The sequence below is a fragment of the Equus quagga genome, chromosome 4 (assembly GCF_021613505.1).
Source record: "Equus quagga isolate Etosha38 chromosome 4, UCLA_HA_Equagga_1.0, whole genome shotgun sequence".
Lineage (NCBI taxonomy): Eukaryota > Metazoa > Chordata > Mammalia > Perissodactyla > Equidae > Equus > Equus quagga.
In genome coordinates this window covers 106,754,487-106,898,665 of record NC_060270.1, presented here as the reverse complement: position 1 = coordinate 106,898,665, position 144,179 = coordinate 106,754,487, and the positions used below count along the sequence as shown (strand labels likewise).

The 144,179-nt window shown below is 35.9% G+C and overlaps 1 protein-coding gene and 1 pseudogene across 1 annotated transcript; both read left to right on the top strand.

Annotated features, from left to right (window-relative positions):
• The first annotated feature begins 989 nt into the window (after positions 1-989).
• LOC124238692 (DNA primase small subunit-like) lies at positions 990-4,375 on the top strand (annotated as a pseudogene).
• A 31,028-nt stretch (positions 4,376-35,403) lies between these two features.
• Positions 35,404-122,340, top strand: SCN7A (sodium voltage-gated channel alpha subunit 7). Its single transcript, XM_046659801.1, has 25 exons — positions 35,404-35,700; positions 55,092-55,327; positions 58,497-58,609; positions 58,958-59,047; positions 60,137-60,265; positions 61,713-61,804; positions 66,548-66,754; positions 70,249-70,318; positions 72,078-72,219; positions 76,438-76,644; positions 82,649-82,745; positions 83,436-83,674; positions 84,784-84,957; positions 86,467-86,823; positions 97,113-97,550; positions 101,088-101,193; positions 103,249-103,403; positions 105,625-105,798; positions 107,809-107,916; positions 111,727-112,005; positions 112,768-112,821; positions 113,595-113,732; positions 115,281-115,385; positions 115,706-115,976; positions 118,877-122,340. The coding sequence occupies exons 1-25, from the start codon at positions 35,691-35,693 to the stop codon at positions 119,941-119,943; spliced, it is 5,058 nt and encodes a 1,685-aa protein (XP_046515757.1). The 5' UTR covers positions 35,404-35,690; the 3' UTR covers positions 119,944-122,340.
• The last annotated feature ends 21,839 nt before the right edge of the window (positions 122,341-144,179 follow it).

Here is a 144,179-nt window from a genome sequence, read left to right as displayed (position 1 = left end):
TTCTGCTATATAAGGACACAGTGAGAAGGTGGCCATCTTCAAGCCAGGAAGAGAGTCCTCAATGGGGAACTGAATTGGCCAGCACCTTCATCTTAGACTTCCCAGCCTCCAGAACTGTGAGAAATAAATTCCTGTTGTTTAAGTCGCTCAGCCTATGGTATTTTGTCATGGTAGCCTGAGATGACTAATTCAGATTTTGTTACCAAGAAATGGGGTGCTGCTATAACAAATATCTAAAAACGTGGAAGCAGCTTTGGAACTAGGTAAAGACTGGAGGAGTTTTGAGGTACATGCTAGAATTATGGAAATTAAGGGTGAAGAGAATTCAAAAAAGAATACCGAGGGTGTGGCTTGACTATTGCTTGATAAAGAGATCACGGGATTATATAAGAAGAAACACTGTTTAAAGTGGATCAGGACAGGCTGAAATAAAGAAAGGGTATTGGACCTAGATTCGACAGGACATAACAATAAAGCTATTTGACTGCGAACATGCACCATTTTTTAAGAAAATGGAAGAATCACCCTAGAAAAAAACCAAGCTCACAGATGTAGAGAACAGACTAGTGGTTGCCAGAGATGGTGTGTGGGCGAAATGGGTGAAGGGAGTCCAAGGTAAAACTTAATTTTAAAATATATAAGTCCTGGGGACATAATGTACAGCATGAGACTATAGTTAATAATACTGTATTGCATATTTAAAAGTTGCTAAGAGAGTAAATCTTGAAAGTTCTCAAGGAAAAAAAAAGCATCACAAGAAAAAGATTTTCTAACTATATATAGCGACAGATGTTAACTAGACTTATTGTGGTGATCATTTTGCAATATATGGTATAAAATATTGAATCGTTATTTTGTACACCAGAATCTGTTTTATGTAAATTATACCTCAATCAAAAACAATAAAAAGATTGACCCTGAAGACAATTCAGAGATCATCAAAGCCATCACTTCAGTTTCAACAGGCCGGATGGCCTCCAATTGAAGCTATGGGGCTGGGGTTACTCAGAACCTTTCGAAACCTCACCTGGAAGAGCCTTGGGGAAATGACCTCCACCTGCCAGAGTTTTGAGGCCACAACGCCTGGCCTGCAGAGCAAAGGGGCAGGACTATTGCCTCAGTGGTTCCAGAAGGCAGAGTATGGAACAAAAGTAGATTATTCTGGAGCCTTACAATCTGATGGAATTCACCTTGCTAGGTTTTGACCTACTTGTGATTTATTCTTACCTTCCTTCCTATTCCTCCCTTTTGGAATGGAGATGTCTATACTATGCCTGTCCCACCATTGTATTTGGGAAGCATGCAGCTCGTCTGGTTTCACAGGTTCACAGCTAGAGAGGAATTTTGCCACCCACTCATACCTCAAGTCTCACTCACAGGTGATTTTGATATTTAGATGAGACTTTGGACTTAAAATTTTGAAATGATGCTGAAAAGAGTTATGACATTTGGGGCTGCTGGAGCAGCATGACTGTATTTTGTATATGAGAAGGATGTTTGTGGGACCAGGAGTGGAATGCTATGGGCTGAATTGTGTCCCGCCGGAATTCATATATTGAAGGCTTAACCACCAATGTGATGGCAACTGGAGATGGAGCCTTTGGGAGATAATTAGATTTCAATGAAGTCATGAAGGTATGACCCTCATTATGGAATTAGTGACCTCATAAGAAGAGACACCAGAGAGCTCACTTCCTCTCTCCCCACCATGTGAAGACACAGTGAGAAGGTAGCCTTCTGCAAGCCAGAAAAAGAGCCCTTCCCAGGAAACCAAATCTTGATCTTGGACTTCCCAGCTTCTAGAATTGTGAGAAATAAACCACTGTTGTCTAAGTCACCCAGTCCATGGTATTTTGTTATGACAGCCAGAGCTGACTAATACAAGTATTTTTCCAAGTTTCTCTTTATTTCACGTATAATAACTTTTGTTTTTCATTTTTCCTTTCCTGTCCAGCCCTTGACAGAACACATTTCCTTTGATGGTTTTAAATTCATACATTTTTCAACTTTTTTCTGGTTGCTACCTGTTCCTTCATTTCTTTTTTTTTTTTTTTCTTTCCTAATTTACCAATATCTCCATCTTCCTGAAAGACAGGATAGCTACTTTAATATATTCTATCTCCTTGCAGCCCCCAAGTCCTTCCAGGGTCTTCTTCCCCAGCAAGTTCTTTCGTTTTCCCTAGACTTAAAAAAAATGTATTTCAAACTAATAAAGACCTATTTATGAAAAATAAACCTTACATTTTTAAAGAAAATATAGGAGAATATATTTATGGTCTTAGGATAGGGAAAAATATTCTTCAACTAGATCCTCTCCAAAAAATGTGAATCATGCTAACTTTCTGCATTGTTCTAGATAGGCAATGTATGGGAGAGTCAAGTACCAATTGACAGGTATCTTTTTGTCACTGTTTTGAAATTTAGATTACTAGTTCTGAAAGAATCAAATGAAGTTTTACCCAGAGAGAAAGCATGTCTTACTTTCGCAAATTTCTAAACCTCTTTGGCCATAAAGATTTGGAGACTAATAAGCAAACTCTGAACTCCACCTGCAGTTAATTCATTCTCTCTGGAGCTCAGACTTCTGGCAGCAGTTACACCTAAGCAGTGCGGGCAAATAAGCACGATACTTAGCCTTCTGTTTCGACTTCCTTCTCTTCCTCAGGGATTCACAGGGTTTTGCACCAAGCAACTTGGAGTGTATTAAAAACCACACTGCGAGCTTCTGGGTTGGTGACTATATGGAGGTCCGGGAAGAGCGCGGCGCCTGGAGAGGGCATGGAAACTCAGCGCCCCTTCCCTCACACCTTGCCCTACTACCTCTTCATCTGGCTGTTGATTCTCAACACGCTCATGTGCTCACCTTTCCACAGAAGATCTTTTTCCTGGAATAGGCGGGGCCTCCTTCTGTCCATCTGAGCAATGGGTCTAGTAACGGAGCCCAAGAGCGCCTCCCGCCGCCAGGCCAACCCCTAAGTGGGAACTACAATTCCCGGCGGCCCCTGCAGACAGTGGGCCATGGCCACGCAGCGCCTGCGCAGTGGCCAAGGCTCCAGCTGTGCTGTGCCAGCCAATTCTTGCGGTAATCCTGCCGGGGGGAGTTCCGCGCTCTGCAGAGAAGTTTTGACCCGATGAGCTGCTCAAGTTGCGTAAGCTTTATTACCAGAGGATCTTTCGTCATGTCCATTACTATCGCTGGCTCAACCATGGCGGAGTGATAAAGTATCACTTTCAACACTGGGAATTTTCGTTAACATTGACAGATGATATTTACAGTTGCTACCAATCCTTCAACAACCAGAGTGATCCGGAAAAGGAGATGCAGAAAATGAATCCACACAAGATTGATATAAGCGCAGTATATTCCCACAGGCTCAATCAACACAATACAGTGAAGCTGGGAACTTTCCAGGCTCAGGAAAAAGAATTGGTGTTTGACATGGACATGACAGACTAGACGATGTGAGGAGATGTTGTAGTTTTGCAGGCATATATTCTGAGTGCTGGACCCTCATGAAGATGGCCATACTTATCATCCACCAGACATTGACAGAGGACAGGAGATTTAAGCGTCATCTCTGGGTATATTCTAGAAGGAGAGGCGTTCATCGTTGAGTCTGTGATGAATCAGTTAGAAAATTGTTCCCAGTACGTTCTGGGATAGATGAGTATTTGAGTCTTGTAAAGGGTGGTCAAGAGGTCAAAAAGACAGTTTGTCTAAGTGAAAAAATTCACCCTTTTGTTAGGAAATATAAACATAATAAAAGACTGCTTTGAAGAATATGCCTTGGTTGATCAAGATATTCTTGAAAATAAAGAAAGATGGGATAGGATGTTAGCCCTTCTTCCTAGAATAATTCATGATTGCTTCCAAAAACTTCAACAAGGCTTCCAAAAGCATCACAATCCACTTCAGGATTGGCAGCATTTGAAGAGGGTAGCCAGCAGATGTGAGAATAACATCCAAAAAGACAAATGTCGATCCTGGCTTGAGTGGGAGATCATGCTCTGGTACTGTTTTCCACAGCTGGATATTAATGTTAGCAAAGGAATCAGTCATTTACTGAAAAGTCCTTTTAGTGTTCGTCCTAAAACAGGTTGCATTTTTGTGCCTATTGATTTACAGAGAGTAGATCGATTTGATCCATTTACTGTTCCAGCCATAGGTTCCATCTACCATGAAGTGGATAGCATTTCCACTAATGAAGAGAAAAAAGAGGAGAACGAAGTTGAATCTGATATCAAACATAGAATCAGAGACTATAAGAAGACCAATCTAACTCCTTATGTAAAAGCTTTTGAACAGTTTCTTGAAAACCTGGATAAATCCCAAAAAAAGGAGTTCTCAAGAAGTGATTTACAAAACGATTTCTGAAGATAACTCCCCTCAAACCAATATGAATATCTTCTACCTTCAATCAAGAATCAAATACTTCAAGATCCACTTAATAAATATGGCAGAACTGTGTATGCCTCTTAATGATCAAAGCAAAATTTTCTTTTCTTCAGAAATAATTATTTTGAAAAGATTCTTGAGACCACCAAGGGAGAATGTCAAATTTCCTGGAAGAAGCAATAATGGGAAGAATAAGTGATTGCAGATAAATTTGTAAAATTTAATGTTGTACAAAAATAATTCTAAGATTTCTGATATGAATACTCAGTTCTACCAGTTGCCATATGTAGAGGTAAGTGAGCAACAATATGCCCAAGACTTGAATCTCGGCTCACTGGATACAGACTCCATATTTCTGGAGTGGTTATTCTGGGTGAATGAGGGCTTTGTCCTTAAGTCTTAGATACGTAAGTCAATTATACCTGGAGTGTGTATTCAGTCACTTCCTAATTTTGCTTACTGATATTTTGTTAATCAAGTCACACCCCAGTGCTAATCTTTTAAAAATCATTTTAAATGGAGCATCTAAACCTACCAAAACTTCAATTCAAAAGATATAAGTTACTAGATTACAATATTAGGGACAAGAAGAGTACTTTTTACAACTATTGCAATTGTACCTCCTAACTTCTTGCCTGAGAGAACAATTGGATTAGTCTACCATAAAGAAGCAGCTTAAAAAAAATAACCAACTTCACCAATATAAAACCTGTTGCACTTGTCAAAACACTTGAACTTTCTATATATCCAGATACTTAAATTTAATTTTAAAGGTTTCGTTTCTTTCATGTTTCATTTTGTTTGATAGACTTTGAAGTGTCGGATTTCTTTTGCCTTGTTTTACAACCAATCTAAGCAAAACAGTTGTTCTGGTTTATATTCTATCTTCCGAGAAGCATAGAGAAGCAAGCGATTAAGCTAGTTTTTTCCGTGACTTATGAAAATTTTCCTTCTTTTGCATTTCCTTTAGCACTGTTTGCTCTATAGCCACACAGTCTTTTTTTTTTTTTTTTTAATCTTTTGGGTTATACGGAACAGATTCCATAATGCAGTCAACACACTGAAATGCGGTGCTTTTCTTTCTCTTTTCTAATTGAAAAAAATATATTAAAGACTGCAAAAAAAAAAAAAAGGAAAACATTCTGGATTGTGGTTTGTATATGAGGATCAAGAATGGTACAGTAAAAACCTACATCAGAGTTGATTTGAAGAAAACCCAGATCAGCGGTCCTTTCTAGAAGCATTAAGAGAGATCGTAGCCCCACCTAGTGTCCTGTGGTGGGATCACATCTTGGAAATGAAAATATCATGGGCAAGATCGTAGATTAGGCAGCTAGCATAAGTCTGGATGCTGACAGGTACAGTAAAAGGGATATTGCTATGTGTTTCTTAGTTACTGTCCTAAAAAACAGGCATGCAAAAGAAACCGTTCTTAGACCTGAGGAATTTGCCAGATATTTACAGGGCCAATCAATAGAAGCACTCATTCATATGTCAGCTTTAAAAACGGGAAAGTTTGAGATGATATAAACTCTGATTGGGTGGAAATAAGAATGGTATGGTGATGAAAGTCAGGGTGGCTGTAACACTTGGGAATAAGAAAGTTCACACACTTCTAAGGATAGTTGTAGCTATGCATAAATGGGGTCATATTGTGCTTTTATTTTTTTCTTTTAGGCAAGTGGAAGATTTAAATACGCCCATTTTGGAATTGGATTGAAATAGTAAACAAAAACAAGTAAAGACATAGAAGGTATGAATAATGCAATCAGTATATTTGATTACATAACTATGGCTATACAAGGGGCAGAGGGCTTAAATTCATCAAAAAGAGAATAATCTTTATTGTCTATCTATTGAATATTTACAAAAATTAAACATGTACTTAGCTAAAATGAATAGCTTAAATCCAAGAAGTAAAGTGTTTATATATCACATTCTCATAATATCATAAAACTAGAAAAAGGGAATTTAAAATGTGTCATAATTACTTGGGAATTAAGAAGCCACTCAACTCTTAAATCAAAGGAAACAGAAAAATAAAAATTATAAACTAAAAAACAATGAAAAGGAGAATACAACAGAACCTAGGAGATACAGAATAAAACAGGATCCAGAAAAACAATGTGCCCTCACAATACTTCATTATCAATAAAGAACATGTAAAATAATGGAGTTAGCATTTACCTTAAACTGTTAGAAAAAGAATGACGATCTCAAATGAAGAAAGAGAATTAATAAAGATGAAAAAGACTAATTTGCTTAAAAACATTTTATTAAGAAACAATAGTATCAGACAGAAGCATACCTATTTGTGTCTGGTTGGAGTAGCCAAACACAGTATTATTTCAAAGTCATTCCAGCAGAGTTTTCAAAGCCTGACTGCCTCATAAATCCAAATCGGAAGCAATATAACGTTTTTAATCATTACCTTTTTCAAAGTGTATCAATGCTCCGTCTAATTTAGAATTGCTGTAAGTGTTTCTTACCACCCAAATTGGGCCCATTTTGGTGTTTCACATGTTCCTGCACAGAGGCTAGAAGTGACTGCCAAACTTTGTCCGTATAAGGCCACAAAATAATGATCTTATGCTTTGTGACCTGGATGGTGTCGGGTGTCTTCCTCAACTAAACTCTCTGCTTGTTGCTCAAAAGCAGCCATAAACACTTGGTAAATGAATAAGTGTAGCTGTGTTCCAATGTGAATTTGTTTATAAGAAAAAAAAGAACTTGGGGGGCTGGCCCCGTGGCCGAGTGGTTAAGTTTGTGCGCTCCGCTGCAGGCGGCCCAGTGTTTCGTTAGTTCGAATCCTGGGCGCGGACATGGCACTGCTCATCAGACCACGCTGAGGCAGCGTCCCACATGCCACAACTAGAAGGACCCACAACGAAGAATACACAACTATGTACCGGGGGGCTTTGGGGAGAAAAAGGAAAAAAAATAAAATCTTTAAAAGAAAAAAAAAGAACTTGGGCATGAATTTGGCTTATGGGCTATGTTTGCTGACCCTGGGTTAGAGTTAAATACTGATTCCAATAAGTGAACAGGCACCATTGATCTATATGTGAATGTATAAGCAAGTCCAGTTCAAAATGAAGAACATATTCATTTTAGAATAATAATGATAATAAAATAGCAATAATTATAATTACCATTATAGCTATCATTTTGGTGGGGCCTTTCTATAGGTCAAACACCTTATATAGTATTTTACATGTAATTTCTTATTTAATATCCTCATCAATCCTGTGAAGCAGGTACTGATATCATTGCCCTTTTCAGATGAAGAAACTGGGCTCTAGACACTTAAAATATTTGTCCAGTGTTCTAATTGAAATGTCGCAGTTTAGGATTTAAAGTCATGTCTGCTGATTCCAAGTTCTAAACAGCAACATAGAAATATTTGGAAGTCAGGGTGTCACATACCTGGAACGTGAGGGTCTTTTTCCTGCATTCAGGGAGCTGTTTCTCCATGTCCATTTTTCTATGAAGCAACTTCCACCCTATTTCCCAGGAAGGAACGCTTCATCTCATCCTCCTGTCCCGCTTTGCTCCAGCATTGGGTACTCCCCAGGGTGGAAGTGAGCATTCTGCCATTCTCTGAATCACATAGTCGTGAGGTTAGAACCCAAGTATTATAACTTGGGGAGCATGGACCCAACTGTCTTTTGTCCTTTTGGAGAGAACTGAGTCCCAGACACAGCAAACCCTTGGTCTTGTAAATTCCATGGAACAAGCTGAAGAAACAGGGCTTCTTTTAGGCCCAGCTGGTCCACCTGCAATGTGATAGACAGGCCAGAGACTTGAGGGTCTCAACTTCTAGGCTCAAAATAAAGGTAGAAAGACCCTGCTATATGCCTCAATCCAGCTTTACTAGTAAAAATTCTGAGCCTATTTTAATACTTACTGGCTCCTTTTCTGGCTTCAATTGGTTAAATTCCCAAAGATGGAAAGAGTGATTAATGAGGCTCACTCAAACCTCCTTTCTATAGGAATCACAGAAATTACAATACATGCCTGGGACTACTTGAGAGCAAGTCCAGATTGTTTCCTGAATGTTATCATCTGCCTAGAGTATACCCAAAGGCAAAATAATTCTAAAATCTGCTGAACTTCCCTGCATTTGACAACTCTTTAAGAGAACTTCTTAAATGATTGCCTGTAATGAAGTTAATGGAAGACTGAAAAATTACAGTCTGATCATGAAACAGGCTGGAACTGAACCTAGTGAGACAATGTGAAATTGCAAAAAACTGTGGAATGAATTAAAAAGGTGAATGGTAGTCACCACTTAAATGAACTGTTTCACAGGATGAAGTTCAACTACAAAGTGATGATTGATGCAAGAACAAGTACATAAAAGAAAGGATAGTTACCAATTTTTCTCTGTTTTCGTAGAGTTCAAATGTTCATCCTTATGCAGAAAACTTAATTCAGGCACAAAGATACATTCTTTAACTCAAAAAATGGTGACAGGTCAATAAGTTACTGAGATGAGGAAAAAGCTCATTAGTCTACAACACTTTAAATGGCTCCTTCTTTTAGATTCTAGATTTTAGAAGTCTTGCCTAAGCCTAGACTCAGGACACTCATCAAAACTATGCTTTCATGTGATCAGGCAGAAGTAACAGATTCTCTTGGCATCATCTAGTGAGATCACAGCCTGTCAGTTTGCACCCTGCAACTGCTGGGAAAGCAAAACTTTGTTTGGCTTGTGAGAATTCTCCCTGAGTAAGTGCAACAGAAGTGAGAGGGATGTCTGGCAGGTAGAAGGTTTTTTCTTAAATTTCTTTGAGGACTAAAACTTGCTAATCACATATTATTTAACAAGCACCATTAGAAGATACTTTGGAATTATTCCTGGTTTATCTACATGACATCAGTAATTCTATGTAAAGAGTACAGGGATTTTTCCCAAGCTGTTGTATTTAAATATAAGATTATACCAAGACATGAATTCTTTCCACTATTATTTAAATACATATTCAGTCAGCCTTGGAAATGTTCTGACCAGTAGATAGATGGATTAGATGTACAAGAAGTGGGAAAAGATAAACATCTATTAATTGGATACAAAGAGAAACCAAGTTTTAGATTACGGATAAATAAGTGAAAGACTATACAGTAGCAGAAAATATACACTTTGCAATGTAAATTACAGTTTAGAATATGGATAGCAGAGAGTAAATAAGACAGAGGAAAATGTAAACATTGCTTCTAATTTTCTGGAAAAGTTTAGTTTGAACAATATAATTGCAGAATGCCTTTTATGTAGTAAAGTTTGTATATCAAACTGATATATGCTTGGATATATCATTAACTCTCAGGAGCTATTGTCTTTTTCCTCTGATAATCTTAAACAATGGAATAAATACAATGGTACTTTATAAGTTAAGCACATGTCTAAATCAATGTCTTCATGTATTTACATCAACATTGCCTCTTCTCCCTTCTCCCACTATCAGTCTCTTTCTCTACCAGGGGTCATCCAATTTGGAAAAACTAAGCTATATTGAAGCCTATGAAAGCATCTCTGAAAACAAAACAAAATAAAACTGGATTTCTTTAACTTTAGAATGTTCTAAGAATTGCTTTCATTGTTTCTGTCCCCAGCAATGGCAAAATAATTGACTCTGAGGTGAATCAATACTAGTTCTTTGCTCCTTTGCCAACCTTAAAACAAAAAAAATAAAGTTATGGGTATACCATAGGAGTATTGGATTCCTATTGCTGTCTTAGCAAAATACCATGAACACAGTGGCTTAAAAAAACACAAATTCTTTATCTTATAGTATGGAGGTCAAAAGTCTCAAAATTGAAGTGTCAGAGGGGGTGCATTCTTTCTGGAGGCTCTACAGAGGAATCCGTTTCCTTGCCTTTTCCAGCTTCTAGAGGGCTCCCAGTGTTCTCCTTCCTGCATCCTGAAAACTCTCTCTGACTCTGACATCCCTGCCTCCCTCTTTTTGGGACCCTTTTGATTACAGTGGACCTACTCAGATAATCCAGGATAGTCTCCTCATCACAAGATCCTTAACTTAATTACATCTGCAAAGTCCCTTTTGCCAGGTAAGGTAACACACTGACAGGTTCTGAGGGTTGGGATGAGGACATCTTTAGCAGGACGAAGGGGAGGACATTATTCTGTCTACTACAGTAGCATTTAGAAACTTGAGTCTAAATTTAATGTGGTCTAAGGAGGAGAAATAAATAGAGGAGAAGAGAAAAGAAAGTAATAGAGAAAAAGAAAAGAAAAGAAAGCAAGTAAGAGAGAAGAAGAGAAAGAAAGAAATAGAGAAGAAAAAAGGAAGAAAAAAGGAAGAGTTTTGCAAAGAGTTTAAGTTTCTTCCTTATCACTAAAACTACAATGAAAGATGTTAATGTAATTCCTATGGGATATTAAAGGGGAAATAAGTTCTGTTAGAGCAGAAGCCAGCCTTTTTTGGAGAGTAATTTTTTAATCTGGACCATGAGATATTTAAACAATTTACAGATGTAAATTGCCTTCCCTTTCCCATTATCTGCCTATCTGTCCTTCTACAGATGTGTAAATGCAAGTCAGGGAAAATACAGAAAGAATTTCACATTTAGGAAATTTTTTAAAGGTATCTATCTGACCAGCTTCATGATTATATTCTAGTCCAAGCCCCACTTCATATGTAAATTATTATAAGTGTCTAGTTACTAGAGTTTTTCCAAGGCTGCCACCACAAGCTATCCTGTGGATTATTCTTCTTAACACATGCTGCTTATCAATCACTTGATTGCTTCAACCCCTTAAATTATACTACTTGGCGGACTGATTCATTGGTTAATCAATTCTTTCATTCATTTGTTCGTTCTACTGATATTTTATTGGCCATTTTGTAGAGTTTGTGCTGGATACTGGGGAGGGTGGGAAGGGTGACAAGCACAGAAAAATATAAATGCATGTAGTTTCACAGCCTTTCCAGGCTCACCACCACTGAGAATTATTTTGTTGCTTTAGGGAGACAATAGCATACTGCTTAGTGAAGATCACAGACAGTGGACTCAGACTTTCTAGGTTCAGACAGGGGCTCGACCATTTATCATCCTTCTGATCTTGTGCCTCACATTTTTCCTAAATAAAATTAGAATTGTTTTAGCCCTTATCTAATGGATTTTTGTTTGGAGTGTAAATAAGCCAATCCACGTAAAGTGCAGAAACCAGTGTCTGACGCATCAAGAATTCCCCAGTAGACGTTAACTGTTATTATTTCCCAGTCCTCACTTATTTCTCTAAGGATTGTCTTCTAACCAAAGAGCCCACATTTATCCTGATAGTACATAAAAGGGAAGACTGGAGAAGAAGAGAGACTAGTGGGATTAGCTTTGTCTAGAGCACAGGATTTCTCTTGGGAGAGAATAAAGGAAAGAGAGAAAAGAAACAGAGATGACCAAGAGATATAAGAAATATTGAAAGTGGAAATAAAATAGGGAAATGATTTTTAAGAACATGACTTAGCCTTTAGGATTTTTAAGAAAATATAGTAGAGACTAAAATTGCTTTTATTTATTTTAAGGTTGCCAGATAATTTTTTCATTCATTCATTCAACAAATTATTAATAAACTAAAACCATGTGTCATATCCTGTGCTAGGTGCTTGTGGTAGTCATGAAGAAAAAGACAAACTAGGTTCCTGTCTGCGTTTAGTTTTTGTTTAGGGAGAATGACAAACATTGAGTGAATAATCAGATATATAAATGTTAAATTATTAATGTTGCAATTGCTATAATTGTAAAAGTTGAGGAATTTGATCTGCTCAGGATAGTCAACAAAGCTGTCCCTGGGACCTGAAGGATGATTAAGGGAGCTAGCGTAGCCTGTTCTAGGAACTGAAGGAAGGAGTGTGGCTGGGGTGCATTCAGTGAGGTGGTCCTTGGAATGAAAGGAGACTGGAGAGGTAGAAAATTGTCAGACCATGTAGGGCCATGGGAGCCTTAATAATGATTTTGGTCTTTGTCTTGAGGAGAAATGGGTTGATATAATCGATTTTATATTGTGAAAGGATTTTTCTTCAAACAGAGACTGCTTGGAATAGAAGAGGATATGTGGATGGACCAGTAGGAGGAGATTGCATTAGTACTGATGAGAGCTCATAGTGGCTAGGAGTAGGGTAATGATACAATAAATGTGGATGACGATATGGATTTAAAAGCTGTTTAAGAGTGAAGCAACAGGTTCTACTAATAATGATGGAATAGACGTGAGAATCAAGGAGAAGAAAGTGCCATGGATAACTCCTAAGTTTCTGGCTTGACTAACTAGTTGGATAGATAGGAGCTGTATTCCTGGGAAGACTGGAAAGGGCTAGAAGTTGTGTTTGATTTATTTTTGACTCTGAAAAATCTGTCCTCAAATTGAAAGCAGAGTTTATCTAGAATTAAAATCATCATGCCAAGAGTACTGATTAATTATGAGCATATGACATTAGAATTTACTGTTAAAAGGCATGCAGGTTGACCAGATTTGAGTTGTGATTTGAGGGAAAAGCTTGTTTATCAAGACAGAAGATATAAAATATTCTGTGCAATTTCTTTCTTTTTTATTTGTTTGTTTTCATTACGTAAAGAAAGGGAAACTTCTCTGTATAATTGCAGACTAGACAATGTTTTCAACCCAGCCTGCGTGGAAACCCAATATGTGAAGCAGTAGGAGTTTCCTTTCCTGGGAAGAGATGGTCAATATTAGACATGCCTGGATGAATTTAAAGCCATTGCACTGCCCTGCTGGCTGAGGCTGGAGACTGGGCTGCTGCTATAAAAATGGAAGATAGTAGGTCTCTTCTGCCAGAGACTGGAGAAATTTGTAGGTAATTCTGTGCAAAAAAGAGGAGAAAAGGAATTTACGTTAAAAGAAAAATAAGCTCTTGTTATAGAAGAGAGAGAAAAACCATTGAAGAAGCAAAAAAATTCTGCCAGTTGTGTGAGGGTCTGCAGGGTCAGGTGTTGGTAGACAACATTTCAGCAGAAAATGCCCTCATTACACTAGAGGTAGTACCGTAACTTGGATTCATATGCAGAATTTATAACGACTCTTTAAACAAGAAGGGTAGAAATAATCTGCCTATGAGTTTAAAGAGAAGAAGCTTCTTTTCTGAATGAGAAGTCAAGGAGCCAGTGTCTTGGAAGATCAATACAAGTTGAACCAAGACATGAAAGAATCTTCAAGAAAAAAATCTGTCTTAATCACTCAACTAGCACACACCTTGATTACTTGATAAAGTCAGTGAAGAATGAAGAAAAAGAGAATTGTGGCAAGATTCTAAGACTAAGAAAAAAGAAGCAGACCGATTTGAGGAACTAGTTATCATGCAGGTAAGCATCATCTTTTTGACTAAAGATACCCCAAGTCCCTGGTGTGCTGTGTTGCCAATGCCTATCTCGCCACAGCAAGCCTAGGGCTGAAGAGAACAGTACTCACAATTCCTTTTTTTCTGAAATCAAGGTTGATTACAAGATGGATTACTATGAGCACTTAGGGACCCATGCCCTTGCATTTCACAGAAGCCTCCTTGAAGAATCAGTGATTTAATTATGAATCCATTGAGTAAACTGGCACATTTCAATATACCTACACGAGAGCTCAAAAAGATGTAATGTGCTTTGAGCACAGAGAGAGTTATTCACCAGTCTAGACAACTTACAGGAGTTAGGCTAGAGGAGTATTATTAAAACTAGATTTTTATTTTACATATATTAAAGGTTGACATATATTAATATAACACATATATCATATATAGAAGAGTACATGTGTACGTGTACACCTCAGTGAATTTTTATAACATGGATATAGCACAACCATGGAATCAACACACAGATAAAAGTATAGAAAATATCCAGCACTCAAGAAATTCCCTCTGTGCCCTCTCTCTACCACTTTCCCCAAAAGAAACCACTATCCTGACTTTTATCACCCTAATTAGTTTTGTTGATTGCAGTGTTTTGTAAAAATAGAATCCTAAAGCATGTGCTCTTTTGTATGTATCTTCTTTAGCTGAATATTATGATTTTGAAATTCATCCAAATTCTTGTATGTAGCAGAATTTGAGTATACCATAATTTATGCAACCATTTGAACTACCTTGAAAGAGGAAAGAATTACTTTGTGGTAGGCTCAATAAATCAAGGATTCATTGTGTACTCTCTAGGAAATCCATCCCTCTTTCTACCAAAATAACAATACAATCTATAGTTAAGTGAATATAAAGGAAAATAGAAATATTAAAAAATGCATTTGATTAATTCATAATAAGTCAAGAAAGGAGAAAAAAGAAACAAGAACGAAATGGAAAAATGGAGAAAAAAAGAGTAAGCTGATAGATCTAGATCCCAAAATACCAATGATAACATTAAGAGATGAAGCCTTTCAGTCTGGATGAAAATAGACCTAACTATTTTCTGATTGCAGTAAACATACCTTAAATATAAGAAAGGTTGAAATTAAAAGGATGCAGAAGCATATGTCATGAAATATCAATCAAAAGAAAGAAGGTGTAGCTTTACTAAAAATCATACGAAAATATTTTAAAACAAGAAGAATCACTAGAAACAAAAATGATATTTCATAATGATAAAAGGTTGAACTTCCTGGGAAGATATCACAATATTATATCTTTGTGTACCCAAAATATGGTTTTAAAATATAGAGAGAAAGTATGGACTAAATTATGTGAATAAAAAGCAAAACCACAATTATAGTAGGATATTTCCCATATCTCTTTCAGTAGCTGATAAAAGAAGGCAATGAAAAATCAGAAGCATAAAAAATATTTGAACACCACCATTAACAAAAATGACTAACCGACATATAGAACATCCTACCCATTAACAACAAAATACACTTTTTCTCCCCAACGGCACATGGAACATTTAACAAAATAGACTGTGTCTTGGACCATAAAGCTCAAGGTTTAAAAATCATCCAGAATACTTATCTGACCACAGTAGAATTAAGCTCGTAGTAAATAACACACACACACACACACACACACACACGAAGTCTCTAACTGTTTAGCAATTAAAATAACACACTTCTAAATAGCCCATTGGACAAACAAATTGTCAAGGAGATAAGATAATATTTTAAGCTAAATGAAAATGAAAGCAAAACAAACAGAAACTTATAGAATGCAGCTAAAGCAGTGCTAAGTGAAATTCGTAGATTTAAATGCATATTGTGGAAAAGAAGAAAGCCAAATATCAGTAATTGAAGAATCCATCTAAAGAAGAGAGGAAAATATCAGCAAATAAAACCAAAATAAAAAGGAAGAAAATAAAAAAGATAAGATGCACAAACAATGAAATGGAAAACAAAGAAACAGTAGAGGACTCAATAAAACCAAATTTAGTTCTTTAAAAAGACTAAGAAAATTGGAAAAAACTAGCAAAGCTGATCAAGAATAAAAAGAAATTACCAAATCAAGAATTTAAAAATGTAACATCATTACATATTCTACAAGTATACAAAGATAAGAGAGAGTGTAATAGACAACTCTATTCCAATGAGTTAAACATTTAGATGAAATGGAGAAATTTCTTAAAAATGTAATTTTCCCAACTTGGCATGGGAAGAAATGGAAAATGTGAACAGCTCTATACCTATTTAAGAAATTAAATGAAACATTAAACCCATGGTTTCACGTGTGAACTTTCCTAAATATACACAAAATTCAGAAAATAGAAAAACTACTTGAATCCTTTTATGAGGTCAGCATAACCACAGATCCAGTATCTGACAAGGATATTATAAAAAAGACAAATTGCATGCCATGTCTCTCATGATCATAGATGCAAACACCCTAAACAAAATATTAGTAAATCAAACCTGATAATACATAAAAAGGATAATATACCATCATCAAATTGATGTATCTGGAAGAAAGTAAAGCTGGTGTGACACTGGTAAAGCAGTTTATTCTAGACTGCCTTTTCCGAGCCAGGATTCCTTCACTCTGCATAATTCTGAACCATTTGCCTCTTTTGCTTCTTGATTTTTCAACTTCATTTTTTATATTTTCATGTCGTCCTTTCCCTTGCCTTTCAGAAGACTTCCTAGTCTTACATTGGGGTGCCTGTCAACCACAATTACAAATCTCCTTCTAGCAATACTCAGGCAGCCTTGAACAGTGTTTGGGCCTACAGCCTTCCCTGTTGGAGCAGTTTCTGAGTCCCTAACTTAGGTTTCTCTGGGGAAGTGTATTTCTGTATGGTTTTCCATGTTCTCTCCAGTGGTAGCTGAACAAACTCCTGTACTCATTGAAACATGAATTAGGACTGAAATTATGTTCTTAAACATTGCCCAGTCAGCTACATTGTCTTAGATAGGATTTCATAGAAAATAGAATATGAAGTAAAAACTTCTGTGCCTGATTTTCATTTCTAATTGCAACGCTATGGGAGCTGAGGTCTGAGGGACAGCAATCACCAAAAAAGCATAAGCAAACAGCTTTTGCTTCAGATTCTGATCTCTATAAAAGGGAGAACAGATATACGGGAGTGCATTATTGAGGCAGCCCCAGCTTTGCAGCAGGGATGAGTTTTTGCTTTGTCTTGCTGGATGCTTTCATAGAAGTGGTATAGAGCTACTGCATCTCAAACAGTCCAAATGAGGAAGGTGGTGAGAGGGAATTTATTCTGGTTCCTCGGAATTCCTATCCCTCATTGGTCAAAGTTTTCCCCGGGGAGGAGTAATTTGCCTTCCCTTCTAGGAGTCTTCCCTTTTTCAGCTCCAGTCAGGATGCCAAATCTCTCCACCTGCTGCGTGGAACTTTCCTTGAGTCAGAAGTGGTGGGAGGAGCAAGCGTCACAAAATTTAGCATTAGGTTGTGCTGCAATAGTTGGGACTAGGGCCATGTAAAGTTGGTATATTGACAGCAACTGAGACCAAAGACTTGGTCTAGGAAACTTAGATGAGTTCGAGATCTGTGGCGACAGTAAGTGGTACCAGATACGCTTATACAGCCCGAGACTGCCTGTTAGACTCTAGAAATATATTCCATGCATCTAGTTTTGCCTCTTTAATGAATAAAATTATTTTCTAGTTTTCAATTTGATACTCAAGAACACTGTTAGTTTAACACTCTGATATTTTGCAAATTCTGTACTACTACATTTTTAAGATCTGGGACACACATCATGGCAGGGCATGCCAGGTTAATATCCTCAAGTAATTTATCATTCGAAAAATAAATCATACACTGAAATTCAGAATATATTAATAAGACCAATGCTAATAGCAAGCTTTATCAAAACATAATTTTACTCCAACACATTTTTGTTTCATATTTTTATAGCGCTTCTTGGTGTACACTCATTCATTGTGTTAACATTTCTTGAGTGCACTATGCACTTCTCAGACATTATAAGACTTGGGGTGATAACTAAAACTGGACCCTGTTTATATGGTTATAAATAATAGTCACTGTAAAATAAATTTAGAAATACATTTATGAAAGGATCAAAGTGGAGAATGAGTGGTTGGAAGTAAGGAATAAAAATGACCAATATGCTAATCAGTTTTACAAGTTATTTAACACTTCACTTTTACATCCAAGTCATAACGAAAGTGGAAATTATGTTATTACCATAAGAGATGGCTACTTCCATCCTTCCATTCCTTTTATCATTTCCATTTAATCGTGTTTAGAAGATGGATTAGAATTTAACTTGTCACTTACAGCTCTTAGTAAAGCTTGGAAAGAGTTGCTTTTCAACGCTCTCCACTCAGCAGTCCCAGTGGGCCTGTGAGGAGTATTATGTTCTCCAGCTCTTGGCATAATGTGCTAAAAGGATGCCAGTGCTTAGCCAAAGCAGTTACATTAGGAAAAGTGAATCTTTGGAAGAAGCCCGTGCCACTTATCTTGAGCAAACAGAGCAGTCATAAGAGGGAGCTTGGCTGGTGCTGGGCAGTGATGCAAGGAGGCAGCTCTTGGGGGATGGCGGGTACTGACTGAAGAAGCCGGCTCCTCCAACTGGTAGAAAACAAACACCTGATGCTCAGATGTACAAAATAACTCATTGTTATACTCATGATCACTGCCATACCAGTATAGCACAGTACTTTATTCTGTCTGCACTTATGATCTGGGCTGCAGTTAAAATGTAGATCCCTGGACTCCACTCTATATCTACTAGATTTGCAATAAGTTCTTCAAGCTATTTTTATGCAAAACGAAGTATGGGGACTATGAGTTGGGTTAGAATTTAAAGATTAAGAGGTTACCCACTAGGGGTTAAGAACATGGACCCTAGAAAAAGTCTGCCTAGACTCAGTACTTATGTTGAGATGATAATCTTACTTCCCTATGAGCCTTGAGCTCAACATGTACTATGTGCTCGATGAAGTCTGGCTGTAATGACAATTGTCCAGGCAAAGAGCCATATTGTCAATGCCTTTGCTCCTGTGTGCTGCCCTTTAATAAATTCATTTCCTCTTTAGGAATATTCTGAATGATCATTTTAAGTGGATTTCAAACCTACAGAATTAGGGATTTTTTCATTGAAAAAAATTGGTATTCTCCATTTTTGAGGGGTCAGGGGTCTATTTATTATGGTCTAGTTACTTTCCTACACATGGGAAAGCCTAGACTTAAGGAGAAGCATCATTGTTCAACTGTGTTAAATGTCAGAGGAACATAGGCTGAGTTGCCCTTGAATAACTGGGACCCAGGTAAACAATTCAGGATTCATTGTAGTTTCAAAACAAAGAATAACTTGATCTTAGTTGTACAGGCAATGAAGGAACTGGATAAGGAGTGAGAAGCCCTGTTAAAAAGAGAATCTAGGCTATTTTCAAGGAAACAAATTAGTGGAGAGTACAATATACTGCATATTCATATGTTCCATTATGCCTCTGACTTCAGTAAATACTTAACTCTCCTTGAAATGAATATCTACCACAAGTTTGAGTTTGAGCTGAAGAGTATATTGTATGTGATGTTATCAATAAAATTTTTGAGTATAAATAATATTTTTTAAACAACTAATTTTAAGTAAAATGAAGCCATCATGTTTCGGATGTAGCTGTGAGTTCTCAGACAATCACAATCTTCTTTAGTCTCAAGGTCTCCAAGACTCAGAAAATCGCCAAAGCAGTCATAAATTTCTTACATTATCTTCACTCTCTAAAAGCATTTTCAGTTTTTCCTCCCTGCTCTTGGACTGTTGAAAATCATTACCATTGCAGCAAGACTAATTTTTGTGCCATTACAAGTACTGACATTTATTCTTAATGACCATGAGGGTGGAAGCCAAAAAGCAATTGCAATTGATTTTTTGCAGAAAGTTCTTTTAGTCGCAATTATAGCATTTGTATAAATTTAAAAATCTGCAATTGAAGATGTTTCAGCTGACAAATTCTCAATTATTAAAATATGAAACATAATTTTCTAAAACAAATGTTTCTCTAAAGCAAGATCTGGAACTTGCCACTAATTTTGACCCTCAAAATGTTGTTCTCTTTTCCTAGATTCCAAAGTAAATGGTCACTTTTTTGCAACTACCCTCCGCCACAATGTAGCAAAAATGTCCTTGCATTCCGAATTCTTGAAACAAATTATCTTATCAGAGTAAGGTTTGGGCACTGACTTCATGTAAATTCCCTATGGTCTGCCTAGAATTTCAAGGGTGGTTCTTTCTCTGAAGCACTTTAGTGCTATTATTTTTTAGTGAAGTGATTTTGAAACCTTCTAATGTCCTTCCTGCCAGCTTGCTTGTTTCTCTCGTCTTTTCTTACCTTTTCCTATGCTTACGTTATGGGAGGCTCAGATATTGAATCAAGAAGAGAATAGGTTCTAAGTTTGTTTTTGTTTTCTCTTTACACATCAATCCCTATTTCTAGACAAATATGGCCTCTAGAAATATAACCTCCTTACTCTTATACCTTGTGGCCAAGATTCTTATAGCTACAACCAAGCTGACTGTTACGGAGTTGTTGAAATTGCTGCACTGGTCTTAGTCATTCCGATGGGAAATTTTTTTGATCCCTGCTGTCTAGATAATCCAAAAAATTTTTCTTGATCCTCTATAGTATCTTCTATTTGTTCTTGTAATGCATTTATCACATTGTACTGTAAGTCCTATTTATTTGTCTGTATCCTTTATTAGACTATAATTTTCATGAGGGCAAGAAGGGGTCTGCCTTGTGCCTAACACAGTATCTGGCATATAGTAGGTATCCTAAAAATATTTGTGTATAAAATTAACAATGAAAGTTCCCTTTCTGCTTGCTTTTGGGAACTAAGAAGGACAAGGCCTGGGTTGTAGGCAGGACATCTAACACTCTATCATTGACACTCTGTTGCCTTAAATGTCCCTTTTGAGATACATCTTCAATTCTACAATGAGAGAGTTGAACTAGGAGCTATCTAGAGATCATTGGCAGCTCTGAATGTCTAATAATACCTGATATTTGCTGTTCCTTACCATTAATTTGAACCAGAGGGGCAAAAGGCAAGGTAAGTGAATGTGCATCCTTGCAAATGTGTGTAAATGTATACATAAACTGAGTAATTAATGAGAAGGAGAGGAGGAAAGGAGCCAGGGAGAGAAGGAGGATGGGAGAGAGAGACACACACAGACTGAAATTTAGATTTTAGACAGGAGTTATTTCAGATATACTAATTGAATCAACTCAAACATATCAGATACAATTATTAACCTCACCAAAGCGCAGCTGAAATGAAAACAGATCTATCTGAACCAAAATTTTGCACGAAACCCTCCTCCAAGAAGAAAAAGCTGAATAAAACGATGGGGATGTAAGGTAGAGGGAGGTAGACTTTGTAACATATAAGGCTTAATTTGAACACCAGAGGGCAGTAGGGTATTTTCTTATTGAAAATATAATGTATCTAAAGGAAAAACTTAATTTGAAACATTTTTCAATCAGCCACATTTACTCAATGCCCACTGTGTGCAGACGCTTGAAAAATATGTTGAGGAAATTCCTTAAGAAACCATGTACTCAGCTCGTAGGCATTTAAAATGGAATAATTTTTAAACCCATCATTGGTCCTATGTTACCTTATTTAAATCAACGCTTCCTAATTTAATTAAAACCAAAGTAGCTAATACATATGCCTCTTAATAACATCGAACTGTAATTTTTTTATTGCAAAATAATTGACACATAGCATTATATCAATTTCAGGTGTACAACATAATGATTGGATACAGGTATATGTGGCAAAATGATAAGTCTAGTTAACATTCATCGCTATGTATAGTTACAATTTCTTTTTCTTGATGAGAACTTTTAAGATCTACTCTCTTAGAAGCTAAACTATAATTTCTTGAGTGGCATTCTACTTCCTTTGTGCAAGCGCTCTCTGAATAAATGCCAATAACCAACAGAGTGCTAATTCTCTTCTCCAGTATTCAAACTGCTTCAGATCATAGAAAGGAAAATATTTGGGGTTTTTGTTTTCAGGAAACCATGATTTTTTTCATGTGAAGGAACACAATCAAGATTTTAGACCCAGAAGGGAAAAAGAATCATTGAAATCAACTGTTCTGATCCCTTAATTTTTGCAAATAAAACAACTGAAAAGAAAAAATATCTTCTCCAAGATCACACTGTTTTCTAATGCTACCCTGTCCAGTATGGTAGCCCCTAGCCACATGTCCATATTTGAGCTTATATCAATTACAATAAAATAAAATTTTTCAGTGCAGTTCTTCAATTTCATTAGCTATGATTTAAATGCTCAAAAGTTACATATGGCTAATAACTACTGTATTAGACAGGCAGGCATGAAACATTGCCATCACTGCAGAAGGTTCTTTTGGATAGCAGTGGACTAAAGAAAGAGCTGGAATAAGACCAGACCTCTTGAGATGATGTACCAGAGAAACTGAATCAGAAAAGTGTGGCGTCAGCAAACACAAACAAAACGACTGTTTCAAGAAGGAAGTAATAATACCACAGAGGTGTTAGGCAGATGGAAACTGAAAAGGATCCATTAATTCTGGCATTTAGTAAATCTTTTTCCGTATCTTTATGCAGCGCCCGCCCACTTCCCAGTATCCTAACATAACATCATAATTTTCCAGAGAGGGAAAATAATTGTAACAAAATGAAATTACTGAATTATAAGACATGATAACATATAGTGTCAGTTAATCAGCATTGAAACCTGTTCAGTTTAAATTTTTGTAGTGTAAACTATGCAAAATATTTGTGAAAGTACAAACTGAAGAAAAGATAAACTAATATGGCATCTTATAGAACATCAGCTATTACCTTTTTGGCTTCTGCAAGGTATTTTATTCACGTAAGATGCTCTTATTGGTGACCATGGCAAGAGCATTTCGGTGCGAGAGAAAGAGCCTCAAGCAAATTCCAGAGGAGAATGAAAGAACGATTGTATAAGTATAAGCTGTCCTTTTAAGAAGTTGGCAGAGAAAAGAAAGAGGATAGTAGCCCACAGAAGACCAGGAGCTTGTTTCACTGCCCTGTCTGCTTTAAGATCAATAAATGAGCTTCAGACTGGTTCACGAATCTTGTGACACTAAGTGAAGAACTTTCTACATTTGTGCATTTGTATCTTTTTCTGTAAATAGAGTGTGTAGCATATCTATAGGTTAGTTGATTGGGAGAATTATGAAGACAAAGAAAAAGAGGTGAAAACTGAGCAAGGTCCCAGAGGAAGAAGGTAAGAAAAGGAATCAAGAAGACAGAGGAGAAGTATATCTTAGGAAAGAGTACAGAAGCCTCAGTTTGGGTCACCATAGGGAAGAAGGGCTGGATAGGCAGAGAGAGAGTTTTTGAATAATCGGATCAGGAAGTGCTGCAACACTGTTTACAGAGCTTCAGATTTCTTCCTGGTTTCACCCAGGACTTCTCCAAATATTTTGGCAAATAAGACCTCTACATAGAAGATTCTTTCTGTTAAACGATATGTTTCATTTTGTGGAAAATATCCAAAAACACTGATTATAAACTAATTTATCAGCAAATACTAATTAAGCACTTAATATAAGCTGATTATATTCAATACCATGTTTTAATATTCTTAGATATGTTTACTTGCACCAAGACCAGAACTATGCAAAGAGAGACCCAGCACAGGACAACTTCAATAATTTGAATACATTTAGTGCGTTTGGGAGTCTTACTTTTCTTTCCTACGCATCATGCATAGTGTATTTTCTACCTTTCTCCTTCTTGACCAAAATCTTCGTTGTACTTTACATTAAGTACTCAGTTCCTAGGACACCTGTCTACTTATAATGTGGCACTATTTCCTTCAACTTGTCTGTATTTTATTCTAAGGTAGATGTTTGGAAATTGCACTGTTGTTCTGTTATTGTTCTGATTGTTCCTTAGTAATCTGTAGTAAAAAGCCCAATAACAATAAAATATAACATTTATTAAGTAATTACTATGTCACAGAGCCTTATATTCATTGCATCATTTAATCATCCCAATGACTTTGGACATAGGTACATTATTATCTTGTTTTACAAATAACATATGCAACCATTCTTAAATCTCCAGAGCTCACACAGAGACATAGTGGTAAGGCCAATACGTTCTATGATTCCTTGGGTGTTACATCCTGGGAAGAAGACATAAATTAACAAATAGTGACACAATTAATAATTTAATTACAGAAGGAATGTGAAACCCCATAGCTGGAGTAGTTAACTCTGGTAGGAGGCAGCAAAGGATTCCCTAAGGATTTTAAAAATGACGGATAAACAGTTGAAGAGAAAATAAAATAGGAGGCAAAATGGTTTAACATACTGTCATAGAAGCAGCTGACTTACAATAAAATGATAGTTAATTCTTTCTGTTTTGTATAACATGCTGAAGAAAAAAAAAAAACCTGATTTCTTTGCCATTTATAAACATTTCAGAAAGCTGGATTTACACAATCAGCTATTTACCTTAGCTGATGTTTGTTGTGCTTACCGAGACATAGTAGGCAGGATATGAACCCTCCTGGAGCATTTCATTCCACGTTGACTGTTGGTACATTCAAGATTTCTTACTTCCATCCACTGTAATGTTGGAGGCAGTAGCGGGTGGGGGTCCTGAAAGACCATTACATTCTGTTTCTGCAAGGGATGAAATTACTTCTGGGAGAGAGTTACCAACAGAGAGGAGGTTACAAGACGGAGTCTGCAGACTGGCTTCAGTGAATGTGGGCCTGGAGTTTGGAATGATGTGGAGGTGAATTTCTTAGGTTCTGGCTATAAACGCAATATTCACTTAACAAGAGAAGAGCCAATTTAACTTTGGTGGTTTTCTGGAAATTCCTCTCATTTTTGGTGAGGTGAAAAGATGGGGATTCCATCTCTTCGAAGAGTCATCTCTTGAATAGTCGTTTTGTGAAATTATCGCTCCAAGTCTGCTTTTCCTTCAGGTGGAAAAAGGAGACAAAGTAGCAGTCGGGGGGGGGGGGGGTGGGACATTGTTCATATCTTCATGTTGGTGTGATAACTTCCTGGGAAATTGTGTATTAACTTTATTTTTAATTTATTTTTATATTTTATTAAGGTAAAACATAAATATAGTTTAAAAAGTTAAATAGTGTTAGAAGACATATCAAAATCCTCTTATCTTCTTGACTTTTCTTCCCAATAGGCAACTCTGTAAATCACTTTAGCTGTCTCATCAGTAATCTTCTACCAAGTTTACAAATAACATACGGACACCGCTTTCTTTTGATTCATAAATTTTAGATATTATCATATTTCTACTGTGGAAAATGAGCATTTTCCTTCTTTTTTACCACCTTTCCATGTAAACATCCTGCCAGTGGGGCTGTATGACACTGATTAAACACACATTGGTTGTTTTCACATTATGACTCTGCTAAGTCAAGGAGAATACAGTAATCATAGTTTCTTACATATTTGTGTTTTTGTTTTTCCTAGAGTTAATACTTGGATAACTTTTTAAATTCCTTATTTTTTTAATTGTTGGCCAAGTACTCTCACACTCTTCAAAATTTCTATAAAATACCACCTGTACCTCCACTGCCAGTGTAGACTGGGTGCTCTTGGAGCCTGCTGTGCATCTCTCATTATGGCACATCCATTCACATCGTTAGGAAATACCTCTTTGCATTTCTCATGTGTGAAATCCTGTTTATTGGATATCAGAGACATTTCTGTATTGCTCTCTCCTTGGATCGATCACATTTTCCAATAACTTCTTAAGTGAGAATGCACCCGAAATTATGTGCATGGAAAATAAATTTTTGAGAACATCCACGTCTGAAAATTATTTATATTCTTCTATATTGACTGATGGCTTGGCTGTGTATAGAATACTAGATTGGAGATCATTTTTTTCTAGAAATTTGAGCATCCATTGTCTTCTGGATTCCAATGATGCTACTGATAAACTGTGTCCTATCATGGCCAATCTCTTACTGTTGGTTTTGGGGTTTTTTTGGTGAGGAAGATTGCCTCTGAGCTAACATCTCTTGCCAATGTCCCTCTTTTTTTCTCCCCAGAGCCCCATACATAGTTGTAGATCCTAGTTGTAGGTCCTTCTAGTTCTTCTAGCTGGGAGGCTGCCTCAGCATGGCTTGACCAGTGGTGCTAGGTCCACACCCAGGATCCAAACCAGCGAACCTTGGGCCACTGAAGCGGAGCAAGCAACTTAACCACTACATCATGAAATTGGCCCCCCTTGTTGTTGTTTTCACTCAACAGACTTTATTAGAATTCACTAATTTTCCCTCTTCTGTCATTTTTCTGCTTCAGAGTCTAATACAGAATTCCACATTATGTCTACTTGTCGTGTCTCCTTAGTCTCCTACAATCTGTGACAGTTCCTTGATCTTTCCTTGCCTTTAATGAATTTGACACCTTTGAAGAGTATTGACTGGTTATTTTGTAGAGTATCCCTCTTTTTGGGTTTGTCTTATGTGTTTTCCTGATTAAATTAAGTTTATGCATATTTGGCAAGATGCTACAGAAGTGGGATTGATGCCTTCTCAGTGCATTATATCAAAAGGAACATAATGTCTGCATGTCTATTATTAGTGATGTTAATTTTGATCACTTCAATATGTTGGCCTATGCCAGGGTACTCCACTGGTAAAGTTGCTATTTTCCCCTTTGTAATTAACACCGATTTTGTGACTAGATTCTTTGAAATTATGGGAATATTCTGATCTTATCATACTTTTGTCCTAAATAATACACTTCATTTTTTTTAAGCTGTTTTAGATTTACCAAAAAAATTGAGAAGATAATACAGAGAGTTCCCATATACCCCACTCCTCCCTGAACACACACACAATTTCCCCTATTATTAACATCTTACATTTTTGGTACATTTGTTACAATTAAGCAATATTGAGGCATAGTTATTGACTAAAGTCCACAGTTAATTCATATTTCTTTAGTTTTTACCCTAATGTCCTTTATTCTGTTCGAGTATCTCATCCAGCTTACCGTGTTTACATTTAGCTGTGGTATCCTTAGTCTTCTTTTGGATGTGACAGTTTCTTAGACTTTTTCTTGTTTTGATATCCTCAGTTTTCAAGAGTAGTGGTCAAGTATAGTATTGGTTGTTCCTGTATTGGAATTGTCTGATGTTTTACTACTAGTCTGGGGATATGGGTTTTGGCAGTAAGATCACAGACGTGAAGGCCATTTTCATCAAGTCACGTCAAAATGCATGCTATCAACAGGATTTATGAGTGTTGATGTTACCCTTGATCACCTGGCTGAGGTAGTGTTTGTCAGGTTTCTACACTGTAAAGTTACTCTTTTTTCCCCATTTCCATACTGTACATTTTGGAAGGACATCTCTATTCATGGCCCACACTTAGAGAGTGAGGAGTTATGCTCCCTTTTCTTTAATGTGGAGTATCTTCATGAATTATTTAGAATTCTTCTGCATGGAAGATTTGTCTCTTCTCCCACATTTATTAATTTATTCAATCATTTATTTATATAAGTATGGACTCATGGATATTTTATACTTTGGGTTATAATCCAATGCTACTTTATTTATTTTATTGTTCAAATCGTTCCAGCTTTGGTCATTAGCAGCTCTTTCTGTTGGCTACCATGTCCCTTTCCTTTGATGTACCCCCATTAAGGTGAGTTTTTTTGAGCACTTCCTTATTTTCTGGCACTACAAGATGCTCCAGACTCACCTTGTATATTTCCTACTGCATTCCTGGAATCAGCCATTTCCCAAAGGAGTCCTGGTTGATTTTACTGGAGAATGATATTAGACCCAAGATTTAGGCAATAGGTACACTGATCATCCCTTGTTTTTAACTCAAATTTTTTTTTTTATCTGTCTGGGAGCTTTAAAATCTTATCTTTATCCAAAGATTCTATTATTTCATGGTTATTTGGTCAAGGAACTATTTTCATTTAAACTGATTGGTCCTCTGTGGGCCCATTCACTTGGGAGACTTCGGTCCTTCAATCCTGAGAAATTTTCTTATGTTATTTATTTGACCATTCACTCTCACTTGTTCTCTGTTCTATCTATCTGAAATTCTTGTCAACTGAAGGCTGAACATTTGGTATTTATCCCCTGATTTTATCTTTAATATCCTGTTATCCATCTCTTTGTACATTCTTGGTGATTTCCATAATTTTATTATCCAAACTCTTTCGTCATCATCATCACTATAATCTATCATAGACTAAGACTCCTAGAGCTCTTTCATGTGCTTTCCCTTTAAAATAGGGCATCCTATCCTTGTTCCATGGATATATCACTCTTATTTCCCACATTGATTATATTGTCCTTGAATTTTCTTGTATGCCTTGCTCTAGCTTTCCCTCCACAGAGTTACTTCTTTCAATAGATTTGTTTCAGTTCCTCTCTGTTATGCTGAAGGCATTCCTCAAATATCCAGTCATTCTTGTTTAGTGATCACTAAGTACCCAATTTGATACTCTATGCATTTATGCATGTGTTTGAGGTTTTGGGAAGTAAATCCTGTGGACTAGAAGGCTTTATTCTGTGGATGATCCAATAATCAGTTAACTTTTTTGAAGACACCAAAATGCCAATATCAATGAGTCTATCCTGTGTGGCAGGTCAGGTTTTAACCAGAGGAAAATCCTACAATTTGCCTTCTGAAATATAAAATGTGACTACCAGAATTCTGGGTGCTGGTTAAATGAAAGAACCTGGAGCAAAGAGGAGAGCTCAACATTTAGAACACAAACCGTTATTAATGTTCCTCTTCTCAGTCCAGCACTTCTCTTCCTTCTCCTCTGTGTCTGATATTCTAGATTTCAAACCTCTATGATCCAAATTTTCTAGAGAAGTACTTCCACCATGAGTTGAGGAAGAGGAAAGTTAGTAGCATGGGCTGGAGTTGGACCTCAGGTGGCCTCAAGATTTTCACACAACTTCCTGCTTTCAGACCCAAACTTGCCCAGTTGCAGGAAGACCAGGTCTCTTCAATTCCTGAGATTTTCTAGCTGTCTGCAGAGAGGAGTAACTTGACTCTCACCAGTATCACTTCTTATAGGTGATTAGGTCAGATTTTCTTTGCTTCACTTTACTAAATCATCTACTTAAAATTTTCCATCTACATTCCACTTCATATATTGTGTTTTGATGCTACAAATGTTTCATAGTTTCACTGAAGCGGTAGTTAGCAATTTCTGGGTTTTGTACTCCTTGTCTTGAAAAATTTGGGAAAGGAAAAAGTAAGAAAACTTTTAGACCTAACATCTTATTATCAAAACAAAAACAAAGTGGCAGAAATGAATGAAATAATATAACTGTGAAACCTAATGCATTTGAGGAAACAAACTAGAATCTATCACTGTTACTGTTCAATTGGTTGTTTTTCTTTCTTTTTTTATTTTTAAAGATTGGTACCTGAGCTAACAAGGGTTGCCAGTCTTCTTTTTTTTTTTCTGCTTTTTCTCCTCAAATCCCCCCAAGTACATAGTTGTATATTTTAGTTGTGGGTCCCTCTAGTTGTGGTATGTGGGACGCTGCTTCAACATGGCCTGATGAACAGTACCATGTCCGCACCCAGGATCCGAACCAGTGAGACCCTGGACCACAGAAGTAAAGCACACCAACTTAACCACTCGGCCATGGGGCCGGCCCCAATTGGTTGTTTTCAATATTCAGTGCAATCAATCAAATTTCTTGCCTGATAATTCTAATTTAGGTAAGGAGAAATGTTTATTGATAAATTTGGTTATGTTTTTGTATGTTCTTAAATCTTTAGAAGTTACAACATTTTTTCTAATATGCTGTTTGGTTGGGGCATCCAATCTAAATAGAATGCCAATTGCAGATGCAGACATGGCATAGCAGAAGTTTCTGGTCATTCCCAATATTTATTCTTACCTTTCTCTACATTAGTAGAAACCTCAACTCTTGGCTCATTGAATAGACATCCGAATAAATATGACATTCCCTAGCCTTCCTTCCAACCAGTGTGCCTATAGGGTTAAGCTCTGGCCAACATGATATGAACTCAAGAATGTGTAAAATGAAACTTTTGGATTGTAATCTTTAGTGGAATGGGCATGAATTCCATTCATCTGTTCTCTTTTCCTACTGCCTGGAATACAAACGTGTTGGTGAGCCATCCTGAATCATGCAGATGAGGGTATAATACACCAGAGATGGCAAATCAACAAAGTTGAAAGAGCCTGATTGGTGACATTTTGTAGCCCTGGACTGCTTATACCTTGATTATTAGGTTTGAGAGAAATAAACTTCTGCCATGTTTAAGCCACAGTTATTTTAGGTTTTTGTTACAGAAGTCAAATCTGACTTTTACATTTACATGCATATATTGAACTATTTCACATATGTGAACATAAGTTATAATGGACTTCCAGATAAATGACAACAAATTGCATTTTTGTAATTATCTTTGTTTTCTATTTTATGTTTTCACTTGAAAATATTCTGGACTTCTGCCAAGCCTAGCTAGGAGTTATTGGATAGATGATTGTTGGATACAAAATTGCAAAATGGAATGCATTGTGATCAGGAACATTTTGAACACAAACTCCAGATGTGTCTGTGATTTTTGTAATCTGATTCTTGGGACCAAGGCAAACTATGAGATAAACATAGGCACAAAATGGTTTACCTTAAACTATATGAGTGTGTATTTTCCAAATGAGATGTTTGACACATTTTTCTCTGCTGATTTCCAATATATAATTTGACTCTTTGCCGATATTTTTTATTGACTATGCCTATCTTTGGAAGATTTTTAGAAAGAATCAAACTGGAGTAATGTATTTGTCTTGCTCTATATATATGCCCCAGGGAATCTGAGAAATTGGAACGAGTTTAGAAATTTATCAACTGATAATTAATATTCTCGAGGAGTTTTTGTCCACTTTTTGTAAAGGAGTCCAGTTGGCTCTTATCATCTATAGTCTGTCCTTTCATTTCTGAGAATCTCTAAGAAGCAAGCTGTTTATTTTGTTCTTCTGTGACCGTTAAACAACTCTTTACTGTTTTATTCACTGTCCAAATTCTTATAGTTCTGGATCTTGGGATAGAGTTGAAGATGGTGGCAAGGTTTTCTTGGAACAGTTCTAAGGAACTCAAGCATATAAATAGTCAGAATCATAAGTAGAATACTATACTCATAAAAATAATGATAAGGAACTGATTCTGGCTTTGCAGTACTGTATTTATATAGGTAGTGAGAATGATAAAAACTGAAAAGAAAGTATTATGGATGGAATGTTTGTGTTCCCTCCCCCACCACATTCATATGTTGAAACCCTACTCCCCAGTGTGATTGTACTAGGACATGGGGCCTTTAGGAAGTGATTAGGATTAGATGAGATCATAAGGGCGAAGCCCTCATGAGTGGGTTTGGTTCCCTTCTAAGAATCAAAAGAGAGCTTTCTTCCTCTCTCAGCTCTTTACCATATGAGGATACAAAGAGAAACTTACAGTCTGCAACCCAGAAGAGGGCTCTCACCAGAACCTGACTATGCTGGCACCCTGATCTCAGACTTTCAGCCTCCAAAACTGTGAAAAATAAATCTTTGTTGTTTATGAACCACCAAGTTGTTGTATTTTGTTATAGTGATACGTTAACACTGTTAAGTGATACTCAAGTTCATGTACTCAATGTGCAATAAGCTGATCACTGAGACACTGTGCTTGGAGAAGGAGAAAGTTTTATTTGAATTGGCCAAAACAAGAAGGCAGGAGGATAGATTCTCTCAAATCCACCTTAACAAAATAAGAAAATAGGGGCCAGCTTCGTGGTGCATCGGTTAAGTGCGAAAGTTCTGCTTCTCGCCGGCCCAGGGTTTGCCGGTTCAGATCCTGGGTGCGGACATGGCACTGCTTGGCAAACGCCATGCTGTGGTAGGCGTCCCATGTATAAAATAGAGGAAGATGGGCATAGATGTTAGCTCAGGGCCAGTCTTCCTCAGCAAAAAGAGGAAGATTGGCACTAGTAGCTCAGGGCTAATCTTCCTCAAAAAAAAAGAAAAGAAGAAAATAGGGGGGTTTTATAGAGCTAAGGAGCTTGGGAGGAGGAGTTTCTGAGAAACAAAGGGGAAACCCATATTCCTTTCACTCCAGATAAGCCCTTGGGCAACCAGACTTCTGAGGAGCAGCAGCAGCTGGGGGCTGGTTATCTGGTGGTGGTAACTTCCTTAAAGGCATTCTTTTTCTTCTGTAAAACAAGCTCATAAATCCTTGTGACCCTTGAGTCACCCCTCAGGTCAAACAAGAAAAGAGCAAATTAATAAGATTAACTTGTTTTCATCTGGGTCTGTTTTGGGAAGACAGTTGAAGAGTAATCACGCTCTCATTGAATATTTTCAGTAACCCTCAGGTACCCAACTTCAACAGCATCCTTAACAGACTAAGACAAAAAGGAGTACAGGTATTTGCCTGTGATTTTACAGATGATTGATGGAAAGTTAACTGGCATTTGCTAAACAAAATATGAAGTCTTAGAATCATAAAATTCAAATGATTCAGAGAGATATGTTTCTACAATATAATTTATATTATAGTCATCCTAAAAAAATCTAGACCTGGATTTTGACAATACTTCCAAATCAAAGTTTATTCCTTATTGTACTAGAATAAGGGAAAGGGAAGTATCTCTTTGATGCTGAATGCTTTATTTCTCTGAGTGCTTTGGCATTCCCCATAGACAAAGTCGGACTTCCTTGTTTTTACCATTTCTTCTCAGGCAGGCCCGTGCTTTGTATCAAAATTCTGCAGCTATAGGAAATTTTCATACCTATATATTACAGAAGCATTAAAGTATTTAAGTACCAGAGATTTAGCAGAATGCAAGCAGATCAGCAAACAATTCTCATGTTCTTCTTACTACATGTGCTCTATGATCTATTTCTATGGTGAATCACCACATTCTTCTGGGAAGCACATACTGGATTGGGGCATGACTGGTGTTCATTCCTTTAGGAAATTTACTGGGTGTCTACTATATTACATTCTCTGTTCTAACCACTACCTTACAGCAGGGGATAAACAAGTCCCTATTGTCATGCAGCATGCAGTCTGGTGGAACAAGACAGAAAATAAGCAATTGATATTTAGCATGCCAGATGAGTGTTAAGGAGAAAAACAAACCAGTTGCTGGCTATGACAAGCTTTAAAGTGTGAGTGTAGAAATTAATAGCTGAGGTGCAGTGGAGAAAAAGATCATCTGTAAGGGAAGAAATGAGAAGCGAGGCCATTGGCTGTTTCATCCAAAAGATTGTTGGCATCCAAATGGATGAGAAAGTTGATAAGAATAATAGTAAGAGTCTGAACAAAAGGGAAGACTGTCAATCAGAAATTAAATCCTTAATAAATCAGAATATCCATAAACTCAGAAGATGAACACTGGACTAGAAGAAAAAAAGGATGAGACAGCTAGAGAACATATCTTCAAAGGAAGGGTTTTGATTTCTTTGTATTTTGGGAGAATTGTTTAAGGTTTTACCAACCCTGGATCTGGCTATGTTGAGTGAGAATAAAAACCCCAGGCCCATCCCAACTCCTGACAGTGACATCCTTGAGGTTAGAAGAAACAGTCCCCATTTAAGCAGGCTGCAAGAGAAATAATTTCCTCAAGGGACTATCAGGCTCGAGTGTAGTGTGATAGAACAAGGCAGAACATGTGGATTTAGAGCTTGCACCTTCTGGATACGTACTTAGGAAACACGGCTTAGAATACGGGATTATAAGGTTCTTAATGCAGAAGTGTGAAAAACGAACAGCAACTGAACTTCCCACCACACATACTTCCCCCTGCTGAGCAACTCAGAGGATCTTCTCAGCTCATTATTAGGAGCATGATAATTGCCCACATTTGTCAGATCAACTTAGTAAAGTTATCTAACAATAATGGCAAAATATTTGTTCCAAAACAACAACAAAAAATGGTTGTCCAACTCAGAAGACAAAGCCAATATCGTTGGTTTCCCTTTCTATTTGCGTCTTGTTTCTATTATTGGTTTGCACAACATTTTGGGATTAGTTGCCTGTTCATTACACATTAAACAAAGCAGTTTATGTCAATCAAGTATCTTCTTTAAGCTTTAAAATATTTGTCATTAAGTTTTTCAAGTTTATATTATGTTTGAACGTACTGAAAGATTCCTAGAATTTTACTGGGTGAGAAGGGAAGCATAAATTGGATTGCTCCAAGAAAAAGTTCTATGCACTAGAAAATTCATTTGTATTGTCATCACAAAATGTGGGGAAGAGAAGCTGGTAATCCATACATTGTCTATTAAAAAGAAGTCAAGTGGATGTTTGATGCTATAAAGTAATTATTGTTAATTTTTACATATGATAATGGTATTGGTTTTTTTTTTTTAAGTCATCATTCAGAGACATATGGTGATATATTTTTGGAGAAAATGATATGATGTCTACTTTTAAATTAATCCAAGATGGGAGGGCGAGTATAGATAAAACAAGCTTGGCTGCGTGTTGACAATTGAGCTGCTACATGTTGGGGCTGTGTGATGAGTACATAGAAGTCTATTATACTTTCTTTGTATTTTTCTATATGTTTGAAATTTTTCATAACAAATGTGTAACAAACAAACAAAATACATGTTTTTCTGTGAATCCTGGATGAAACATGCTGTTCTTGACATGGTTTGCACAGAACCAATGTTAGCTTAGTTCCACTTTACTCCTCTGTCCTATGCCTTGGAACATAAAATTTGAGCCTCTTATAAATATACATGATTTCTTTTCCCTTTTCCTCATTTTTATCTTTTCTTGGTGTGTGGTAAGAATCTTATTTTAAGGAAACTTCACCATTCTTGAACAAGATAGGGTTATAAAATGAATAGTCTATGGTACAGCAAAATTTTCCAAACCCCCTTTGGGAAAAAAGTCTACCACTTCTTCCCTTCACCCCCAAACTACGCTGTTGCACCAGTTTGCCAAAATATGCATAATTTTTCCTCTCTCCGTTGTGTCTCAAATCGCCAGAGTAGGAAAGAAATCTAGAGTGAGAAGATTATAGTTGCTCCAACCCATTCTTTCCTAAACAGCTGCACACCTACCAACACGTGCATACACATACCCCGCTACAGCAGTGTCCAGATTTGAACGCTGCAGGCTGACGATTGGCCCTGACAAGCTCCACTGGGGCAGCTAGGACAGGGGAGAGAGAAAGCAACTGGAGGTAAACACCTGAGTTTGCTGCGTTCCTCTCCTCCTCTCCTACCTCCTGTTCCCAGCCTGCCCTTCCCCGCCTTCTCTCCCTTCCTTCAGGCCCTCGCAGTCCTCTCCCGGCTCCCCCTCCTCACCATTCTGCTCCTCTCGCCCCCTCCCTTTCCAGGCAGCTGGTGGAGGAGGCTCCGCAGCAGCTGCTGTTCCTGCGGCTGCAGCCGGGGCTGCAGGTCTCTGTCAACATCACCCCGCCCACGCCTGGTCTGGATGCTCGAGCCGCGCACTGGGCCGGGCATGAGGGCGGGGGAGAAGGTGGCGTGGCTGGGAGAGTGGAAGGAGGAGTGGGAAGGGCACAAAACCAGCTTCCCAGCGGCGGCTCGACTCCACTGCGCATCTGGGCAGGAGGGGTCTCTGGGTCAGTAGCTGGGAGGCCGCCCCAGAGACTTAGTTTCCAGCTGGCAATTCAGTGGGACCTGTTTACTGGCGCGCTGTCGTGGCCTGGGTGGCATCAGTTGGTAAGGGCAGACGCCAGCCTAGCGACACCTCCTAAGCAACCAGAGCTCAGGAAGCCAGAGAGATCCGGGAAGAAAGAGAAGCCCAGGAGGAGAAAGGGGCTCTAGGGAGCCCAGCTTCTCAGAGTTCCCTCAGGTGCTGGTGGAGACCCGTTACATGGTCGCAAGTAAGTGCCTTTTTCTTGCCGTGTGCCCAGCCCAGGATGGTGATAGGCACCATCTGCTGCCAGCCTTTCCCACCCACCCTCGCTGGCCCCACTCCATATGCACCCTTAGGGTCTCCAGCAGGAGGTTAAGATTCTAGACCTGAATTAAGAGAGCTGCTTCAAGAGCTGCAGTGGTTTGTGGATGTGTGCTCTGCACTGTACGCGTGGTCAGTTTTCTCATCCCACCAGGTAAGCTTCTGAAACCTAAATGCCCTGTTAGTGTAAAATTTCTAGAAATCCTATATGGCAATGACTGTTAGGTTACATGACACAATGATAGACTAGAAAGGAATAAAAGCTCATGGAGGGTGGAGTATATTTCTTCTAAGGAATCCTGTCTTTTATTCTAAGTTAACTTAGTGATTTGAAAATTGGTGCTTTTCATGTATGAATCAACGGTATGAAATTAGAGGCATAGATGTGATGGGCAATGGTGTGCCCAGTTTAAATGTATGGACACTTGGGATTGTTTGGATCAAGAAGTTTTTTGTTTTTGTGTTTGTTTTGCATTGTTTAGCTCTGTAAAGTGCATACCTTCTGGAGGTTTTCTTTCAGACGCGGTGATGTGTTCATTGTGACTCTGGTTATATGTTGCTTCCGTTACTTAGGAGCTCTCTTGAAGTAAGCTAAATGATGAATACATGTGGAATGACGCACTGATGAGCTCCCTTCATTAATGAAAATGATGGAGTCAAGTTGGATATTGGCCAGAAAAATCTCTTGAAATGTGGACGAGTTTGGGTGGTCTTTTTGTGGATATTTTTCTTCCTGGCTATTATTCAGGAGAGTAGTTTATGGCAAAATAGAAGGAAGCTGGGCCCTGTAATAAACAGTCCTGGGCATGATATCTGCTATGACCAGCCCTAATTAAAGTTTTTATAATCCAGCTGCAAGGCCCATAAGGAGTAATTTGATGAGGTTACCTGGCTCATCAATGATGAGCTGGAAGTCCAATGGAGAAGATTTTGGGATTAGAATGATACAACTTGATTCCCATTTCTGTGAAAATGAAGCAAGTTATTTAACTTTTGATGAAGCTTTATTTTTCTTATTTGTAAATGACACATCAAAAAGTTACGTATCCTGGTAAGGACTAAAGGACGGAGATTACGTGAAGAGTTTTGTGAAGGTAATAGCGTGTGTACCTGTCGCTTGTATAAGGACTTGTTCTGTGTTTTATCCACTTCACTATTCTAATTCTTATTTTAAGTCTAGTTCAATATAAGAATGAAAGGACTTTGACAGCCCTTGCTAGAATGCACTAGAGGAGGTGAAATTCAAGTCCAGATCATGATCTCTTGCCACCTGTACAGTTTAAAGTATATTCTAACCTGTGAGCCTCGATCCTTGAAAAATTGTGTGCTTTGACTAACCATTTATATTTAAAGACCTTTGAATATTCTCAAAATATGCTTTACCCTCTTTCTCTTTTTAGCTTTGAATTTTGTTTTAGGTATGTGGTCTTACTTCCTTGGGCTGGAACCATCAAATATATTGGATATTGCTGAATTTATTTGGTCCATTAATTAATAAAGGAGAAATCAAAATTTAGGCATAAATACTCTACTCTTGACTGCTGGGATTCATTAAAATCCAGCACTGGGCGAGAGGTACTGTGAGCTCCTTCTTTCCCATTGATGTATTTAAAACAATAGGAGAAAAACCTGAAATTGGACGCAGGCTCAAGAAAAGAGACCAATGGATCCCAGATATCATGGGCAGGCCCCAGGACCTGCTGCCACATATCAGTCTCCCCTGGAGAGCGGGAGGTAGAGCCAGGCACTTCGGAACTGGGCATTCTGTCTCTAGCCTCTTGTGAGAGGCTCCGGGAGGGTAGTGCTGTATGCTCCCACTAATTTTGTCCAGGTAGGATGAATACAGATCTAAAGCACCCTGGAAATGGAAATAACAGGATTTTGCTCTATCCTTCACTTAGGGAAGAAGAACCCTAATACGCCCCAGCCCTAGATCTCATTCCGACAGGATCTGTGCCACAGCTGGGAGAGTCAGAGACTGAACCACAACCCTATACCTACCACCAAAGACTCTTTCTTGAAAGCTTATCATGGGAGCATTAGCATAAAAGAGATATTCTTGATTTCTGGAAGTCTGGTTCCATTATTCCTGCTAACCAGTATCAGGATTCAACAGTTGTGAGAGGACATCTGTAAACCCTGCCCACCCTGACTAGCTGTTAGCAATGCACAGTCACCCACTGTCCTATGACACCAACTTGGACAGACAGATCTCATTTTTCCCTGAGTTGGTCTCCTTTTCTTCTTTTAGTGTGGGCTAACCTAGACCAGACAAGCAAGGTCTCACCTCTGCAACACTAAAAGATGCAGCTTTTAGGGCTGGCCCGGTGCCTGAGTGGTTAGGTTCGCACGCTCCATGTTGGCAGCCCAGGGTTTTGCCAATTCAGATCCTGGGTGCAGACATGGCATCGCTTCTCAGGCCATGCTGAGGCGGCATCCCACATAGCACAACCAGAAGGACCTACAACTATAATATACAACTATGTACTGAGGGGCTTTGGGGGGGAAGAAGGAAAAAAAAAGAAGTTTGGCAACAGTTGTTAGCCCAGGTGCCAATCTTTAAAAAAAAAGATGGAACTTTTAAGGCTGAAGAGAAAGTTCTCATCCGAAGGCTTCAAGGGATGTTTTTTAGCTGGTCCCTATCTCTTGGCTCACCTGGAATTATGATTTCCATGTATTTGTTCAATCGCCGCTATTTATAAACCAGGCTTATTCTGGTTATACTCCACGCTGGCGGGGGAGCCCCATTTGTCCGGCAAACAGATATTCTAATTCTATACACAGTATTTGTGACTGGATGGACTGGGCCTGTTGTTGGCTGAGGATAACCTGCTCTGTGGACAGCTTTGATTGTGGCAGCAGCCAGGTGCCAGACTGACTGCATCAGCATCAAACAAGAGCTTGACAAAGATGCTGAAGCTAGGCCCCCACCCAGGGAAATTCTGATTTTTAAAGTCTGAGATTAGGGCAACACGTTTCGTTTTAAACTAGAACATCAGAGGATGCCGATTCGGAGGCCATAATCCCTGGTTGAATATATGGTGTTGAGTAGAATATTCCTTTCCTTCTGCTTTACAGGTCAGAATGAGTCTCCCAGTCCACCAGCCTCTCATTCTCTGAATTCTTACAGAGGCTGCACGGTATAAGCACCTGGTCACAGGCTATAACTTTGGCTCAGGTCCATATCTAGTCTCGCCCTAATATGTTTCAAGGCTCCTCTCTAGTTGCTCTCCAATGTGAGAAGGGATTGGGTATCTATGTGTTGGTTCCACATTTGAAAAGCTAGAGTAGTTTTGCGGGGTGGGTGTAGATCCTGGAAAAGCAGACCAACTCTTAAAGAGTGCTCAGGAGCAGAGGTAAATAGCCAGTTCTAAGAGACCTCCAGGGTTCCAGTGAATGTGCCAGCTCTGGAATTCTTTAAAAATTTTGTGTTCCACGGATCCAGTGGCATATAAAACCATGGGCCAAAGGTCTCACAATTGCTGATGAGTATAGAAGTTTCGTGCATAACAAGCTCGCCTTTGTATTTCTGTAGCAGGGGCAAGAATACATTCCTCCCTCTTGAGCTCTTAAATGGCCTCTAGCCAGATTCTTCTGGTCAGGGGTCTGACTGACTAGGCTGACAAGAACAGTTAGTTCTGGAAAGATTCTGGCCTTTCCCCAACATCCTTGTTTTGGTGAGCTGGACAGGCATAGCTTCGAAGTTGTTCTTATATCCATAGAAACAAGGGACCCTGCTAGTGAACCTTGAGGTTGCCATAGAGAAGCTCAAGTGGGCATACTTAAAACTGAGGCAGCTTTCCTTCAGTTTTCTGGAACCCTTCCCTGCCATCATTGCCTAACCAGCCATAGTGGGTCACCCTGGTGAGACTCCACTCCCACAGAGACATACTGTCCTGCATCCCCTCAAGGTGTTCAGACATCCCCTGGGCTTTCCTTGGGCTCATTCTTGTAAATGAATTTGAGGCCAGGTGCTAAGGCTTTGTCATATGACATTTTTGTCCAGATTTCTTCTCCTCAGTTTAAGTGGTACCTCTCTGAATGTGTGTGACCTGCACCCCTCTTCCCTGGAAAGAAGATACTTGCAAAGACCAGAGCTCCTGATTACTTTGATGAACCAGCCCCAGAATCCAAGTTTACCAGATTTGGGAAGGAGTTCGGTTCTCAAAAGAGAAGAGATAGTACCTGTCCCTTTGAATTTTTGCTGGTGCTCATTTATTTACAAGGCTGTGTTTCTAGTTTTTGAATCCAGAAGAAGGCCTGGATTAAAATTTTAAGAAATATAATCAAAACAAAACGACAATGCATATTTATGTTTTTGAGAAAGTTACTTATTTACATTTTTCCTCTGCAAGATGCCATACTAGGAATGTGGTGTCTGAAATTGTCAGAGTGAGGGAGTTGAGTCCAAAATTAAGTGGCTATATTGAAGCCCAAATAGGCTGACCTGAGAGCAGAACACAGCTACAGGCAGAATTCAGATAGAGGGACAAAGGAGAAGAAGTCAGTTAAGCCAGGCGAGATAACTGTATGCCAGGGAGAAGTAAAAGAGTAGGAGTCAGATAACCAAAGCTGAACAGGAGGCGAGCAGCTCAAGTGGGAAAATCATCCAAAAGCAGAAAGCCAAGTAGGCTGAAGTCAAGGGGAACAGACAGCTGCAAAATTCCAGGTGGATTGGTGTCATTCTGGTTGATATGTCCTTCATTCCCAAGACTTCAGTGTATAAAGCTTCCATTTCTAGATTTTAGTAATACATGTACATGGTAAATTATGGTCAAGTAGCATAGAAATATTAACCAGAAAGCGACAGAATCACCTGACTCCTCTTCAGTCCCTCGCCATAAATGTAGCAGTTTACTTCCTTCCACAGGGGAATCATTATGCATGCGCTGGCATATATAGCGTTATGTATATAATGCTTACAAAACATTTTATTGAAAGGTAAACAATGCAAGCCATTCTCACCATTACATTTTTCACTAAATAATTTATTTTTTGAATCTTTCCACATGAACACAGACATCTCTGTCTCCTTCCTCATTATTAGTAAGTAGTGTTCCATAATAGCAACATACTGGAATTTATGGTACGTATGGTGGACACTGATTGTTTCCAGTCTTTGAAATTGAAAATATGTTGTGATTAACATCTTTGCAAACATGACTTCTCAAACTTCAGCAAAAATATTCGTAGGGCAGTTTAATTGCTGGGTCAAAGAGTACGTGCAACTTTATTTTAGGAACTATTGCCAAGCAGTTCTTCAGAAAAAAAATGTGCTTATTTACACTCTCAATTGAATTATGTGAGGGCTCCCATTGCTTCCGTATCCCGGCCTGCCAAAAGTGGCATCCATTAAGAAGAATCTGAATTATGTCTTTAGAGCTTTACTATTAAAATTATTGACTGTTTTACTCTTATCCATATCTCTCAGAATTTCATGAGTTTCAGTCATCTTTCCTAATAGCCTTCTGCTTCCTGAAAGACAATGACTATATTTTCATATCCTTGATAAGAAAAAAAGCAATGCAGCTAATATTTGAGTTGTAAACCCTGGAGGAAAAAAGATGATAGTCAGAGAGCTCTAGGGGAAAAGGCTCTGCATCAGAGAATTCAGCTGTGAGTCATCGCAGAATATGGGAAAGACGAACTTAAGCCGTAATGTATCCATGAAGTGCAGTCAAGGGACCCCGGTAAACAAAAATGTCAGTCTAAATTGGTCCTTTCACTAAAGCAGGTGTGGGTCCTACATTCTCAACAACATGGATTCCGTTTAATGATCATGTTAACTCTTCCTCCTTCACCTATGCGTGCAGCACCCTCTAGTCCCAAGTTAACTTGTTTACCAGTCTTGTCATTACCATCACTACTTTTCTTGTTTGTTTTATCTGAATATGATTGGTGCAATAGGCTTGATGCATTGTCCGTGTATGATAGACAGTATAATTGTTTCAAAATAGCTTAGAAACTGAGAAGTCATTTTACCCCTTATTTCCTATTCCATGTCAGAGTGAAATTGACATTTGAGATAATATCCTTATTCTATGGATCCACTTTCCTATATTTTTTTGCTTCATTTTTCTTAATTGATATTGTCTTGCTCTATGATCTGCAGTCTTTTAAGCTACCCTGAATATTTCGGTAAACTCATTAGGAGAACAAATAAATATATATTATCTGATACAGAGTAGAACATTTCAAAATTCTCTTTGGCAAATAAATCTATCATCTGATTCTCATGCCTAGGATCGACTCCAGCTTCCCAGAAAGCAGAGAAGTTGATTGTTTAGATGCTGTAGTTTCAGTTCCCTAAGGTGGGAAAAAGTGAAAGTGGGGAGGCTAGAGCCAGCTTGGTGGCATAGTGGTTAAGTTTGTGCACTCCACTTCGGTGACCCCGGGTTCACGGGTTCGGATCCGGAGCACAGACCTACACACCGATCATCAAGCCATTCTGAGATGGCATCCCACATACAAAATAGAGGCAGATTGGCACGGATGTTAGCTCAGGACAACTCTTCCTCAAGCAAGAAAAGGAAGATTGGCATGGGCATTAGCTCAGGACCACTCTTCCTCAAGCAAGAAGAGGAAGATTGGCTACAGATGTTAGCTCAGGGCCAATCTTCCTCACCAAAAGAGAAAGAAAGAAAGTGAGGAGGCTCCTATGTGTGCAAAATCTGTCTCCACAGCCTGACTGCATTATTGGCAGGCTCTGCTCTGGGAATCAAACTGAGGGACAAGGGAAGCAATACAGAGTGGGAAAAGGAGAGAGGAAAAACATTGACTTCTGACATCCTGTTTCTTCCCTGCCCTTCATTATCACTAAGAAGATGCAGCTGCAGTTGCTGATACAGAATACTGTCCACACAACCTCTTCCCTGGGAGCTAGGCTACAGAGAGGCCAAGCATTGGCTGGCTGATTGGGTGGCTATGTCATCCAATGCAGGATGCTTTTGAAAAAGGAAAGAGAATGCTATTAATAATTAGTTCTCAACAACAAGCATAAACTCAAACTGTCCTCAGAACCTGTGACTTCTACTCATACTACTTATAGGATATTGGATGGGTTGGAAATAAGAGGAAATAGTGGAAGGAAAAAGATAGATTCATTGTCTTGGAGGGAACTGGGAGCAACAGGATAAGGTGCATGTCCCAGTTGTGTTTCTTTGATTTCAAACTTTAGAGCTGTTTTGCACCAGGGCCTCTGTGGCAGAATGGCAACATCTGTAAGGTCATTGCCAAACAGGCACCCAGAGAATGAGGAAAATTCTGGAGCTGAGAGAGAGAGGGTGCCCGAAGAGGTGAAAAGAATGTGGATCTTCTGGAGAAGTGATGTTCTAAAGCAGATATTGCCTCAGCCATTCCAGTATATGCTTCATCTCTCATACTAAGCATATCGGACAAGAAAAAAGCAACCAAAGAGGGGCCGGCTCCGTGGCCGAGTGGTTAAGTTCATGCACTCCGCTGCAGCGGCCCAGGGTTCAGATCCTGGGCGCTGGCATGGCACTGCTCATCAGGCCACGTTGAGGCGGCGTCCCACATCCCACAACTAGAAGGACCTGCAACTAAGATATACAACTATATACAGGGGGGTTTGGGGAGATAAAACAGAAAAAAAAAAAAAAAGATTAGCAGCAGTTGTTAGCCCAGGTGCCAATCTTAAAAGAAAAAAAAAAAGCAACCAAAGAAAATATAATGGTTTCTCTACTTGCTTTATAGAGGTGGTTGGATGAAGCTTGGCTATCAGCCAAAAGAATCTTTCTGTCTGGCAGTCTGCATTAGGTTCATCTCAAGGGGCTCAAGATACTCTGAAAATTATCTGTCTGGGTTGGGCTGCTGGCTCCTAGATTTTCAATATTAGCACCAGGAGAGTCCTAATATGCAGTCAAGAGCTGGTATAATTCCAATCAGCTGCACTGAGAGGATTTTCTTTCCCTGCAGCTCTCAGTACCAGGTTGTTGATCAGAAGCCACCATCCTCTCACCTTCTCTATCGTCTCAGAAGCCCAGGATTCATGAACTGCACATTTAACACTGTCATATCTGGTCAGCCACCTAGAGTCTGGTACACTATTGAAGCTCTTGTGCCCAGCTCAAGCTAACCCAGAGTCAGACTAGGTGCTACAGGTTTAGAGCTGGCCTAATATGATAACTGGTCCAGCACTCTGTCAGCTGGTCACAGATTTAGGGATTGGTTTGTGGATCTTTGAGCTTAGTTCTGCTGCTCAGAGGCTGGGCAACAGTGAAGGGTCCAAGGAAATCCAACAGTCTCACTGCTGGTTAAGAGGATGCTCAGGGTGGTCAGGTGGTTGTGAATGGTCCCTGAGAGCTCCAGGGAGAGTATCAGTTCGGGATGTTTTTAAACATATATTGAGATCAGGTCTTGCTTCTCAGGGGAGCCAGTTGCATCAGGGACGTCACAATTGAAGGCAAGTTACAGAGTCTGGTTGCCTGACAGAGCCCGCTTGCATTCCCCTGGGAAGGGGCAAGGGTACTTTTCTTTCACTTGTTGAGCCCTAACTTGGCCACTAGCCAGCAATTTTTGGTCAAGGATCTGACAGACTGGGTTCACCAGAAATACAAGTCTAGGAAGATCTTGGATCCTTTACAATTTGCTCATTTTGTTGGAGTAACAAGGGGTAATTCAGAAATTCTAGAGGCCAACTTCACAAAGCAGTAGAAGTTTTGAGAACATCTGGAGAAATTGAGGACACTGAGTGGTTTAGAATGTTGGGTGAGACCACTTTCCCAGATTCACTGGTAGGGAACCAAGTCCTTTGTTGGCTTAGAAGGTCTAGTAGGAATATTTAAGGCAGAATCAGTTTTACTTTTGTGTTCCTGGCAACGTCACTTTCTGTTGGCTTTATCACTGTCATAATGGCATTTTTTAGTGAGGCAGGTGACCCTCATCGGGTTCCTGTCCTCAATGACCTGCATCCCTTCCTCGTGTTTCAGCTGCCACTCAGCTTTCCTTCTGTTCGTTGTTCTTCATAAATTTGCAATCAGAGGCAGATAGGGAGACTTTGCTATCTGACACTGGTTGTGAACTTCTAATCCTATTGCATATATTGACTGTGTCATTCTGAAGCTTAATGTTCTAGACTGCTCTCTCCCCTTAAGAAGAGAGACATTAATGTTTTCAGGTTATTGAAAAATTTGACAAACACTCTGTAGAATCCAGGTTCACCAGTATTGGAGATGATTTTAAGTTCAGTCTCTGTTGCTCTTGAAACAATAATTTTCAGAAAGGGCCAAGATGTCTTGGTTCTTATTTGTTTACAAATCTGTCTCCTATTGTCCTTAAATTCAGTGACTATATTTTATTAACATTTCCAGCACTGCTGCCTGGCACAGTGCTTGGCACTTAATAAGTTTATGTTCCAGAAATAATTGCTAAATAGATGAATGCCCAAAGTAAACACTGTGGTTAAACTCATTACCAAAATGCCATTCAAACTGCAGGAATGATCTTTTAAGAAAAATACTTGTAGCGCACTTTTTAAAATATATCCAGAATTAAATGTTAAAATATAGAAGTATAAATAAAAATAAGTACATATGAATATATATGTATTTTGGAGAGTCTTACTTGTTTCCAACTCTTTCTGCCAGATATCAATTCCAATAATGTGTTCCTAGGTGTGTGAAGTGGTTAGGACAAGGGAACTAAGGAAGAACAGAGTTGACCAATCAGATAATCTGAAGCCACCAAACAGCCCAGAACTGGGACTCAGATTAAGTCAACCCTATGTCAGGGACATATATTGAGGAGCCTTAGCCAAAATTGGCTAAACTCTGGACAGAACACAATTGCAGAGAATGGAAAGACAAGAGCCATAAATCAAAAGTCATTTAAGTCAGGAGAGAGTAAAACAGGGGGCCGGCGCCATGGCTGAGTGGTAACTTCGTGAGCTCTGCTTCGGCAGCCCAGGGTTTCACCAGTTCGAATCCTGGGTGCGGACATGGCACCGCTCATCAAGCCATGCTGAGGCAGCGTCCCACATGCCACAACTAGAAGGACCTACAACTAAAAATACACAACTGTATACCGGGGGGCTTTTTGGAGAAAAAAGAAAAATAAAATCTTAAAAAAAAAGAGTAAAATAAACTCAGGAGCAAGAAAAAGAGTTGGAATATAGAAAGTGATAGCCGCACTTAGACTAAAGAGATGCAAGAAAAGCAGAATCCAGGAATATAAATTAGCTATGTAGTAAATAGAGCGAAGCCTGAGCCACTTTTGGAGACTAGAGCTTGTATGCTCATAGGCGCACCTGGCTGTTTTCTATCTGATGTTAGATCTGTCCACGCAGCTGCCTTTCAATCAGTCCTCCCATCCAGAAATAGTTCTACCGTATTGGGGCTTTAAGTCGTCAAGTAATAATTGTGACATATTTTGAATTATACTTATAATAAAAAGAAATATCATCAGCGTCTTCCAACCCTGACTGGAATCTGGGAATCTAAAGAATGGTATATTCTGCCTTATTTATCCAGGAGTCATCATTCGTCGATCTCAACCCTTCAAAGTCTATCTCAGGATAAGAAAATAATGGGACTTGGGGAGAGGGAGGAGGGAGAAGGTTTACGAAGAGCCAAAGCTTTCATAGTATGGTGGATTTTTTTTTTTCCATTGGAGATCTTGGGCTGCCGCTCATGGCCTTTTGTTATGGCGTTTACACCTAGCCATTTTTAGAAGAGGAAGTTAGACACAATTTTTAGAAGAGGAAGCAGATAGAAGCAAGCAACTTAAAAACAGCAAGAATAAAATCCAAAAGTCTGGTGATAAAAGAGATACAAATAAATAAAACAGAACAAAATGTAAAAAACAGAACTCTGAGCTTAAAAAATTATTTAAGGATGTCACAGTCTTGCAGTTGATTGTTGTAGTTGGATATTATTACTTTGATTTATCAGTGAGAAATTAAATTATATCCTGCATATTCTTTTTGTAAATTCTGAGAAATAAGGCAGTAATCTCAATTAAAAAGATGGCTAAACATAATAATACCATGTTTTAAAGGATTAAACATAGTAACAGCTAGCATTTCTTGAGTGTGTAGTAGCTGGCAGACACTGTTCTAGGGGCTTTCTATATATTAACTCACTCAATGCTCATATTACTCTATGAGATAAGTGCTCTTATCATTCCCATTTTATAGTTGAAGAAAGTGAGGTGTAGAGAGAGTAAGTGCCTTGCTCAGCATCACCTGTAGGAAGTGCAAAAGCTTGGATTTGAATCCAGACAGTCTAGCTCCAAAACCAAACTCTTTGTCAAATATTTATTATAACATATTTCAAATTATAGAAAAGTTGACAGAACTGTACAATGAACACTCATACACTCAACGCCTAGAGCCTTCAATTGTCACTTTATAATATTTACTTTATCACATCTCTTTGCATTCTTCAAACCATCCATCATTTTTTTCTTATTTTTTGATGCCTTTCAAAAGAAGTTGCACACACCAGTAAGCCTCACCCATAAACACTTCATAATGCATATAGTTAACTAGAGTTCAGTTTTGTTTTTGTGCTTTTTAAAGGTAAAACAAAGTAAAACGCACAAACCATATGGGTACCAATCTGTTTTCATAAATGGACACAGTTGTGTGATCCAAACCCCTACCAGGGGTTCAGAACGTTCCATGATCCCTCCCAGTCAATTCCTGCTCTGCTGCTAGAGATTAGTTTTGTCTGTTCTAGCAAGCACTTCATTTAAAGTAGATCGGATAGTTGGTAATGTTTCGTGTAAGGCTTCTTTCACTCAGCATAAGGTTTTTGGACTCGGTCATTTTTATGTGTATCAGTAGTTCATTCATTTTTATTGCTGAATTGTCTTCTATTGTATAAATATACCACAGTTTTTACTTTTCTATCTCTTTTCTTGATGGGCACCTGAACTTCTTCCAGTTTTTTGGTAATTTTGCTTTATGTGATTTTTACATTTTCCCACATGTTTATCATTTCTCTTTCCTTTCATTACTTCTTTAAGATCTAAATTTCCGTCTGAAAATAGCTTAATTTTCTCTGCATTCTTGAAGTATACTTTTGCTGTATGTGGAATTCTAGCTTAACATTGTTTTGTTTCTTTCAACACTTTAAAGACATTGTTACACTGTCTTCTGGTTTCTGGGTTTTTTTGCAATGAGAAGCCAGTGATCATTCTTATCGTTGTTCCCTAATATATAATATAGTATTTTTCTTTAAGTGCTTTCAATATTTTGCCTATAGTATGCCTTATTAATATTTGACCTATGTGATTTAAACCATCTATTAGTAGTTATATATAAAATTTCTTGCTTTCTAAACTATTTTTTTATCACCAATGCTAAATGATAGGTGGGCCGTCTTTCAGTGGACTGTCTTTGAAATCATTCTATAAAGAATTTCACACATTTTGCAAATACACATGATCTTCTGCACTCCCTTGGTTTCAGCCATTTATATATCCATATAACTATATAACCATGTACAATATGTATATACATATATATACGCACACACTCATATATACACATACCTTTCTGTATATATAAAACATATACACATACATATAGAGTTTAATTATCTTTATTAAGCTCCAGATCCATATTTCCAATTAATTTCTGAATTTTTACTCTTGGTTATTTCAGATGCACCTCAAACCTGAAAAATACAAAACATTATCTTTCCCTCCCCTAATCTTTAAACTGGCACTTCTCCCATATTCCATATTCTCTATATGGTATAACAGTCAGTCATACAATCCAGATCTTATAGACGTCACTGTCAGAACCCGTGATCTGTGTACAAGGTTAGGAATCAAGTACTAGGTGTTTTCTTAATTTATAAAGATATTGAGAAGCACATCATTTCCTAGCTAACACTTATTTCTATTTTAAAATCATTCTACATGCATATACTTTTAAAAGGCCATAGGATTACAGAAGCATAAAAAATTAACAGCCGTTCCTTGTAAGTACGTGCCATATATATTTTTTCAGCGGCTGCACCTGAGATACGTGTTGACTGCTTCTATTCTTAGCTATGAAAATACTGCTCTGAACAAACTTGTGTATATAAATTGTTTTGACGTGTACCCATGGGGTAAGTTCTTGTTGCTCAAATTGCTAGGGTAAGAGATACACATTTTAATTTAGAGAACTAATGCCAGATTTCCATCTAGAATAGTTGTACCAGTTTATACTACCAAAAATGTTTATGAATGCTTATTTTCTGACCTCCTAGCCAGGAATATGCTTCATTAAACTAGGACTTTCATTTTAAATTATGATAAATAAATTCACTTATGCTTTCCTTTATAAGTTTTATTGTTTCTTTAATTTTAATTTTATTTTGCGTATGTCATTGAGCTATCTAAAATTTATTTGGATACAGAAAGTGTATGGAGCCAAGGATAACAAGAGCTGCCCAATTCTGAACCTCCCACATATGCTCTACAAACATTACAGTACAAAAAGAAAACTATTGAAACCACACAAAACCCACACCATCAGCATAACTAGAAGGCAGAGAATGCCCAAACTTCAAAATGCCTGAAAAGGAAAAGTAAAACCAAATCTATTTGCACTCTCTCTCGCACTTCAAAGACTTTATGGAAAATGGGGCCTAAATTTGATTTAAAATGATGGACAGAAAAAGAATGCTCACCCTAATGGTGAAAATACTGAAAAAACAAGCATTTTCCATAAACTTCCTTGTATCCATTATTGAATAGCTTCTATCTTTCCACTCTGATTTGAAATAAACTACTAATTTTGTACGTAGATTCTATATCATAATAATGCTTCAAATTATGCTTAATGACGGTAACAAATCAACCTGAGAGAAATGAAACCATGTGATAAAATTCATCTCTTAATAATCCTAAATCTGGGCATCTACAGAAAAAAATAGGAGGAGAGAGAACTAAGTCGCAGCCAAGATCACAGCCAATATCACACGGCAGAATTACTCCAGCAGATGTCAATAATATCTCCTCAAACCACCAAAAATATAGCACTGGACACTGTTACTGGCTCTGTTGCTACCATCACTCCCCAAACTGTTGAAAGTTGTTGCAGAAGCTTCTGCTTCCCTTGCAAAAATGGATTCGCCACTGCCCCTCTTATTTTGTGTCATTAAATCCAAATTGGAAATCTTGAGCTAATGCATTTGATTGGCTTGGCCAAGGTTGTGTGGTCACTTCTTAGATCCATGAGATCCTGGAAAAGTCATTATCTGAATTATCTGGTCCTTTCCACTGCTGTTGCAGGAGTTATCCCACCATGATTCATACAATAACAAATTCCCTGAATCTATATAGAGGATCACTGTGCTAGGCAGCACTTCCTCCATTCCGAATTAATGTCCACTATGCTTGCTCACCTTCAATTTTACAAGATATTTGACTTTGACAACATTGATATAAAGAAATTTTCCAGACAGTCCCACCTGACATCAACGTGTCAGCTACTCAGTGATGCAAACTGGCGGATAACTTTTCCCAGGAAGCCCATTGGTTTTTGAATATCTCTAAAGTAGCCATGCTGAGGTATCAGTTGTTTACAGTTGTAGAAAATTTAAAACTTGTAAGCACTTTTGTGGTGTAGTTTAAAGGAACTCAAATTTAGACAAACCTGGTTAGCATTTATCTTCACCACTTAACTAGGTATACAATGATGGAGAAGTCATGAAACTCAGCAATCTCTGTTTCCTGGTTTGTAAAATGGTGATCACAAGGATGATATGTGAGAATATGAGATAATAGAATTAGAAACATCTAGTCCAGTGCCTTGCAAATGATAGTCACTCAGTAAGTGTGCCCATAATTATAATTGCCATAATTATGATAAATATTGGCGGCTTGTGCTCAAATGCTTGAAATTTGTTTTAAAGAAAATATTTTTCCTATAAAAATGCACCTCTTTTCCCCATACTGATGCTGGTTCTGCTACTTTCAACTTATGTCCAAGAGAAATGGCTTGGACTTTAATCAACAATATAAAATATTAGTATAACTGGAACTTGTTAGAGTATGACTTTGACTTTGATACTATTCTTGCCAAAAACTTACTTTAGCTATTCGATTTTTTAGAAAGGCATTCTAATGGACAGATTAACTATTAATCTTTCTATATTTTTCAGTCTTTAGCACTGTATTAAGATCACTCACCGGAAAGCATAGTGCCTGAACTATATTATATAAATTCCCCGCAGAAATGCATTTATTGAATTATGATTTAATGATTAATAATTTACAATCTGCACTCAGCCATCTAGAAATCTGATGCAAGCCAGTTCCATTTGATAAGTGCTTGCATTTCTTTTTCATACCATAGAAGACAACACCCACTATCCATTCATTCACCTAGTCAACAACCTAGAGTGGTTTCATTCAACATCAGATTTATCACTAAAGAAGTCTTCTGGGATAACTGATGGGTTAGGAGAAAGAATTAGCACTGACAAAGTCAGTACTATTGTCTAGGCTTTTTGTATATGATCTGTTTTAATCTTTATGACCTTGAAAGATACATGAGGGATTCCAAAGTTTACATATGAGGAAAGATGACTCAGGCTATGCTATTTAGGTCTCATAGCTAGTAGGTGGCAAAATGAAGAATCAAAGATCATTGTGCTATGGAGTGACGAAAAAAAAAAGCAAGATTATTTTTGGACTATGCAGTAAGGAAACTGGCTGGCAAATTGAATTTTGAGGTTTCAGTGGAAAGTATCCAGGAATATTTTAATTAATGGCAGCACTTTTGTAATAAGTTTGCAACATCCCTTGGTATCTACTTCTAAGGATAATATTTTTTACATACATAAGCTTAATAATGTTTGTTAGTATTTAGAATCAATCCCTAAAAATACAAGATATAAGAAATACTTTTATTGCAATCTGAAAAGGTAGATGTAAATTGCTTTTGGTTGTGTTATCAATGCTGCATAGGTTTAGTTTAGCTAATATTTAGCCCAAATTTTTAGGTCATGTGATACTCTGTGAAAATTCAATCCATAGATTTTAAGATGGGAAAGTTCTAAAATTACAGGGTTGCAACCAATCAATGTTTGGATCCATATAAATGGTTCTACCCAACTGTCAACAAGTCCATGCTTCCACGTTGCTAGTTATGGGGAAGAATTACTGTCCAAATCAACTTATTCTATTTTTTGACAGCTATTTAGAAAGTCCCTTATTATCTTGAGCCAAATCTATTCTGGCTTCAGCTCCCTGATCCTAGTTCCTCTTTTTTTTTTAAATAAATAATATATAAGTCTAATTTCTCTTCCACATGAGAATAGTTCAGATACTTGGAAACGATAATGTTCTACTTGAATCTTTTCTGCTTCAACTAATATATCCTCCATTCCTTTAACTGATCTATAGATGGTGTGATTTGAGTCTAATCAACATTCTGCTCCTATCTGAAGACCCTCCAGTTTACATACATGCACATACATGTCTTTTGGATATGGTCGTGAGTTACAGCAGAACAGGAAAAGACTGCCTCCTTCATCTTCCTTCAATACAGACAAAGGTTATATTAGCTTTCTTGGCAGTCTCAAACCAGTATTGATTTATATTGCAATTACTATTAAGTAAAACCCCTTGGCAATTTTCTCTGCTGCAAAAACATAACTCCTTTTTTACCACACTTGTGCAGTTGGGTTGTTTTGGTCCAAATTTCAAAACCTTACATGAACTCCTATTATATATTATTTTATTAGATTTGACCCATCACTCTAAGATAGAAAAATATATTTATTTCCCACGTATTATGTGTCAATCACTGTACCAGGCATTTTTATCCATATTATTTATTTTATCCTTATTTAACCTGAAGAAAAAAATACCAGTTTTATGAATGAGAGTTTCAAGAATATTAAGTAATTTGACTGAAACCTCTCAGAACATTAGTAACAGAATTTAGAATTTGAATGTAAGTCTATCTAATTCCATAATTCGTGATTTAATTTGTTTACACTAGCCTATAATGAGTCATTAAGAAACTATTTAATGTATATTGAAGGAATCCTATGTAAGGAATACAATTTTGAAAGCTCACTAAATATTTTACAAGGAGGAGATTTCATATGTAAGTGCAAACTTCAGTTATCTGTAGCTTATATTTATAAATTGCACATATTAAAAGCATTTTGACTCCACTCAATAAAGTTTGATATGTGAGGTATTACTGTATATGTGTTTTTATGTGCATATGGAATATATAAGTAATTCTTAACAAACTTTTAGTAAGTGTTAGTTTTGTGCATGATATTGAGCAAGATATTTGGAAAATAAGTAAATTTTAAGATGAGCAATTGTTAGTTTTTGTACCATTAGTCTGGAAGGAGAGATCCAAGTAGATATGTGCTAATCTTCCTATTCCATATTTTTCTCTTTAAAATTGCTTTGCACCCAATCTCTGCAAAATTTTTTGAGGGATTTGTGCATAAGCAGCCAGTGCTGTTGTGAAAATGTCCCTCTCTCTGGTCAGAAAGGACTGAGCCAAGGGGAAATGAATCCATAGGCTTGGCTAGAACAATTAAAGAATCTTTTTATTTACATTTTTGAGATAGAGGTTATAGGTATATGGTGAGAACTTAAAATGAAAAATCAAAGTTGAGGCTGGGATGGCATTTTGTTTTATGTTCATTCATAGAAGTAAGCAAAGGAAGTCATTCTTCAGATAGAATGCAGTAGAAATGAAAAGCCAGAAAAACTTTGATCCCATGAAAGGCATAGTCATTCCAGTACTTGATTTTCCATATGTATTACCCCAGGACACAGAAATAAACTATGCATCCTCTCTTAAACGTCTATGAGATTGCCATTTGTGTATTTAAAATATCCTCCACCCACCATCTATTTAAGCTAGTGGTTGGAACGTGATTCTTGCAATGATTGGTACTCTATTAAGATTAATTAACTTATCTTTTCTTACTTTTCATTAATAGACAAGTAATGGATTAAACTATTCAACAACTCAATTTCACTCAACAGTGGAAAATTCTTGAGTAAAATATATGTGTGTGCATATAAGTGTGTTATTTCTGTCTTAGGAAAATATTAGAGAAGGAATTCGGCTAAGGCCAGCACTATAACAGACAAAATATACACATTCAGAATGCCACAATATCAATCACAAAATGTCTTATCCTTAATCACAATAATAAAATCACAAAGAGGGTTAAGGGAAATGAATAAAGAATAATCCGTCAGTTGTCCATAAGTCGAATCACTTGAAGAGTCAGTTTTACCAGGAATTGGGCTGGAGAAAATCAGCAGAAGAATCTATTTTTATGTGAGAGGAAAGAATAAGGTTCATGAATGGGGAATTGATGAATGAAATTATATTTAATGAAGACAAATTTGAGTGGCTTGTAGGATGATTTGAAATAGATAAAGACTAGAATCGAGAGAAACTTGTAAAGGCTACTACAGAAATCCAGATATAGAATTTTGAAGATTACTTACGTTGATGTAGATACCTGAACAATGGATAACATTTTAGTACATAATAGAAATTAATTGTAAGAAAATCATTTTGTTCAGAGGAATTGATGAGAAAGAGAAAAATTTCATAAACAATTTTTAAAGTAATGAGTTTGTACTTGAGTTTTTGCTTTTATAATGGCTAGACGGTTAAAAAGTGATGCTAGTCACGGGGAAAAACAATTAGTTTTATTTTTACTTCTTAAATTGCTGTCATTAGTGGGAATGCCACGTAGATGATGAGGGAAGAGGGTGTTTAGGGAAATGTACTTGGTAAATATCCATATACAATAATAGAAACTCTGTTTTTGCCTGTGCATTCACCAAAAAGATGGATATAACAGAGAAAGGCTGAACTATAAGGGATATCAAAGTCAAAAGTTGAGAGGAAGAATTGAGTCAAGGCAAGTAATGAGAGCTATAAGAAGAGATACAGAAGAGTGGGACACAGAGCCAATGAAGACCAAGTTTAGGGAAGAAAAGTCTAGTCAGTGGTTAATACAGCTTGGACTGAAATGATTGGATTTGGCCCCCAAAAATCTTTAATGACTTTAGAACTCTTTCATTACAAGAAACTGAAAAGCAGATTTCAGTAAAGGAAAGAGGATTCAATGAATGAGTAAATGAAGCAGAATAAGTTACTCATGAAATTACAAGTCATATCTAACATTAAGTATAACGAAACCTAGTTTAACAACTCGAATTTCTGCAAAACTCAGGAATGATCTTTAAATGCATGTAGTTTTCTGTTCTCTTTTTATTCCTATCCTAATCTTCTGTAATTTTAAATTTTTCTTTATATACCCAAATTTTGTCGAACTGAAGAAAATATATTTCTTACAGGTGCAAAATTGGAAATGGCTTCCCCAGAACCTAAAAGCCTTGTTCCCTTCACAAGAGAGTCTCTTGAACTTATGAAACAGCGTATTGCTAAAAAGGACAGTGAGGAACACCAAGATTTAAAGCCAAACGCTGACTTGGAAGTAGGAAAAGAGCTTCCATTTGTTTATGGAAATCTTCCTCGAGGAATGGTGTCAGAGCCCTTGGAAGATGTGGACCCATACTACAGGAATAAAAATGTAAGGATTAGTTGAAGTTACCGTGACTACATCTTTATTATTTTATTTTCTGGACATGCAAAAAACGTAATTGAGATAGAATGAAAAAAGAGAATGAAGAATAAATTAGGAGATAATTTTAAGTTATCAAAAACTGCATAAGAAATTTCACATATATTTGAGATTTTTATCAAAACTCATTGCTTGCCTGGTTGGTTAGTTTGTTTGGGGTTGCTTTGCTTTGTAATAGGCTACACAGCTATGCCTTAATGCTTAATGTAAACGATTTGTTTTGTGGGAGTATGAGTACTGGCTACTTAAGGTTATTAATTTAAAAATAACTATAGTATAAAATTTATATAATATATACAACAATTTAAAATGTTTAACCTGATGAGCTTATTCAGGTTAGGAAAATAGAGCCAATCTATATTTTATTTATCATTTTTATTCATTCATACATTCACATCCTATTTTAACCCCAGAATGATTTGAGGAACCTAATAAATATTTGAACAATCCTAGAACAAGCACAAAATGATAAAAATAAGAATAATTATTTTTAGAAAAGGCATAGATCTGTGTGGACTGACAAAGCTGGAAAAGTTTTCATTAAGGAAATAGAATTTGAGTTATAGCTTGGAGAACACTTCAAATTTTAACAAGGGAAAGGGAAGATCTTCTATGAACAGGCAAGAGCAGAGATTAATTCTGGAATAGGGAAGAGACAGGGTGATGACAGAACTAGAACCTTTGTAACTGTGTTGCAAATTGTGGGAAATAAGATGAGGTAATGGAGATGTCAACATGGATTTAATGTGGTGACCAAAAGACTGATGCTATAAATGCAATGTTTAAGCAAGGTTTAATCTGTAGATTTCTAAATTATTATTGCATGGAATAGATAGGGTCAGAAAAATGCAATAGGAGGGAGTAATCCAGGCCTGATGTCAAGAGGCCTGGATTGTAGGAGTATCTTGGAGGAGAGAGAGAGGTAACAAACAAACAGAGAAGAAATAACAGGATTTGAAGCTTGGCTAATAATGCCAAGGTTTCCAGCCTGGAAGAATGGTGGTGGTACTGACAAAAATGAAATAACTATAAAAAAAGATCAAGTTTGGGGAGATGAGAATTAGGTTTGTTGTGGAAAAATGTAATTTGATGTTCTTGTGGAGCATTCAAGAGTATTAACAAATGGGTGAAAAGAAATTGAACCAAAGTCTCTGGACGGAAGGCAAAGTGATCGTTTTGTACAGCCACAACTCTTTGGAATGCCTTGTATGGCAATTTACAATGTAAATATGTACATTAACAAAAAGACTCCAGTATGTCTGGTAGCCTCCATGGGCATTATGCGACACTAACTATAAAACCCTTGTAAAATCTTGAGAACATTGTAGTGAAAATATTAGTCGTCATCTCAATTATCTCTGCTTTCAGTGTTTGCTATGCTTGTCATAATAATTGATATAACACAGTAAGCATAGAGGTAAGTCTACTATAGCAGAATTCTGAGTTCTCTGTAGTGTATACAGACATGGTAGGCAACTCTAGGTTTGTTAGACAAACCTAGACAAAACCAAGCATTTTGAAAAATGAAACAAGCCTCAAACTGCAAGGATAACTTAGTATAAAAAGTAGTTATTCATGATGACACAAAGATGTTAAAATTTTGAATTATATTCAGTTTATTCTGTTAAAGATGGCATACAAATAAACAATTCTAAAATTAAATAAACAATTTCAGCACTTAAACATTAACTGGAAAATTGTTATATCTGGTATTACTCATTTCTTCACAATGACATATAAGCTCATTGGTTGCACATACATCTTGGGTGAAGTTTGAGATTGTTCTAGAAAGTATATGGAAAGTATATCCTAAATAATCAGATTTATTTTCTTTGGCCCTTTTGATTTTCTCTTTGCATTTAAAATGGAATGAAGGAAAATAACTACAGTACAGGCCAAAATGTCTGCAAATTGTATGTTGGAAAAATGTTTTATTGAGGAGAATTATGGCACAGTTCGTTTTCCACTTAGGAAAGATGTTCATACATGCCACAATTAGAAGGACCCACAACTAAAATATACAACTATGTACTGGGGGGATTTGGGGAGGAAAAAAGCAGGAAAAAAAAAAGAAGTAAAAAAAAAAAGAAAAGATGTTCATAAAATATTGATGAATATATATTTGCATTCATTAATATATTTGTACTGTACATACATTTAAATACAATATATAGTAACTACATACCCTCTGTATAATTACATATTATATAATATATAATACTACAGTATATAATAGATTATATTTAATACATATTTTAGTATAATATATGAATCACATTGCATTATATACTATATATCATACACTATGTTATATTATAATCCACATAATATTCACTATATATGATATATTTATGCACACACCACAATAAATGAATTTTCCAAATGGATATGTATATATAGTAAAGGTGTATATATGTGTTTATGTAACACACACACAGACATACATACATACACACTTTTGCTGTGTGTATTTCTATATGTTATAGATACTCACATATACACAAATATACATATATAGACTCATTTTTAGGATATTTCTGATCTTTCATTGTTTTTGTTTTTAATGCTTCTATACCCCAACATATTCATTTTACATGATGTAAATTTTTGTTTTAGATTTGTTTATGTCAGTGATAACATACAAGTTGGGTTTTATATCATACATAATTACTAACGATTAATGCAGTATTTCAGTGCATTGGGTGATTTTTACCATTGTAATTCCACACCTTATTTGCTTTGAAATAAAATTAACTTTCTTTACATTCATTGAGCTCTGGTGTTTAAATGCACCTCCATGAGCCATCAGGATATAGTTCTTTTCCTACTACGTTAGCTCTACAGGAAGACTTGAGGATTGGTGTGTGGCAAATGGCTTTTTAAGGTAGAACATTGGTCACAAAAAAGAAAAAAAGTAGTAAATAAGCCTAAATAGCAATGGAAAAAGTTTAAAGAAAACTATTCCATTTGATTTAGTCTGTAAAAGAATATCAAAATATAAGAAAAGTGTAAGTGTTAGAATTCATGATTGAAACGATCATTGGCAATATGTTACATAATTGATGAGATTATAGTTTCTAGTTCTAACTTCACTTGATGCTCTTTTTTCCTCTTGTAGACTTTCATGGTGTTAAATAGAAAGAGAACAATCTTTAGATTCAATGCCACCTGGTGTACATTGTCTCCTTTCAGTTCAATTAGAGGAACAACTATTAAGATTTTGGTACATCCATATCCTTTTCTATTGACTTTAGACTGTACTAATATCAAAGGCAACTTTTCTATTCAACATGGCTGCAGTCTTTTTCTCTTTTGAATTGATATTTCTTTTTAGGTCATATTGAAATCTAGACTATAACTGCACTAAGTGTTCCATGTTTAAAATATATTTTCTAGTACACACAGCAGTAGTAAATATTAAAAAATCTTAATGCTCATTGTTTTTCAATGTGAATGGTGTATACTTTTTCAACATTTAAGAAACTATCTTATCACATACGTGTATATACATGTAAACAGATTATAGAAACATAATTTCCAATATTATTTATTATCCATTATTCCTTGACCATAACCTACCTTTTTCCGACTGCTAATTTTAACTAGTGTCCTGATTGACTGCGTATTTATGACCATGATTAATTTGCCAAAATGGTGGGCAGCATTACAGTAAGTTATATAATTTTATTATACATAATCTCATATATGATTATATTTTATATTTAACATATTGTATTACAGTACTTTATATACTACATATTAAAACATTGTACAATTTAATACTTATATTTCATATATAATTTAATATTCATTGTACATAGTAAAATATTTATACACATACCACAATTAATGAATTTTCCAAGTAAAAACAAGTATGCATATATGTTAATTAATCAATTTTAATGTTTTTCTACCTCTTCATTATTCTTAATTGGATTTTAAATGTCTCTATTTCCCAACATGTTGTTACCATGACATAAATGTGCAAGTCGTTAGCTGTGTCTATGTCTATGGTATCATACAAGTGAGGTTTTATTTTAAAGTTAATTATTAATAATTAATACAGTATTTCAGTGCCTTGGATTTTCCTTACTATTGCACTCCCACATCTGATTTGCTTCAAACTCAAATAACGTTTATTTCTTTCCATTCTTTAAAAAAGTTATTTCTCTTTCTTCCTCTCTGTTCTACTTCTCTTCTCTTTCCTAAGAGATGTGAGTAGTTTGACTTACATGAGACTACAATGTGGGAAAGGCCAATTACATTTTCTAGGAAGAAGGCTTTGTTGATGCTACCTCTCGAGCTTTAATTCTGTTCTTAAAATTAGTTGTCTTTGGAAGGTAAATATAATACTGATTCACCATAAAAATCCTTGTGTACACATACAATAAAATTAGTTCTTTCATACTCCTTTACAATTTAGTTAATTATTGTATAGTTTCCAATGTGGAATAAATTTGGTATTTGATATTTTCATCATTTATCTAAATATATATGAAGACTATAACCCTGAGCTAGGACTTGAAAAAATTGATAGTCAAATTTCATGGTTAATGCAGTAAGACATAGCCCATTCTAGAAGCCTTATCTAAAGGCCTATCTTATGGTTCAGGGGACACGTGCTTTTTTGATTGTTGTCTGGTTGGTTGATTTGTTGGTTGGTTGATTGGTTCTAAGATATTTATCATATACAGTGTATTTCAGAGCTGACAAAGCATTATTCTCACTTTTAATGTGTATATGAAAATTTTCCTGCAGGGATACTTTGCTTGGAATTTACACATTTGAAATACTTGTAAAACTCATTGCAAGAGGCATCTGGGCAGGATCTTTTTATTTCTTTGGTGATCCATGGAACTGGCTGGATTTCAGCGTAACCTTGTTTGAGTGAGTATTTCTTTAAGTTGCAAACATCGTAATACTATCTTGTTAAGCAAATGCTTTTCATAAAGAAACATTGAGGTTGACAAAGTTTTCTGCCTGCAAAATTCTGTGAATAAAAGATATTTCATAAATCATAATCACAGTGAGTTCTCTCAGGCAGCTCAAACTCCTCAGAATAAGCAATAAAAATGAAAGGAATGGATATTATCTCTGTTTACTATCTGAAGCGAAAACAATAGAGATTGAATTTTTACATTTTAAATGATTGTTTCAGTGAACGGAAAACCTGCTGGAGACTTAGAAGAGGATCCTAGCATATTCGATTCTGTCTCCAGTCTATATTTTATTTACCTACATTGCTCAAGACCAGTAAATATACCAGCTATCAGAATAAGATGTTTTAAACAAACACACATACTTTTTCTAGAGTGTTATATTAAATTCTAACGATTTACATGTGTGTTTATTTTTTTTAATGCTTCTATTTTGTGTACTCTGTTTTATGGCTAAGGAAATAATCACTGGCATCAAACTCCTGTTAAAATAGTTTAAAATAATGTTCTATTATAGATTTTGGGTCAATTTTTTAAAAAAGAAATAACCTTTATAAACAGCATAATCAGTGCCTGCCATGTTGTAAGCAATCAAAAAATAGTAGCTAATATCATTGAAATTATTATCTATTACTACCATTGTACCATTATTTCTGCTGTTGCCGTTGCTGTTAGCAAACACTTAGCTAACACTTAGTCCTTAGTGTGTGTCATGGGCCCTTCTATGCGCTTTACATATATTAACCTATTTAATCCCCACAAAAAGCCTCAGAATTGGAAAGTATTATTATTCCTTCTTTACCTTTAAGGAAATTTAGGCAAGAAAGATTAAGCAATTTTTCCATGTCACACAGCTAGAAAATAGTGGAGACAATCTGGATTTCTACACAGGCAATCTGGCTACAGATTCTGGGCCCTTAACCACTACACACCCTGCCTTTTGCTATCATCACCATCACCATTATCATCTTTATCATCATTATCATCATCATCACTATCATCATCATCGTCATCATCAGTTTAAATGCTTAAAAATGAAGCTCATTCCTTTAAGAAACTATGGATTTTTCTTATTTTTAACTATTTTTTCATTAATTAGGTAAAATATTTGTGAACATAATATAAAGTATTTGATATGGATTTAAGAGTACTCACAGTGTCAAAATTTCATGAACTCTCTTGATTTGTTTGTGGGTTAATATTTACTTGGCTATCCTGCACTTTGTAGGAATCTTTGTCTTCTGATCAATAATGAAACTATTTGCAAAATGGAATATTGAGAGAAAGGGAAACTTTGGATATCCAGTTTTAAAATAAGTTTCAAAGCATCTACAAAGCTAAAGATAAGTAGCCTAGACTCAATATGACTTCTAAATAACTCTAATCTAATTCCACAGGCATATAACAAGATACTCACCTCTAAAATTCATTCTAATATTTAGAATTACAAGAAATTTGAGAATTTTGAAAATTATTCCTTTAAACCAAGGTAAGAAATAGCATTGAGTTCCTTTTCTTAATTTTGTTTTATGTGCTCCCATATATTCATTTGAACTCCTCTATTATTCCTTGGAGAAATATTAAATTGGACAGTGTTTCAGCTTTGAAATCAATGAATTTTTTGACTTTTAAATATATTTCACCCCAGGAAAGGTAAGAAAAAATATCACATTTGACTGTTAATTATTTGAGGTGGGTGTAGAGATCATAAAGTGTAGAGATCAATCAAAACAAATTATTTTTCTATTTTTTCTTATTTATTTATTCTTACTTCTTAAATATGAACTTACGAAATTGTCCTTAGACTTCTGAGAGAAACAGCAGTCTAGACAGATATCTAGTCTACCTTCTTCTTTTCCTTATTGCGTTGAAAAACCAGTTGCACTGAAAATAATATAAGGTAAATTCTCCTTAGCTCCGAGTGCGTGGAGAGGGTGCATCCACAGCCACAATGGAGGTTCTCCTGTGTAAGGTAAAGCTGTGAGCACATTGACCGAAGATGCTGAGGACTAATTTACAGCTCCCATTCCTGAAGATAGCCTAGAGAATCCTACCAGCAACTTCTAATTTGTTGTTCAGAATGTATAAAAACAATCAGATAGGGACAACTCCACTCAAGAGTTTTTTAGCTGCTGAGTCAGAAGTACCATGAAAGAGTTGGATCAGTAAACCTAGGTGCAAGTGTAGTAATACCAACAGTCAGACCTCCAGGCAGGTTTTGTCCACTGGCATACCATGAAGCACGCCAGACACACGCATGCTGTGTACCTGGAGTCCAGGCTGGGAAAACAGCAAAAAGATTGAGGAGTGTGGTGATGGATGCATAAACCTGTGGATATACAAAAATGTTGAATTGTAGACATTAAATGGGTGAGTTGTATGGTTTATGAATTATATCTCAATAAAACTGTTTAATAAAAATGGTCTGTGGCATGGCAGCTTCACCAAACCCGGTAAAGAAACCAGCAGTGAGAGTTGCCCTTGTAGGAATTTCCACAGTCCTAACTCCCTTACTACTCTCCACAAATTACTAGAACATAAAATTGCATCACCTGCATCTTCATCTCAGCATCAAAGGTAAGGGTTATTTCTATAAATCAGGAAATCAGGAAATCCCAGTTAATACAAGAAAATTACACTCACTAGAATAGAGAGCACACAGGCTCATTGGAACTCCTCTTTTTTTCAAGGAAGAAAATAAGGCACATACCAGCAATATAAAGTGTATGACAATATTTTACAGGACAGAAAGAGAAACATGTTATTTAAGAGAATGAAAATAACCCTCTCTTTTTCTTTAAAAGTAATGTGTTCTAAGAAAGAGAAGCAAACATTAGAAATCATCTGTTTTGTAGTCCCAATAGAGGAAAACCTAGACTCTCTCAAGTAGAAGATGAAAATGAGATAATAAAATAGACAAATAAAAATACCTTTAAGACAAAGAAGTGATAAAAATTATAGTACCCATGGTGAATATTCGATGGTAATAGAAGCAGTAAAGTATAGTTTTATCTGCATAGTATTATGTCAGAGTAAAACAAAACCACATGTGTAAAGAAAAACTAGAGAAATTCTCTATCACTACAGCAGAAACATGAATGGGATGGATTCGTGAAAGAGAAAACTAAGTTCCATCTTATGAATAAGTAGTGATCCTAAAAAAGAGACCAGACTAATATAAAAGACAAATTATTCAAAAATACTCTAGAAAAAAATGTTTAAATCCGTTAACTTGAGAAAGACCTTAGCCACAAATGGAAAAGGCTCATCTTAGACTAGATAAAGAAAACTAAAATATACACTTAGACATATGAAATTTTGTAAATTTAAAAGATTAGAGAATAAAAGTCTTTTGAAAACCCTGTAAGCAAAAAAGCAAAGAAAAGAGCCTTTGGAAAGATCCTCCTTAGAGCTCTTGATAATATTAAGCATGAGTTGCTGGGGCGAAGTGTAGGCAGGAAGGTTGTGCTGCCAGAATTCTATACCTGTCTGTCATTCACGCATGAAGTCAGCAGAGAGGTATTCTCAGCTCTGGCAAGGGCTCTGAAATTTCACATGTGTATCTTCCCTGAATGTCTACCGACAAACAAAAGTATGAAAGTAAAATATTCAACAGTGGGAAGATTTAGTACCCAAACTAATCACAATGAACTCTGAAATCATTTCAACAGAGAATGAATTCCAAATGAATGTTGTTAGTGGGTTGCAAAACAGAATGCAAATATTACAAATCAGAAGTTATAACATGAACATCTGTGGATCATTTTTGAACTAGAGTCCTATTTTGTTTGTGTTTTAGAAAACTTTGGAATAGATGCCAACATTATAAAAATCTGGTGATTTTAACATTAAAATCTAAGTTAACTTGGATGAATTGTCAGCATTGATCCACCCACAGACCTGCCTGGCCGCTACCAGCTGTAGCTGAGGAGCAGCTGCCCCTTTACGCTGGGCGTAGTCATCTAAGTCCCCTCCACTCCCTATTTGCATGAATTCATGTTTCCTGACAAGCCTTTGTAAGAATTTGAATGTTACCTTTCCTATAAATCATGAAAGAGAATATACGGTGCAAAATAGATAAAATTCAACAATTATAACTAGATCAAAAGTCCTAAATTATATTAAAAACTGAGTAGTGGGAATGGAGAAATATAAGAACGTACATACGGTTATTTCCTTATATGGTGAGGCTATAGTGGGCAGTTTTGTTTTTGATGTAGAGAGTACATGTTTGTTCAAAATAAGAACTTGTTTGATACAGGTTCTCAAAATGGATATATTTTATCTAAAATACTAGAGAAAAAAAGAAATAAATTAAAGTTTACTTAGAAAGGATAGGATGCATAGTAAATCATAAAGAGAACATAAAAAAATCAAAAAACAAAATGGTGAAGGCCAATCCAAAAATAATGCCAATTTATGAAAATAAATGCAATTCACTTAAATTTTTCTGTCAAGATTCAGAGACTTTAATATTAAATTAGAGATAAACTCCACAAGAGCTACACCTAAACTAAAACAAAATGAAAGTTTAAAAGAAAAAAGAATGGGAAAGTTATACCAGGAAATCAAAATAAAAATTGGCATGTGGCAGATAACAGTGAAAATTATTAATAAACTTGATTCTGTGAAACTTGATGGTGACTTGTTTTACTTTCAAACAAATTGTCACCACTAAAATTAAAGCTCCACAGGAAACTTCACACACATACTCTTATGTAAGAGTTGCTATTCTTAAAAATAATTCTAACAGAACAATTTGAAAAAACATTTTTCAGTAGAAAAATATACCAAGGGCTCGTGACAGTTACCAAATAAAAAGTACATAGTGCAAATATGCATATTTTAAAAGTTCATTATGGTAATCACAGAAATTACATCAAAGTAAAGTTATCCCATTTTTCTTCTAATAAATTGGCAATAATGTTTTGTCAAATGTCTCAGTTTAGTGAAGGCTTAACTATATGTTTATAGTCTTTTGTTTATACATTGGTTCAACATCTCTTGAAAACAATCTGAACGTTTGTATCACTACTTAAGTGTGGTCGTATATTTTGATGTGGAAATTCCATTTCTAATTTAACACTTAAAAAAGACTGCATATGGCAAAAAAAAAAGAAAACTAAACTAATAATATAATTCCAAGTGGCAACAAAAGTAAGCTATAAACATGTATTTCAGTATGTTAGCAATTAAAATTGTACACTTCATCTAGATATCACATTTCTTTAATCATAAGAATGACTTTTTTCCAGCCCTATTCTGCTACGTTCAAGAGGCCCAATCATCTGAGGAAGTGACTTTAAAAAAATAGACTTTCAGTTCTCACAATAATATATGAAATAGGTGTTATTATCCCCCGTTTTAAAGATAATGAAATGGAGGCGTAGAAATGTTGATAACTTGCTCAACGTCACAGAGCTGGTTTATTCTCATCCATTGTTGAGCTGAGCAGTTATTAAGATCCTAAATATAAACAGACCAACAAATAAGAAGAGAGCCAGGGAAAAGGAGAAGGAAGGAAGGAGGGGAGGAAGGGCAGCAAAGTTAGTTTCATCTATGACGTACAATTATGTTATTTCTGTTTTTTGTTTCTTCTTGCTTTCTATGTGTTCAGAATTGAGCAGGTATTATTTAATAATTAGAAAAATGAATGTTCTTAAATAAAGCCAGCTTTAAGGTTGAATTCCCAATTAGTAAGTATTCTGATATAAATACAGCCCATATATCATAGCTGTGTGTTATTCTCATTTCTAATAATTAAAACTTTTTCATGTTTTACTTAATCAGGTCCAAAAATTAAATTCTTAAAAAGTTAGTGAAAGAATAGTGTAGAATACTTCTATTTCAAGCTAATCTTGTTTTTACAACATTTCAACTCGTTTTGATTTATCTATACCTTTACGATTAGACATGATGGTGATTTATGCGAAAAGCAGTAACTAAGAAAGAAAGCCTACTCTTTATGTAGAAAAGAGAAATAGATAAATAGCTAATTTTAAAATATTGCGTCTGAATTATTTTGTCAGGTGTAATAAATTAGCATAGTACAGAAACCTCAACATTTGTATTTTTATTTATTTTACTTATTAGACCTAGATAATGATGAATTAGATTATAAAACACAAAGCTATTGATTTCAATGGAGTACATGTTTGCCATGGGAGAAGTTTGCGAATGCTGCTTTACTCAGATATTTTATTTTATCAAAAACAAAACTTTCTCTTTTCAGGTCTGAAGTCTTCTGTAGGGATCCTGATCCGTTGCTTGAAGAAACTTACTGGTGTCATTATCCTAACTCTGTTTTTTCTGAGCATATTTTCTCTAATTGGGATGGGGCTTTTCATGGGCAACCTGAAGCATAAATGTTTGCGATGGCCCCAAGAAAATGAAACTGAAACCCTGCACAACAGAACTGGAAACCCATATTATATTCGAGGTAAGAATCACTTGCCATCTATGTCAAAAAAAATAGCATTTTTCTTAATGGCAGAGTAATCTTCACAGAAATGTTGAACACTCGACTTCGGAACAAATTCAACTTCAGAATACATTCCTGTCAATGCTGTAATGATGGTCAAATACTAATTTGAATCAGTTTCATTTATCAGGATCACAAAGTTCCAATCTTCAGATAGTTAAATCAGGAAAACTTAAGTTTGGAATTGCTAAATTTTGCAAATTTTTCCTTTAAAAAATAATTAAATATAACCAAATTCTTATTTGCAATTTCATCAGAGTAGAATCCTCATAATATTACCTTTCTTTCATAAAGTTATTTAAAATATAAATGTAAGTTTACTCATTAGAAATTTTGAGGCGACCTTATAAATCAAAAAATGGCCTACGTCATAGAAATTCTTACTATTGTTGGATTTCAATTACTGCTGTTCATTTTAAATGCTTTGAGTTATACTTTGGTAAATACTGAAAATATTTAGGCTAATAGAAATAATGCCAGATCTGTATTGCTTATCTCTTATGCATAAGTAATTCACATGCCTGATCACATATCCTCACCATAATCCTGCAGAGGAGATATAAACAACCCCCGTTACAAACAAGGAAACGGAAGTTCGGAGAAATTCAGTGAATCTTCCAGTGTAGTGTAACTACTCTGTGGTAAAACTAGGATTCTAACTAAGCTCAATGTGGTTTTAAAACCTATTCCCAGGGTCAGCCGGGTGGCATAGTGGTTAAGTTTGCACGCTCTGCTCTGGCAGCAGCACATTTGCAGGTTCGGATGCTGGGCACAGACCTAGCACTGCTCGTCAAGCCACACTGTGGTGCCACCCCACATAAAATAGAGGAAGATTAGCACAGATGTTAGCTCAGGGCCAATCTTCCTCATACATACACACACACACACACAAAAACACCTATTCCCTTCTCACCAGGCCATACTCTCCTGTTGGATTTTTCTCTCATATTAAAATTATCAGGTCCTTTCTGACAGTATTTAGAAAAAAGTAAAAGCATTTATATTCTTTTAAGGTGTACAGCATGATAGTTTGATTTACATATATCGTGAAATGATTACCACAATAGGTTCAGCTAACATCCATCTTCTCATATAGATACAATAAAAAGAAAAGAAAGGAGAAAAGAATAAAAGAAAAAAGTTTTCTCCTTGTGATGAGAACTTTTAAGATTTGCTTTAACTTTCCTGTGTATCTACAGGACTGTTAGCTATAATCCTCACTTTGTACATTACACCCCTAGTCTTATTTATCTTATAACTGGAAGTTTGTACCTTTTGACCACCTTCCTCCGATTCCCCATCCTCCTAACCCCTACCTCTGCTAACCACAAGTCTGATCTCTTTTTCTTTGAGTTTGCTTTTTTTTTAAGATTATACATATAAGTGAGATCAAATACTATTTATCTTTGTCTGACTCATTTCACTTAGCATAATGCCTTCAAGGTCCATCCATGTTGTCAGAAATGGTAGGATTTCTTCATTTCTTATGGCTGAATAATATTCCATTGTATACATATACCATAATTTCTTTATCCACTCATCCATCAGTGGACGCTTAGGTTGTTTTCATGTTTTGGCTATTGTAGATAATGCTGCTATAAACATGAGAGTGCAGATTTTTTTTTTTTAGTTAGTGTTTCTGTTACCTTTGGTTATATTCCCAGAAGTGGAATCATGGATCATGTAGTAGTTCTATTTTTTTAATTTTTTGAGGATCCTCTATACTCTTTTCCATAGTGGCTGTACCAGTTTACCATCCCACCAGTAGTGCATAAGAGCTCCCTTTTCTCCACATCCACACCAGCATTTGTTATCTCTTGTCTTTTTGATCATAGCTGTTCTAACAGGCATGAGGCAATACCTCATTGCGGTTTTAATTTGCGTTTCTCTAATGACTAGTGATATTGAGCATAAAAGCATATTTTTCAACTAATAAAAATAAAGTATTGATAAATCTTATATAGTCCTTCTACATTAATTTTATTTATACTTTGGATTTAATAAGTTCTAAAACAAATCTTGATTAATTTTGCTCATTGGTTTACTCATAATATGATTATAATGCAAGTAACACAAAACTATTAGTATATGAGTATGTGAAATGTTTCCTTATTATATGTATCTATTTCATGGTCCTAGTTCTGGTGATGAGGACACCAGGAGAGGCATGTTAGATCTTAGATTCCAATTGGAATACCCTTTGGTTTCTTTGATGTTGTAACAAAATATGCTAGTTATCTAAAAAATAAATGAATTTTGCTACTTCACTGATTATTGCTAAGAAAATAGAATCCAGGTTCTTTTCATCTTTGTTAAAGTACAATATTATATTATAAAGAAATAGCTTTTTAAAGATTGACACTTTAAAATTTTTCCAGTTCTAGTCATTCCATTTCCTCAAAGAACATGCTAGAAATTGCTGAAAATATTAGATTTGTAAAACATTATTTAACCTAATTACCATGTCATGGTCCTTGGATTTAGAAAGTACTTCAGACTGCCCAGTTCTACTAATGTCAAATTTCATTTGTTTTTTTTTACTGCCATTGTAAAGGTTTGATCAATGGTTCCTATTTATGATTTAAAAATTTTTCTAAAATTACTTTAGGTGACAAATTAAAGTGACTTTATTTGAGATTAGAACAATTCAATTTTGTGTATATGTATATACATTGTTGCATATATATATTTGTATGTGTGTGTATATATATATATATATATATATGTATGCTATGTATATGTGTATATATACACATACACACCCTCAGGACTGATGGGTTTGATCTCTGTGATTTGAATTCAAAACCTGAAAAAACCAATGTTTTTGCATGCATGTTCCCAACTCTGGTGACTGATATCCATAAATACACAACTTACATTTTTGATTGACAACAGATAAGGATACCTGGATAAATTCTACGGCTATCACTCAGATTAGCTTGGGTTGTGTTGGACATTAGGTGACATCAGGGAAAGTAATTGGCACGGGATGCTCCATGGAGAAAAATAAGCTTCAAAATGGGAAGAGAATGGAAATTAAGCCTACAGACAGAAAAATCTGGTCTTCTGCTCAGGAAGGTCATCAGGAGTAAGCCCTGGAAGAAGAGGACCTCAGCTTTCAAACAGATTAGCCTTGGGAATTTTTCCTTCCGGTGTCTAGTCATAGCTGGCTGGTTATACTCATTTTTCTGAATTCTGATTTTGAAAGAGATTCTCCTCCTTCTGTGCTGAGCTTTGTCCCTTTCAGTGCAGTGAAACAGGTGAATTGCCTGAGGTCTTCTGGCCCGTGCATCAGATGCTAGGATAGCCTCCTAGATAAAAAAAGGCTGGGCTATATGCTCCTTCCTTCTCACACTAGAGAGCACTGTTCATCTGTGCAGATTTAAATAGATTTCAGATATGTTATTTACTCAATATTAGATATAGAATATCATTTCTTTCTTATTTTTCAGAAACAGAAAACTTTTACTATTTGGAAGGAGAAAGGTATGCTCTCCTTTGTGGCAACGGAACAGATGCTGGGTAAGTGGTGTTAAAATTTTCTTCTATCAAGTCAGTATCACCAATCAGTAGTATTTATTGAATGATTATTGCTTTACTAGTGATTCCTATTTGATTGCATTATCTCATTTTATCATCAAAACTATGCTGAGAAGTGTACAATATGGAATACTGTTAATCCAATTTCACAGGAAAACGCAATAGGCAGACTAGCTAAATGATTTATTCGAGGTCAAGAAGTTAGCAAATGGCAGAGCTGGGACCTAAACAAGGATCTGATTTTCTGCATTCAGTGTTCCTGAGAGCTAGTGACAATTATCAAGAAAAACAATATAATCTTTTCTTTGGCCGGAAGCCTTTGAAGAAAAGAAATAGTGAAGATATGCTGTTATTTCACTTATTTATGGCTTGTATATCTTTTATGATTGTAATTTACATTAACAAAGAGCCTATTGTTCTTAAAAATGGTGCTTATAAATAATTCTTCAGTGAGATGACAAAGTTCTTAAGTATTATTGTCTTATAATTTCAGATGAAGAGATAAGAAAATTATGTAAAGTGCTTCTCAGCAGTACTATGACTCATGTAATTTCTTATGTTACTTTCTCAGCTGGGATGACTTGACAACCATTTGTAGGCTCAGCTCTTTCATAGGCTCTGGGGCCCAGATTGACGAAAGGCACATGGTGGGAGGGGAGCATGAGTTATGTAGTTTACTTTTATTCAGATGATTTAGCCATTTTGTCACTTGCTCAACTCTTTTTGCCCAGCTACTGCTGGGATTCCATTCTATTCTCAAGTCTAAATTTTGCCTCCATCACATGATGTCTACCCAGTCTCACTCTAGCTACCCGTTTTTATGGACATCCCAAACTCAAATATGACCTGAAATGCTTGTTGAAATTATCTGGTCATGGATAGTCAGAATCACAATGATGCATTTTAAGGCCAGAAGAGAAAGTCATGCAATGTTGCACGTGTAGCCATCATACTTTACTGTGTGGTAAAATATCCCAAAAGCTCATGCTTTAAGACAAGAACAAAAATTCATTTGTTCAGATTCTGTGGGTCAGCAATTTAGCAACCTCAATGCACAAATACTTTTTAAACCTATGTTTGCATCACATTTGTTAACTGCTAACAAATGTCCAAAACAAGTCTCATGGCCAAAGCCAGAATAATGTGGAAGCTAGCTATACAAGGGTGTGGGTAGGGGAAAGTATGAGAATACTAGGCCACTGCTGTAATAATTGACCACAACACCCAAGCCCCCAGTAGATAAAAGTATGAAGACTCCATGAAAGGAAATGAAATAAATGTTTAATCTGATCTTTCTACTGAAATGCAAGTACTGCTCCCGAATTATTGATGTGATAAATGTTTTCTCACCTTTAAATAATGGGATCTCTGGGAGTGAGGTGAGATCATTTGAAAATTAAGCCCTCCCCTACTGCGGTTGTATTTTTATCAGTGTGATTTTCCATCAATTATTCTTTCTCTTTGATATTGGGTAGTAAAGAAATCTTTAACAAAGGCTTGGCAAAAACTGTTTGTGAGGCCCTTTTTTCTGTTAGCTTAATTAACAACTGCTCACTTATATCAATTTAAAATCTAACTCATTTGCAGCCTTTTTGCTGGGAATTGTTTGGGAGAAGACCAGTTACTCCCTGTGGAAAAGGGAGCCCTCTATGATTCATGGGCAGGTTTCTATATTTAGGATTTGGCCATAATCTAAAAGTCCCGTAAGAGTAAACAGTTTTTCCTTTCTTTGTCTTCTTAGTCAGTGTCCTGAAGGATATGTGTGTGTAAAAGCTGGCATAAATCCCGATGATGGCTACACAAATTTTGACAGTTTTGGCTGGGCCTTACTTGCCCTATTTCGGCTAATGACACAGGATTACCCTGAAGCACTTTATCACCAGGTAAGAACAGAGAGAATCTGCACTGCATGTAAGAATGGTGCCATGCTCTTCCCTTCTAAAATAATGGTCAAGTGTAATGGAGTTTATTAAATTTTTATGTGGAAAAGAAGTTGAGGATAGAAGAAAAGAGAACTGGAGTTGTTGAATGTCCAGCTATATGTTAACACTGTGCCCAAGTCTGTGCCCTTATGTATGATATCTCATTTAATCTTTCAAGCAATCCTACAAGATCAGTGTATATATATATATATGTATGTATATATATCAGTATATATATATGATATATACTGCAAGATCAGTATATATATATATATGTATGTATATATGTATTTATGTATATATCTGTATATATGCATGAAGACAGTAAGATCAGAGTGGTTGAATAACCTCCCCAAAGTTACAACACTCATATCTGCCAGAGATCACTGTTCTGCTCTGTAATATCATACATTCGATATTAACTAAGTAAAGAGCATTTCTAGGTACTAATTCTTTAGTCAAAAATTTTGAACCTATGAGATTACCATGTATTAAGCAATTATTTATTGAATGCCTACAATGTATTCTTTCTCCTCAATTCTTCTATTTCTTCTTATTCCCCTTTAAAATTCAGAGCCAGCCTTTAGGGTCTAGTGGTTAAAGTTCAGCATTTTCACCACTTTGCCTGCACAGGTTCACTTATTGGTCACGGAACCACACCACCTGTCTGTCAGTTGCCATGCCGTGGTGGCGGCTCACACAGAAGAGCTAGAAGGACTTAAACTGGGATATGCAACCATGCACTAGGACTTTGGGGAGAAAAAAAAGAGGAGTATTGGCAACAGACGTTAGCTCAGGGCAAATCCTTCTCTGCAAAAAAAAAAAAAAGAAAAGAAAAAGAAAAAAACATGTATAACAAACAGTTGCTAAAAAAAATAAATATATTCAACTGTGCTCCAGTTATAACAGACTTGCTGTTATGAGACTTGAAATCCAAATTCTGAGTGTCTTTCTTCATAACTCATTATTTGTGTGCCGTAGTTTCTCAGAAAGATAATAATACTCGTTAAAATGGAGATCCAGTTTTCCTTTAAGAGTTTTATCACAGTAGACTATGCAGTGTTATTTTAGCAGTGTAGTTACTATCAAAGGATATTGGATAAAATAAATAAATTACTTTAAATTCCAAAAATATTTATAGTTGAAGGAGAACATTCTTTTTTTAAACACACACACCATACTTTTTATAATTGGGTACATAAATTATGGTGCGTGTGGGTGTGTGTACAGGCCAGTAAAAATGATAGGTTTATGTGATATATTTTTGGCACAAAGGTTCATGATATATTATTAAATTAAAATCAAGTAAACTAAACATACATGTAGCACAAGTATATTTCTAGTAAAAGAAGTATATGAAAATATTACAAGTTGCATTTTTCTTTATGCAAACTATATTTTTCTAGTTTTGTAAGATTAACATTTATACTATTTCCCAAACTGTTTGCCTCCTCCACAACACTGGGAACTTATTTCTAAAATAATCTTATCTTGTTATCCTCCTTCTAAAAATCCTTCAGTGGTTTCCAGATTCCTATGGGATGAGGTTCCCATAGGAACTGGGAGATGCTCTCCAGATTTATTTCTTACCAATGTCCCAATATAAACTCTCTGCTTTATTTGATTTCCTAAATGAGCTTTTCCCATAATTTCTTGTTTCAGTGTATGTTGTACCCTCTGCCTAAATTCACATTTCTTTCTGTCTTCAGTCTCATGCCTCAAATTCATGCCTCAAAGCCAGATTTCTTCTCTGAGCTTTTCCCCAAGCCCTTCTCTCAGAGTTAGGCATATCCTACACCAGAATTCCACAGTACCCTATAATTGCCTCTGATAGCAGTTATTTTAATTGCCTGTTCAGCTCTTCCTCCCACTAGGAGATGAACTACCTAAGAAGGAATATTTTGTCTTCTTTAAAGTTTTGTGTTCTCAGCATCTAACACATAGAAATGCCTAATGAAATTTTAATAAACAAAAAACATAAATGAATATTTATGGATTTTGCCACGTTATACAATAGTAAATGTCTTGCTTTTTTTTTTCTTTACAGCCCTCAAAGTATGTTAGCTACTATTCTTCTTAGCATTGGTTTAAGGGAAATCCTTTTTCACTACCAGTGAAATGAGCAGTCAGTCTGGAAGTGCCCTGGTGCTGGAGTCCATACAGGACCTTCATCATTATTGCGCTCTAAGGTTTCTTTTTGTTATGTTTAAGATTGGCACCTGAGCTAACAACCGTTGCCAATCTTCTTTTTTTTCCCTGCTTTTTCTCCCTAAATCCTCCCACTACATAGTTGTATATTCTAGTTGTGGGTCCCTCTAGTTGTGGCATGTGGGATGCCATCTCAACATGGCCTGATGAGCAGTGCCATGTCCGCGCCCGGGATCCGAACCAGGGAAACCCTGGGCCACTGAAGTGGAGCGCACGAACTTAACCACTCAACCATGGGGCCGGCCCCACACTCTAAGTTTTTATTAACTAGAGTGGATAAGGCTTGCTTTGATTTGGACTGAATTTATACTGTAAGCATTGCCCTAAACTAAACTGATTATGGCTAGGGAAATTCAGGAATTATCCCCAAAAAGTACAGCTCATGTTTTGGAGAAAATCATTCTTCATTCATTCAACAAATATTTATTTGACCCAAGTACTGTTTGGTGCACCATGGGTACAGAAATGAACAAAACTAAGTATCAGTCTTCATGGAATGGAGTTAAGCTTAACAATAGTTAATGTGTATTGAATCCTTACCATGGGCTAAGATCTTTGCATGTATCATTTCATTTGATTTTTTAACAAATCTATTATATGGGGGCTATAATTAGCTCCGATTTTATAGTAAAATATAATAGAACTAGAATTTGTATTCTTCTCCATCCTAATAAGAGTGTATACTTTTATCCTCTGCCAGCTTCATATGGTAGAAAGAAAAAAAGTTGTAGATTTGGGCATTCCCTCATAGCTGTGAGATCTTTGGCAAGTCATTTTGCCTATCTCATTTTCATCTCTCTTCTGCATATTGGAAATAATAGTACAGTAAATACCACACAAAGGTACTGCACAGAATTAATGAGGTGATAAACATAAATGTTTATTAATGTTCGTGGCCTGGGATAGACTCCATAGTATCTATTACTGACTCTTGAATGTACCAATGTATATGACAGCTAGTTCAATGGGAAAAATATTTAACCAAATCCTAAATAGTTGACTCACTGGGATAATAGGGTTTGTTAAAAATACTTTTAAAGACAAATATACTATAGATTAATCAGAAATTATTTCTGGTTGAATGTTAGAACTCCTACTAATCTGTAAACATTAGTAACTGTTATATCAACACAATATTTTCTGTAAATAGTACTTATCTATTAATTCAAATGGATGCTTAAAAATTAAAACTATTCTCATTTGTTTTCTTGAATTTTGTTCAATTTAGTCAATGAGGATAAAGCAGTGGACTATATTTTGGATTTGTAGTGTCTACTCATAATTTTCTAAATTTTTAAATTTTTTGATCTCTTAGTTAATTATTATGAAATAAAATCTAGTCCATGCTCAGTTTGGAAATCTAAAATCTTGTATTTTTCTATTCATTAGTTGACTTCATATAAGTGAATTGTATGACTTTCGCATGTAATTTGCCTAAAGGTTCTTCACCAAAGCAGTTATTCTGACAGAAATATTCCTGTTCCCCACACTTTGAGTAGACCTGACCTTGTACCTTGTTATGGTGTTTCCATAGAGTAATGGTCAGAAGAAAATAATCTCCAAACATTCATTCTCTGACTTTATTGAACTTTATATATTTAAAGATTCTACTGCTAAGGAAACAATCTTCCATATTCAGACTGCCCAGCTTTCTTTATTGAGAGATGAAAATTTTTTCCTTTCAATATGTTTTCTCTATTAATGAAGATATAAAAGTCAAATACTCTAAGTTAAATAAATTACTAAATTATTCCTTAGGTATTACCATGTATTTTGTATCTTACATCTATACCTTCAAGTTGAAGAGCTTTTTGCTTAATTTTTCAGGTAGAGCCGGAACTTAAACTGTTCTGTGATTACTTTCTACTTATAGCTAAATTATTTTCATAACAAAATTACATTTCTCATTTTAAAATAGGAGATCACAGGAAGACAAATAACGTCTTTGTCTTATTGTCCGCCTCTTCTTAGATCCTTTATGCTTCTGGGAAAGTCTACATGATATTTTTTGTTGTGATGAGTTTTTGGTTTGCTTTTTATATGGCGAGTTTGTTCTTGGGCATACTTGCTATGTCCTATGAAGAAGAAAAGCAGACAGCTGCTGAGAAAGCTAAGAAGATTGAACCAGAGTTTCAGCAGACTCTAAAAGAATTTCAAGAAGGAAATGAAGCAGCTGAGGTATAAATTTTTTTCAATGTTTCGTAGAATCACAGAGTTTGAGTTATCTTCTCAAGGTCTTGGGGTAGATTGCCTTCTACCAGATGGTCAAAATCTGTGTGTGGTTCTTGATAAGAAGATCAAAAGTGATTTTGATAAGAGCACTTTTGCTATATAACATTCTTTCCTGGGTGCACTGTGGCAATAGTGACCAACATCTTTAAAGATTTCTTTAATATACACAAATTTTTTGTTCCCAAACGTGTATTACTGCTGCTGATAAACTATGAGTATATTATATCTTTTTCAAATCTGACTTTTCTTAATGTAGATATAGTTTATTAATTCAAACTTGCTTCAGACAGCACATCAGAATTAACTTGGAAAATTGCAGCATTCAACTCAAAAGGGGTAGTGCCTTCCACAATTCAGCAATCAGGAAATACTGAAAGCATGCATAAAAGGACAGTACTGAAGTTGTAGAAAGAGAAAAAAGTCATTTTTTGGCTTTCTAGCTCCTTCAAGAAGAAATGCACCATGCATCATGACATAGGGTATTATTTTATCCATGGAATAATTAAATCCATGGTTAGTAAAACTTGATAAGGTTTTAACCTAATTTTCAATAGCTTTAGTGTTATGTTTGAATATATTTTCAGACTTTTAGCCTCATAGTAAAAGATTTGTTCTATGACTCTAAAAGTTTCCATGACAGAAGTAGCATTAAAGAAGTTGTAGAAAATTATCTTTAAAAATCTAAATTGTGATGTAGGTGTGCTAAAAGTAAGAACAGGACCAAGGAAGCAACCAGAAGTAGCTTTCTTATATTCCGTAGGACCTGGCAACCTCAAACCTCTTCCTTGGTTTGGAGAGGGATAGGTTTAGCCCTGTCTTCTAACACCCCTACCTGTAGCTGTTAAGGTATGCAGTGGACAGAAGCCAAGCCACCTGGCTCATGACTCTTCTGGGGCGTGTTACTTCCCCCACTCCCCATGTTGTGTGGAGCCTTCCTGCCTGGGAGCTTGTTCTTTGGAGGGTGCTGGGCCCAAAGTGTCCACAGTCAAGTCAAAGTGGTCCTGCTCCACTGGCCTAGTTACAGCGCCCTCACTTCGGGGAGGGGAGCCATGCCCTGCCTCCTTTTTCATCCCTCTGGATTTGTTACAATTCTGTACTCTTAACACCTGCTAATAAAGATTGCCTACCCCGGAAAAAGAAAAAAACTAGAAATACATTTTCTGCTAGATGGAACAAGTGTAGATTGAGGGAGCACACAAAGAATAGAAAGGAGCTATACCCAGGACTCTCTCCTTTAAAGAGGATAAAAAGAGATGGGGAAAATTAAAGGGCCAAGATACACTCTGGCACTAAGTAGAATGTGTAGTAAGCCTGGCTAGGAGGTTCATTAATACCAAGGGTACCTTCTGGGTCAAAAAGGGGAAAAATGTTAACTCTCCTACATAGGTAACTCTTTAAAAGTTATCATCAACGAACAAGCTCTAGAAAAGTCATTCTACTAAAAAGTGGGGACTGAATGACATCATGTAGGGTCATAATAAATGGCAAGTTATTGATAGATACTTGTGTCTGAGATCCATAATCTACATACTGTTGAAACAAGGAGCAATTATAGACCATATGAAGAAAACATGTATAAAACGAGGCTATTGAGTATAGCCGTTATTCTACCCATGAGGAAGTCACAGAAAAATAAATTACAAAAGCTTTCTGTCCCTAGAAATGAGTCCGGGGTCCTTCAGATTGAATGATTACAGCCTGAATGATATGTTGAATGTGTAATTTGTTTTGAAGTGGCATTTCAAATGTCAATGGCTACACACAAATGTATCCAAGAGCATAATACTTCTCTTATCCTAAGATGAGAGGCCCTATTAACTATGCTTACGAAGAACTTGGATTATTTCCCAATTTCCCAATATCTCCATTCATTTGACTGCTCTGGGTCACATAAAGCCTTTCTGATTTTAATTAAAATCTTTCAATTATAAAGGATTTCTTTTCCTGGAAGAGTACTAGAACAGTTTGTCACGCAAAAGTTTTCTGGGAAGTCAGAGTGAAAGTCATTTTCACAAAATTTATTTTCTTTTCCTTTTTTATTGATACATAAGAAAACGCTGGAGAGAGAAGAATTTAAAAATGGAACATACTGAAGACCCTTTAGGTGACTGATCTGATTTAAAACTATGCAGATTCTAATTCCAATGTTGGAATTACCAGGAGATTGCTTAAATGCTCATAGGAAAGCGGTGGATCGTATTAGCTAAAAGCAGTTTTATGGTCAGATAAATATAGATTTCGGTCCATTTTAGTCACCTAATAGATGTATGATATTTGCCAAGTCTGTTAACCTTTCTAAACTTCAGCTTACATCTGTAAGATGTATATAATTATAGTAACTGTTTCATAGGTTATTGTGAGATTCAAATGAAATAAATGCTGTAAAGCACTTGTCCATGCTTAGAATATACTAAGCAACTGAAAAAATGTTAATGGCTAATTATAGGGAACACAGAAGAAAAACACAGAAGGCACAGCACTCCACATGGAGAATATTCCATCAACACAAAATTCTTAAGTCTTTGACTATATCCCCGTTTAATGATAATTAAAATGATAATAATAATAATGTGCAATATTTATTGAGTGTCAGCTATGTACCAGAAGTATGAAAGGTGTCTTCATGAATTCTCAAATTTAATCCTAATTGAGGAATTCCAGTTGCAGAGTTTGATCTATATTTATTGATTATCTAATTTCTCAACACTGAGGAAGAGAACCCATTTTTCACCACTTTGTTGTTCTGGAGGCGCAAGGCTGAAACAATATTATTACATCAATTACACAGTTTGCAGGTGAAACTTTCCTATGATTTGCCAGTTACTGGTAAAACCTCAGGAAGAGAATCAGACATGTAAACTGTAGGAATACAAATATTTTCAAAAATATTTGCCCATCTAAACTGACATCCTTAAAGCTCATCTATCTAATTAAATAAAACATTATTGATTGTCTGCTATATGCTAGGCATTGTACTAAGCATTAGAGCTAAAACAATTAATAAATACAAATATAGTGGCTATCTTCATGAAGCTAATGGTCTAATGGGGAGATAGACTGTAAAATTATCACAAACTCAAAATTATAAATCTAGGACCACCAGGCATTCCCTATTTCCTGATGTTATGAAATAGGAAACATAAAACACCATGTACCATATATTCTTGCCAAAATATGAGCTAAGTCTAATAAACCTCTAGATCTAACTATCTTTTTCCACAGACTACTGTATAGGAGAGAAAAGAATGCATTAAATTACACTAATAGGACACAATCTTCCAAATCAAGAAAGAAGTAAATTCTACAGTATAGGCAACCCGATATCTTCAACAAATAAATCACATAGAAAAAAATTAACTAAATATAATATGTGGATCTCTTTTGTATTTTGATTGAAGCAAATCAACTATAATAGAATGTTTGTGATCAATGAAAGAAAATTGAGCATGGTCTGGATATCGAATAATAGTAAGGAATTACTAATTTTACTGACTGTGATAATGATTTTTTTAAAGCTTATTCTGGTAATTATTTAATATCTTAAATTTGATTTAAAATGTTTCAGAAAAAAGTAGGGTGAGTAGTACGTGAAAAATGAAGAGTATAAAGTTATTAATTGTTGAAGCTAGATGTTGAGTATCTGTATTATGGGATACTGGGTTCACTGTATTATTCTCTACTAAAAAAAATTAAATGAAACTGTGGCAAGTGCTGTAAAAGAGAGAAACATGCTGCTTTGAGAGCCTATAATAAAGGATTTCTCTGAATGAGAAAAGGTTTTTATGAGGAAGTGACACTTGAGCTGGTGTCTGAAGAATGAGTCCATGCTATATAGGGAGAAGGAACAGAGTGAGTCAGAGGATTAAAAAGGCCAGAGAGGCTGCAGTAGAGAGAGCAAGTCTGAGTCCGAGACGAACTCTTCAGGCATTCACTGCTAAATGCTAGAAATAGGACTGGCTTCTTCCTTCTTCACACCTCCTGTCCAGGGAAAATTTAACCAGTCGGGAGAAGAAGAATCCCAGCCCCGTTTTTCAGTCAAATTTTAACTGGATTGTCTAAAATTGAGGCATATGCCCTTATTAGCTCTTAAACTTCAGAAAAGAAGAGTTATTGAGTTATGATCCTCCCAATTTGCACGGTAAGATAGCTATGTTCTTCGTCATTGGCCAACCTGTGAGCATTCATTCAATATTTTTGAGAAGCGCAGTCAAGGTAAACATATTACTAGACCGATACATGGTTCGTTCATTTTATATTCTAAAATACACCCATAGTTCAAGCCATATTAACAGAGAATTGAGCATTGACTATATCAACAGTAACATTGCTACTCTCCCATTCCTCCCCCCTCAGTCCTCCCAACACAGACAATTATCTTTACTGAATTGCTCCTTGATGATTCCATCAAACACTGTCACTATCAGAAATAGATCTATGAGAAGTAGTTCTTCTGTGTTAAGAGTATAGTGGAGGGTATTAGCCACTATATCACAAAGTATCATCTTTGTGAAGATACACCTAGGAAATCCCTGTCAGATCTTAATAACAGAAAAATTATATTTCTGTTGGTTAAGTCATGGAAATTTGGGATTATATAAATTATAACATATTTTCTGTAACTTTGCAGGTCAGCTAAAAAGTACTTTCTGGAATAAGCATGGCTTAAGTAAATAAATTAACCTCAGGTCCTGAGTTTTTAGCCTACTTTTTCAATCAAAAAAAGAAAGGTGAGAGGACGGAAATCTGTAGACCTGCAGAATCCATCATTTTCCTGATGGAACGCAGTGCGTAGTACAGTTGGTTTTCACCTCCTCTAGCCCCAGTATTTGTGAAATTAGAGACGACTTGACTGACTCTGAGTGAGATGAACATGATTCCCTTAATATCTATCGTGCCACTTCAGATAGACCGCAGCAGAACTTGCCACCCAGAGAGTGCCAAGTAGGGCTTATGGGTGAGCCTCAACCACGAGTTCCCTCAGTGTTAGGGCAGCGGCAGCCCCTGCCAGTTAACTCTACTCAAGAGCAGCTTCATCTATTTAAATTTATTTACTATTTATTTCACCTCTTTAGCTTCACCTACTTAACAAGTTAACAAACATACAAATATTATCATTCTTTGTGTGTGCCAAATGTAAAAACTATTGGAAACTCTATGGTGTAATATCACCTGCCCATTGTCAGTTTCTTAGAGTGCAAATTCAAATATGCATTTCACACATGGTCACTAGAAACATCTGGGGCTATACTTGTGATAATTATGAATGTTTAGAACTTGTAGCATCTACGTCAAAGCCTAGGGGTTTGAGTGCCTTTCCAATGCCAGGGTTCTTTAACTCTATGTAAGCACATCAGCGAAACAGAGGGTATCTTAAAACCATTACCCGAAAGACATGAGAGATGGAAAGGCGAGATTCTTTAATGGAATTATCATATATGTTCTAACAAAAGCAATCCTTTTAAATCCATTCTATTGCCTGATATTCGTCAAAACTTATTTCATCATCACAACACTAAATCATTTTGACTTTACCAAGAGTTTACAAAGTTAAGATATCCTCAAGGAAAAAAATTTAAGGTGTTAGATAAATGCTTTTATTATTCAGTGCATGTTTGACAACTGGATATTTACAATAATCCTAAACTATACATTGAATTCTTTGTCAGATATGGGTAATACCACTAATATTCCCATCTTATGCTACTTTTTAGTTGACTTCATAGTATAAAATTATTTTGTTGAGTTGTGAGTTACACACATTTGTTTTCCAAATAATCTCAAATCAGTTTAATACTGCCTATAGTGTAAAGAGTAGCAAATGGTAGAAAACAGAGAGGCTCCTGGAGGTAAGATTCAGCATTTTTAATAAGGCTATAAACCTTCCTCTAGCTATAATCTTGGATCTACAAAAGGGAGAAGCCATTATTAGATTCATCAATTTTCTTTTTAGACCAACACCACTCAAATAGAAATGAAGAAAAGATCACCAACTTCTATGATCACTTCTTTGGATATGTTGGATGATGCTGCCATCAGACGTAAAGAAGGTAAGGTAAAAAGTATTTAGACACTATGGAAGGTACTATTCATAAGATTCACTTGTAAAGAAATCATTGCAATTTCTTCAGAATTTTAGGTGATAATAACTAAAATTTAAGGAACAATCTGAGAATATTAGGATGAACAATGCATAAAAATTCCATAAGTGTAGTGTTTTAAACATTGGAAAGGGTCACCAAAGAGTGCCAAGGAATTTTCTTTAACATTGAAAATGACATAGAAATATTAACATGGCTAAAAAAGAGGTTGAAGTATATAGCATTAATATATTAATGCCCTTTCTATATTTGTCTCTGCTTTTTCTACTTATAACTAGTAACTCATTATATGGACAATATTGAAGGGCATTATTTTGTAAAGCATAGAAATCTATAAATTATAAATCATAGTACTCTCAACTATATTCCATAATTGTTTTCTTGAACACAATTCTAACACACAGAACCGGTTCTAATATACAGTTCTTCTCATTTTCATTTGTCTTACTCAGCAAGCGTGAAAAAAATAGAGAAAATGTACTTTGCTCTCATTTTTATTAGTATGAAATATTTCAGTTTGCTAATTCCAAATCGTAAGTCTGATTTCAAACCTCTCTTTGCATGCAAAAGTCAGAGTTGTCTGTTAGGTAGAACTTAACCAATTTGCTAATGTTTAACTTTTCTATTCTTTTGTTTCAGAACTTAAAAAATCCAGGAAAGGATGTTCATTGTGTTGGTATAGATTTGCTCAAACTTTTTTGATCTGGAATTGTTCTCCCTGTTGGTTAAAATTGAAAGAGTTTGTCCATATGATTATAATGGACCCATTTACTGATCTTATCCTTACCATATGCATAATTCTAAACATGTATTTTTTGGCCTTGGAACATTATCCAATGAGTGAAGAAACCATCAGTGTTCTCAGCATTGGAAACCTGGTAAGGCTATTATTGTACATTATGTTCATTTGCAATTTCAACTTTTCTTTAGTTGTCACATCTGCATTATTTTACTTTGTAACTCCAGGATGTTTCAAATGCATTGTAAGAGTATTGAATGAAGTATTGTGTTCATGCTTCCCCGCTCCACTGCCCCCAGCCCTGCTTGTAAACCTTCTTATGACTGAATAGGTTTATAGCTAGAGTTTAAAATTCTGCTGTTTAAATTTGGGATTCCTCAGGTTTCTTGGCAGTCAGTTTAAGTGGAATTATTTATTTCCTCTCCCTTCCCAAATCTACCCTCTCTTGGTACCACAGCCCCTGGATCAGAGTAGGGCAGAGGTGAAATAAGAGACATAAAGTTCTTCACTGACACCTGAATTCTGAATCCCAACTACAGCTGCACCTGACCCCATCTCTCTAACCACGTGTCTTTGCCTTAGATTGGAGTTTATCATTTTGGCAAGGTATTTTTGAGAGTCGCCTATCCTTTTTTCATGTACAGTGCAGAAGACAGAACAGATTTCTGGAGCTTAAAAATAGGTCACATTCAAGCAAATCTATATTGTTTAACTTTATTTGCTTTTATTGTTGTTGTTGTTTGGTTGCTTAGTATGAATATAAACAGCCAAACTGCTAACCAGTTTTGAATTATACATTTAGTTGATACCAAAACAGTAATTTAGTTATTTCTGATAATTTTACGGTTTTTAAAAGACAGTTTTCATAAGTTTACTTTGCTTTTTTTTTCCGGATCATATAAGTACTTAAAAAATTTTTTTATAGTTAAAAAAATTAAATGTTGTAACATGTACTCCATATCCCAAAAGGAACTTCAAAATGGAAAGATTTTCACCCTCCAATATTCTTTCGTTTTCTTCCAGGATGGCTTTGATTAAAATAATTGAAGATTCTGTGTAGAGAGTTTGACATTGGATTGTTATATAACGTGTATGAGTCTTTCCTTGTAATACAGACGCCAGAACTAATCCGATCTTGACAGAAGAACTGTGAAGAATGTGGCAGTGAGAAGTTTCAGTTTCTGTGTATGAGGTTCTGAAGGAGCTATTGGAATCATATTCTCATCCACATGTTTTGTTTTTATTTAGGTTTTTCTTGGAATTTTCACAGCAGAAATGATTTTTAAAATAATTGCCATGCATCCATATGGGTATTTCCAAGTAGGTTGGAACATTTATGATTGCCTAATTGTGTTTCATGGTTTAGCAGAACTTTATCTAACGAATATTCATGGAATGGCTCTTTTGCGATCATTCAGGGTGGTAAGTAGAATCCAAGACCTAAATTTTATTTGATGAAATTTTATCTTAGTTTCTTCAGACATAAAATGGGAAGAAGAGTAATACCTACCCCTATGGGACATTGGGAGTATTAAATGAATTAATTTGTATATAGAGAGCTTAGAAAGTGCCCCCAGCAAAGAGTAAGCAGTCACCAGTGCTGTTATTTGACCCAAGCATTAAAGGAAATGGCCATATATGCAGCACCCGTGAGATATAGTTCTAGGAAGCAGGGCCAGGGTTACTGGGTAAGTTTTGAGAGGCAGGATAATGGAGAGTGTCAGAAGCTGAATACCAGTGTGTAACTGAGGAACTGGAATCAGGTGAGTATTTCTACATGTAGGGTAGAAAACTTTGTAAAAGAATAATCAGGCCATCAGAATATTATTATGAAAATTATTGTCAGAATCAGTATATATCTGCAATGTAGGGTGATGATAAATATCAGAAAACTAGGCAAAGAAATATTGTTATTAGAGTGGTATTTATGGAAATGTTAAACATTTGATATATAATATATTGCCACATTCTAGTAACAAGTTGAAGGAATGTAGCAGGAATCAAGAACAGTTAAGTAGATTTGATCTTATGTAAATAATCCTTCAGAACCCTGTCTTAAATCCTCATCCACAAACATTTTTAATGAGTAAGAGAAATATATGCAAGATGTAGTTATCAAATTTATGAATGAAACAGACTGGGAAATACAGAAAGTGTGATAAAAGAGAGTATAAAAGAATATTTGAAAGGCTAGTAATGGCCTGAGTCTAAGATGATTAAGTTTTACCTGACTAAATGTAAGGTCCTACTCATGAGTCCAGAAAGCCAACTAAGTATTATAAAAAATTGGGAAAGGTATAGCACATATAAAAACAATGTATGGGTTTTAAATGACTAAGTTCACTGAGATATGGTAGCCAAATATGTTAAGGTAATCTTATGCTATGTCAGTAGAAATAAAAAATCTAATGAAAAGAAGGGAAATATTCAGACTACACCTAGAATGTTGTGTTTGGTCTTTAATATGTTACTTTAAAAGGGAAATACACAATAGGACCTTCAATGGAATTCAGTGGAACCTCACACAATTTTTCAATATCATCTCTATGTCAGAATGTGAGAGAACAGCCCATGTATTGTGACAAGCAAAGGAAAGAATGGATAGTTGCCCTACAAGATGTTAAAACATAAAACTAGAGTAATTATAATAGTATAATATTGAATGGAAATTGACAGATCAATAGAAGAGGATATGTATGGATTTAGTATAAAATGCTATAGAATATGCATGATGTATTAAGAATTTTTTTGTACCTAAAATGAATTTTCAGAGGTTACTATTAATAATGCTAAAAACTGAATATTACGTAAAAGACTATATACGTGTATCTGTATAATGCTGATAAAAATTTTAAATGTGCATCATGATAAATAGTGACCAGGTTTTTTCTTGTTTGTTTCTTATTCTTGTTTTTTACATTGCTCTATTAGTTGCGAATTTTCAAATTGGGGAAATATTGGACGACATTTAACATTCTGGTGTTGACTCTTAGTAACTCACTGGAGGCCCTGAAAGACTTGGTCCTGCTGTTGTTCACATTTATGTTCTTTTCTGCTGTGGTTGGCCTGGAGCTGTTTGGTTTAAGCTACAAAGAATGTGTCTGCAAAATAGACAAAGACTGTCAACTCCCACGATGGCACATGCATGACTTCTTCCACTCCTTCCTGAATGTGTTCCGAATTCTCTGTGGAGAGTGGATAGAGACTTTATGGGATTGTTTTAAGGTAGCAGGCCAATTCAGTTGTATTCCTTTTTACATGATGGTCATATTAATTGGAAACTTATTGGTAAGTAATACATGCTTTCAAATTTTCCTTGAAAAATTGGTGTAATGTAGTCTGGTATTTTCACGATGTAGATTTATGGAATCCAGTGGCCTATAACTCTGCTGTCCAATATGGTGGCCTCTGGCCACATGTGGCTATCGATCAGTTGAAACATGAGTGGTCAAATTTGAGATATGTTATAAGTGTAAAATAACCACTGGATTTGAAGTCTTACCCAAAAAAAGAATGTAAATTATTTCATTAATAATTTTATATTGAATGCATTATAAAATGATAATATTTTTGATACATTTAGTTAAATAAAATACATTAATAAAATTAATTTCAACTGTTTTGGTTTATGCTTTTAATGTGGCTACTGGAAAATTGCACATGTGACATGCCTTGTGTATCTTTGGATAGCACTGGTTTATAACCTTGCTACTCAAAGTAGCACTGGCATCATGTGTGAGATAGTTATCAGTGTGGGCTCTCAGACCCCATCCCAGACCAATGGAAGCAGAATTTACATTTTAACAATATCCCCAGGTGATTTGTATGCACATCAAATTTTAAGAAGCACTTAGGTGTAATATTGGTTGTCAAACTTGGCTGCACATTGCAATTACCTGGAGAATTCATAAAAATATACTAATGCCTTGGATCCATTCCCAGAAATTATGATTTTATTGGTATCTGGACATAGCTTGATCATCAGGATTTTTTAAAAATCCTAATTTGATTAAATTATGCAGCAAAATTTGAAAACCACTTGTCTATAAAACTATTATGCATTAACTAAGAGGGAAAGCTTTCACTTTTAAATTTTCAGTAATTGAAGTGGTGTTACATGAACTGAGTAAAAAGCTTTCACTTCTTCTAAGGAAAAAGAATTGCTTATAAAAGAAAATTGTTCTTACGGGAAAAAAAAGATACTCAATATTTGCTTTTCACTCATAAGTCGTAGAGATCAAGCACATTTCCCAAAGACTGAAAAAAAAAATCACAGGTTAGGCTCCATTGTATCAGTGCCCTGCCTCATTACTTCTATTTACCTGAGGCATAGCCCTATCATACACTTAGCACATTGGCATTATGTTTAATTGTTGATGTACTTGTCTATTTTCCTTATTAAACTGTAAGCTCCATTGGCATTATGTTTAATTGTTGATGTACTTGTCTATTTTCCTTATTAAACTGTAAGCTCCATGAAGGAAGGGATCATGACCCCTCTATATCATCAAAGCCTACGACAGTGCTCGACGTGTAAAAATACTTCAATATCCTCTGCCTTTGTAACTATTGGTATGCTTTCAGCTCCCGGTGAAAATATTTCAATAAACTCCGCCTTTTTAGCTATTAGTACACTTTCAATTCCCAGTGACATAAAACATTATTCTAACTGGCTGACACAAAAATGAGCATATGTATCGGCGTACATAACTCCAAAATATCAGAGAGATTTCACTTCAGTGTGGTGTGGCAGTGATGTTCAAGCAGGATCATTACAGACAAGTCTTTATATATCTCAGATCTGTCTTTCTCTATGTCCCTTACTGGCTAGTAGCCTCTGTTTTATCAAGATAGCTGCTGCAGTCTAAACCTTCTCATTTTCATATCACATCAAGTCCAATAGAAGAGAAAATTCCTATTTCTTTCCTAGGAGCCACAGCAAATTTCTCCTATTATTACATTAGCTCTGAGTCACGTGTCCATTTCTGAACCAATGTCTATTTCCCAGAGTGTGGAACATATTTATTACTTATTACCCAGGGTGTGGAATATTTTAACATATATTATTATGTTAAGCCACTCAGAGCACTCCCTTGGAGATGCAGATGGCATCAATCCAAACCCAAATCATATGACTAATGATGGGATAAGGGTGATTTCCCAAATGAAATGTAGGTTTCTCTTCCCAAAAAGAAGCGCCATGGCTGATGGCTATTGAGGTAAACAACACACCCACATACATACACACACAGGTCAAAAGCAAAGAAACAGATATGCTTAGGCAATTACATAATTGCATTTCTCTTTCTTTGTTTTTGGACTCCAATCTATTTCTCATTTTTATTATTCCAGAATATCAGAAACTTTGAGTCAATGGGCAGAGAGATTTCAGGATAAAATGGAGTTACATGAACCTCCATTTCCAATTGATTTGCCATCATATTGCTTGGTTTACCACATCTTTTAAGCTTTATTCCCCTCAACAGTCATCCAGCTGCAGGGCATCATGATAATAACACTGGAGTAAGTACCAGGGAAAAAATGCAAGGAGAGAATTTGTGAGGGATTTTTCCCTCACAAATTCCAGATCTTTTTCCCCTCATACTTCCAACTCGTTGCATACAGCATTGTAATTTCACACCAAAACTACAGCATTGGTGCAAAAGGAAGGTATTCCGCATTATTTCTTATTTTATTTTTCTAGTTGAGTTCATAATAGTTTACATCATTGTGAAATTTCAGTTGTACATTATTTCTTCTCTGTCACCACCTAAGTGCTCCTCTTCACCCCTTGTGCTCATCCCCTAGCCCCCTTCCCCTGGTAACCACTGAACTGTTCTCTTTGTCCGTGTGTTTGTTTATATTCCACATATGAGTGAAATCATGTGGTGTTTGTCCTTCTTAGCCTAGCTTATTTCACTTAGTATAATTCCCTCTAGGTCCATCCATGTTGTTGCAAGTAGGATGATTTTTCTTTTTTTATGGCTGAGTAGTATTCCATTGTATATATGTACCACATCTCCTTTATCCAATCATCAGTTGATGGGCACTTGGATTGTTTCCGTGTCTTAGCTATTGTGAATAGTGATGCAATGAACATAAGGGTACATATGTTACTTTGGATTGTTGATGATTTTAAGTTGTTTGGGTAGATACCCAGCAGTGGGATAGCTGGGTCATATGGTAGTTCTATTTTTAGTTTTTTGAGGAATCTCCATCCTGTTTTCCATAGTGGCTGCACCAGTTTGCATTCCCACCAGCAGTGTATGAGGGTTCCCTTTCTGCACACCCTCTCCAACATTTGTTATTTTTAGTCTTAGTGATAATAGCCGTTTTAATAGGCATAAGGTGATATCTTAGTGTAGTTTTGATTTTCAGTTTCCTGATGAGTAGTGATGTCGCACATCTTTTCATGTGTTTATAGGCATCTGTATATCTTTTTTGCAAAAATGTTCATATCCTCTGCCCATTTTCTGCTGGGCTGTTTGTTTTTTTGTTATTCAGTTATGTGAGTTCCTTATATATTATGGAGGTTAACCACCCCGTAACAGATATATGATTTGCAATTATTTTCTCCCAGTTGGTGGGTTGTCTTTTTGTTTTGATCCTAGTTTCTTTTGCCTTGCAGAAGCTCTTTAGTCTGATGGAGTCCCACTTGTTTATTTTTTCTTTTGTTTCCCTTGTCTGAGAAGACATGATATTTGAAAAGATCATTTTAATTTCAATGTCAGAGTGTACTACCTATATTATCTTCCAGGTGTTTTATGGTTTCAGGACTTATCTTCAAGTCTTTGATCAATTTTGAGTTTATTTTTGTATATGGCATGTGACAATGGTTTATTTTCATTCTTTGCGTGTGGCTGTTCAGTTTTTCCAACACCATTTATTGAAGAGACTGTCTTTTCTCCCTTGTATGTTCTTGGCACCTTTGTCAAAGATTAGCTGTCCGTAGATGTGTGGTTTTATTTCTGGGCTTTCAGTTCTGTTACATTGATCTTTGTGTCTGTTTTTGTACCAGTACCATGCTGTTTTGATCACTATGGCTTTGTAGTACATTTAGAAGTCAGGGATTGTGATGCCTCCCTCCAACTTTGTTCTTTTTTTTCAGTGTTGCTTTAGGAATTTGAGGTCTTTGATTGGCCCATATGAATTTTAGGATTCTTTGTTCTATATCCATGAAGAATGTCACTGGAATTCTGATTGGGATGGCATTGAATCTGTAGATTGCTTTGGGTAGTATGGACATTTTAACTGTGTTTATTCTTCCAATCCATGTGCATGGAATCACCTTCCATCTCTTCATGTCGTTACCTATTTCTTTCAATAATGTCTTATAGTTTTCATTGTATTATCCTTTTTTTGTGATTGTAAGTGGAATCATATTCTTGAGTTCTCTTTCTGTAAGTTTGTTATTAGAGTATAGAAATGCAACTGATTTTTGTAAGTTGATTCTGTACCCTGCAACTTTACTGTAGTTGTTAATTATTTTTAATCATTTTCTGATGGATTTTTTAGGGTTTTCTATATATAAGATCATGTCATCTGCAAACAGCAAGAGTTTCACTTCTTCGCTCCCTATTTAGATTCCTTTTATTCCTTTCTCTTGCCTAATTGCTCTGGGCAAAACCTCCAGTATTATGTTGATTAAGAGTGGTGGTAATTGGCCTCCTTGTCTTGTTCCTGTTCTTGGAGGGATGGCATTCAGTTTTTCCCCACTGAGTATGATGTTGGCTATGGGTTTGTCATCAATGGCCTTTTTTGTGTTGAGGTAATTTCCTTCTATCCCAATTTTCTTAAGAGTTTTTATCATAAATGGCTGTTGGATCTTGTCAAATGCTTTCTCTGCATCTACTGAGATGATCATGTGGTTTTTATTCCTCATTTTGTTAATGTGGTGCATTGCATTGATTGATTTGCGGATGTTGAACCATCCCTGTGTCCCTGGGATAAATCTCGCTTGATCATGACATATGATCTTTTTGATGTATTGCTTTTTTCAGGTTGCCAATATTTTGTTGAGGATGTTTGCATCTATGTTCATCAGTGATATTGGCCTGTAGTTTTCCTTTTTTGTATTGTCCTTGTCAGGCTTTGGTATCAGAGTGACGTTGACCTCATAAAATGTGTTAGGAAGCATTCCATCTTCTCTAATTTTTTGGAATAGCTTGAGAAGGATAGTATTAAGTCCTCTATGAAAGTTTGGTAGAATTCCCCTGGGAAGCCATCTGGTCCTGGGCTTTTATTCTTTGGGATATTTTTGATTACTGTTTCCATCTCTTTACTTGTGATTGGTCTATTCAGATTATCTGTTTCTTCTTGACTCAGTTTTGGGAGGTTGTAAGAGTCTAAGAATTTATCCATTTCCTCTAGATTGTCCATTTTGTTGGCATATAGTTTTCATAGTATTCTCTTGTAATCTGTTGTATTTCTGTGGCATCCCTTGCTATTTCCCCTCTTTCATTTCTAATTTTATTTATCTGAGCTTTCTCTGTTTTTTTCTTTGTAAGTCTGGCTAGGGGTTTGTCAATTTTATTTATCTCCTCAAAGAACCAACTCTGTTTCATTGATCCTTTCTACTGCCTTTTTTATTTCAATAGCATTTATTTCTCCTCAGATGTTTGTTATTTCTCTCCTTCTGCTGACTTTGGGCTTTGTTTGTTCTTCTTTTTCTAATTCTCTTAGGTGTAGTTTGAGATTGCTTATTTGGGATCTTTCTTGTTTGTTAAGGTAACCCTGCATTATGATGAATTTCCCTCTTAATATGACTTTTGCTGCATTCCATATGAGTTGGTATGGTATGTTTTCATTTTCATTTTTCTCCAGATTTTTTTATTTCTCCTTTAATGCCTTCAATTATCCATTGTTTGTTCAATAGCATGTTGTTTAGTCTCCACGTGTTTGTCCCTTTCTCAGCTTTTTTCTCGTAATTAATTTCTAGCTTTATAGCATTGTGATCAGAAAAGATGCTTGTTATTATTCCAATCTTCTTAAATTTATTGAGGCTTGCCTTGTTTCCCAACATATAGTCTGTCCTTGAGAATGTTCCATGCACACTTGAGAAAAATGTGTATTCTGCTGTTTTGGGATGGAGTGCTCTCTATATGTCCATTAAGTTCAACTGGTCTAGGTTTTCATTTAAGTCCACTATCTCCTTGTTAACATTTTGTCTGGATGATCTATCCATTGATTTAAGTTGGGTGTTGAGGTCCCTGACTATTATTGTGTTGTCATTGATATCTCCTTTTAGGTTTGTTAATAGTTGCTTTATGTATTTTGGTGCTCCTGTGTTTGGTGCATAGATATTTATGTGTTATTTCTTCTTGATGGAGTTTCCCTTTGATCATTATATACTGCCCCTCTTTGTCTCTCTTTACCTGTCTTATCTTGAAGTCTACTTTATCTGATGTAAGTGTTGCAAAACCTGCTTTCTTTTGTTTGCCATTAGCTTGGAGTATCATCTTCCATCCCTTCCCTCTGAGCCTCTGTTTGTCATTGGAGCTGAGATGTGTTTCCTGGAGGCAGCATATTGTTGAGTATTCTTTAATCCATCTCGTCACTCCATGTCTTTTTATTGGAGAATTCAATCCATTTACATTTAGGGTGATTATTGATATATGAGGGCTTGATGCTGCCATTTTATCTTTCGTTTTCTGGTTCTCCCCCATTTACTTTGTTTCTTGGCCTGTGTATTTTGGTCTACCAGTTGGATTATGTAATTTTTTGTGATGTGTTCTTTGTTTTTTCCTTATTTATTATTTTGTTCTCTGTTCTGATCTTTTGTTCAGTGGTTACCAAAAGATTTGTATTCAAAATCTCGTGGATAAGGTAGTCCATTTTCTGATGGCCTCTGATTTCCTTAGTCTAAATTGATTCAGTCCCTTTCCTCTTACCCTCCTAAGTTATTTTTGTCACATCTTATTCCATCTTATGTTATGAGTTTGTGGTTAAAATGACAAGATTATCTTTGGTTTTGTGTTTTCCTTTCCTTTATCTTTAATGTTATACTTGAGTATTTGCTAACCTGTTCTGATTCTATCTACGTATTTAACTCCTTACTCCATGCTTTGTAACCCCTTTCTTCCCTTTTTTTTTTCAGGTATGAGGGCCTTCATGAGGATTTCTTGTGGGGGGTTGGGTCTCGTGGCTATGAACTCCCTTATCTTTTGTTTGTCTGGGAAAGATTTTATTTCTCCATCATATCTGAAGGGTATTTTCACTGGATAGAGTATTCTTGGCTGAAAGTTTTTGTTCGTCAAAGATTTGAATATGTCATTCCATTCCTAGCCTCTAGGGTTTGTGCAGAGAAATCCACTGAAAACCTGATAGGGGTTCCTTTGTAGGTTATTTTCTCTGGCCTTGCTGCCCTTAGTATTCTCTCTTTGTCATTCACTTTTACCAGTTTCACTACTATATGCCTTGCCTTAGGTCTTTTCACATTGACATATTTAGGAGATTTGATAGTCTCTTCCACATGGATTTCCATCTCCTTCCCTAGGTTTGGAAAGTTCTCTGCTGTTAATTCTTTGAACAGGCTTTCTGCTCCTTTCTCCTCTTCTCCTTCTTGAATACCTATAATTCTTATGTTGTGTTTCTTAATTGAGTCGGATATTTCTTGGAGGCTTTCTTCATTTCTTTTTAGTCTTAGTTCTCTCTTCTCTATCTGGAGCATTTCAACTTGTCTGTCTTCAATTATGCTGATACACTCCTCCATGATGTGTCCACTCAAGCATTCAGGGAATCCATATTTTATTTCTTCCATTGTGTCTTTCATCTCTAATATTTCTGATTGATTCCTCTTTATAGTTTCAGTCTCTTTTATGAAGTAGCTCCTCAACTGATTGAATTGTTTCTCTACATTCTCTTTTAACTTGTTGAGTTTTTTGAATTCTTTGTCATTTAGATAGCTATTTTGAATTCTTTGTCATTTAGATTACATATTTCTGTCTCCTCAGGACTGATTTCTGGGTACTTGTCATTTTCTCTCTGGTCTGGAGATTTAGTATAGTGTTTGATATTGCTAGTGGGAGTTCTGTTCTTTCACATCCTGGCATTATTTGGTTGCTATTTTTAATTCAGAGCACACTTGAACAAAGCAGTAGCATTTTACAGTGTTATAAAGTTCTTTCTTTATATCACATTTCCAGAGCATTTAGCACTTTATTTTCAGCCTTTTAACATTCTCATTATATAAATATACATATATTTGTATATATAATATATATTCTTACTATATAGCATTCATAGTATATATTCTTACTCTATAGGTATGTATGCATGTATATGTGTGTGAGGAAGAGGTGTACATATATCTAAGATATAAGAAATCTTAGATTGTAAGCCCTTAAAACTACAATTGTTTACCATAAATTTTCATTGTCCAAATCCTGACACAAAACCTATTCTTCCATTCATTCTACAATTAATTTTTTCAACAAATACTTATTTATCACCTACTTTGTGCCTAGCACTGTGCTAGTTATCCACTTAAGAGAAAACATGGTTCCTGCTCATATGAAGCTCATAGTCATGAAATTCTTAACTAACACCTTTTCTTATTTCTCACCATGCCTAATACTTAACCAAACAAAGGAGGGAAAAGAAACAACCAACTACCTTAAATTATATCTGGTCTTGCCCTTTTACATCTTGAACTCATTGTCCTTTGATAGTGATAGAGATGCTGATAGTGTAGTTCTCACAAGGGCTGTGGAGCCCCTGCCTAGATTATCTGTAAGTAAACCTTATTGTTAAAATGAGACACTAGTAAAAGAATAATCAAACTAATCTCTGAGGGTCTTGGCACCTGATCATTGTCTTTTCAGTTTTTATTTTTTATCCTTTGAGATGCTGTCATTGTAGGTTATGAAAAATATATGTCAGTTGTTCAGATAATCTCACTTGTAGAAATTTCCAGTGTTGAGCCATCTTGAACCCTGCATTTTATTGCTACAGCAAAAATATGGTTATGATTATCTATTCGATGACTTCATTATCTGCAATAATTTTGATTTTTCCATATGATTAAGTCTTATTTGAGTTTTATCTATTCCTAAGAGATATAAAGACCTAAGTATAGACAAGTAAAAGTACTCCATTAGAATTGAACGTTATTTGGTGGCACTTCATATTATTTTAGGTGTTTATGTGCATGAGAAAGACAGTGATTATCAGAGAGTTTGAGAACTTAATCTCTTCACATAGACCCAAAATTCTGAAAGAAATTTTAAGAAATGAGTGTTTAGAGATCTTCATATACTTATTTTATTTTATGTGCATATACATTGTCAGTATAATGATTTTTAAGAGTAGATCTTAATATGTGAAGAAATCAGAAACATAGGCAGGAAAATGTTAGTTATGGAAGTTATGTACATATTCTTAAACATAATGTATGCCATTTGAATTTTTCTCTTTAAGCCAATATGTAAAGCATAAAGTAAATAAGATCTTTGAGAACTCAAATAGCTGGGGGTCGGCCCGGTGGCATACTGGTTAAGCTCACGCACTCCGCTTCAGCGGCCCAAAGTTTACTGGTTCATATCCCAGATGTGGACCTAGGCACTGCTTGTCAAGCCTTCCTGAGGCAGGTGTCTCACATATAAAGTAGAGGAAGATGGGCATGGATGTTAGCTCAGAGCCAATTTTCCTCAGCAAAAAGAGGAGGATTGGTGGCCAATGTTAGCTCAGGGCTAATCTTCTTCTTCAAAAAAAAGAAAGCCCAAATATCTGAAGAGAGGGGAAAACCTGCCAGACTAGGCAAAATGCTCAAATTATTATTTTAAGTCTAAGAGAGTAATCCACATGAATCTTCTACACTAGAGTCCAAAATTAAAATCTATACCTTATAATTACCAACAAGATAAAAATCTGATTCTCTGAAACTGAACGTGCCTTGATCATATTTCTCAGTGATAGTAAAGGTCAAAATATACACTCTTTTTGAGTTCAAAGTAACTTGAAAATGTTAGGAATGATTCTTCCATCACTTATCTCTTTCTTAGTTGACCAAATTTATTACCGCAGAGAATCAATTAACCTACCCAACCCCTGTCCTTGTGTGTCATAAAGCAAATTAGATGTGAGCTTCAGAGCCAGGCATGGCTCTCTCCCCATGAGATTCCTCATGGCTTTGCAGAACCCATGGAGATGCCAGTCATCACGCATCTTCCTAGGGTAGGGCTAAAGTAAAGTTAGCCACCTGGCCGAGCAATTCATTTTCTCACCTTGGCAGAGGCAGCCTGACTCAGTGGGGAAAAAAAAGCTTTGGAATAAGACAGACGAGTTCAACCTGTGTGACCTTTAATCTTTGGCATCTGTAAGCCTTGCCTTTTTCATCTGTAAAAGAGAAACAAATGATATTGTATAGAATGTTGTGACCTTAAGATGAGTTCTGGCTATACAAACTCCTAGCTCAGCATCTGACCCATTGTAGATGAGTAGAAACTGAATAGCCTAAATAATATTGTAGTTCATATGCTGCTTTCAAATCTCAGGTCAGCTTTTTTAAAAGGTTTTTTAATTGTTTAAAAGGAAACAAAAAATGAAATACATTTAACCTCATTTGCATCCTCGTTTAGATACTTTACCTGTTTCTGGCATTGGTGAGCTCATTTAGTTCATACAAGGCTGCAACAACTGAAGAGAACAATGAAGCAAAAAATCTCCAGCATGCAGTGGCAAGGATTAAGAAAGGAATAAACTATTTGCTTTCTAGAATACTATGCAAAAAACAGAATGTTCTAAAGGAGACTGTGGACAATGTAAATGATATATATGTTAAAGAGAATATTTCTGACCATACTCTTTCTGAATTGAGCAACACCCAAGATTTCCTCAAGGATAAGGAAAAAAGCAGTGGCACAGAGAAAAACACACTGACGGAAAATGAGAGTCAGTCACTTATCCCCAGTCCTACTGTCTCAGAAACTGTACCAATTGCTTCAGGAGAATCTGATATAGAAAATCTGGATAATAAGGAGATACAGAGCAAGTCAGGTGATGGAAGCAGCAAAGAGGTAAGATGTTTCAATATCCTGATTGCTTATTGTTATTTATGGCATTCTTGATAAGAAAGTGACTTGGTGCTAAAGTTCCAGGTAAGATTACTCATTCAATCCTAGCTATAGCACTCCTTGCTCCTGATTCTATGCTCCTGATCAAGTTACTTAAACTTTCTAAGCTTCAGTTTCCTCGTCTATACATAAAATTGTATCTATTTCTTAGGGAGGATGGAAGGATTAAAAAAAATAGTTCAATAGTGCATTGAGCAATGCCTAGAATACAGTGAACACTTAGTAAACATTAGATAATATAATTATAAAATGTTATAAATTAAGAAGTAGGCAGTGTGGGATGATGGAAAACATACTGAAGAAACCCAAGATTTCAAAATTAATGTGTATTATTGGAGAAATCACTAAACTTTTCTGGGCTTTATCACCTTTAATATGTGAGATTGGGCTAGAAGAATGCTAAGATACTTTCTTGCTTGCTAAAATTCTAAGATTCTTGTCAGTTCATTTCTGCAACATATGTTATAACCTACATAATTAAGTTGGACTAAAATAATAAAGGAAAACCACCAGTTTGAGTTGTGAATAGTTTGTAGCTTTATAAACTCTTGGACGAAAAAAAAGGACACATTCAAAGAAGGGTAGATACTGCTATTCACTTAGCTTCTAAAATGTGCTCCCTACTGGATACAGTCTTATTGCCTTCATTTGCAAGCAGCATAATGTCTTAGTCGAAGGTGTAATTTACTAGAAGGCTACATCTACAGGGATCACATCTGCACTGTGGGCTTCTTGAATGGGACCTCACTAGGAATCATCTCAGATCTCTCTCAGGCACTGGGGAGGGACAGAGAATGTCTCTTGCCGGATCCCCAAAGTCTCGGGCACCATCTTGGCTCCCAGATGTCTTTCCTCTTGGCAGCTGCTCTCTGCAGTAACTTCTCAAATTGGCCTTCTAACAGGAGTTGTTTCAATTGTTCAAAGTCCTTCTAGCTCCTAGTGAAGACATCTTTGTTTTAGAGAAACACTTTCACTCCTTAGCAAGCATAATATTCTCAAGTTCGTTTTCCTCTCATTAATACCATTATTAGAAAGTAGGGGAAAATTCCTCTCCAGCACACTTCTATATTTTCACTTAAAACTTTGACTACCATCTACCATCCATTTCTGGATAAAATTGCTATTTATCACAGTACATCATGTCCAGATGTGCTGGAAAACTTCTCGCCAATCTCGTTAGAAAGTCTGAGATATGGAAATATATAGGAAAAATAGAACTAAATATAATTGTAAATGTTGAGGTTTTAGAAGTTGTAATTTATGCTTGCTGCATAATTATTTGGTCCTGTTGATTGGTTGACTACTCACAGAAGATGTGTTCACTTATTTGTATATTTAGTTACATATTTAATTTAATTAGATACTTTCCAGATTACATAGCCCATGAGTACTAAGGATGTTGATATGCCCAAAACCAAAGAAAATAATATAAAAATCACATGTCATCTGATAATTCAGAGATACGTACTCTTGGTATTTAAACTTTCACCCTTTTTTTATTACAAATCTGTAACTATATAAATTTTATAAAAATCACATCAAACTTTATGTTTGGTTTTGTAACTTTTTTCATAATGTAGCAATATATCATAGTCACTTTCTCATGCCATTAAGTGATCTTCTACTAAAATAAATTATTTAGAATTTTGAATCTTAGTTGATTTATTTGCAAATTTACAATAATACACACTAAAAGGGGCTTGAAAAACTCACATCAAAGAGTTTATGTGAAGGGATTTTAAAAACTCTAAAAAGGCATATGACTATAAGGTCTATAATTTTCAATTATTGAATGCCCAAGTATTATATAATATTCACTTATTTATTGTCTACTCCCAAATCAGTGCATCACTATAGCCCTTATTTCATCAGAAATAAAGAAAATATAAGAGGATTGAAATAATAAAAATGATTCATTTATTTAAGAGTAATAACCTGCTGGATATATATTTTTTCAATTGAGCACCATAACGTCTTACTGACAATTGACTGTGGAAGGTCTAAAGCAAACAAAGCTTCCTAATTATATTTCCTTGACACTTGTTGTGCATAAGACCAAGAGGTATGACAAAATATTTATAATTTCCTTTTTCTTTTTGAGGAAGATTAACCCTGAGCTAACTGCTGCCAATCCTCCTCTTTTTTCTGAGGAAGACTGGCCCAGAGCTAACATCCATGCCATCTTCCTCTACTTTATATGTGGGACGCCTACCAGAGCATGGCGTGCCAAGTGGTGCCATGTCTGCACCTGGGATCCAAACCAGCGAACCCCGGGCCACCGAAGTGGAATGTGCACAATTAACTGGTGTGCAACTGGGTGGCCTCAATAATTTCCATTTTTATATACTCTACTTTACCTAGATCTTTCCTTAATTTTTAAGGAATAAGACTGATTTTCTTCTAAATGTTATAATACACATCATAATTTTTTAAATTAGAAAATAATTTTAGGGGGCTCCCCCTGGCCGAGTGGTTAAAGTTCCATGCACTCTGCTTCAGCAGCTCAAGTTTGAGGGTTTCGATCCCAGGCGTGGACCTTCACCACTCTTCAAGCCATGCTGTGGCGGTGACCCACATACAAAATAGCGGAAGATTGGCACATATGTTAGTTCAGGGATAATTTTCCTCAAGCAAAAAAAGAGGAAGATTGGCAATGGATGTTAGCTCAGGGCAAATCTTTCTCAGAAAAAAAAAGAAAGAATTCTATATGCTGTTAACTTTAGGATACTGTTCATTTTAAAGGATAATATATTGCATATTCATTTTTAAATAAGGCAAAATAAAGCATTATGAGAAAATCATTTCAAGTAAAGGTCAAATGTGTGACTTTCAGTATTATCACATGTGCAAATCATGAGTACCTTGTTCTAGCCAGTCTTGAACTTCAGTCAAGAGCAGAGTGGGAAAGAACATCAATCCTGGAACTAGCCTCTTTCTGTAGGGCTGGTATCACTTTCCAAGTTCTAGTCTTGACCCTATTCCTTGTGTCATTCCTTCACTTCACTTCAGGATAACCTCACATCAATCCTGTCCAATGATGACATGCACAAGAATGCCTAGACTGAATTTTAAGATGAAAACTAAGTGCACTCTTGTCTGTCCATCTTTAGCAACAAGAGGTGATCTATTCTGATGCTACTCACCTAAGTGAAATAGCATATATGGGAACCTTGTAAATAACTTCAAGACAGCTTTGGAGCTCAAATCCCTTTGGAAAGTGGAGCTAGCCTACACATCTTTTAGGAGAACAGTGTTATTAACTAAATGTTACTTTTAAAATAAAAATTATTTTAGCTTAAATTAACTTTTAAAAGTAATTTCTAAAACCAACTCAAAGATATGTATGCATTTTAATATCAGTCATGAAATTGACCTAAAGTCTTTTAAACCTGATAATAGTCTTTCTGTAAAATAAACTTTAACTTCAGTGAGTAAATGAAACTTTAATCACCACATTTTTGGTGGCACTTGACTTTTCAGAAGGTGAAGCAATCTAGCTCATCTGAATGCAGTACAGTTGATATTGCTATCTCTGAAGAAGAAGAAATGGTCTATGAACGTGAAAAACCAAAGCATCTTAAAAATGGTAAGAAAATAATAAGTTCCTTTGATCATTGAAATTAGACTAAATTGCTCTCTTTTTTTTTTTTTTTTTTTTTTTTTTTTTTTTTTTTGCTGTGAGATTCAGTAGGACAGTTTTTGGGTTTTTTTTTAAGATTTTATTTTTTTCCTTTTTCTCCCCAAAGCCCCCCGGTACATAGTTGTATATTCTTAGTTGTGGGTCCTTCTAGTTGTGGCATGTGGGACGCTGCCTCAGCATGGCTTGATGAGCAGTGCCATGTCCACACCCAGGATTCGAACCAACGAAACACTGGGCCGCCTGCAGCAGAGCGTGTGAACTTAACCACTCGGCCACAGGGCCAGACCCTAGACTAAATTGCTCTTAAGCTAAATAATGCTATTGGAGATATTTTTAATTTTAGAGAATTTATTAGCTTGACTGAGGAATACACACACACAAACATGTGAGTGTGCTCACACGTGCACATGCCCATATGAATCCTGATAGAAACTTATAATAAATGTCAAGAAAAAAGTCAACATTTGGGAAAGGGGGAAAAGGCCTATTTCTTAGTGAGTCTACTGCTGTAGGTAAGGATGTTGGCTCTGGACTCACATAGCCTGAATTCAAATCCCAGTCCAGCATTCACTAGCTTTTACCTACTCTCTTTCTGACTCATTTCCTAATGTATAAAATGAGGAGATAATAAAACTTACCTCACAGGATTTTTAAAAAGATTAGTGTATATGTGTGCCTGTATATATTTTTAGGCCTCATAGACTGGAGTCAATATTTAAAATACTCACGTGAAAACATCCTATGACTTTCATAGGAAAACAAATCATGTAATGGTGATTCTTTTTATATTCCACATGAATATAAAATGGCTCCACCTTGGAAATCAAAGAAAGGACAACTTTCAGATCATTATATCAGAAGAACAAGAATGCTTCTTGAATGTTTATAATCTGTGTTTTGACCAAGGATCATACAGTGGATTTTGAAATGCTTTATTTAGACTCTGTGTGACTTAATATATTTTAACTAATAAAACTGAATGGTTGGGAAAAAAGAAAGTATAAGGCTTCAGTCAGTTGACTGACTCACTGGATATGTAACATATACCTCTTGACGACATAATTCAGTGATTTTCCAAGCAAGATTAACAAATGGCTACAGGTTCTAGACATTTGAAATCACTGGAAATCATCAAAATGGTTATTGTTAAATGCTCAAATTCCTGTATTCAAAATAAGAATCTGCTCTCAGTAGCTTGAGTTTTAGGACTTGTAACATCCAAGGCAAGGGAAGCAATATTTCCTAATTTTTTTGGTCAAAGATGTATAAATTTGGTCAAAGACACTAGGTAAAATTCTAAAATGAAATGTATTGACTTTAAACTCCACCCATCTCCATTTATTCATTTTCTCACCTGTTAGTCACTCTCTTTTCACACCTCTGGTTTTCCTTATATTAATTCTCTTGACCAGAAGGTAGAGTGCAACCCCATGCAAATGTACTGTACCCACAAAGTGCTCCAGAATCCAGGTTAGCTCCTTAAATAGCCTCAGTCAAAATTCCCATTCCCATGCCACCTAAGAACTGAAATCAACTTAATTGACTTACCTGATATTATACCTCTTAACATTTCATAAATATTTGTGTATTTAAATGGGAATGCTGATTATGCCATGTGAATCTTCAGAGAATGAGTTTTCAGGCATTATACCAAAATGTGATATTCAGAGGATGTTGTATGTGTGTGTATTTTTTTTGTAAGAGTAGGGGATAAATTCTACTCTCAGACACAGGGTTAGTGGATGTTCTAAGTCATCTCTACCTTTCACAATTTGTTTCCTCCTACTATTACCAAACTCACTAGTTAAGTTTTTCTTTTCTTCCTCTGTAATGGCAGTGGTCATTACAGCAGGGGTAAAAGTCAAAAGTTTATAAGTCAGAGACCACCTATATTAGATTCTATAAATAAATAATTACAAAAGCATATGGTAGAAAGTTTGAGATGTTTACTTCTTTGTGAGTTTTCAAGATGTTTGTTCTTAATAGCCTCATTCTTGACAGGTTATGGACGAAGATCTTCATCTGGTCAAATCAGCAGAGAATCCAAGAAAGGGAAAATTTGGCAGAACATAAGGCAAACCTGCTGCAAGATAGTAGAAAACAGTTTTTTTCAATGTTTCATTGGCTTTGTCACTCTGCTCAGCACAGGTGCTCTGGTAAGTGAGAGTCTGTGCAACTTTTATGGGAGAAAATGCACCCGAAACCTGTTAATTCATAAGTCACTGTGCCAAATTAGATTTCTTCAGAATACTTATTATAACACCCAAATCCATATTTCTGTGGTTTTAGTTTTGGAAGACATATAATACAGTTTCTTAAAAGTCTGTATATGCCTCATTCACTATCAAATAAATAATACAATTTCAAAATATATGAATGACAGTGGGAAAAAAGAATGTTAATAGATACCTAATTCTTCTTATTTTAATGATGTTTCATGTATGAAACAAAGTTTAATAATAGGCACATACAAAACTGTTGTATTGTGTAATACTTTGGTATTCAATAAGAAAGAGAAGTGTTGCATATATTTTTAAGGACTTTTGAACTACAAATATATTTACCCATTGACCCAACAATCTTATTCTGGGAAAGTATCCCACAAATATCTGAACATGTATTAAATGCATTTACAAAGCTATTCACTGAAGAATTTTTTGGAATAGTACAAGACTGAAAAGCAAAAATAGTCTACATTAGGTGACTATTTAAATATCTGATGGTACAATCACCCAACAGGATATTGAGCAGCTATTTAAAAAATACAGAAGCTGTAAGCATATTGATATTGCAAGAAATGTAATTAGTGAAAAAACAAAAGATCTAGAATAAAATGTATGGCATGCTACATTTTATGTAGGAAAAGAAGAAAAACAGGTTGTATATTATTTGCTTGTCTCTGAGTGAGGAAGATCAGAGAAGGATACACAAGAAATAGTTAATTGTGAGATGCACAGAACAGAGAAGATGGAGTCATGCTTGGGAGCTAGACTTTGCACTGCATATATTTTTTGAAGTAAGTTTTATGTTGACATTTAGCACACATACTGAAAACCATACAAATCGTAAGTGTATCGCATAAAGGATCTTCACAAGGTGAATGCACCAGTGTAACTGTCACTTGGCCCGAGAAATAGAATATTACCAGGACTCCAGAAACACACTCTGACCCCTCACAGTTACTTCCACACTCCATGTGGGTAAACAGACTGTGGACTTCGACTGCCATAGATTAGTTTTGCCCAATTTTAAAATTTCTTTAACTAAAGTGGAGACTTTTGTGTATCTTTTGTTTTATTTTGCATTATGTACCTATTCCATAAATAAATACATATAATAAAATAAAGTCCTTTAAAATAACTCCAGACGTTATTTATAATTTTATATATTTTATATATATAATATATATTTTATTATATATATTATTTATATATTTATATATATTTATTATTATATATATAAAATATATATATTTATTATATTATATATATATTTTTATATATTTTTTATATATTTATATATTTTGCTCATATATACTTTTAGTCCATAACTGGTTCAATTAAAAGTCAGTAACTCTATTGTTATTTTATATTTACTTTTGTTTAACAGTAGTTTTACAAGAATCACACCATTCTTCACATAAGATTATTTTAATCTTTGTTTACTTTTTGGCCTTGAATGCACTTTGGTACAAGTCTGCCTGAAGTTACTGGTCCTTTTTGCCTTTTTTCAGTGCTTATAAAATAAAAGCACTATGAAATTGCTTTGAATGACATTACCATACCTTGTATCCTCCACAGTAAAATTAAGGTTGACCTATTAAAACTGAGAAGCTTTGAAGAAACGATTATAGTTTTATTTCGTATTCATGTGTTTCCACTAGTTTGCCTGATTATTTCTGCAGTGGAACAAGCTTGTGACTTTTTCTTGTAATAGAAGTGTGGGTTTCTGAAGACACATTTGTTTTTTTAATCTCTGCTCCTTTATTAGCAATTGACCTGTATCTGTGAGTTGGCTACATGGAGTCAGAGATAAGAACCATGTCAGATGTGACGAAAGCTTCCATCTCTTGTATTAAGTTTCATTAACCAATTTGAGAGAGCCTTTTGGATCATTCTTCAGAACAATTATGAGGCCAAGTTCAGTCTCCATAAGAAGTTCTGGGATCAATTACCGAGGTCTGCTACAGGCATGGGATCAGAAAATGTCAGCTAGGGATTATGTGGCTAAATCCAGGCAAAGTGAACCAGCCCTTGAGACTACAGTCTATAACTTTGCTCACCCTCTGCTTGCTAGAGATGGCGTTTTATTCCCGTTTATCCCAAAAGATTTTTTAGAAATTAAATGTAAACTAATCCTTAAACTTTTTACCCACAGGCTTTTGAAGATATATATATCGATCAGAGAAAGACTATTAGAATCTTATTAGAATATGCTGACATGATCTTCACTTATGTCTTCGTTCTGGAAATGCTTCTAAAGTGGATGGCATATGGTTTTAAAGCCTATTTCAGTAGTGGCTGGTACAAGCTAGACTTCATGGTTGTTATCGTACGTATTTTAAAGAAAAATTTAAAAGGCTATTTGGTTTGCTCTTCCTTCTTTATTCTCACTCTTCCGTTTACTTACATCTTCCTTTTTCCTCTCTCTGTGCATTTTTAGTCACTAACATCCCATGCTTATTCATTTGTAATGTTCAACATTTATCTCTTTCTTCTCATTCTAAAATTTTTAAAGTTCAGCACTTTATTCTGAATTATTCTAAGGGTCACCTATGAAGCCACTGCTAACAGAATAGCTTTATTGAACAATGTCTTAAAAATATCAGCATCCTAAAATATATAGATTCTGTTGGCTCAACTTTTAAATCATATATTCAAAGTTAGACTACTTATCATAACCTTCACTAGTACCACACTGAGCCAAGCTACCAAAAATTCTCATTTGGATCATTACAATAGATTCCAAACCAATGTCCCTGCTTCCAACACTGCACACTTTCACTCTGTTCTCCTCAGAGCAACTGGAGTTACTATTGTAAAATAGAAGTCGGCCCAATCCCTTCTCTTCATGAAACCCTCCAATAAACACCCCATCTCACTCGGAGTAAAAGCTAGTCTTTGCAATCAAAGGCCTACCAGTCTCTACATGATCCAGTCTTATCCCCTACTGCTCTCCCTTTCCCCCATCCTGGTCCATAAACTGCTCCACCGGCACTGGACACCTTGAAACTCGGCAAACACACCAAGATTACTTCCATCTTAGTGCCTTTGCACATATTCTTCCTTCCAACTGGAACTTTGCCTGGCTCACCTCATTTATGTCTGTTTAAATGAAACCGTTGAAGTTAAGTCCTTCTGCACTACCCTATTCAAAACTGCAGCCACTCCAGTACTCCCTTTTCGTTTCTCTGCTTTCCTCATCTCCATTGCACCTGTTAATATTATATAATTTACCCATTTATTTTGCTTATTGTCTGTCTTCTCCACTAAAAGATAAGCTCCATTAGGGCAGAATTTTTTCTTGGCTTGGTTCCCTCATTTTGCCCTGTGCCTAGAGCAATCTTTGTCACATAGTAGGTGCTCAATAATTTTTGTCAAATGAACAAATGGCTCCCTATTCAATAAGCAATGATTGAAGCTTCTCAGTCTGTAAATAATGACTTACAGTATCTGACCTCTGTCTTCTAAATTAATACTTGCAATTTAATCTTCTACTCCAACCAAACCATGCTCCACCTGCAATCCACTTTCCTGTTTCCTGCTCATTGCTCTTATGTGTCCACATCCCTCCATGCTGACATAATTGATACCCTTACTCAAAGTCCAGTTCAAGAGCATCTCTTTAGGGTAACAAGAATAAATTTTATATTGGCATTGCCTTGAAAATACAGAAAATATGAAGATACAATAAAAGTTAACCGTAACTCTACCACTTGCTCAATCTCCATTAAACTTGAACTTAAACTTGAATAAAAAAGAATCATTTTATGCATATATGATTGCTTTAAAAAATAACCTTAGTATCTTCCCGTACTTTTATGTAATTTGTACTAGAATTTAACAATATTCATATCCTCCTTGATGCCTCTCTTTTGAAATCCCATTCTGTATATTGTGTTAACCGTATTTATAGATGAATGAATATATAAATGTATTCTAATTTTGTTTTAATGAAAACACTGTGTATTATTACTATATTGCAAATAATCATGAAATTGATTCTTAATCTAATCAAATTAAAACATGGATATAAATATTAATCCTTTATCATAATGTCAAATATACAAATTTTTGTTTATTTCAATAACATACATCCGTATTACCAGAAAATATTTTTGTTTTATCTTTTTTAAGTGATTTGAGAACAAACTGATTTTCTTATACCTTTCTGTAAGTCATTGTTAAGATATATTGAAATATATATTAAATTTTTTGCATAATTCTTGGCAGACTTTGTGCATCTTTTGTGTAACAAATGCCAAGTTCATTTTACAAATTGTTTTGATTAAAGTTAAAATTAAATCCTATTTGCTCTTTTTTTTTTTTTAAATATATCTAGGTGTTTTGTCTTAGCTTAATAGGCAAATCTCGAGAAGAACTAAAACCACTTATTTCCATTAAATTCCTTCGGGCACTCAGAGTTCTATCTCAGTTTGAAAGAATGAAGGTAAGAGAAAAGTCTCTAAACTAATTTATAGGTTTTTATTTCGGATTACTAAATTTCCACAAATTAAAAGCTTTGTAGTCTTCTCATTTGTATCTTTAACAAATACAAAACCTTATATTCTACTACATAAAAGTATAGACAAAAGGTATATTAGCTATACTTAGTAAGATTTTAGGTCTTTATTACTCATAAGATATGAAAACTAATAAAGATAAGCAAAAATAACCCAATAGTTGACAGAGAAAATATAGTCTCTAAAAGTAATACCATTCTAACCCACTTGGATATGTCTAAGTATTAATGAAATTATCTCAATGCTAAAAATATAACTGACAGAAGATGAAACTTTGATCAGTTAGCTAACTTTTAAAATTATAAGAACATTGTACATACTAAGTAGTTATTCACCGAATGAAATAACAGCTTGAATTTTAAAGTAAATTTACTTTTTTTAAAGTCACACATCACAAATTATGAATTCTTACCCTCACTTCCATGTTAAAACCTCTTCTGAACAATGTGAGGGAAACCAACAGGTTGAACCACATAAAATGGTGAATGTTTAGTCTTTTGGGCCTATAATGGAAATCCCATATGGCTCAACTTAATAGAAAAAACAGAGTCTATGACCACCACACATAAGTATGAAAATATTCAGTGACCAATTACATGCAGAAATAGTCTAATTTTATCTTTTATTTCATAATCTTCCACTTATGTTTTCTTACATTTTTAATTTACCTAGGTTATCTAACATTAGCCTACCTATTTGATGTATCATGGAATATCACATATTCAATGTAGATAGGATCCAATAAAAAAATTATTTGTGTTTAAACTGTATTATTTTTATAGTTTATACATGATATGTTACATTTAAACTGCCATTCATTAAGAAACCATAACACAAATTCTTTCCACTTGGTTAAAAAACGGACACTTGTTTTTATCTCAAAATTTGAGTGATCATTATAAATCCAAACAGAAATGTAAGTAATTTAAAATATGTATTTAACCAAAAGCAAATTTCAGGAATTTTAATAGTATCAGCTTTATATGATAAATGTGTTTACATATATACATACATAAGAACATGTATTAAGTACATTAATTACTTTTAATATGTATGCAAGCATATGATTAATAATAATGTTTGTATAATTCATATGAATCTGTGATTGACTCATTATAACAGGATTTAGGCCTGATTAACCTATTCTCCAAATGCATTCGATTTGCTGGTGTTAGGCAAGAAATATTTTATTATGTAGCAAATACAGCAAAATTCCAATTATCATACACCCAGAATACAAAGATCTAAAATATTAATTGTAATTATTATAACTTATGAAACATTTTATTAACAACATCATGGAGGTCCACAAGGTGGTAATATCCCCACTGCTTTGATCTTAAACCAAAATAAGGAGTAAAAAAGCTGAAAAGGAGAAAGTGGTTGAAGAGGTCTGTAAGATTGAGGTTAAAATGACAAGACAACCAAATTTCCAAAACAAATACATATTAGTGATAGGAAAATTTCATAGAATATTCTAGGGCTATAAACTACACATGGCCTGTTAACTCAAAGCACAGGGGCTGGCGTGGGGGTGGGGATAGGGAGATCTTGGTCAAAGGGTACGAACTTTCATTTATAAGATGAATAAGTTCTCAGAAAATAATGCACAGCATAGTAACTGTAGTTTTGATACTGTATTGTATACTTGAAATTTTCTAAGACAGTAGATCTTAAGTGTTTTCACCACCACCATAACAAAAGGTAACTAAGTGAGATAATGGATATATTAATTAGCTTGATGGTGGTAATCATTTCACAATGTATACATATATCAAATTATCACATTGTACACCTTAAATATGTACAATTTTTTTTGTCATTTATACCTCAATAAAGCTGGGAGACACACATGCACATACACAGGTACAAACTAGATAATGAATGTAACTAAAATAAATTCTTCTTTATTGTAAAAAACATTATGGGATAATACTAAGGGTTTTTTCTTAATTTATATACATGGGAGGGTTGCCCAAATAGCAAATTGTCTGCCTCCAATTTAGAGAAAAGTAGGAAGAGATTTGCTAGGGAAGCTGCTTCTGTTTGTCAGAAATGAAGCGCTGTACCATCTGGTGCCATACTTTCATTAGAACAGCAACAGGATGATAGCCATGGTTAGGTCAAGGTCAGATCCAGATCTTAAGCTTCATCTCACCCTCTGGAAGTTCTGTAGTTGAATGATCCCTGGAGATATCTTATTGAGTATATAACGAAGCTACATGGTTACAAAATTAATGTTTTATGTATTTAATAAGCTTCATGTCTTGGGTGCTCTTACTGCTGAAGTATTTGTGTCAACCATACCTATTGCTTTTATTCTTACATAGGTGTATTTTCTAGGAGGCATAGCATTTTTCATCAGAGACACGAGTGGCTCTCTCAAATATCTACTATGTCAACAAAGGATCTGTGACCTAGTTTTAGAAATAAAATCAAGTGTTATTGAAAGCACAATTAAAAGTCAAAATATTAATTCAAGGACATAAAAATAAGGAATATAAGCAAGAAAGTACAGGTAAAAGGGTGTGAATCCAGTAATGGCTGAGGGAAGGAAAGATTAGAATGGTAGAAAGAGAATCAATGGGAGCTCAGAAAAAAAAGAGGAGGAAGTGAGGATGGAGGAAGGGAGTCAAAAGTGTAAATGATAAGAGAAAGATAAAGAAATATCAAAGATTGAAAATATTCTATTGGATATAGCAACTGGTTTGCCTTTGCCATAACAGCTTTATTGGAGTGATAAGAATAACATTCTGATTATAATATTAAAGAGCTACGAGAGTTGAGGAAAGCAGACAGTGATTATGGACTATTGCGGTTATTCAAGTTTAGGTGGTAGATTCATTTTCCAAACTCCCACTCTGGAGTGGCTCACCAGTGACACAGAGGTGTTCATGAGGAGGTTTGTGATGTTGCGAGGTGCAGCTGCCCATTCAGTGTTTCTTGAAACAGTTTCTTGCCTCGACTTCATTGGTCTACAATCTCTTGGTCTTCCTCTTATTTCCCCCACCGCTTCTTCACTCTCTCCACTGTAGACTAATCCTCCCTGAAGCTGGAATCCCCAAGATGTAGATCTAGGCCTATTTTGCTCTCATTTTATGTGCTTTGTAGATAATCTCATACAGACCCACAGGTTCAGCTGTCTTGCTTATTTCTGGCACAATATAGGAAGTTGATAAACGTGTTAAATCAGTGAAATAATTATTTATTCTACTATTTGCACTAATTAGCTCTGTTGTCTTTTAATGGTTTTTTAGTACAAAAATTTTGAGAATACCTGGATTTTTTTTTTTTTTGAGGAAGATTAACCCTAAGCTAACATTGGCTGCCAATCCTCCTCTTTTTGCTGAGGAAGATTGGCCTTGAGCTAACATCTGTGCCCATCTTCCTCTACTTTTTATGTAGGATGCCTGCCACAGCATGGCTTGATAAAGAGTGCCTAAGTCTACATCCTGGATCTGAACCTGCAAACCCTAGGGCCCCAAAGGAGAGTGCACAAACTTAACTACTATGCCACTGGGCCAGCCCCAAGAATATCTGGATTTTTAATGTGCATTTTTTAATTGAAATTTGTTATTTAGGTTATTCAAATACTGGCATGTAGCCTATTAAATCTATAGAGATGGTCTTTTTTTTATTAATGGAAAATGACATTACATTAATCAGTATTTCCAATTTAATTAAAATAGTTTCACATTTCTTACCTAAAGTTTACATGTTTATTTTTTATACGCCAGGTGGTTGTGAGAACTTTGATAAAAACTACTTTACCCGCTTTGAATGTGTTTCTGGTCTGCCTTATGATCTGGCTGGCTTTTAGCATCATAGGAGTACATTTATTTGCTGGCACGTTCTATGAATGCATCGACCCAACAAGTGGAGAAAGGTTTCCTATATCTGAAGTCATGAATAAGAGCCAATGTGAAAACCTCGTGTTTAATGAATCCATGCCATGGGAGAATGCAAAACTGAACTTTGATAATGTTGGAAATGGTTTCCTTTCACTGCTTCAAGTAGTAAGTACACTTTTGATTTTACTTATCAATTATATCCATATCGTAGGTGAACATAAAGGACAAACGTGGACAATTAATAGAGTTGGTTATAAATTATTTTAGCAATTATTAGTTAGTAGAAAAATGTTATGAGACATAATATACTAGGCTCATTTGGAGAGACAAAAGTGAAATACATTCCCTGCTCTGTTGGGAGAAGGAAGCGGAGATGCAGGTAGGACTGACAGAGGAAATGGCAGGTACTGGCCAAACCTATTTCCACCATTACTGATCAGGTAATGAGATCACAATCCTTGGTTCAACTCAGGTTTGGTTCAACTGTTTTGTTTCTACCTAGTGCTTTGAGGAATGGCTTCTCAGTCACCCAAAATCTAGCAGCTCTGCGGTAGTGAATCATTTCTGTCTCACTTCTGCCATAGAAAAAGCACATAGATAGCAGTTACAAGTAACTATGACACTTGGGCAGTATGTATTTATTTACCATTTATCTATCTATTCATCTATCGCTCTCTCCATTTATACTATCTTAAAATATTTTAAGTTATTAACTACAATTAAACTAACTAGTTTTAAATAAGTGTTAACAGACAACACAAATGTAATTAATGAAAAGGGTAAAGATCTCATTTATACAATATATTGAAGTCTGGTCAGCCTTACTAATCAAACGTTTTACTGGATTAAAAACAGATGGAGTTTTACTAGTTATTTGCTATGAAGCATAAGATTTCCATAAAAATTAAATACGTGCCGTTTTTGCAGGCAACATTTAATGGATGGATCACTATTATGAACTCAGCAGTCGATTCTATGGGTGTAAGTACAATATAATCTTAGAGCCATTGTTAAGGTGAAAGCAAAGTCATTTTTGCCATTCAGGAGCAGGGCACCAGCAATCATTGAATAATTAACACACTAAAAGCAAATGCTTATGCTAGACAGAAATTAAATACGTTTCAGATTGAGTATTTCATGGACAATGAAATCCTTCCAGGATTATATCCAATAGTTGAGGCCCCATAGGCCCATTTGAAGGATTATCCAACTCATAACAATAGTTAAACCAATGCAAGAAACTTTAAAATCCAAATAAACAAAGCAATGATACCCCTTCACCAGAGAGCCAAGAGGAAACATTACCTCGAGTAGCATTGTTGGATTTTCTTGTCATAAATAGCTCTATAAATCTTATGTTAAAAAAAATCAATATTTTGCTTATTTTCTTACATTTTTATTTATTTTTATTTTTAAAGACAATTTTTTTAGACAAGTTTTAGGTTTACAACAAAATTGAGAGGGAAATACAGAGATTTCCCATATACCCCTTGCCCCCTCACATGCATAACCTACCCCATTATCAACATCACTCGCCAGAATTTTTTATCAAGGATGAACCTACATTGACACATCATAATCACCCAAAGTCCTTTGTTTACCTTAGGGTTCACTCAGTGTTGTACGTTCTATGGGTTTGGACAAGTGTATAATAACACATAGCCATCATTATATTATCACACAGAGTACTTTCACTGCCCTAAAAATCCTCCATGCTCTGCCTTATTTTGTTTATTTTTTAACTTAACTTTTAGGTAGATATGCAGCCTAGTTTTGAAGGCAATATCTACATGTATTCCTACTTTATCAGCTTCATTATCATCGGATTATTTCTTCCACTGAGTATGCTGATTGGCGTTATTATTGTTAATTTCAACAAGCATAAAATAAAGATAAGTATAAATATCTTTGTTCATCAATGCCTGAGAAAATCACACACGTTGATAAAAACGTCCTGCTTCAAATAATTGGTTTAGGGTTCAGCTTAATGTCATTTTTACTTGGTATTTATCTAAAAAAAACTATTGATGCTCCTGTCTATTGATGAATATTGCTAAAATGTTCATCTATACATTGTTTTCTATATTCAAATGTATACACACAAATTTAAAAGTTAAAAATTACAAACATTTCTGTGCCTATGTTTATAAATAATGACGTGCTGAAAAATAAATAATATTTGATGCATCTGCACAAGTATGTGAAGAAGTGCAAGAAAAACAAACCATACTTTTTTATTCTTTGATATATTCAAAGCCTTCAGAGTCATAACCAGCATTGACATCTTGGTCAATTGGAGCAGGTTTTTCTGCTAGAAGTAGAGAGAGCCATAAATCCTAATTGGATGGCCTAAATAGGCGTGCTTGGAAGGAACAGGAGAGAATTCAGAGGCAGAATTGAACAACCTCTGTTTGGTGCCATCTCCACACAAAGACTCCCTTCTGGGCTTCTACAAATGTAAAGGGCTCAAAGGTCATAGAAGTCCACTTATTTTAATCATAGAGACCTACTTTCTATTAGGAGAAGGAAAGCCTTCTAAAAAAAATCAAAGAAAAAAATAGTTTAACTTTGAAATTCCATCTTTAGCCATGTCATCAAAGTTTAACCATGTGCAGAATCTGATAAACCACATCAAGTCTCTACTATCAGATGAGATTAGAGAGATCAGTGATCAAATATGCATTTCCTTGGATGCTTCAGCTTCCTGGGACTTTAACCTGAGGGGATAACATCCCAGGATTTGCTTCTCAGCTTCAAATTGATGAGCCCTGTCAATTTTAAGTGACTAAGTCCTGATTTAGAGCAGTAACAAGTCCTAATTCTTAGATTAACACATCATTAAATGTTCACTTCTTATTCACTTTGTGTATTTTGTGTAAGGTACTGAAATTCACACTAGAAACACAGAGAAGAATAAGCCCTAGAAGGTGCTATGAAGAAGTAAGCCCAGGGGCTCTTGGAATAATAGTAAAAAATATCTTCTGATGGTATTTGGAAACTTAAGTAATAGTAAACATATAAAAACACACATATGACCAACTCTTTTTTTCCAGCTTGTTAAAAGTTACAAACCAATGTTACCTTTAGCTTTTGAGTTCAGTCTCTCTTAGTAAACCTTTCCAGATATCCCTTGCTGTTTCTCCTTTGTCTCTGTCTAATAAAAGGTAGTCCTCAGAAGACTGGAAAATAGGGTTGACTACACAGAGGAAAGTGCACCAAAAGATAAGTGCATATCAACCATTACCAGGGTATATTCTGCATGTGTTTTATATAGATTTTTGTACAGAAAATCAGACATGTTTAAACATGATTTAGTTCATTGCAGTTAAGCCTTTTTAAAAGGATTGTCAATAATTGCCAAGCTTTGTAAAATACATATTAATTTTAGATGAAATTTGGATTAAATGTGATTTTAATATCTTTTTCTCTCATTTCTTTACCAGGGAGGCTCAAATCTCTTTATAACAGTAAAACAAAAGAAACAATACCGTGCACTGAAGAGGCTGATGTCTGAGGACTCGCAAAAACCAGTACATCGCCCAGGAGTAAGAAAACATCTAGACTGTTTTGAGGCCTCTAAAAAACTTTCCTTTATGTATCCTCTTTTAAAAATAAAAATGTGTTTTTAAAATTCTTAACAAATACTTTTGACAAAATTTTTAAAATACTTTCCCTAACAAAGCTTTTGATTTTCTTTTTGGTTTGTGTTTTTTTTGACTGTATGCTATAATTATAGTTTGGTAAAAACATAGGCCCTCACTTATTCTCCTATTTAGGCTGGGAGGGAAGTTGTACGGCTAAACACTATGTGTGTGTATTTATATCCTATTAATAAGACTATTACATCTTTTTTATTGACCCACAGAACAAGTTCCAAGGATTCATCTTTGACTTGGTGACAAATCAAGTTTTTAATATCATCATTATGGTGCTTATCTGTTTCCAAGCGATAACAATTATGATAGAAAGTGACGAACAGAGTCCAAAAATGGACACTGCTCTCCACTGGATTAATGCAGTTTTTGTTATGCTATACACTGGAGAATGTATACTGAAGCTCATCTCTTTCCACTGTAACTATTTCACCGTCGGATGGAACATTTTTGATTTTATGGTGGTCGTTTTCTCTATTACAGGTAAGATTTTGTTTAGTCAGATTTTCATTTGTAATAACTTTAATTCAGGCAAGCCCTTACAGTAAATGTCTTCTGAGATATAGTCTCTTAATGAGCAAAGCAAGTATGGACTTTTTATTTCCAAACAGAATACCTTACATTTTTGCATACATCCATGTACACGTGCCTGATAGATACAAGATATTCAGAAATACTTCTTGAATTAATACATAGACTTTACTTCACAGACCACCAGGTAAAGGCTTAATTACCCCTTCAGTATATCACATACTTTATTTTTCCAGGATGACGCTCGAAGGATCTTTATGTCTTAGGTTGATATACTCTTTCAAGCTCACTATTGTTCCTTTTCCTCTAATCTCTAAAACTTTTTACAACTTTCACAACACTAGAGTTTTAGACTTTAATGAATTTGTCTCTAGTATTCTCCTACTCTGGAGATCTCAGTCTTTTATTTAACAAATGTATTTGATTATCCTCTTTGTGAATAGATACTATGCTACATTCAAAGAATTCAGTAGTAAACAAGGTAGGCATAATTCCTATATGCACACAGTATATAATCTATGAAGGGATACAGATAATTAAATAGTATATTTTAATGCGATGCTGTTAAGGTTATGATAAGAGAAGAAACACGAGATGCTACAGCAGCACAACAAAGTGAGGAGCACCTGATCAGTAAGTCGAGGTCAGAAAAAACTTCATGGAAGACGCAAAAATCTAAATAGAGACTTATTAGATAGGAGGTAGCCAAGAAAGAATCTAGGATAAAAGTATTTTAGGCAGAGAAAGGTTTGTTTATTGTCTGCCTCCCATAAGACGCAAACTAGTATATAAGCTTTATGAGAGTAGGGACAATATTTAAGTGTTTCTTGTCAAGTTCTATTCTATGTAGTCAGTAGTGAAAAATGCAGATAAACTGCCCAATGTGCGTCCAGAAAATTCACTCATTCAGTTGGTAGTGGAAGCAGCACAACTATTATAGACAAGTATGAGAAGCTTGACTGAAAGACAGAAGAGGCCGCCTGAGAAGAAAGCAGAGGGATATGGAATTAAAGATCCCTATGAGACTGAAGGAAGAGTTGCTGAATCAGAGATCTGGAAGGAGAGGAAATTGCAGTCAGAGAGAAAGTTGTTTGAATTTGAGAACTCAGAGGGTCAGATATCCTGTGTTTGGAATGTGGCCATAGATGTCAATAAGCAAAGTAAAATGATGAATGACTGAGAGACTGGCCTTTGAATGGGTGGTTGATGGTAGATGCTGGGATGGAAAGGGTGGCAGTGAGCCAAGTGCTAAAGTCTCCAATGAATATGAATGAGGGGGAATGAATAAATCATAGAACCAAGGAATGGTGGGAGATGGCGTCGTTGAATGGCATGATCCGCAGTGTCAGAAATCTCCTTTCTTTCCTTGTAAAAATGATGGGAAGGAAAAGTGTCTGAAATCACATTGGAGAGAAAGACAGATGCTTGCTTATTCAATCCTTCTACCCTGAGAAATATGGAGTGGGGAAGAATAAGCTGTCTGTACTCGAGAGTGTTGCAAAGGAAATAGTGTCCTCAAGATAGAGTTAGATTTTAGATAAGAAAAGAGGTGAAGAAAATTTAGTGATGAGGATGTAGAAAAATTTGCTTACAATTAAATGGGGATACATCCTGCATAACAGAAGAGTTTGGAAGAGGAGGAGAAATAAAAATTTGAGTAAGAGCAGAAGGTTCACTAAAGCACTGTGGAGATTAGGGTACAGCCAAGAAAGAATATCAGAGAAAATGCTGCCATTGGCCGTGACCAAGTTTAACAGATGAGACATGAGCCTTCCTTATTCAGCAAACATACCATCTTATTTAGAAGCTTCCTGGGATTCTCTCCTGCCCCACCTTCTCAACTCAAAATGAACCACACTCTCTCCAGTACTTCTACAGAACATCCTTTATGCTTTTGAGGGTAATTATAATTTCACCTTGGGGCCAGCCCGGTGGCGCAGCGGTTAAGTGCTCACGTTCTGCTTCGGCAGCCCGGGGTTCAACAGTGGGGACATGGCACCACTTGGTCAAGCCATGCTGTGGCAGGCGTCCCACATATAAAGTAGAGAAAGACGGGCACAAATGTTAGCTCAGGGCCAGTCTTCCTCAGCAAAAAAGAGGAGGATTGGCAGCAGATGTTAGCTCAGGGCTAATCTTCCTCAAAAAAAAAAAAAGGGAGTATAATTTCACCTTGTTTTATAGTTATAGCTCTCACTACCATACTTCTTTCATCTACCCACCACCACCAGAAAAAAGTTCTAGGCAAAGATTCATTTACTCAATTCATATGTAAAGCTCCTAAGGACCCAAATACTATTTATGAAATTAATTAATTAAATTATAATCTGTGAATCACCAAATGTCAGATATTTTGTAATTATATTTACCAAGTAGGACTTTCTGCCTTGCATTATAATTAGTTTAAATGTCTACCTCTACTCTCTAGATTATAAAGTCTTCAAGGACAGAAGTCATGTCATTCATCTTTACATATTTGTATAACACCTTTATTAGGTATCCAATAAAGGTTGGACTGAACTAAATTTCTCGGTCCAAATGCAAACAGAAAAAGGTATGACTACTGTCTTATATTATGGATTCATGCCATCTGTGATTCCAGAAGTGCTTGATCTATAGTACTCTTAAGATGATAATACAAAGAATTCTCTTCCAAATTTTGCTAGATACTTTGAGCATTTCCACAGTTAGTATTTGGGTAACCCAAACTTTCAATATGTGCTAACTGTTATGTGAGAAGGATTAATAAATGATCTTAATATATAGAAAAAAGGAAATGTAAATAACTTATGTCCTGCTGAGTACAATCATATTTGAATAATTTTATTGCCTGCTTTATCTTTTCCTACACCAAGGACTACTTCTGCCTCTGATGGTAGGACCCTACCTTGTGCCTCCTTCCCTTGTGCAACTGATACTTCTCTCAAGGATCATCCACATCCTGCATCCTGGGAAAGGACCAAAGGTGTTCAATGATCTGCTGCTTCCTTTGATGCTGTCTCTCCCAGCATTGTTGAACATTGGTCTTCTCATCTTCCTGGTCATGTTTATCTATGCCATCTTTGGGATGTACAATTTTGCCTATGTTAAAAAGGAAGCTGGAATTAATGATGTGTCCAACTTTGAAACCTTTGGCAGCAGTATGCTCTGTCTTTTTCAAGTTACGATATTTGCTGGTTGGGATGGGATGCTCAATGCAATTTTCAACAGTAAATGGTCTGACTGTGATCCTGATAAAATTAACCCTGGGACTCAGGTTAGAGGAGATTGTGGTAACCCCTTTGTTGGGATTATTTATTTTGTCAGTTACATCCTCATATCGTGGCTGATCATTGTAAACATGTACATTGTTGTTGTCATGGAGTTTTTAAATATTGCTTCTAAAAAAAAGGCCAAGACGTTGAGTGAAGATGATTTTAGGAAATTCTTTCAGGTATGGAAGAGGTTTGATCCTGAAATGACCCAGTACATAGACTCCAGCAAGCTTTCAGATTTGGCAGCTGCTCTTGATCCTCCTCTTTTCATGGCAAAACCAAACAAGAGCCAGCTCATTGCCATGGATCTTCCCATGGCTGTTGGGGACAGAATTCATTGCCTTGACATCTTACTTGCTTTAGCAAAGCGAGTTATGGGTACAGATGAGAGGATGGAGAAAGTTCTTTCAGAGATGGAATCAGGGTTTCTGTTAGCCAACCCTTTTAAGATCACATATGAACCAATTACAACTACTCTGAAACGAAAACAAGAGGCAGTCTCAGCAACCATCATTCAGCGTGCTTATAAAAGTTACCGTTTGAGGCAAAATGACAAAAATACATCAGATATTCATATGATAGACGGTAACAGGGAAGTTCAAGCTACCAAAGAAGATGCCTATTTTGACAAGGCTGAGGGAAAGTCAACTATTCAAAGCCAGATCTAATCCCACTTCCTACCTTTTCATCTTCTTCACATTTCCCCAAAACATGAGAAGTTTAAATCAGAAATAAAAGCAAAGATCAGAGAAAGTAAAGATTTCACTTAATATTTAATTGTTTACAACCCGAGGAATTTAAGCTTTGTTCTCAAGACTCCAAGTCAAATTCACTTTTTACCCCTATATATTCAGTCTAACCAAGACAACCCCTTAATATCACTGCAGAGTTAAAGTGGGTTAAAATTCCCTTTTGATAATCCAACGCTTGTTTTCTCTATACGGCTTCTATGGTGTGTGCTTCTTCTGGAGGATGGGGGAGGTGGTAGTAGAGATTAGTTGCAAGGGCTTCTTCATATAGCTTATGTCTACTTCAACTTGATGGGATTCAAGTCACCACGAATAGGACTTAGTTACAAATAAACGACTACTGTCTTAATGTGGGGTGGTGTTAGAAAAAAAACAGCACAATGCTACAGGCCATTAAATCATAAACTTGCCTAGACAGATGCCAACTGGAGCAAGAGGAAGGGCAATTCTCGGAGTGCCTTTGAGATCCATTACAGAGACTCTTGGGCTGATTCAAACCACGTTTGAAAAAGATTGATTGTAGCCCCATCTTTGTTTTTGTTTTCATTTATTTTTGGTACTAGGAGCTAATGTGCTAATGTTGTTTCCTAGTTCTCAGATTCCTGGTCTCTCATCTCTCTGGCTAGTCCCCCCCAGTCTCCAGCTCTTTAACAGAATGCATTCACAGAACAAGCAGCACAAGGGGAACTACAGTTATTGCCGACCTTTTCCTAATTTTTTTCATTTACACTTTTTTAAAAAGCATACATTTACTAAAATGATATAACAGAGAATATGACAATAGACTCGAGTCTTACTTTAGCATAAAACTGGCGTATTTTTTACCATTTATCCATAATGTAACATTGAGTATGTAAGAGCTGGCAAAGGCATGTCATAAATAAGAACTAGAAAAGTCAAGGGCTACCATTTTGTCTAGGGATTTTCACAGTGTCTTGATCCCTAGTTGGAAACTGGCCACTTTGAAGTACTTTTCATTGCACTTTATGACTCTTTATAACTTAGAGAAAGAAAATGATTGCTCAAACTGTGAGGACTCCGAATTAGGAGATCAAAGTGTAAGTTTGTTGTTGGTGGTGGTGTACAACATTTGTATATGCAAGTTAGTTGTCACTTTCTCATTTATCTTTCCAAGTATTTTTGTTGTTTTTAATCTCGTCACATCCATAATTACTCTGTAAATTGTTTTATGTTTGAAAACTTTAAAATCCTAAACATTAATTTTCACTGTTGAAATTATTTTTAAAAGATAGGCACAAGTAGTGTTCTTCTGACATATTCATAAAAATGCAGTCCCTTACACCATGTAGTTTGAGATTCTGATATTTATCTCATTTGTAAGAAGATTGATTTCAATGTGCCTACAAAGTTCTAAGGGGTTCATAAAGAAAATATGTATACTGTTGACTTAAATGACAAGTTTTAACTATGTTGTATGACATTCAATATCACTTAAATTCAGTAATTGTGTTTTGTTATGCATGCATGATCTTGAGCCTTAACTATTGTAATCTATTTCTGCTCCTCGGAAATGTATCAACTGACCAAGATGCCTTTGGGGGATCCCCTAAGCAAATGTAATTTCAGGGTTCTGTTTCTCTCTCTAAGTGTTCCTTCTCTTTCTCTTCCTGTTCTCCATCAAGCGATGGGGACAAGTGAGGAATCAGTGTTAACTGGGTGACATGGTGACAGCTGGTGCTTTATCTAAGCTTCTCCCCTTTCTATTTCTTGGAAATGCTTTAATGTGGAAACTGCTTCAGATATTTAAACGAAATCTTCTCTTGCTTCTGTAAATTTCATGAAGACCACGGACTGATTTTAGTTTGAAAATTGTGTCTTTTACTTGTAAACCATGTTTGCCACTAACTTTCCAAAAACTATGTAAATAATTATTTTTAACAAAGTGTTTACAATATATTCTACTTTTTAGATACTATAGAAAATAGTAAAAACAACTTGTTAACCACAGTAGGCTTTGCTTTTTTTTCTTCAATAACTCAGGTTGTCAACTTTGTATAATAAGAACTTTTTAAAATGAGACTGACATTAAAGCTTATTCATTCAGGCTCAAAATTCGAAACCGGAAACTCTTGCGCCTGCTTTGGATTCACTTAATTTTGTAAAATAAATATTAGTAAGCTTACCAGAGACCTCCTACACGTTGAAAAAAATGTAAAAATCACTCCTCTTATCAAAATCATCATTACAAGCTTACTAGATATATATGAGTATTATTAGAATACGCTTTATGAAAGATAATGCTGAAATTAAATTTACTCATATGCTACTACATGTCAAAATATGCTTCCTTTAAAAATTTTCTTTCTGCTTCTTTAATAAATATAATGCATTTTAAAATGGTGTTTACAGATGGTGTTTACAGCTATCATTGATTACGCAGACTGTTATGCTCAGCTTTGTGCTGAGTATTTATCATGCATGAACTGAGCACTCACAACAACTCATGAAACAATGATAATTCTCATTTTATAGATGGAAAAAACCAGGCTTAGAAGGGTAATGAGATCTTTTATATGGCCTAGAACTTGTCATTGACAAGGCCAGGACTCCAAACCAGGTCTGTTTCAGAGCCTTATTATTTAACCACTCTGTGCAATAGCTTTCTAGTAATAAATGACTGAAGTGGAGACAGAGGAAGCTTAAGATGAATTAAATTGTTGTATAAAAATAAGAAGTCTCTCTCTCTCTCCCTTTTTCCCAATCTCCCCCTTGGTGGGGGGAATTTTAACAGTAGAGACAAACCCTAGAAGAATGAATGGCACAAGGGATAAAATTGTAGAAGTTTTCTTATTCAACATTTGTGGAACGGTAGATACTAGAGGTAAACCCAGAGCCTGGGTAGATATGCATGCATACATACATACATACATACATACATACATACATACATACATCCAAAGCTAAATCTGAGACCAAACGACTAGGGGAAAATATATGACACAGCTGATTATAATAAATGGTAATTTTTATACCACTAATGTAAATTATAATATGTATATAGGAAAGAACAATGGGTTCTTCATTAGAAATTACAGGTGAAGTTGGTAAAGTAGACCTCTGAAGAAAAAGAAAGATTTTATCAATTAGAGAAAAGGTAACCATATTCAACACAAAGACACTTTTATGGAGAGGAGTCCATCATGGAGATGAGACCTAAGGTTTCAACTTACCCTTCTTCAGCTTAGACAATAAAGAAGCGAGGTGAGGGGCCAGCCCCGTGGCCAAGTGGTTAAGTTCGCGTGCTCCGCTTTGGCAGACCAAGGTTTCACCAGTTCGGATCCTGGGCGCGGACATGGCACCACTCATCAGGCCATGCTGAGGTGGCATCCCACGTGCCACAACTAGAAGGATCCACAACTAAAATATACAACTATGTACTGGGGGGAATTTGGGCAGAAAAAAAAGAAGATTGGCAACAGTTGTTAGCTTAGGTGGCAATCTTTAAAAAAAAAAAAAAAGACGAGAGGAGAATTAAAGACGATAAAATTTTCACTGTAGAGATTGGGTAGAAAATTGGAGTAGAATGAGTCTGGGCACTCTGAATCCCTCCCCAGGCATGCTTTATTTTGCCCTTTGATTCTTGAACTCTCTCCTTTCTTAACTGTTCCTTTTTGTGAATTTCAGATCTGCATTTTCGACTCCAACAGTGAATAAAGAGCTCCAGTGAATGAATGAGTTTTCCCTTCCCGGGGGGGATTTTTATCTTTATGTTAGGATAAACTAAATCTGTCAGGGTCAGAAACTTAGACAACTCCTCTCTGTAAGTAAACCTCTTATCTTCATTGACTTCAAAATCACAAATTAGCTCACAGGATTTTCTCTCAACTCCAGCTCGTTAGTCTATTAACCATCCAGGTGGCACAACACCCCTATTCCTGGGTTCTAGTGTATACCACATGAAAGTAATATCTTCAAAAGATCCATATGTTCAGAGTTCCCATTAATGCAAAATGTCATCACCATTTTTCCCTTCTTTTCTGCCTCCCATTTTACCTTTCATAAAAATCTATTTAGTACCTCCTAGGTATTAGGCACAGCAATTTAGAAATAAATAAGATTGTCCTTATCCTTAAAAGGGTATTAGTCAGAGTTCTCCAGAGAATAGAACTGATAGGATATAGATATATAGGAGGAGATTTATTATTATGGGAATTGGCATATGTGGTTATAGCAGCTGAGAGATATGGTGCAATATGCCATCGGCAAACTGGAAAACCAGGGAGGCCGGTGCTATAATTCAGTCCAAATTCAAAGGCCTGAGAACCAGAGGAGCCATGATATAGCTCCCTGTCCAAAGCCAAAGACCTACAAGGTGGGGAGCGGTACTGGTGTAAGTCTTGGAACCTGAATCTAAAGGCCTAAGCACCAAGAGCTCCAATGTCCAAGGGCAGGAGAAGACAGATGTCCCAGCTCAAGGACAGAGAGAGAATTTACCCTTCCTCCACATTTTTTGTTCTCTATGGGCCCTCAATGAATTGGATGATGTCTGCCCACATTGGTGAGGGCAATCTTCTATTTTTATCCTTTTACTTTCAACAGACATATGTCATTGAATTTGAAGTGAGTTTTTTGTACGCAGTTTATAGCTGGGTGACATCTTTTAATCCACTTTTTATTGGTATATTGAGACCGTTTATATTTAAGGTAAATATTGATATGTTAGCACTTAAGGTTGTCATTTATTATTCTTCCATTTGTTTCCACCAGTCTCATTTCTCTGTTTCTCTTTTCTTGCCTTCCTTCCCAATATTCGAACACATTTTAGGATTTCATCTTGATTGTATATTTATCTATTTGTATCTCTGTATATTTTTGGTAGCGATTGTTCTGAGTGTTACTATATCTATCTATCTATCTATCAATGAATTATATAGTCTACTGGGATCAACATTTTACCACTTCGGGTGAAGTGTGGAAACCTCACTCTCATTTAGGTCTTTGTTTTCCCCATTTTTAAATACCATTGTCATGGGAATCAGGTGGTGCTAGATTTTTGTTCCAATCATCAAATATGGTTTTAAAACTCATGAGGAAAAGAATAGTCCTTTGTATGAACTCATATTTCTGCCCTTTGCATTATTCCTTCTTCCTTCCCAATGCTCCATCATTCCTTCTTTTATCAATTCCCTTCTGTCTGAAGAGTTTTGTTTGGCAAATCTTTAAGAGTAAGGGATTTTATTTCTTTTTAATGTTTTTATATTTATTACAGGCCGAAATATAACATTATTTATAAATTAGGTTAAAGGAAATATATTACTAAAATTTTAAAAAGATTATGTAGAGCCAGTCCTGATGGCCTAGTAGTTGAAGTTCAGCATGCTCCACTCTGGCGGCCTGGGTTCGGTTCCCAGGCATGGAACCACACCACTCGTCTGTCAGCAGCCATGCTGTGGTGGCAGCTCACATAGAAGAACTAGAAGGACTTACAATTAGAATATGGAACTATGTAGTGGGACTTTGGGAAGAAAAAAAAAAGAGAGAGGAAGACTGGCAACAGATGTTAGTTCAGGGTGAATCTTTCCCAGAAATAAATAAATAAATAAATAAATAAGAATGTGTCCGTTAGTAACAAATTCTTTTAGCTTTTCTTCCTCTGAGAATGTCTTTTTTTCTCTTTCATTCCTAAAGGATGAATTCACAGGATACAGAATTTGTGACTGACAGTTCTTTTCTTTCAGCTTTTGAAAAATATTGTGCCAATTCCTTCTGGTTTCCATGACTTTAGATGAGAACTCCATTGTCATTTGAATTGGCATTCCCCTATAAATAATATGTCATTTCCTTCTAGCTGCTTTCAAGATTTTTTTCTTTGTCTTTAGTTTTCAAACTTTTTAATTGTGATGTATCTTTCGGATGGATTTCTTTGTGTTTACCCTGTTTAGCATTCACTCAGCTTCTTGGAACTGTAGGTTTGTGTCTTTTACCAAATTTAGAACATTTTCAGCCAGTGCTTCTTCAAACAACTTTTCAGCCCTACTCTTTTCTACTTTCCTTCTGAGATTGTGATGACATGAATGATGACTCTTTTGTTACTGTGTCACAGGTCCCTGAGGCTCTGTTTATTATTTTTCATTCTGTTTTTTCTCTCTGTTGTTCAGATTCGGTGAATTCTATTGTTCTGTACTCAAGTTCACTGATTTTCTCCTTTGTCATCTTCATGCTACTATTGAGCCAATCTATTAAGTTTTTTATTTCTGTTATTGTATTTTTCAGTTCTGTAATTCTGTTTATTTTTCTTATAAAATCTATTTCTTTACAGAGATTTTCTACTTTTTTTGTTTTTTTCCTTTTTCTCCCCAAAGCCCCGCAGTACATAGTTGTATATTCTTCGTTGTGGGTCCTTCTAGTTGTGGCATGTGGGATGCTGCCTCAGCGTGGTTTGATGAGCAGTGCCATGTCTGCACCCAGGATTCAAACCAACGAAACACTGGTCCGCCTGCAGCGGAGTGCATGAACTTAACCACTCAGCCACGGAGCCAGCCCAGAGATTTTCTACTTTTTAATTTATTTCAAGAGAATTACTAATTGGTTGTTGAACCACTGTTATAATGGATGCTTTAAAATATTTCTTAGATAATTCCAACATCTGATTCACCTCAGTATTAGTGTCAGCTAATTGTTTTTTTCCCTTTCAAAGTGTGATTTTCTTAGTTCTTGGTGTTCTGGGTGATTTTTTTAAATGCTGCTCTGGATATTCTGTCCATCACGGGAGGAGACACTGGGTCCTATTTAAGTCTCTCAGTTTAGCAGTCACACTGTTTAGGTTTAACACATAGATCTTGGTCTATTTTTGTGAACTGTGGTTCCCATGGTAGCTTAATTTTCAGAAGCTTTGTCATGTTATTTTGGTCTCCTTGGTTTGTCTGGTATGGCTTGGGCTCCCACTGGTCCCTGCTGGTGCTCCATGAGGGACTGGAAGAGGTTTCCACAGGCCAGGAAACCTGGTTTCTCTCAGTTGCAGAGGAGGTGAATTCCTCTACCCATAGCTCATAATAACAGAAAGGCTGTCTGGAGTGGGCCACGTGTGGTTGCATCCTCCTCGCTGGTTTCACCCACCCATTCTGCTGTCTCTGGGTGGGAAACGAGAATCTCTGGATTAAATAGGCTTTCTGGATTAGGCCAACTGTTGCAGCTGAGTCTCTCTTGTCAGTTTCACCCACCTGCTTCACCAGAAAAGAGACTTCTCAGGCCTACCAAAGAAGGAAAGCTCTTCCCTAGCCACCTTATTTTTGGTAGGGCCCTCAATAAATCCTCCTTGTCAGAAGTGCAGACTGGTCTAATGTTGCCAGAGGCACTCCCTTTAGACCCAGGGGAAGAATGAGCCTACCTGGGCTGCCTTCTGTTTTTAAATCAAGAGCAGGTGGCCTTCCGCTCCTGGGTGTTTGGATGCAAGATGCATTTCACTGTGCTGTCTGCAGCCCTAAGGTCTCAAACAAGCTTGCCTTCTCTTATCACCCTCAGGGTCCTTCTTTGGTTGTCTTTTGTGCCATTTCTGGTTATATTTAGCAGAAAAGAGCAGGGAAAATATGATCTATGACATCTTGTCCGGACCAAAAGCCTCATGATATATTTTTAAAGGTCTATTAAAACTGTTAAAGAGAAAGTTGGTTTATGTAGAATATTTCATTTTCCAATATCACATAAATGAGGTATCAGTTTAATTGGACAATTATATATATGTGATATTAGTACAAATACTAAAAATACTATAAAATTAGCAAATACTAAATATTAAAAGTAGAATAAAATTATAATGTCATTAATCAAGATGCTTAGAATTATCATTATTAATAAAGCATCACTATTTACCACAAAAAATAAGAAACACTAATAAAAACTGAATTAGGCCATCAAAAATTACAAGAAATTTTTGCATGGATAAATCCTTATCTAGAGCACTGGTTCTCAAGATGTGTTCTTCAGACTAGTAGTATCAGGATCACCTAGGAACTTCTCAGAAATGCGAATTAAACGTCCCAACTACAGAATCAGAAACCACAAGGGGTGGGGCCCAGACAGCTGTGTTTTAATAAGCACTCCAGGTGAGTCTACTGTACACTAAAGTTTAAGAAAAAATTATCTAAGTGTACACTGCCAATGTGATAGCCATTAGCTACCTAGGGCTGTTTCGTTTTAAATTAATTAGCAAAGAAAACAAAACAAATAAAACTAAAAATTCAGTTTCTAAATCCCACTAACCACATTTCAAGTAGTCAATAAATATCTATGTCTGGAGTCTACCACGTTAGCCCAAGTTTATTATATTTCCATCATCTCAGAAAGTTCTATTAGATAGCATTGATCTAGGAATAAATGAAATTTCTTAGAAATTAATGTATTTGTAACCATGAATTGTCAGCTGTACTGGATATCTTCCCTTCGCCCTGAGAAAACCACTCTCCGTCCTTCTCCTTGTTCTGTGTTCTTAGAGACTCACTCAAAATCGTTGCTTCACTAGGTTCTCTTGTCCTCTGACGCCTGGCTTGGGTTGGCTAATAAGAAGCACCATAATAAACGCTTTCTCTCTCTCAGATTACTAGGTTTAGTTTCCACTCTTTACCTATGGCTACAACTTCTGTAAAGGATGCTTTCTTATAGCTGCATCTAGTCTCTAGGAAACTTCCAGGAACTGTGCTGCCTGACTCCCCCCATCCCCCCTTCCCCCACATGCCTTCAGGCCTAGAAGCAGAATCCCTTGATTTCTCTTTAAACCTTGCCCACAGCTTTTACAGGCCCCTTTGCTAAACTCCACAAGTTATCCTCTTTGTAAGTGACTTATTTTTTCTACAAGAAGAACTTATCCCTGATCCATACACCAACCAAACTTTCAACCTTTTTTAATTTGTGAAACTGAAAGAACTCAAATTCTATCTCCTATAGTAATTTCCCCCAGAGTAAGCTTGAATTAAGAGAACAAAAGAGAAAGAGAGAAAGGAGCTGCTTATTCTAGAGTACGCGCTGTGATACTTGTATTTTGCTGTGTGTTTCACAAAGTTGGAACCACAGTTGAATTGATTGCTCAGACATAGAGAGGATCTATGCCTCTGAGGACACAGGAAGCAGGAGAAGAAACCTGGTTATAGGAGAGCTGAGCGAGAAAGGCTTGGGGAGAAGTGACAAATCTGGTGGGATTTTGGAGTGAATTGTTCAGGTCTTTCCATCTCCCTCATGTCACTGCCATGAAAGAGACATCCTCATTTCAACTTGGGAGAATCTTTCGTCTAGTCTGAAGAAGGGAAAGTCACCTCTCCCTCTGTTTTTGCAAGATATTTTGTGTATATCTGAAACTTACCTAAAACCTATAAGTTTTTCTGAGCATCTAGGCTTTTCAAAACAAAGGCCAGAGTTCTTAGAGTTTATTTCTCTTTCCTGTGTTGATCCATAATCTGCTTGAGTTTAGAAAGAAGAAATCAGTTCTCTGCCTGAATGTTTGGAAAGTGGGGAAGGGAGGAGGAAATGGATAAAATGCAGGTGAAACAATCTGAATTGATATCAATTAATATTCTAAAATACGCAAAGTAGAGTCTTATTTTCTTTTTGAGTTAAAATGTTTATAACATTGACTGTCTCATATACACCAATAAACCAGTCTATTCTTGTTACCAGGTTGTATACTTAAGTACAAAAAGAAAGTAAAATACAGACTCTTTGACCTCAAGAAGTTTTGAGCTAGATGGGGCAACAGAGCATAAACAAAATGACATAAAAATAATTAAAGGAAGTATATGCTACAACGCAAATTCTTAATGGGAGAAAAAGTATCACAAGTCCTAAATTGCTGTCACCAGAGGACTTGATCGGGCCTTTGACTGCACGTTAACAGTATGTACGCAGTTAGGACAAACAATATTTTCACAAGTTTCAGCCCAATTCTTCTTCCTCTCTTGCTTCAACTCCCAATTGTTTGAGTCCTATGCTCAGAAAATCACCTTTTTGCTGCCACAGCCCAGCCTGAGCACTTGAAAATCCATCACCAAGGAGACAAAGTCTTAATCCCTCAAAGCTTCCAGTCTATCTAGGAGAAACAGAGATGGTAGCCTTATTTGCAAATGGGCACGACCCTCTGTCATTCTGAGGAGCAAAACTGCAGACAATTCAAGGCACAGCAATGAAAATTCTTCAATAGAGGGCCGGTCCGGTGGCGCAGCAGTCAGTTCGCACGTTATCCTTCTCGTCGCCCCGGGTTCGCTGGTTCGGATCCCGGGTGAGGACATGGCACCGTTTGACAAGCCATGCTGTGGTAGGCATCCCACATATAAAGTAGAGGAAGATGGGCTCGAATGTTAGCTCAGGGCCGGTCTTCCTCAGCAAAAACAGGAGGATTGGCAGTAGTTAGCTCAGGGCTAATCTTCCTCAAAAAAAAAGAAAGAAAATTGTCTAGTAAATTACTCTTAATAAGTGTAAGCTTTAGATGAGATAAAGGTTTATTTCTAACTACGTCTCATCATTAAGAAGACTCTAAGTATGTTACAAACGGCTATTTGTTCTCCAAAGTTTGTTCTCCCATTCTTCTGTGGTAATAGTATTCCTGATTCTTAGCTAGACACATGGCCTTCTGGAATAAATACCACATTTTACAACCTCTTTTTTCAGTTAAGGCTAGCTACATAACTAAATTCTATCCTTTTTAACTTCAAATCGTTTTTGTTTTTTTTTTTTTGAGGAAGATTAGCCCTGAGCTAACTACTGCCAATCCTCCTCTTTTTTTGCTGAGGAAGACTGGCCCTGAGCTAACATCTGTGCCCACCTTCCTATACTTTATACATGGGACGCCTGCCACAGCATGGCTTGCCAAGCAGTGCCATGTCCGCACCTGGGATCTGAACCGGCGAACCCCAGGCCACCGAGAAGCAGAATGTGCGAACTTAACCACTGCGCCACCGACCCGGCCTTATCTTTTTTAACTTCTTTCCACTGATTGGAACATGCATGAAGAGGTGGGCTATCTGTTATGGAACAAGTGAAGTCAACAATCAGTGAATGATAAGCAAGAGAGAAGATAGAAGAGCCTGGTTCAGATAATCATAAAGTAGCAGGGATAGTCAGATCATATTTTGTGTCCTTTAACCAAGCTATCAAGAAAAGTAAGAACCTTTGTGGGACTCTAAGGTAATGTCCTAAACCTCTTCCCCAAATTTCCAGGTAAAGTTTCAAATCTTTAAAAAAAAAATCCATACTATTGTAGCAGGATCCTAACGTTAAAAATTACTGAACAGTAGTGCAATAGAGAGTATAGCAGTCTAATAATATCCCATTATAATTAACTCTTTGTTAGCCATTGGGTATTACGGGCAGTAGCTTCCAACCCTACATTGACTTCCACTTTTTGCTTAATATAAATCTCTTCAAGATCCCTAAACAACAACCAAATTGAAAGGAAACTATCATGAACCCATAAAATAGTGCAACATGAAGTAGGAATGCCTTTTTAATCATTAGGTACATCACACTGTTTCAGTACGTGAAAGAGCTATCTTTGTTTGCTGAATAAATATTTCTTTTTAATTGTTCTATCAATCATGCTTGATAGTTCTGGTGAACAAAAGTGTTTGTTCTCTCAACTGAGTGAAGCTTCTTTAGATCCAGGTCAAGCACTGACATATTTGGGACAGGCAAGACTCTGCATTAGAAGCATCAGTTTGATTAAAGGAGATGTGTTGATTTATTTCCTTTTGCATCACAGAAAGTGACTCAGAATGATCTCTAAGATGTCTGCCTTTCTTCCAAACCTTAAATTATTAAATATGTGTCCATGTCCTCACATTACTTTCTGCAGAAGAAAGTACTGCATCCTTACGGTGCACACTCCACTGCAGTGCGAGCCAAGCAAACCCAGCCAAGGTCTGCTGGGGATCTCTGCTGCGGTAGCATTTGATGTTCACAGGAAAGGCCTCATGAATAATGCACAGTTATAAACAGGTGGCCATATCCAGCTCTCTTCAGTTAATGCTGTTCCCAAACACACTCTGAGGAAGGTAATGGATACCTTCATTAGCAATTGATCAGTACAGGAAGAAAGCGTGATTAAAAGCTTTGCAAGGCATCGATTGCATGTGCATTAGCTTGCATTGACCTGTATTATTTTCTACTGAAAACCCACGTAAATCGTGGCAATGACCAGAATTATAATTCTAAATAGAAATATAAAATATTTTAAAACCACAAGTATGAAAATCCGGGCAGTTTTTCCACTGCAGGGTATGTAAGAAGCCAAAGCAGCTTATCATGAGGTGACCTTATAGGCGGGTGAGGGCCTGGGGGCAGTGTGGAGTGCTGCTGTGCTACCAGTGAAACCGTTTGTCAGATATGAATCCATTCTAGTCCATTTTCTGAACACCAATGACAAGAAATGTCAGGAAGCTCCAAGCACCTTCCTGGAACAGCCATCATTAATCTTCAGTATGATCACATTACCTTTTCATTATTTTAGATGAAAAAATAGCGGACACGTTTTCTTGCCCAATCACAAACTATGTTAAAACTTACAATAAACAGCCTTTGTGTAGTCACCTCAATTAGCCAGAATTATCAACACAATTGGCTGAGGTTAATTGCTGCTGTTGGTTGGGGGAGGGTGAATGGCCCCCATGGTCAAGTTATATACTAGAGATGTAAGCCTCTTGATTCTTTTACACAAATCTTTTTTAACAAGAAGATTGAAATGTGGTATACTGTGCTAACTATACATAAATTATTATTATTATTATTATTATTATTATTATTATTATAGCAAGCATTTATAAGTCAGTATTACAATGATTTCTGTATGTTTGTTTTGTTTCACATTGTTTTCCCTCAGTGGCTATGATGCTATCAATAAGTTCTATGCAATATTAACTGTGCCTGGTAATTGTAACCAACTTTTTCTCCCTGAGATTATAAAGTTACTCATCTAGGTGGTCTGGAGATTACGTTGCTGATTGCCTGTAGAAAGCTTTATTTGTATCATTACTCTGTTATGGTTATGTTCTCCATATCTTAGCTCTTCCTGCTTATTTTTGTTGGTTTAATGCATGATAATTAAATATGCTAATGTGGAAGACAAAAAAATGAAATTCTAAGCTGTCAGTGTGAGGTGCAATCATTGGGGAAGAGGGATTTATTTAAGGTTATTTAAAATTAAAGTCAGGATCTTCTGCTTCCATTTGTGAAAGATGAACTACTATGGGAAGTGTCATCTCACTGTAAACAACTAGAAAAGTCGACAAAATGTATGAAATAAATATTTGTAGACATTGGACAATAGACAACATAAGACTAAGAAATCCGACAGAGTCCTGGGACAGCTGAGTTTCAGGATCCCTGCCCTACATTAAAGGCTGCTCTAGAACTGACTGAAAATCACTTCAAGACAAGCATCAAAAAGACAAATCTGAAAGGAATTTAAATGCATGCCACGCTTAAGGAATACAATAAAATACAGCACTCAGTAATGTAAAAGCCACAATGTCCAGTATCCAATGAAAACTGTGAGACAAGGTAAGAAACAGGAAACATGGCTGTTAAGCAGAAGTAAAAGAAACAGATTCAGTTATGATATTTATTATGAAATAAGAAGACTAAGACATTAAAATAGCTATTGTAAATATATAACTGTGTACAAGGATGTAAAGGGACATGCGAATTAACAAGGAGAGAAATTGAAATTATAAAGAGGTACAAATTGAAGTCCTAGAGATTTAAAAAAAAATCATCTGAAATGAAAAATAAATCTGATGGGTTTAACTGCAAATTAGAAACTGCAGAAGAAGAGAGCTGTGAACCTGAAGATGTAAAAATAAAAACTATCCAAGTTTAACAGAGAGGGGAAAAAAAAAAAGAACAGAGCCTGAGTGACCTGTGGGCCAATATCTAGCAATCTTATATATGTGTAATCTTTCCCAAATGAAGATAAATAAGTGCTTTTTAAGACCAAGAAAAGATAAGAAAATCCATCATAGTAGGGCTGCACTAAAAGAAGGTCCAAGGAAGTTCTTTAGGGGGAAAGCAAATGCTATCAGATTGAAATGTGGATTTAAACAATAGAATGAAGAGTACTAGAAATTGTAAACATGGGTAAATATGAAAGACATATTTTCTCATTTTTAATGTTTTTAAAAATTGACTGTATAAAGCAAAAATAACAACAATGTATGTTGTTTATTAGACATTTGTAATACAGATATGAGAAAAATTCATAACATAGCACAAAAGACAAGATTGAGGAAATGGAAACATATTGACATAAAGTTTTGTGCAATAGACAGGAAGTAGTGTAATATTTGAAGTTAGACTGCTATAAATTAAAGAAACATTCTAAATTGTAAAATAACCATTAAAAATATAAAACAGAAAGAAGGATAATAAACCAATAGAGGAGCTATATTAATGGAAACTTAAAAAGTACTAAAATAATTTTTAAAGTGGAGGAAAACTTGAAAAAAAAAAGGACAAATAAAAAACAAATAGTAAGATGGCAAGATGGTAGATTTAAACTCAACCGTTATCAATAATTACGTAAAGTGTGGGGCCAGCCCAGTGGTGCAGTGGTTAAGTTCACACGTTCCTCTTCAGCAGCCTGGGGTTTGCCAGTTCAGATCCCAGGTGTGCACATGGCACCACTTGGCAAGCCATGCTATGGCAGACGTCCCACATATAAAGTGGAGGAAGATGGGCACAGATGTTAGCTCAGGGCCAATCTTCCTCAAAAAAAAAAAAAGAAATTATGGAATGTGTAAGTGATCTAAACACTCTCCTTAAAAGACAAAGATGTCAAATAGGATTTAAAAAATACTAAACCCACATTAAATATAGAGATACAAAAAGATTAAAGTACAGAGATGTGATAAAATATACCAAGTAAACACTAATCCAAAGAGAGCTGGACTGGCTGTGTTAAAATGAAAACTAAATATACTTAAGAGAGATATTAGCAGAAATAAATTTGTATGTTTTCTGGTAATTAAAGGAGTCAAATTATCAAAAAGAAGGATCAATCCTAAATGTGTATGCATAACTAGCAGAGCTTCAAAATACACAAAGCAAAAATATAAAACTCAAAGGAAAAATAGGCAATCTATTAGTTTACTCAGAGATCCCAACACTCCTCTTTCAGTAACTGCTAGAACAAGTAGACAGATAGAAATAATGTAGCTGATGCGAATAACCCAACGTGACTTTATTCACGTTTTAGGACACTGCTCATAACAGCAGAATACACACCCTTTTCGAGTACAAATGAATCACCTGCTCACACACAATAAGCTGAGGCATAAAACATATGCCAACAAATTTAAAAGCATTGAAATTATACAAATATGTTCTCTTACCCCTTCAAAGTTGAGCTGGAAATCAATAGAAGAAAGGTGTATGAAAAATCCTGCAAATTTTTAAAAATTGAAAACCACACCTAAATAACCCATAGATCAAAGAAGAAATCAAAAGGGAAGGATGAAGTAAATCTAAATCTGTCTTTATTTGGAGACGAAAACATTGTGTACGTAGAAAATCCCACAGAGTTTTTATAAATAATTTTTTAAAAGCTATTACTCTGAATGCAATTTAGAAAGATGCAAGGTCAATGAACAAAATTAAAAAGTGTTTCTCTATAAGATGAATTAATTGCTGGGATATTGATTTTAAAAAAGCAATACTCTATAAAAGAGCATAAAAATATGAAGTATTTAGAGATAAATTGAACAAACTATGTACAAGATCTACACTCTGAATATTGTAAAACATTTGTGAGAGAAGTTAAAGAAGATCTAAACAAACAGAAAGAAAACCACTGTTCATGGGTTGGAAAATTCAATATTGTTAAGATGTCAGTTTTTCCCCAGTTAATCTAGAGTCAATGCAATTTCAATCAATATCACAGTAGAAATCACTCAGCCAGTTATAAAACGTGTTATAAGGAAATGCAAAGATCCTAGAAGAGCCAAAAGAACTTTTAAAAAGAATATCAAGTTCGATGACTACATTATCTGCTTTGAAAAACTATGTTAAAGCTACAATAATCAAGATAGTGTATTATTGGGATACGAACAGACATACACATATCTTTACAACAGAACAGAATCTAGAAATAAATCCACAACTACATGATCAATTGATTTTCAACAAATGTACCAGGGTAATAAAATGGACTAAGGAAATCTTTTCAACAAATTGTGCTGGAGCAATGGGATATCCACATTCAAAAAAGATAAATCTTGGCTATACTTCCTACCATTTAAACAAAAAGTTAACCTGAAACTGGAGCCAGCCCAGTGGCATAGAGGTTAAGTCTGCACACTCCACTTTGGCAGCCCAGTGTTCATGAGTTTGGATCCCGGGCACCGACCTACACACCGCTCATCAAACCATGCTGTGGTGTGTCCCATATACAAAAGAGGAAGATTGGCACAAATGTTAACTCAGGGCCAATCTTCCTCACTTACACACACAAAAATGAACTTGAAACAGATCTTAGATCTAAATGTAAGGGCTAAAACGTTTAAAATTCTATAGGAAAACATAGGATAGAATATTATAATATTGGATTAGCAAGAATTTCTTAAACAAGACATAAAAACTATTACATAAAAAAATGATTAGTAGGACTGCATAAAAATTAAAACCATTTGTTCATAGAAAACACTGCAAAGAGGGCCTGGCCTGGTGGCATAGTGGTTAAGTTCACACGCTCTGTTTCTACGTGTTCACATCCCAGGCACAGACCTGCACGCCACTCAAGCCACACTATGGCAGTGTCCCACATACAAAATAGAAGAAGATTGGCATAGATGTTAGCTCAGAGACAATCTTCCTCAAGCAAAAAGAGGAAGATTGGGAACAGATGTTAGCTCAGGGCTGATCTTCCTCACGAGAAAAAAAAAGAAAACACTGCAAAGAAAATGAAAGTCCATTATAGCCTGGGAAAACATATATCTAACGGGCAACTTTTATACATAATATATAAAGAGGTTTTATACATCAATATTAAGAAGATCAGCAGCCGAGTAAGAAAAAAATGGCAAAAGATTTGCATACTTCACAAAAGGAGAGATATGTGACAAATATAAGAGACACAAGTAACGAATAAGCTCAAGATAATTAGTTATAAGGGAAATGCAAATAAAAACCACAATGAGATACCAGTACATACCCACTAGAAAGGAAAAAGTTTTGGAGCCAGCCTGGTGGCACAGCAGTTCAGTTCGCCCGTTCCGCTTCAGCTGCCCAGGTTCGCCAGTTCAGATCCTGGGTGCAGACCTATGCACCCCTTGTCAAGCCATGCTGTGGCAGACATCCCACTTATAAAGTAGAGGAAGATGGGCACAGATGTTAGCTCAGGGCCAGTCTTCCTCAGCAAAAAGAGGAGGATAGGTGGTGGATATTAGCTCAGAACTAATATTCCTCAAAAAAAAAAGAGGTTTTAAAAAAATGACAATGGCAGTGCTGGTGAGGATGCAGAACAGCTAGCCCTGTCATATATTATTGATGAAAATGCAAAAATAATACATCACTTTGGAAAATAGTTTGACAACTTTTTAAAGCACAGCTTTGTTATCCAGAAAACCCACTCCCAGGTGTGTATCATAGAGAAATGAATACCAGTGCCCACATAAAAACTATAGGGTGTTCATAGCACGTATATTCATAAAAGTCCCAAACTAGAACAATCTGAATGTCCATTGACTGGTGAATGGGTAAATAAATTGTGATATATCCATATAATGGAATACTATTCAGAAAGAAAAAAGAAATGAACTACTGATACAACAGTATAAATGAATCTCAGAATCACTCTGCTAGGTGAAAGAAAGAAGATACAAAAGACTACATATTCTATGATTTCATTTAAAATAAACTCTAGAAAAGGCAAAGCTACAGTGTGATAGAAAACAGATCAGTGGTTGCCTGAGGATGGAGGTGGAGTGAAGAGACCCAAAGGAACCTTTTGAGTGATGGAAATATTCAATTCAATATCTTGGTAGTAGTGGTTATACAACTATACATTTGGCAAAACTCATTAAACAGTACATATAAAATAGGAAATTGTATTGGACATAAATTATATCTCAAATTCTATTTGATAAATGTATAATTTTTTATGCTGAATCATATATACACACATGTTTGCATAGAACATTCTGGAAGAATAGACTTTAAAGCATTAATTATGATAACGTCAGGTTGCATATTTTTTGACAAGACGTTAGATATAATGAACAAAATATTTTTTTGGAAAAATTTATACATGGATAAGAAAATGCCATAAATATTTAAGAATAGCTATCACAAAAAAATTAAAAGAAATTTAAAAAACATCAACTAGAAAGCAAGAATGGAATAAAAGAAGAAAACAAAGAGTAGGATAAACAGAAAAAAATAAGGTGCCAGAAATAAGTTTAAATACATAAGCAATCACAATAAGTTAAATAGATACACCTACTAGAACGTAGTTTTTCATGTGGTAAGGAAAGGGAAAAGAAGAATGACTTTCCAGGGGAGAGACCTGGCAAACACTGCCTCAGTCAGAGGATGAAGGTCAAGATCAGCAGTCATTAATCATGCTGATAGTACGTACCGTTGATACGGTGTGACAGAAAAGGTACTTTACCTCTGTGATCTTCCTCCAAAAATCCTATAAGCCCAGTCTGATCATGGGGAAAATAGCAGACAAATTCCAGTAGAAGGGTGCTCTGCAGAATCACTCATCGGTCCTCTCCAAAATGGTCAAGGTCATCAAAACCGAGGAAACTGAGAAACCATCACAGTCAAAAGGAGCCTAAGGAGACAGGACAAGTCAATGTCGTGTGTCATCCGGTACGGGATTTTGGAACAGAAACAGAACATTATGTAAAAACTAAGAAGATCTGAATAAACTACAGACTGTAGCTAATAATTATCTATCAATATTAGTTCATTAATTGTAACAAATGTACCACATTAAATTAGGATATTAACAATTGGGGAATCTGGGTGTGGGATATATGAGAACTCTGTACTATCTTACCTTTTCTGTAAATCTAAAACTCTTCAGAAAAATTTTAATTTTAAAATGTATTATATATTTATATATATTCCTATATATGTATACATGACAGATTAATGTGTTATGTATTTTGTTCAAAAGGCAAAAATGAAACAACAGAGTAAAAAAATATATATTTTTAAGCATTAAATAAATAAAAACCACAAAATACACACAAGAACAAAAATAACTCCACAAAATTTGCTCTTAAAAAATACAGTTTTAAGCAAACATAAATAAAAGAAACAAATACCAGATATGTATTCCTCAGAAGATATACACATAAAAGGGTATCATGGAGTAAGATTGAAAATAAAAAAATACAAACATAAACAAATGCTAATAGAAAAGAAGTTGAAGCAATATCAACATTAGACAACGTAAAATATATAATAAAAAGCATTACTCAAGATGAAGAGGACCTTCCCTAATGATCAAAGAAAAAAATGTAAACCCAATAAGGTGGCATTAAAACAAGTGGTGCTAAAAGCAACAGAGTTATAATGAAAAAGTCACAAACTCATATATAGAAATGTTTCAACATGTTTCTTTGAGAAGTAGATTATGCAAAAAAAAATTAGCAAGGATTTAGAAGATTTGAAGAACACTATTAATGAGCTTGATCTAACCTGCACAAAACAAAGAATACATAATTTTTTTAAAAGCACAAAAACATTTACCAAATTAAAACTTTTAATATTAAAAATGAACAACAGCATTGTGGAGAAATTTCTAAAAACTATTAAGTCATTTTTTAAAAAGGAATAAATGGGTAGGTATGCTGATGGAAGGCTACAATATCAAAAAAATGTAAACCCTCCTAAAACTAATTCCAATTAATTTTTTTAAATATTGTTGCTATTATGGGAACTAGACAAGCAGATCCTAAAATTCACATGAAAGAGGAATTGTCCAAGCAAAACAAAAACAATTATGAATAAAAAATCAATCAATAAATAAAATTGATTATCGCATTTGCAGATATAAAACATAGCAACAATTTTGTTCCTTCCTTCTTCCTTCTCTCCTTCTCTTTCCTTCCTTCAGTATTTTCTTTCCTTTCCAGCTTCCCTCAATTCCTCCTGCTCTCCCTGTTCCTTCCTTCCTCCCTCGTTTCTTTTCTTTTCAGTGATGTATGTAACCTAATCCCATAATGGAAAAGAGCAACTTCAGCCAAGGTATTGGAAAACACTGTTCTGAGTGTTGACTTCTCACACACTCCCACTGACTTACATTATCATTTCAGGAACACTTCACCTCCAGAAGTAGTCAATATTCTTTGGCTGAGCCATCAAATATATCCAAACGAAGGAGTGCCATCAAAATAATGCTTTTCAGGTAGCGAGATGGATCCAAAGTTAGACCCTAGTAGAATTAATGATCGAACAAAATAGTACCAATCAGGGGATTATCACAGATTAATTATTTGTGCATAATTTAATAAATCACAGGATATCTCACTTTATTCGATCAAATACTAGTCTTATTCTTAATTCTGATTATGTTTTTATTTTATTCAGTCTGCAATATAAATGATAGGTCTGCTGAGGGCAGCTGATTCTTGCAGGTACTTTTTGTTAACCAAATTAGCCATATGCAAATTTTAAGAAAAAGTGTTTTAAATAAACCCATACTGAACACTTTAGTGCTCAAAGTAATGAAGCATTTGTAAAAGTCATTATGCATAATATTATAACTTCCACTCCAAACCTCAGTGGTGATGAATGACAATAATAGTGGCTATCATTTATTGAATGCTTACTATAAGCCAAGCACTATGCTAAGAATTTTATTTGTATTACCTTCTTACAAAAAATCCATTGGATGGGAGTTATTATTATCTCCATTTTACAGATGAATTTTAGGCTAGTACATGGTAGAGATAAGATTCAAGCCTATGTAATCAGACTCCATCACACTTTATTACTTCTAACTAAAGCATGAGAAGTGTTTCCCTATTTGGTTTTCTTAAATAAGGAAAAACTTGTATTTGTATAGATATTTATTTGTACCTCATCTTGTTCTAGAATGGAGATAAGGTAACACTCAAAAATATTTATGTGGTAGATTGTATTTATGATCCCAATTGTTCACCCTTCTCTGTATCCATGCCCTTTGCTATGTGGTGTTACAGGTTTATCTTACTAAAGAGTGAGATAAGTTCATTTCTCTACCCTTGAATCTGAGCTTGGTCAGGTGACTTGCTTTGGCCATTAGGGTGTGGCAAAAGGCTCTGCATACCAATTCTGAGCATAGACCACAGGAAATCTTGCAGGTTTCCACTTACCGTCTTATGCCTGGAAACGTGCCTAGGCTAGCCTGCTGTCCAATAGAACTCAGCCATCCAAAATGCTCCAGTTAAGGCCAGTCTAGATCAGCCTAGATTAGTCAGATCCAGCCAACCTCCAGGCGTGTTAGTAAGCCCAGCCCAGATCAGCAGAGCCACCTTCCAACTTCTAGTCAACTCCTGACTATGGGAGTAAAAACTGATTGTTGTATCAGTGAGATTTTTTGACTGTGCATTACATGTTATTATTATGGCTATAAATAACTGACAAAATATAGAACGAATTTCACTGAGCAAGACTTTGAGTGCTCACTCTATTCCAGACACTCTTCTAGTTGCTGAGGCTACAGTGGTAATCAACGGAGACAAGGTCCCTCCTCTTTGCAGAGATTACATTCTACAGAGGGACACAGGCAGAAAAACAATGTGTACAAGATATTTTCAGATACTGAAAGCTACATGAAGACAATCAAGCTAGACGTAGAAAAGAGACTGACTGGGAAACAGAAGATGTGAAGCACGACATGTGGGGTCAGGGAAAGGGGACGTTTTGGTGTGGCATCACTTTTGATTTGAGAAGGTGACATTTGGGCTGGTACTTTATAAAGGAGTTGGCCATGCTCAGATCTGACGGCAGATCATTCTAGAAAAGGAAACAAGAGTACTAAGTAAGACTCTAGGCTGGTGTTGTGGGTTGAATTGTACCCCCAAAAAATATGTTCAAATCTGAACCCCTAGTACCTGTGAACGTAACTTTATTTAGAAATAAAGTCTTTGCAGGTGCAATCAAATTGAGATGAGGACATAATGGATTAGGGTGGGTTTATAAGAAAAGGTGCTGTATAGAAAGAGGGAAATTTGGACACTACCCAGGGACACAGACACACACACAGACAGAACACCACATAACATGAAGCTTAGCGATGCATTTAGAGGCCAAGGAATGCCAAGGATTGTCAGCACTCACCAAAAGCCAGGAGAAAGGCATGGAACCACTAGATTCTCCCTCAAGAGACTCCAGAGGGAATCAACACCGCCCAACACCTAGATTTCAGACTTTTGGCCTCTAGAACTGTAAGAAAATAAATTTCTGTTGTTTTAAGGCAACCAGTTTGTGATACTTTGTTACAGTAGCCCTAAGAAAAGTGCACAGCTCAGAACAAGTCTAGCGGACTCTGAGACCTGATAGAAGACTCCTGAGCTTGAGCATACCGAATGAGGAGGACAGTGCAGAAGATGAAGCGGAAGCGATAGGCAGGGGCTCCATCATTTGGGGAAACAAGCTATGGTTTGGTTTTAAAAGTAAGGAAAGAAGGAAATGAAGCTAAAAGAAAATAAAGAAAGGAAAGATGTAATGAAATCAGGAATAAATTTAAGTAAGCCAAGTATCCATGTCATGGATTCCCTTGTACTTGTTAGAGTTGGACTATGAATTTTGCCCTGAATTCTTTATCATCCTGTGCAGAGAGAAGCTCATGCAAAATGACCATAAGATAATAGCAAACTATTATCCATTCTGACAATATAAAGTCTAAGTTCCTTGGCACGCCATACAAGCCCCTCTATGATTTATTTTTACTTATCTTTTCAACATATTTTCATTCAATCTCTGATTTACATGTAAAAGTCATCATAGTTTGTAATGATTTTAATGCACAATTTTATTTCTCACTCCCATATCTACACATGCTGTTTGATGGAATAATTCACCACCATCAGCCCCACACTCACCTGTCTACTTCTCAATCTTTATTTCACTCATTCATTTAAAAATTGAGTTTCTTCTCTTTACCAGGCATCCTTTAGCATTGACGTATAGTAATAAACAAAGTAGATATATTCCCCTTTTTCACAGAGCTTTGGTTTAGCAGGCGAGGCTGAAAAATAATTAGATAATTAAGTACAATTATGCCAAGCGTGATGAAAGACAAGTTCAGAGTGTAAGGCAGGAAGAACCTGACCCAGTCTTGGGAGCTGAGAATTGGCTTCAAGCTGAGAAACAACAGATAAAAAGATTTAGCTAGACAAAGAATGGGGTGAACTTCCAATCAGAGAAAGCTGCACAGTGAGCGCCCTGTGAAATGAAAAGGAGTGTTTCATGTTCCAACAACCTAAAGAAAACTGTTCTCTTTTCTCTCTCTCTCTCTCTTCTGTAACTCTTTCTCCCTCCCTTCTTCTCTTCCCCCACCCCTTTGGCTGTTGATTTTCATTTCCACTCAAAATAAGTGCTATAGCATCATTTATTATTTGTGTAGAAAGATATTTAAGATAAGTCCTAGTATCTTTATCTGTTAAATAGGAATAATAATAGTGCCTAACTCCCAGACTGTGATGAAAATTTAATGTGATGATGTGGCAATGCCTGGCATGTCATGAACACTCAAAAAATTTAACTAGTACTCTATTTATTTGTGTATTTATCACTGAGCATTAACTATGTGTTTTATGTGCCAGGCCCAGTGTGAAGGTCTTTATATGGATATGGTCTTATGTAACCCTCAGAGAGGCGTACAAGGCAGGTGGTATTGTTCCCATGATGAGAGAACTAGAGCCTGGAGTGATTAAGTAACTTTCTCACATTAACACAATTAACAAACTTCATCTACCTTGAAAGCCTAGGCTTTTAAACCCTACAGTATGCTTCATCCTTTCATAGAGCTGTTTCTTTCATCTTCTTTTTAAAAATGGAAAGGTGTTCTTTAATACTGACACTAAACTTATTTGTTTAACTTGGTTTAGATATAGAAATTTTAAACTTAAATGTAGGAGAGAAACAAGATAAGATTGCATTATTCTACAGCTCATTCCTAGTGATACTACAAAGTTACACCCCTGGGAAAAAGGACAAAA

Excerpts from the sequence above, each read along its gene's own strand:
- SCN7A (XM_046659801.1), top strand. Across the intron at positions 58,610-58,957 it reads ATTAAGATTTTGGTACATCC|CTTTTTCCGACTGCTAATTT; the intron begins ATATCCTTTTCT and ends ACCATAACCTAC. Across the intron at positions 83,675-84,783 it reads TTCTCAGCATTGGAAACCTG|GTTTTTCTTGGAATTTTCAC; the intron begins GTAAGGCTATTA and ends GTTTTTATTTAG.